Raw genomic sequence first — 136,731 nt, forward strand, 5'->3', positions numbered from 1 at the left:
TTCTGAGCCCTGAAGACTTAAACAGCCTCTGTGCATGTACTGTACAATACGGCTCAGTCAAGTTTGAATCAAATAAGTACAAAAAGAAAACAATTACTGGTAAAATTATTGATCGATTAATTGTTATCTTAAAAAAAACAACATAAAAACGTTGCTTATTTCAAACAATATCAAATGTGTTTTTTCCTCAGTCAAAGCTCACAGCATGATATTGCATATACTTTCACAGTATTACATAGCCTCGATAGATTCGTTTTTGCATGTTCGATTACATTTCAATTAACTGTTATCATCCCTAATTTAATCAGAAACAGGTGAAACATTCATGGTGTTTGATGTGGTCTAGGTGGAAGAAAAAACAGTGTTATCTGACATTTTAATGAGAAAATAATTTCAAAAATAGGGAAAAAGTACCACTTATCCAGTATCAGACTCAGCTGAAGTGGAGCAATCAAATTATATGTAAAAAGCATCCACGCACTCATAACATGTATTTAGGCCCTGTCATTTTTGTTGTTTTATTAAAATCTGTTCATGAGTTTGTCCATGTTTTGAAGAATCCTTTTTTTGTGTTTTTTTCAAACATGTCGTAAATAAATATCTAAAATAAAATAAAATTTTCCCCTTCGTTTAAAAAAAAATATTCTGTCCACAAAACCAAAGTTTTACAAAAATAAGTCCATCTAAGGTAGAGTGAAAAAATAACCCAGCACACTCGCAGGCGTTAGCTGTCATCAGCTGTCTCCAGCTGTCTGCTGCTCTTGTCACAGATAAAATGTACAGACTAGTGTTACCTTTTTTAAAACACCTACTGGACCTTTAACCGCAGAGGCTGAGTGGAGCAAAATCAATGGATGACACTGCACTCAACTGTCTCAGCTGTGGTCTGATTACACGAGGAGATGACGTCATTGTTTCCTAAATGCTCCGTCTCCACCTGAGAGAGAGTTCCTACATGAAACTGCTCACGACCAGGTCTGTGGATTATTTTGAATAACCGGGTCATGATTTCTGGAAAAATACATTGCTGTTGAGTTTTTCAGATTTTTTTTTTTTTTTTTTTTTTTTTTTTTGAGCATTTTATTGGAGAGAAGGCAGAAATTTACAGCAAAACAATCTGGACTCATAAATAGCAGTATACGTTAGAGGGAAAATATGTATTTTGGAGTGCTCTGTCCCTTTAGGGATCTTTTCCCCAGCCCCTAGCTGTGGTAGCTTAACCCTTTGAAACCTGGGCAAATTGGCTTGATTTCATTTAAAAGCATGGTTAGAGGGCATTGAGCGACTTAAGAATAAATAACCAAGAAATTAGTTAAGATAAGACAATTACCTGAAAAACAGCAAAAAAAAATAAAATAAACAAACTTAAAAAAACCCCATAAAACCACAAACACAAATAAAACAAATAAAATTTTACATAAAAACATTTAAAAAATGACCTAAAAAAACTGCTTAAAATTCCAACAATTCTGTAATATAAACTTTAAATCTATTATTATGATAATATATATTTTTTTCCTTAGCTTTTTTAAAAAATAATTTTAAAAGTTGCTCAGGGTTCAAAAGATTACTTCTATTTACTTATATATATATATATATATATATATATATATATATATATATATATATATATATATATATATATTATATACACGTGTGTGTTTACTTTACTTAAGACTGCTGTAGATTGCTGCACTTAATACTGTTGAAAGGCATCTGAACGCAGCACACCAAAAGGGATGTCTATCCAGGTTGCAAAGGGTTAAACAAATGACAAAAATCTTCATATCCCTAGTGCCATATGAGAGCAGCCTTTAAATCCTGAGCCTCCTCCTGACAACAGCTCATAATGGACCTAAAACAATAACTATCTGTAATCACTGTAAACACTGTGAGGCCCTGAATCACTCAACACAACAGGTCATATGTGGAGCTTTCATCAACTGCTCCCACTCAGTGAGACGTTACCCTACGACCTTTGACACCGCGGGTTACATCGTGATCGTTCTGCGTGTGGGTCTCTCCAGCTCATTGCAGTGTGAGTGACTGGTGCTCAGCGTTACCCTCCGCCCGTCTGTACACATCAGCCCACATCATTATGTGCTGAGTGCCGACTGTCAAACATTTCACGGGAGATGACGGGCCGCCGTTCTTCTCTGTGACTAGTGTGCAAGTAATCCTCATTTCCACAAAAGAGAATGGAGTGAAAAAGTTAGATGTTGACAGTAAATACACCCACAGCTGTCGCTCTGTCAGAGGCTCGCACTGATGCGATGATATCTGTTTTATCATCGACATAAAAGCATGCAGCCGGACAAGATGCAGCAACTAGGGGAGCTGGGTATGCTGGAGAGAGGTAGCAGCCCTAATTTCCTGCTGGTGCTTTAATAAAAAATTTTAAAAAAGCTGCAAAAACTTTACTGAGGTTAAAGCCGAGGTCCTTACTCTTATCTCTGCTTTTTTCTTGTGATCTTTATTTTTAGACAGTTATTCCTGTTAAAGCACAGATGACTCTTGTTCTGTTGAAAGGACCGTGTTGTACTTTTATAAACACAATCAGCTGTTGTTAGCCGCTGTTGCCAAATACCTCCAGGCTGACGAACACAGGGGGTGTGATGTGTCGACGTGTAGTAACATCTGAGAGTTACCGCTGTCAAATTAAAATTAAAGACTGGATATTGTGTTGCATTTGGAGAAGTGTGAGTGTGTGAGGTCTTTTAAGATGCCGGTCATTCCACGGGTGTGAGTTTTATCAGTGTGTGTCAGCACCGGTAGCTGTTGTCTTGAGCAACAGATACATTCACTTGCATTCCCACAACTCCCATACATGAGGTGATGCTTACGTATAAACGCCTAGGACAGTTTCCTCTCGTGCCTCTCCAGTAAGAATTCAATTCAAAATGAAACTATTTTTGTAAATAAAAAAGCTGCAGTATCTTTTGCAACTTGTGGCACATCATGTTAGAAAATAGTCACCAGTGTAAAAAGAGTGTGACAGCTATCGAGCAGTAAAATGTAGGTTAGACGGATTGATGCTGATCTGTTTTCTAAAGTGGAGCAAGGTCAGTGTCACCCACTTGATGATATATTCAATGTCTAAATTTAGGTGTGGGTAGCAGAGCTGGGCAACACATTAACATATATCGATATAAGAAAAGGTATCACAAGTGTTGTTTTTTCACTGGTTTTAAAGGTTGAATTTCAGTAAAGTGATTTAATTTTTTGAACTCACTATACTTTTCTAGTAGTTCTGTTATTTGTCTTTGCCCAGTTATTCACTGTATCCTCATTACTGAAGAACATTTATCAGAAATCCAGTTTGTTTGTGGCGGTACCAATAGTTAACCCTGCAATATCACCACAATATTGATATTAAGGTGTTTGACCCAGAATATTTTGATTTTGATTTTCTTCGAATCTCCCTGCCCATAGTCAGAAATTTGCAGAGAGATATATTTATGTGACTTTGTTCTAAAATGAAACTATAGGATCAGTGCAATCTACTGCACTGTTGTATTTTAATTAGTATTATTCACCAACAACAAACATCAGTAAACAAGCAGTTTAGCTACTTTTAAATAACTAATGAATATTTAGCAAAGTTTTGTTCTTTTGTACACTTGTTGAAATACTTATCATTTTTCTCTCTATTGACTTGTATTTGGGCTGCAAAGATTGATTGACTGATTAGTCGTCAACTATCAAATTACACCAATGGATTAATCTGTAATTTTAGGAGAAAATAAAAAGTATAAAGTCTCTGATTCCAGCTTCTAAATGTGAATATTTCCTGCTTTCTTTACTCTGCTATCACAGTACGCTAAACGTTTGGTGAAGTCATCTGGAGCTTTGTAAAACACCAAAGCCATTTTCTGACTTTTTTAGACCAGACAACTAATCAATTAATCGAGAAAATAATCAACAATTAAAATAATCTTTAGTTGAAGCCCTAGGTTGTATTTGCCACATACTGGACAACAAGTGTCACTGTTCACTTTCTTTGTTTTTGGTTGTTTTAAAAAAAAAAATCATAACTAGGTTCAAAACCTCCATCAGAGGTCATTAAAGCAAAGTGTAAAAGTAAACCGATATCTGTTTCTAGGATAGAAAAGTCTCTGAAACACATCCAGATTGCTATTGGACCATAACATTTAAACATTAAATCCAAAATGATGCTCCTAATAAAACTGTTTTCCCAATTTAGCCTTCAGTGTAGCCAATTTTACCATCAATGTCCATAAAGCAAGCTGTCTTATCAGAGCAGATTGATCTGAAGAGGCCAGTATCAATTGTTAGCATGTACTAGTGTAACCTTAAACTATGAAATCGATGTCTAAATTAAGAAGATCTGGCTCCGCAGAGCTCCAAAATCAAATCATGTGCTTTGGATGGGAATGTTAGAAGTGCAGATGAGTGTTTATCCCTCTGGGAGGTTCAGTCCAGTTTCCATTCCCCCTCCTGCCCCTCGGTTCAGTGCTGTGTTTACTGTATGTGAACAATGCCTTTTTTATAACAAGCAGTGATTCATACAGTTTTCCTCTGTATCTTAATGCAAAACACAGCGTACTGTTTCCCTCACAGGAAGCTCAGTGGTGTCTCAGTGTGCTCATTAAACAGCTAGTTAAGGAAAACTTAAACTTCAGCTTTAGAGTTGCATAAAAAGCTGCTTCATGGTCATTTAATCCACCAGAAATAACAATACTTAATGTATTTTAAAGACTGTTCTATTCTTGTGATTATTTCTAATCATTATTATCTTTCTTACATCATCTATTATCGCCATTATCTTCATGTCTGTTGTTATAAAATACAATCAGAGTTTAACAATAGCTGTGTCTTTAGAGGATGCTGCTTCTTACCTTTCAGATGAGAGCAGAGCTGGTTGGAGTTTGAGAGAGAAATGTCAGATATGCGACGCTCTACAAGGCTGTAAACACACTGTGAGAGAGAGAGAGGAGAGAGAGTGAGGGGGAGAGAGAGGCAGGACATCCAATAAAAGATTTTAGGAGACTGGGGAAACCAAGGTCGCACCATGTCTATTGAATTATACATGCAGCTGCCAGCATCTACCAGCTCAGTCTAGTTTGTTCAAGAATTTGGGTTTAAGTCCTAAAACCTGTAGGTTGTGAAACCATGACTTACATTATGACAAGGTAAAGACCATTAATTATCTGAATCTGTTAACTTTTTTTCCAAAATGATATTGGATTTGTGTCTGTATTAAAGTGGAAAACGTTTTGTCATATTTGCTGAAACTGTCACTATATCCAGACAGAAAAAAATCATGTTCCTCCACCTCCTGCTAATGCTTCTGTTGGCATTTGTGAGAATGAATGAAAACAGTTTGATTGAGCTGTCAATCACGTCAATCACTGCTGGTGAACTGTGAAACTAGGCAGCGCTGATCAAATGAATTAAGATTTTGTGATCACATTGTCCATTTCTTGCCTCAGATGGTTTCAGAGACATATTTTAGTTTTACTGTTCAGCTGTAAAATTAGAAGATTTGTGACCCAGCCGCTATGTTGAAAACAGTCCAGTCAAAAACTTAGCACCGCCCAACAACCGTAACAAACTTTCTAAACGTCTCCTCTGATCTGTTTTCTTTTTCTTTTCCAGCAGCCCCGATGGATTCCTGCAAATGCCAGCAGACGCATTACCAGGAGGTGGCAGGTAAACATAATTTCTTCACAGACCATCTGTCTCATGCACTACTGTCAGGATTTTGGCCACTAGGATTAGAATTTTGGCCTCATTGCCAAAGGTGGAGTTGCAGATCATGTGACCAAGAAACTTAATTTCGTGCACATCTACAGAGGGCTGACGTGATGTAATAAAGCATCAATAAAAATTACGTAAATCAGTAAAAACCCAGCATTGCAACACAGACACAAATTCTGATGCATTGTGGCCATATAGGAAGAAATAGAGGGATTTCTTATCCTGTGCCCCTCCACCTCTTCGCACTTCCTTTGCCTCTGACGGTGAGCATCCTCCGTGTGATGGATGGGTCTCCATGTTTAGATTCCAGAGCTAGCTTGCACTTTGGCCAGCAATCAAACATCATGGTTGGGCTACTCTATTGTCTTCATTATCCTGGCAGCCTGAAAGACACTTGGCACAAGTGTGGTGCCGATGAACAGCTGACGGCGCCTCTAAATATACAGTTTGGCCATGACCAGAGCAGTTAAGAGCCTGGGAATTGATCCTGTGGGATCCTGATATTGTTGAAGCAGCAATGACAAAATTATGTCCCGAATAGCCTCATTATCTAAATTTGTCTTTTGTCATATGAAGTACTGTAGCATTAATTCACCCGTATAACAACATCCAGAAATATTTTATTTTTACTACTAAATCAGAAAAATCAATTTATTTGCTTGTTAACTCGAGCACAGGAACACCAGAGAGTTTATTGTGTCACAGTGACCTTCATAAAAAGCAGTCAGCTTCTCCCCTCTGCTCATTTTCAAGATCAAAATTTCAAGTAATCCCACTAACCATCAACACAAATGTAACATCTGAAATATGATTATTAACATTATTAAAAGCTGATCTTGCCACCTGATAGGTTAAAACATATTTTGGGGCTGAGCAACTAATTTTGGGTCTTGGTAAAGTATTTGTGTGAATAACTGGACAGCATCCCCCACTTGGGAGAAATCAAAAGAGACAGGCGCCTCAAAAAAACGTCCGGAAAAAGTAAAAATAACCCCCCTGCCGTGGCCCAGAAAGCTTTGCATCTGCCTTAAAAGGAGAATCTGCATGTAAACAGGCTGTGTGTCATGTACTGGGCAGTCAGCTTTGTTGTTACTGATACGCACTGCTCTGCTGCGGGATACACGCTTCAGATAGTCTCAGAACAAACACATACAGTACAGTACATCTATCACTTTGTTTTATGAAAACTGCATTTTTCTAAAGATGAGATGAAGCAGTGATCCTCCCTTTGGGACAGCCGGGAGAGGAGAAACAAAAGTATTAAACAAAACAGACCACCGTTTTCAAAAGCATATGAAGTGTATCAAATCAGTCATATGTACTGAGATGAAGAAAACCTATGTTACATATGTTATATATAGAATACAAAAACACAGAAAAAAAGGAAGAACTACACATTAAAACCTTCCAAATTGAATAAAATGCCATAATCAAATAGAGATGCTTTATTTGCTTTATGACATTTTAGGATCCATTCCTCTGGATGCTATTATTGCCAGTTTCTCATTAGGTTCTTATTTTTAAGTATTCCCTGGAAATGTGCCTGTGGTTATATTTTCTGTTATTTACAGAGAAAGCAGAGATCTGAAGGCATGTTTCTTTAGTTGTAGTCTAAAAGTTTGTTTTTCAGGAACTAACTTTGGCCTTTATAATAAAAATAGCAGTAATAGGTATTGTCACAGAGGGTTAAAGGTTGTCTTTGGAAATGAAACATTGATGTAATGACATAAGACATGCAGTGCAGGATCAAGAAATGTTCTGGTTCAAGAAAATGTTGATCTGAAAGGTCATCTGTCTCCAAAGGGATAAAGATTTTAGGTTTTTTAAGCCTTTTCCACTGCACAAAAAACCTGGTAACACCTGCTAACATCTGCTAACTCCTGGCTTTTTAATGGCAGGCCGCCACAAATAACTGAACGTGTAGGAAACCCTGGTTTAAACAGCCTCACAGAGCTGCTAGCATGGCTGTAGACTCTAAATGTAGATAAAAACAGAAAATCTTTATGCATTTAAGATCTCGGTCAAACTAGTCTTTTGATTGAAGAGGTCAGTTCACAGAAAACATGTAAGATCTCCAGTGTTGTCCCGGGGGGAAAAATCATAGATGTTTAATTGTTAGACTGATTCCCAGTGCAATTAAAACTTACAGGTATTTGAACTGTAGGAGACAGAGTTATTATTGTCGGGGGAAACTGTTGTACAGTGTCATGTATTAGAGCTGAAGCTGGAATGTGAAACAGAAAACCTGAAAATGAGAGCATTACTATGAATGAAACTTCCCTGAAAGATTAAAAAAAAAAAAAGAATTACGCAGGCTTGACTATATGATGATCCATTTTATCATCATCCTCGTTTCTCCGTCTTCAGAAACAATGCTTTCATCTCCAGCTGAAAAATAATTATTTAAAAAAATGTTCCAGCAGAAAACAGCTGTGTTTTTTTTCTTTTCTCGTCCCAGGAGAGGTTCGGCTCTGCAGCCTTACATGGTGAAATGCCAGACTGCTCTGACCTAAGACTAGAAAGAGAGGAAGATGCAGAGCGAGAGAAACAACTTGACTGATACAGAAAGCCACGGCAGGCCAGAGAAAACAGACAACGCCTCCGCTGCCAGTCAGAAGAGAAGGAGATATGTGGTCTCCTGACCAGAGAGGTTAGTGCAGAACACATACATGAAAATCACAAACATGTACTTTCAAGTCACTTTTCTTTCTTTCTTTTTTTCACATGTGACATTTCTGACTATGCTTGCCACATTCTCATAAAACTTGTATTAGATGTTCACAGACACCAGAGGATTATTCTTGATTATGTTGTGGGTGATAAATCAAATATACTCTGTCTATCGCGGCTTGCTTCAAATGAGATATATAAAATGACATCATCGCAAACATTGAGCGTACATTGTCACATCATTACTTCAAATGTCCGGTGTTTAGGGTTTAGGTGTATCTTTTGGCAGAGATGTTAATATTCATGACTATGTTTTCATTTGTTTATAACTGCCTAAAAAATAGGAATCTTTCTGTTTTTGTTGCCATTTTTATCTACAAAGTGTGTCCTCTTCCACAGAGGCTGCAGTATTTTTCTACAGTAGCCCACAAGCGACAAACCAATCACTGCCTCTAGATAGGGCCATTTGTATTTCTGCATTTTCAGCCACAGCAACACTTTCAGCCTGAAACATGCTGGAACCTTGCAACATAAAAGAAAGCATCATGGCCTCTGTTTTGATTTATTTAATTGTAATAATCATTTATTTGACTTTATTACAACTGTAGTTCATTGATGTGATTATAAAGCCATATCGCGTCACCCCAGGACCACCTGACCTTTTCTCCAGCAGCATATCAAGGCCAAATTTAAAATCTGATAAAATAGAAAGTTTTCAGGAGAAAGCACAGAGCCTGAAGCCACTGCTTTTCCGCTCTAATATTAAGATTAAAATTGAAGTCACCTCCCTCAGTGTTGCCATGTTTTGGTATGTTTACACTGTGCAGAATCAAGTTTACTCAAATGACTTCTATTTCCATCATATGAGAGAGAAGGCCGACATCACCATGGCCGATATCTCCAGGACTCCACAGTTCACACTAAAACTCTCTAGATTGATAAATAGCACTACAGATAAGAGAAAAATATGAATTTATGATTTGTGGGTGAGCTGTCTCCTCACAATGATATGCTGCACATTATACAATACTCCTGTGCGACTCGCAAGAGCAACATTTTTCATATTCAAGGCTTTACATTGTTTAATAAAACCTGTTCTACGCTGCCTGAAGGAACCTTTAACCTACCTGCGTTTCCAAATTAGATTTTTCTAAATTTAATCTTTGTGAAATCCTATTCGCAAACACTTTAATGTCATTAGAGTGAGTTTCAGAGGAGAAGTGTTGTGTCTTGGGTTATGCTTCAAAAGCCCATATCAGATAAACCCTGCTCTTAGACAGAGGCCTCTGGGGAAAAGCTAGTTGTAGGCTCCTCCACATAGCTGGCTATATCTGGAGAACAGAGAGAGGAAAAGAGGGAAGAGAGAATGTGTGTGAAGCTGCCAACAGCAGCAGTAAGTCCTCCAGAGTAAACACAGCTGATGGGGTAAACCCTCCCTCTATCCCGCTTCACCCCTAAAATGCCCTTTCTCTCCCTCTCTCTTATCATCTATCTCTTTGCCTCTGCTTCTTTCTCATGTGCTGCAAGCAATATACGATAACTACATCAACAAAACGACAAGGAGGGTTTTAAAAGTGTAATGGATGCCACGGTTATTAGCTGTAATGGAGTCAGTTAATACCTAATATTAGTTTCAGTAACAGCTCTGTGCAGGATAAAAGCAGAGGAAGGACAGGGCCTTTGTAATTGAATATTTCCTTAACACTTCCTTCTGTAAAGTCACAGCTGACACAGTGGCAAACATTCCTGCTTAATTTGTAATATACTGTAGTTATGTGCAGCCAAGTGTTTGTAACACGAGGAGGCATTGTTTACTTGCTTGCCTGCATAATTTGTGTGTACTCGGAGGAAATGAGACCACATTCAGACAGAGGCTGACGCAGCAGGGTGCCGATGCAAATGTATGCAAGCACACATTCCTGGCACTTTGTTGTTAAAATCTGTGTCACAGCACTTTAACCCTTTGAGACATGAGTAAATTGGCTTGATGTACTACACACCAGATCATGTTCATTTATTACCTCCGCGTGTGACCCAATCTTTTCAGACATGAAAAAAAGTGCAGAGATACACCTCATTAGTACCCATATAGACTGGTCACCTGGCAGGTCATGTGAGTCTAAAAATCCAAAGATGCCTACAAATAAACACGTGACATGTACATGAGTATCAGTTACTATGCATGAGTGCCATTAGACAAAATAAAATAAACATATTATAAAAATGTATAGAAAATATGAATAATAATACTTATAATAATGAGAGAAATACTGATAATACTGACAATAATGTTGATTTAATAATAATAATAATAATGTGAATAACAATGAAGAAAATGAAATCATTGTAATGATTTATTTGAATTGTTAACACCGGCCATTGAGACATGCAGATAATTCAATCAGCTGCAGGTCTGTGTGTGTGGAGGATATTTTATATTTTAAGTTGTCAGTCACTTTTGTTTACATCCAGTTGATTATGTAAATTTCAGTGGAGACCAGGATGTTCCACCGCAGCAGTAAAAATACAACATGAGTGACCTGAAGTGACTGACACTGTTCACAGCTTCAGGGGAGCACGTCAGTCTGACTGATCAACAACTGACACACACACAGAGCAAGGACGGTTCTTTAATGTGTGTATGGTTAGTGTAGAGGTTCTCTGTGGCACTATTATGACTGAGGCAACCTTTTAATTTATTTCGGTATACATATGGAATCTCAGTGAGTTGCTACCAATATAATCTCCCATATATTACATAATAGTCAGTTACTATATATATATATTTATTCATTACTTATTACGTTCCATTCTCGTGAACGTTTTATCTCAAGAATGCCTTGAAGGAATTTCTTCAAATTTGGCATGAACGTCCACTTTGACTTAACAATAAGCTGATTAGATTTTGGTAGGACGCCGGACACAAACATCAGTTGACATTCAAATCATCAGTTGGAGACCCCTCAGTCGACTGAGGATGTTTTGAGCAGTCAGTCTTTTTTTTTTTTTTTTTGCTAGTCAGTGTGCTGTGAGGTGTAATTCTGGGAACATTTCGGTCTCCAGATTTTGCTGTGGAGTGACGGCCCTTGACTTTCCCGCAACACTTTGCTATAAGCAGTTGTGGACATGCATGCAGCAGTACAGGGGGAAGGGAGCTCTGCACTGTAAGGCTTTGAGATAACATTGTCTTTCTTTGTTTGCTTTTGATTCATATCTAGTGTCGGCAAAAGATGTTGTTGAGCATTTCTGATTTGTTGTTAGCGCTGTCAGCATATTAACTGTATTACATGGCCGCGCTGTTACACTGAACATCCTGCTTAACCCCGTTCAAAGTTTAAAACTTTATAGGTAAAAAGAACTTGAATCATTGAATATAAGTATTAAATTGCAGGTTCTGATTCGACTGACATGATTCAGAGGCTGATACAGCCCTAGATGTCAGAGGTCAAAGGTCAAGTTCACGTAAACTTCATGTGTCATTCTTGTGAATGCAATATCTCAAGAGCATCTTGTGAGGACTTTTTTCAAATCTGGCACGAACATCGACTTCGACTCCACAACAGAAGATTACAGTTCTAGTTTTCCAATATTTCGAGTGGGAATGCTCCTAAAATCACAGTCTGTAAGCCTCATGTTGATGTTTCAGTGAATTGAAAAAATCCAGCTGCCAAACCAGACTTTCAGCTTTCAGCCCACTGCTTGTTGTGCGCTGACTCATCTGAGGCAACTACAAAATACAGAAGATCAATTGATCTTTTTAATAATGTACAGTAAAATAAATGACCAGTTAGTGAAATTAAAGTCCTTTGCTGCAAACAGAATGGGCATTTTTATGATGTTGAGGCCATCCTCATTGATATGACTGAAGTTTTAAAATAATAAGCCGATGCATCGACGTGTGAATCTTCTTTCTTTTTTTTTTTTTTTTACGTATGTTATCCAGCTCTTTGGAGCCCGTTTTAGAGAGTGCAAGCTGGCATACTAGTTGCAGAAGTCATACTCAACATCCTGGAGATATTCAAACCTAATCCCATAACTCTTTGCATCCAGCCTGGTGAGGTGTCTTCGAGCAAGACACTGCATCCCTCCCAGCCGCTGGGATGCTGCTCTGCTCAGAAAGCGATAAAAAATGTACTCCTCAGGGATCAAGAGCCCCGCTGAAAACCAAAGAAAGTCTCCCCAGTAACTGAACACTGCCCCAGCTGCCAGTGCTCCCAATATAAGAGAATACAAATCTTACACAGACAGTCCACAGAAATAAACGCCTCCAGTTCATCCTCTCATTCTGATTTAATATCAGAAATGCAGCACACCCAGTCTGAAGCATCCACCTTTCATACTCCTGAAATACTCCACAAAGCCAACAAACCTCAGCTGCCCAACCAAAATAAACCAAACACACCCAACCTACTAAATATGAAACACCACAAATCCAACAGGCACAATAGTTGGCAGCCTTCAGCTATTTCAGATCCAACACACCTGATGAATTTCAAATGACTTCTAACCCGCTCTACTTATGTAGCACAATAGGTGAAAAAAACCACAGCAGGCTACTGTTGTAACTCTAATCCAAGCATGTGCATCACACTTCTCCAATAAAGCCACATAAAACAAATTCAGCTGGGCCTCCTGAAATAAAGCTTCACAAATCCGCAGCACCTGATCGCCGTCATACTCTGTCACGCCTCCCATATAATCACTCAGATCCAGCGCCTCCAAACGAAGGCATTCCCCAGATACCCAGCAACAATCACTCAAATTTGGAATGCCTCGGGACACTCAGACCCTTAAAATAACACAAATACAGTGCGCTGGATTTTTGGACACACGTGTGAGACCTCCAAAAATAGAAACCCAACTAGAGCCTATCTACTGTGAGATCAGAGCTACAGTTGCTGTATGTATCAGCTTTGGTTTTGTACTAAATACTTTAATTGCATCATGATTCTCTTGAGTGTCTTTGAGCCAGAGAGAAGTGAAGTGAACTTACTTTCATTTGCTACAAGCAGAAGTTTAGTAGTGATGATGAGAAATTATTATTTTTTGACTAGATTGGCAAATTGGCTTGATTTATAAAACATGGGAAGCAGGAAAACAGACGGACAAGATATGGCCCCCGAATAAGCAAGAAATTAGTTAAAACAAAGTACCATAATTAAAAAAAAAAAATCCCTAACTTTTGTCTTTTTTCCAACAAACTTCTTTTCCCTAGCTTTTTAAAAATAATTTTCTGTATTAACTAACTTCTTGCACGAAGCACAGGTAAATTGATGTAGCTCCAGGTTTCAAATGATTACTTACGCATGACTTTAAGCCTTAATAAAATGTAAATGGGTATGTTATAGAAAATTTTGCCCCTCGTTCAGTTGTCATAAATGTTGAAATGAGCTATAGAGACATAAAGAGTTTTTTGTACCAGGCTGTGAAGATGGAAAAAAATCACAGTATGAACAAAACCTCGATGACAAGATGTCTCTTTGTGCATCGGTCATTTACTTAATGTGATGGAGTGATATTCCATTTTGGATTATCTTACTGTGGAGCAATACATATCATTTATTTATATAATCTCTCCTCTGACAGAGGACTCTACACGAGGCTGGTATTTTTAACTATTGGTATGCCAGACAAAAGGCTCTGAATATAATGTTCCTTGTTCCAAAGGTGCCTGAGGATATAGACGTACTGGCCATACAGACATCAAAGTAGTATTAATCTTAACACCTGACTATCAACAAGACACTAATGAATTGTATTTTTACATTCTATCAACTCTCATCTTAACCCAAATAATCTGTAATAAATAAATTACAGTGTGCCTGAGTCAGTGAACAGTAGCCCAGTTTGTGCTGTGACGTCTGGAGAGGATTACCGGAGGGACGTTGTAGATAGTGCGGGCTACTAAATGCATAACTAAATGTTCTTATCACTGGCCTTCATTAGAGCACAGTGGGCATTCTTTCCATGTGTCATCGATATTGTGTCATCACATCGAGTCTATAAAAAGATTTACAAAGGCGGCTTCGAGAGCTACGACAGGCTGTTCTTGCCCGTTCTCCGCTGGGACTCCTGACACGTTTCAGTGTAATTAAGAGGCAGCAGTGCAGGTCAACAAATCTACCTGCTGTGTGTTTGAAACACCCTGGAACTTATTTTCAGCACCAAGTCTGATATTATAAAATTATATGGAGGGTAAAATGATTCGTTTTGAGTAAGTACAAACACCGCGCAGCCTTTCTTTTATTATAGGCGTTGATTAAAATGTGTCCTTCAGTTTTTTTAGTATGTTGATGTAATTGCAACCGTATGGAGTGACTCCCCAAGCTATAGTTAGCGTGGTAGCTCATTAATGTTTCTTTTGATGGGCCCCTGGGCTGTACTTGCAATATAAAACCTCCCGCTCCTTGAATGATGTGATTTCAGAAGGACCAGTTTGGGAGAAATGCATTAACATGATGTCAGTTGACTTGTTATCACCGTTAAAGATTTGTGTCACTCTAATATCCTAATTCTTTTTTGTCCTTCGCAGCTGAATGTTCAGATAATTGATCTTTTGATATGTTCACAATTGATTAGATCGATGGGTGAGAGAAGATATTTGCAGATTTTGCAGAAGTAAAGTTTTACGCCCACCAGAGTGAACTCTTTTTTTTTTTCAAAGATTATTTTTTGGGCTTTTATTGCCTTTATTTGACAGGACTGTTGTAAGTATGAAAGGGGGAGAAGTGGGGGGTGATATGCAGCTAAGATCCATGGCCGGAATCAAACCTGCGGCTGCTGTGGCGAGGACATAACCTCTGTATATGGGCGGCTGCTCTATCCACTAAGCCACCATAGTCGTGGTTATTAACGGGAAACACTGCAGATAAGAGGGGCCTCAGAGAGCTTCTACTGCTTTTATATACAAAGTTCAGTCTTTGAACCGATTTATTCAGCCAGTTTTAATTTAGTTATCGCAATAATTACTTTTGATTAAAAATTTGCAAACACACCCACACTATTTATTTCAGGCTTTTCAAGGAACTCCCTCTTGTTGGGGTTCTGGGTAATCAGTACCACTTTCTCCTCCACTACAACACCCCTTGAGTTGAGCTAGCGTGAGATAAACACACGTGTTACGGCTTTGTTGCTGCAGCCACAGGTTGAGGACCAGTTGATTTTCCTCCCTCTTGTTTTTCTGTTTTTTTTTTCTGTACTCTTAATACTACTGAATGTATAATTAAGACAGTCAAAGTATTGATACTTTTAATGACCTTAGAGTCAAATTCAGTGATGAGAAAGTTTGTCTAAAACTGTACAGAAAAGCTTGTTTAACAAAGCTTGTTAACAAAGTGACATGTTTTCAAATGAGCGGCGTGATTTTGACTTTAAAACCGTGTCAGATCAGCCGTCAGCTTCATCTGCGGCCTGTAGGGCTTCGGTATCGGTCTGAAGGGCCTTTGAGCAACAGTTTGAATGTTATCTAGTTGAAGGACTGACACTCTGCTCATCACAGCACTTCTCAAGAGTGAGAAACATTTGGTTTGACGCAGCGTGGTTCAAATATCTTGGCTCCAGTTATTTCGAGCATTCTGATATGATGATGAAGTCGACTGAATGGCTGTGATTGGTTGTTGAGGTTAACATCGAGGATTGGATGATGAGGTATCTAAAGGGTTTGCGTCTGATGTACAGAGGAGTTGGATCGGAGCAGTGGAAAAATAACTGCTCTATTTATAAAGGCCCATTTAACAGAAGAGGGTCATCTGTGTCCCTCACAGGAGCACAAGCAGTCAGCCTGTCCTACCATGAACTGACTCCATCACATCTGATCGGGATGACAAGTTTCCCCTTTTTACATGTTGTTACATAATACGCGGACGCCGTAAATCACGTTTTAAAAGTTTCACATCCTGGTCTATTAAGTTTATGGAAGCAGAGTAAAAAACTGAGCTGGGAGCAAATCCAACCAGAGGAACCCTCTTCTTCTGCTTTATAAATACAGGAGATACCAGATGAACACAGTCATTTCTGTTTCTAACTCAGAAATGAAAATGAAAAACATGTTCCACCTGACAACCATGAACCAGGGTTCCCACACTTATGTAATTCCTGGAAAATGTATGAAACTGATTTCTAATTGATAGAATGTTTTGGTAAAGTTTTGAATAGACATTATTTTGTTTCAGTTATATTCATACATTTTTTTATGATTTTTTAAAGATATTTTTGGGGCTTTTATTGCTTTCATTAGATAAAAGGCATATACTGTGAAAGGCCGAGAGAGGGGGGGGGGCATGCAGCAAAGGGCTGAGCTTGGACTCGAACCTGCAGCCACTGTGGTGAGGATACAGTCTTAATACATGGGGCGCCTGTTTTACTAACTGAGCCACCGGATGCCCTGTATTCATAAAATTCTAACATTAATCGACATATGTTGTGTTAATAACCTAGTGCTGCGCTGTGTGAATGTTGATTGGATCTTCATTTTTCTATCGTGGTGTGGCCTTGACGTTTGGTCTATTGGCATGTTGATGGCAGGAATGTCTTACTTGCGAGTAAAGACTGCAAACGCGGTCTACTTTCAAACACATGGGCAGTTTATGTTCATACCCATTTTAAACAACTTAGATAAAGTAATGGAAATGGGATGAATTATTATGGAGAAGTTCTGGAAAGGTTTTGAAAATTCATTTGTATTTTCCCTGATGAATTTTGTGGACGATCTTAAATTCATGTTTTTAGATTCATTCATATGTTTACAAAGATGATCATCATTTGTAGACAGTTTAATTGCAGAGGTTAAATTCATATTTAACAAGGCCAAGGCCCGGATTGAAGCCACAGCCGCTGCATCGGGGAAACAGCCTCTGTAAATGGGACACCTGATCTACCAATTAAGCTACTGGGCATCCCTAGCATACAAAAAAATACCCATTGTGGGAGTCTGTTCTTCAGTTTTTCCGCATTTAAAATGACCTAAATATAGAGGAAAAGAAATACCCATGGTGTCAACCATGAAACAACCACAAACTACAGGAACTGAAAGTTTCAGCAAGCTCCATATTAGTCATTCATTTCAGATGCTATTAGAGATCTATTTTCATGCGTGATGTCTGTAAACACAGTAGTTATAGCAACTATTGAGCCATCAAAATAGCAGATTACTCATCAGTGGACGTAACAACAGTTAAACTCGACATATTTATATTTGGACATTATGAGCTGACATTACATTCATGATTGTTAAGGAGTGTTCGTTGGTGTTTGTTGTATCATTTTGACCTGCATAAACATGTCGTCCTGTATAATGGTGCCACCCTGTGGGCAGCTGCAGTCAAGAGTGTCACCAATTCATGGTTGTTTTTGTTGCGAACACAGCAATCATCAGGTTATGAGTCTTGTATTTATAGCTGGTTCTGATGCAAAAAAAATCTAATAATGAGGCCTTAATGAAACACTGTTAGGGTCTTTCCGCATCACATTTATAGCAAGGAAAACATCCTTTTCAAGGCAGTTCCTTGAAATGGCAGAGGAAGTGTTGCAGTCTTTTGTGATTGCTGATGACTACATATGTGTGTGTATTTGGTTGTGGACAGTGAGCTGCCTACTCTGTTGAACATCCATCACATTGAGACATTTTAAAAAGGCATATAACTAAACTGATAACATTTCTGTTGTATATGATGATGACAGTCACATCAAATAAAGAAACTCAGAACTCAGTATTAAATTACAGAAGAGAGCTGGGTGATACGGCCTAAAAATAAAATCACTAAACTCGATTTATGATTGTACTTGTTTTTTCACCCTCTTAAAAACACATAACAAAGAATTGACTCAAAACAAGTTTTGCTTTGATTTTACAACTTAACAAAGGCAAACTGAAAAGTCAGTATTGCATATTGCTCAGTTTTGAGTATTGAAAATCACCAACTCTGAAATCATACGGCCGTCACTCAACATTAGTTTCATGTTAACAAATATTGCTATTCACTGTGTTTTAATTACTGGACCATAGATCTGTTATAGTGAAGTAAAATGCTTTCTAGTGATCTTTTCACGTGTATAGTTGTACAGAGGAGGCAGGGCAACTTCAGCAGAATACTCGTAGCTTGGTAGCACATATCTGGGGTCAGTAGTTGTCAGTTGTTGATAAATCCAGGCTTTTCCACTGTATATATGGACGCTGTATCTTTAGCACTGACTAGAGCTCTGAGACTCTTGTGGATTCAGTGAACCCACCGGTAATAATGTGTGGTGATATCTGTCCCTGCAATAGCAACTTCACGGTAAAGACACCGTTTGAAATTGGTGCCAAAGATGGGCGGTGATGGTGCTGGAGTGGGTGCGGATGAGGGGCCCAATTTGAAAAATCTTGTGTCACTGTCTGTAATTTCTGGCCTGGTTGGGAATGTTTGCCTACATATAAATTAACGCTCCTCTGTTATGGCTGTATGAGGGAGTCCAGTAGTGAATGAAGTACCTGAAAGCCATACTTGAGTAAAAGTACAGATGTCTTACCAGAAACTGGCTTTAGTGGAAGTTTAAAGTCACCTATCAGATTATTACTTGAGTAAAAGTCTCAAAGTATCTGGTATTTACTGCAATTAAGTATTAAATGTGATTTCATGATATTGAATTACTTAAATTTTGAAAGTAAAAGTAATTGCTGTTAATAAAAAAGCAAGCAGTCAGAATTTGGGGAATTATGACTTTTTTCATCTTTGTGAGATACACTACCTTAAAAATGGAGCCTTCAATACACTTGAAGAAAAAAACAAGGTCTTTTTTACAACTTAAAGGATTAAAGAACAAAAGACATTTTTTCTTTTCTAGTATTCCTTCATCCGTCCCTCCATCCCTTCCTCCTTTCTTTCCCTTTTTGTAGTAAGTAACTTCAATGATCAGGGGAAATGTTTTGGGGCAAAATTAGGACAAATGTAGTGAAGTAAAAATGAAGGTTGACAGAAATATATAAAATCAAAAAAGTACAGATACTCCCAAAAATACTGTTACAAGTATTAGAACTTTGTGATATTACACCACTGGGGAGTCGTCCATCAATTAGATGAAATCACAACAGTTACAAGCTGAAGCATGCATTTACATGTGTCATATTAAACCGCAGGAGAGAAGTGGTATCTTAGTAGTAGTAGTGGTATCTTCTAAATTAAATGTTTAGTGTATTGTTTTAATTCTGATCTGTGACAGCTAAATATCTGTGGATACTTGTTTTACTTTCTGTTTTGTTTTTGTTATCTTCATAGTGCCTTTCTCAAATATCTACATAATACAAAAGCTACAGTTCCAATTTTTGATGCCAAAACTTTGGACTTTCTACACATAACATTTTTATTAGCTTTCTGAAACAACAAAATGATGAAATCACAACAGTTACAAGCTGAAGCATGCATTTACATGTGTTTGCAATGTAAATCCCTTTCGAAAAAGACTTTGAACATGACTCAAAATGGCAATACACAATAGAGAGGCAATAACAGATTGAAGATATATTGAATAGCTAAAGACAGCCACAAATATTATCAAAGTTAAAATATGTGTTATATTTCAAAGGATTACAAATTTAATCCATTTTGTGTTGCAGAATTAAAGAAGAGATTATCAGTCACACCAAACCCCAGATTTTAAACACATTTTACAGATACAAGATGATTTACAGATGAAGGTCTGCTTAGAACGGAAAAAAGTGAGACAACAAATAAAGTTGTTTTTTTTTCTGACCCAAAACTTATACAAGAGGAATTGGTTTCAAACTGATGTCAGTTCACAGTTTACATAAAAATGTATTTGTGGGTGTTTGTTTTCGGATCAGTTTGTAATTTGATGATATTTAACTTGGAGTCAGGTTTAAATTTTTAGTTGCTTAAGTGGTAAAAGTAGAATTCACCTCTCTGAGTTTGCTCTAAATTTGACTTTAGCTTTGCTCGCTTTGTTCTTTGGCAATGAAAGTAGATAGGGCCCCTTGGATCACTTCCTTTAGAAACCATAAACACACACACATTCTCACACATACAAAAAAAGAGGTGATCTAACTGCTCTGACAGGAAATAACCTTGATAATGCAAAGCGGCTGTTCTTCTCTCTTTTTTAGATGATGAGGGTGGTGATGAAGATGGCTGCTCTTTCCACCATCTCTCTGCTCCTGCTCTGCTGCTTCATCTCCTCTGCAGGTACTGTACGATTACACAAATACATTCCTCATTAAGTAGTTAGATATTATAATTTGGAGGATTTTAAGGATTTCAGTTTGACTCCAAAATTAAACCAGTATACATTTTCTAGGCCCTTCTTTAGCTTCACTATAAACTTACTTCCTGTAACAGTTCTGATGCTTAACATTTATTTTCACAGTTTTTAAAAGAAAAACCTCTTTGTAAAGAAAAAAAATCATCATGTTTAAAATCATGACACTAGATTTCTGTAATATGAGTTAACTGGGCATCTTTGCTGTTCTGTTACTACAGATCGTGTATTAATGCCCATCATTTATGTGAAGGCTGAGTTTTATTTTTTCTTATGTGCTTTAACATATGGACTTATTTTATTTTCACTCTGTTGTAATCTACCAGTTATTTTCTGTCGTAATCAATTAGTTGATTTGTTTATAAAATGTGTTTTTAATAATAATGTCTTGTTTTGTCCACAACCCAAAAATATATGTCGTATCAAAGTGGAGTAAAGAAACCAGAAAATATTCCCATTTTTTTCTTAAACAAAAAAAAAAAAAAAAAAACAGAACTCAAACCGATTCATCAATTACCGGATATGCTGTTAACTAATAAAATAGTTGACAACTAATCAGTTATTTGTTGCAGCTCTATGTCAGCACAATATTTAAAACTAAAAACTAATTTGGTACATTCTCAACCTAACAAGTGCTTTAAGCAGTACAAAAGTTTATTTGCAAGTACACAAAAACAGAGTGAAAATCTATAGTTTTATCTGACATTGATGCAACATATAAAATAAATGGACTTAGACCTGCAAGAACATGGGTCTGATCCTTTAAATTTTTTTTATCAACAAAAATTCTCAAAAACAAAATAGTTTGATCTATATTAAGAGCTGTTTTCTGAATCAGTTAAGTATGAAGCAGATTTGTTGACTTTAGACTTGGCAAAATAAAAAGAAATAAAAAACTTGCAATCCAATCTAAACTTTAACACCACTGATTCATAACTTCACTTGGACTTCAGCCTTTCGACTTGAAAATACTTGACGCCAAATACAACAGTATAGGACTGAAACAAACAAAATTCAGTCAGTTGCGGTACTTGTTCATGGTGCTATTATGCTATGAAAGTGTGTTTTAACATTATTTTTTCTGATTAAGTCACACTTGCTTAAAAAAACTTTTTTTTCAATGAATTCAGTATTATTAGGCTTGCTATAAAAGCATTACATTTCACAAAAAGCTCATTACTGCTTTTTTAGGACTCAAAACTCAAAGTTAAGAACTTTGGACCTTACAGTCCTGACTTGGGAGTCGAGTGCAAAGACTTGTGACGCGCAAAACAATGACTTGGTCCCACTTCTGCTGTGGCATAAAAGGGGAACCAACAAAATGTTTACACAACTGTACAAATGCTGAATGCAAAATGTTGAAACAGTTTGCATATTCTGATAAGACTTTACATTTATATGTGTGTGTGCACTGGCTGTTCTTTTAGTATAAATGGCTTTTCTGTATTTGTTTTTCCATTTACATTAGATTTTTTTTTTGTCTTAAAGATGTGTTTGTGGTTGCTGATAAGTGCAAAATGAGGCCTCTGCCAAAAATATACCAGAGTTAGACAAAATCATGAAGCATCAATACCGGCAGCAGAAACGTGTTGCTGATGTGGTAATGTCGGTCTGAAATGAGGTTAGGACGAACAGGAAGCAGAGAAAAAGCAGTTGAGTACAGGTGACCTACAGAAACAGCAGTCACACATAACAGAGAAGAAACAGCATGATTCCAAAACCGGAAATAATTATAAAGAATATACTTAAAACACTTGAAATAAAAAAATGCAAAAGTGGCAAACAATAACCACATTTGAGACAGTTTGTACTGCCTTATACAAAATATAAATAGTTTACCCAAACAGTTTTGTTGATCATATGCAATTATTTAGAATTTTAAATCCTTTTTAATATTAAGATTTTTGAACAAAACAACATAAATACAACAACAGAAAAAGACAAAGTTGTGCAGGTGAGATTAAGGAACCCCTCAGAGCCCATCAGAAATCTCAACTCAATAAGGTGAAAAAGTCACATAATCAAGTAAACAAAGTAAGTAAAGTAAGAGAGTAAGTAAACAAAAAAGCAAAGTCAATAAGCAAGCATAAAGTAAATATACAAAAAAAAAAATTGAAAGAAAATTTAAATAAAAAAAATTAAAAAGGAAAATATTATTATAAATTGTTAGTGTTTCCTAACAGTGAAAGTAAAAACTGGCAACATCTATATATTTTTTTTTTTTTTTCAGAGAAATGAAGGTGTAAACAAAACTTTTAAAGTGAAACTCCAGCCATTACTTGTTTTTATCATTGCATATCAGTAAAAATGTATCTGACACATACTCAACCAAACAGATGATCAAATGTAATTATTAAAAAAAACTGATTTTTTTAGCCGCGACCCTTGTGAGGACAAGCGGTTACGGACAATGCATGAATGAAGATTTTGGTGGTTCAGATAAACAGTTAAAGGATTCGACAGTCTCTCATTGTTTAAATGTCAAAGTTGTTGGTTTCGCATCTGCTGCCTCGAAGGCGATAAGATGTGGTATCATGTGAAGCCTGCACACATTCAGATGTTGCTTCTTGGAATTATACTTTGTTCCTTGGTTAAAACAGGCTACGCCATATTCATTTAATGACCGAAACTTCATTATAATATCGAGAAACTGTCATCTGAGATCCCAACACAGCTTTGAAAACAAACAGTTTTGCTGTTTTGAGATCATTATCTGGAGATAGTGGTGTTATCTTGAGGTATCAAATTGTTCTCTTCTGACCACGACTTTATCCTCTATATCTCCAGATAATAAACACTGTCCTTATAATTTCTGGGACTTTTATTTTTGTCAAAAATTGAAACAAATTACTCAAGAAACAGGAGTAGGTAGACCAAGAGGTACAGAATGGCATTCTAAGATAATAAGACATTTAAGTATATCTTATCCTCTGAAATCTAATCATTAAAATCTAAAAATGAGCATCCTGTTATCTTAAAGAGGGAAAATAGAAATATCTTAAGGTAGATTTGGCGGTTCAATATATGATGTTTTTGCATCTTTCCCCTTCGCCAACTTTTCGATTTCATGAATTGCATCACTGAACTTCCTCTCAGTTTGATGGAAAAAGCAACAATAGCCAGTGTATAACTTTTCCGTTTGGGTTTTGATAATTTAAACTTGTGTGCTGCTAGATGTGATCTTCAGATATATAGTATAACAAAGACAGGAGTCATGTATTATGCAACTGTTTAACTCTTTAACACCCCGATTGACATTTGTTTTCTTGTGCTGCATTCAGAGGCCTTTTAGCAGCATTTCAACCTCTGAAACCTTATTATATGCTATCAAAAAATGACGGAAAGAATTTTTTTAGTATTTTTTAGCAAAGTAATTTTGGTTTTTTTTGTGTTTTTTTTAACCTTTATTAATTTATGTAATTTTCCGGTAACAGTCTTGTAACTTTTTACTATTTTCTTGCTAATATTCAGGCCATTCCTTATTAAGGTGCTCGTCGTCTTCTTCCCATGTTTGCAAGCCAATTTGCTCAGGTTTAGAGGCTAAAGAACATGGCCTGTTTTCTCTAGAGTGCATCGACTTATGATGAAGTTGTATAACTTCTATGTATGAATTGTATGGCTGCTAGTATTCTCATAATCATGCTGATTAAGTTATTTTTTTAGAAGCACATTTTTCCATGAGAATCACTTCAATTCAATTTATTTATAACATGAAATCACAGAATGTGATCTCCGTAAAGCGAACAGTTGTTGGCTCTGCTCACATTTAGCAGTGGCAGTAATAAATAGTGAGGCAGAGACAGTCAGTTTACCTGAAAATTAATTCACAGAAAGCTTGAAAAGTCATTATTCTGCTAGTTGAAAAGCTGTGCTGTAATTCCAGTGTCATTTCTGCGGAGGCATTCACAGACTCTCTGAGGGGCCGGGCTACATTAAGAGGCCGCCTCAATTATATCATAGCAATCAATTCAGTTCATTTCAATTTGCTTTATTGGCATGAATGTTTGTAAAACAATATTGCCAAATGACTGACCAGAGGTCAAAATAAAGCACTGCAGGCGGGCTGTTTTCATTCACTGTTCATGCATATACCTTCAAAAAATGATGCACCAAAATGTGTAAATATCCCGCGTAATCATGAGCCAGTAAGTCCTGTATGAAACATATATTAAATTAGGCTGCGAGCTGTGAAACGATAAACCAATAGCAAAATTCAATTGCAATGGCCACATTTCGACCTGAAGAGGGCAGTCCTTTGCATATTTAAACGCAATATGTAGAATTTTAATACTCTGCACTTAAATATCAAGATAAGAACCTGAATCAATCAACATCGCTACTAAATACCCATAGTTTGGGGGTTTAGTAACACTATAATAGCAAGGCTAATCCATCTGTCAATTCAGACAACGCAGCAACTGGAACTGCTTAAGCCTGTTCATTTGAATATTTGAATAAGTTTTATCAGCAATTCAATGCATGTTCTGACAAAATAAATCTCACCGAATTACACAAATTGTCCCCACTGGGTCTGAGAAATTTGGCATCAGGCACATTGGTAATGATACAACACACCAAGTTTATAAAAGCTTGATAAATGGACACAAGCTATTTCTTGTTTTGGGACGACCAACTTCTTTCAAAATTTCAAGTGTGAATGTGCACAACACTCGCCCACCGACCTCCACATTTCTATAACTGCCACTGAAATGGAGAATCTGTTTTGACTAATAACTCAAATGTGTTCCACAGAAGACAGTAAATCACACATTTGTGTTTTTATTATCACATGGAAAAAAATATATTTTTGTCCTTAAGATGGTGACTGATTTAACCATAAATTTCCTGTGGGTTACCTTCACAGAAACTGAAACTCCGTCAGAGTTACATTCTGTGATTGCAAATAAAGGGTCCAAACCCTTTTTTGTGCTCTACCTCATTACAGAAAATCCAGTTGATTTACTTTTTATATATATTCCAATAATGTATACTACATACAGGGTACAAGGTAGATTTATTAGTCATACTGTAAACTATATTTAAAAAATGAAATTAAAATGTTGCCTTAAATCAGGCTACATCTTTCTAATACATATTGTGTACTATGTATTTGGGAACAAAATATATTTTGCTTCAGAATTGCTGACAAACTGATGTCTGGTCTTTACCTTTCGTACCTGGAAATGAAGGCTGGACATAACACAGACACATATGAGACATATGAGAGTGTGTTTCGCTTTGTGTGGCTTTTTAGCAGACTGTGGTATGAACAGAGACAACAGGATATAACGCACTCATCATCCAATCTTCAGTGCGCTCGGGCTTTGTGACATGGTGAAATGAACTGTGCAGGACTGCAGAAAAGTTTCATTTCATTTGTTGGTTTCACATTTCATGCATGCACAGTGTGAAAAGTTGACAACTACACACAGGAGTGTAGCATACAAGCAGGTTAAAAAAAACCCAAAAATAAATGTGGGCAAATGTTTCAACACTTGTTGAGAAAAAAAGGAAATTAAATAAGCATTTTTCCAAACAAGCAATATTTGGCATCTAATAAACAAGAACTTCAGTTTCTTTAGAAAATATGGAGAAAAAGTCAATGACCAGCCTGGTCATGAATGTTTCAAAAATTGCAATAAATTAGTACCTTTAGATTATTTTAAAAAACAATTTTTAAATTTATGTTACAAAATTATTAGATTTTTGAAATCACTTCTTCCCAGGTCATTGGCTTGTTCTTCTTGATTATTATTTTCTTTCCTTTCTTTTCCCTTTTTCTTTTCTTTCCTTTTTTCTAAAATTTACTGGTAATTTTCCTTTTTCTTTTTTAAACAAATCTATTTTTTGGTCATTTCCTCTTGTTACTCATTGCCCTCTTTCTGTGTTTTGGAAGGAAACCAAGCCAATTTGATTAGTTTTTAAAGGTTAATCCACACTGCATTTTATGGTAGTATTTGAACTTGTTTGTTTTCTCAATCCTTCAGTTTCACCATTAGTTTTCTGACTGTGGGCGGGGGAAATAAAATCAGTGACTTGTTAAATGGAGGACTGGTATCTGAAAATCTTGCTGAATGTAACAGCTGCCTCCTTTGTTCTACAACAATCAAAAGAAGCAGGAGGTGGTGGGATGGTGTTGTTTGGCAGCGGCACTACACACTGAGGGTGTAAACAGATGAGGCTGGCATTCGTTGAAATGTTGGTTCCTCTATGTTCTTACTAACTCTGACTTCTCACATCTCACTGTGTGACTGCTTGCTACTTTTTAAAATACTGTGTATTTATAATGATCCATAATTAAAGTTAACAGAGGAATTTGTTGTCATTTTCTTAACACAATAGTAGTAAAAAAAAGTTATTGAAGCACAACTTTCATAGTCTTGTCCCTTTTCCCTTCAACTTTATAGAACTAAAAATGCTTCCATATGCTAGCTTTTAAACCCGAGTTTGCTGGTTGGATTATATCCATTTGCAGTTACTCATGCTCAGCCAACCTCCCAAAAACTCAAGACAAAGCCCAGCTTTGAATATAAGCACGATGCACATGTTAACGTCCATTACGTTTCAACATTCAGTAAGTTAAGCCTTAAAAAAAATGTACAGCCAAGTCGACAAAAAGTAATCATAATGTCGAGAACTGGGTTTTAAAGGGATACTTTGACGATTTTCGATCAGCTTTGTCTACAAAGCTAGATGACATAAAATACAAATTTTCACGTATTTTACATCATCCGGCAGAGTTTCATGGGCTCTTTGGCTGTTGCTCAAACTGAGCCGTACTTCTGCATTTTGGAGCTGCATAAAGAAACTTACCAGCCCCCCTCTCTCTTTCTCTCTTACACTCAAACCTGAAATCAGACCAAATGGTAAAACTAGGCAGTTTTTAGGAAATATAAATCAAAGTTATGTCACTGCACTGACTATTTCTCTCCTGATATGTTTTCGGAAACATATTTTAGTGCTGTGTTTAGCTATAATAACGAGAGACTGTGAACAGGTGGTGAGAGCTATATGTATTGTTAGACCAAAAAACAGAGATCAAACTGTAATATTAAGCGGCGGTGATTAAATAAAAACCACTAAGCTGCATATTTCTTGCCTCAAATCTTTGCAGAAACATGTTTTAGCTTATCACTTCCTGTAATAAGAGATCTGAGTGGAAGACATTGTTTCACACTGACGGGTTTGCATTACATTACTCACTTGCTTGGGGGTTCGGTACTTTTCTTCCTCTTGAGCAAAAAAAAATTCCACAGTCCTTATTCTCTGTTTTGTCTGGTCATGTAGCATCAGTTTTAAATGTATTTGCATCTTTCTACTTCAGAGACGGCCCAGAGACGGGCTGTATTTCTGTGAAATACTTCTTTAAAATACTTCTTTAAATTCCCAATTTCAAGACGTAATCTTTCAAGATATTGCAAAGCATCTAAGAATTGCCGAAGATAGTCAACATGATCAAGATAACCTTCTCATCATGAGAACTGCCGTGAGGAAATCCTCTGGCTCAACTACAAGAACATTGTCCAAGTGGTGGAAATTGGGAGCAAGATAAACATTGATGATGGACTTGTATTTTGGTTTGTTCATAGCGTCATTACATCTACAACTACTTTTTGCAGTGAAATCTGGATTTTGGAAAGGATATTTATAATCCAAAGAAGATGAGTGCTAACATTTTGGGAAACACCATCACGCTGATGGTGATTTCATGCTTCCCACAGGATGTTTCCACCAGGTCTAACAAACACTCTCACAGCTAAATTTGCCATCTGATTCTCTGTATTTATTTTACCTCTCTCTTTTGTTCCACAGATATGTGTGACCACTATGCTGCAGTAGGCAAGAACTTCACTGTGCCTCTGCCCCACAAACTGCAAAATGCGGAGCGACTGATATGGAAGCACAACAATGTGAAAATCTTAGATCGAAAGCCAAACAACGACTTTATCACTGGAAAGAGGGAGATGGTTGATGAGAAGGGATCACTGAAGCTTACAAATCTGAAAAAAGCCGATTCAGGGGAATACACCCCTGAGGTTTACAATGCAGCGGGAAAGTCACAAGGACTGAAACTGGCACGTTTATGTGTACTGGGTAGGTAAATTTCTAATGTTTATGGTATATCCCAAAAACAAAGGTCTTCAGCCACTGAAACAATTTACATCAAGTTATCTGTCAAATATATTCAAATATTTACACACAGTGCGAAGATGAAATATTTATAACTTTTTAAATTCTTTATGTTGTCTTCAAGTGTGCTGTGAGGCATTAGACGCTTTTGTAGGAGTAAAATATAATCAACAAACATTAAAAAGCAAAATTTGGTTTAATGTAATGTCATTAGTTCAGAACACTACATCTGTTGTGATATTTTGATAATTACAGTGTTTTTACAATGCATAATGAGCACAACTTCAAATCATGTTTGATTAAATTACATCTGCTCTACTCAGATTTGGTCCCGAAGCCAACAGTGAAGATGACTTGTCCCAGTACTTCTGTCACATTTACCTGCAAAGTTACATCTCCGGTGAGAACAAAAGTGCAATATGTTTTATTTACAAAGCAGTGAAGGGCCACGCCGTAAGTGCAGTATTTTCAGAATTATTCTCCCGCACAGATGTGTAGAATGTAAGTTATTAATATCTTACAGAAAAGTGCATGAAATTGTCTCCCGCCACCTTCTCTCCCCCTCTCTCTGTCTCCTCCCCCTGCTGACAGTTACACTATACTGTTATGCAGAAATTTTGCAGTTTGCGGATTGGGTGCTTGATTAACACATTTTTAGCAACTCATTCATCTTTTTGTGTGATTTTATATCCACTCTTAACAGTACTAAATATGACAAATTCTTCTCACTTTCTGCAGAAGCACCTCCACTTCAGAGCAGAATTTTTGGGGTGTTTTCAGAGTCCAGAGCTCCAATTTTACAGTGCCTGAGCGTGTACAGGGTACTGCAGTCTCATGGGCTTTTATTGAAATTTTTAGGCTGTTTACCTGTGCTAATTAGAATGAACTAGCACGTGCTGTCAACCTACGCAGAAAGTGAGATCGATTATTCAAGAACACGTGCAAACAATGCTGGGGTTTAAAAAAAACGTTCTGATTCAGATATTTCTTATGACCTTTCTTAAGAACAAATTTAAGAAAAAACTAAGAAAGATATTGGTGAATGAGGTCCAGAATTTCTACTGGATATTCCTATTTCACAAACTACTCAGCTTAGCCCTCAGCTGTGGAATACTGGATTACTAAATCAAATCCTCGAAAATAATCTGTGTTCTTGAAAATGCGTTCAGTGTTCACTGTAGTTCATCAGAGTTTCTCACATTTCAGTTGTGCTGTAAGGTTTTACTCTGGGTGTTTTCTGTTACATTTAAGGCCTATGTACTTTTATTATAACCGTCTGTTTCAGTCATTAATGCCATTTGTACCCAGCAGACCAAAGAGCTCAACTTTGAATGGCTTCAAAACAACAAGGTGATAGATAAGACAAAAGGTAATACTCTATCACGGGAAGCCAAATCAGTGGAAAAAGATACCTTCAGCTGCAACGTTTCCAACCGTGTGAGCTTTATGATCAGTGCACCTGTGACACAAATCTGCTATAAGCCACGTGAGTATTATCAAGTGGCTACTGCAGCCACATGTCTCTGTGACTTTTAGTTCACATATGATGGAAATCACACAGTTTAATTAAATGCAGTATAGATTATAATTTATTGCATACAGAACAGTGTTGATAGCACTTGTTTAGTATTAGTATTAGTATTCTAAGGAGGAATTTGAAATAAATTTATATTCTTCCATAAGCGATAGCAGATATTATTGTGCCTCCTTGTGGGGAAGCAAAATTATTCATTGGAATAATTGCACCTATCACTTCTGAAAAGCACAGTCATTTAGTGGGATCATGCATCTATTTCTTTTGGGGAAACAAAATACTGTACTGGAACAGTTGCACTTATCACTTACGGGATAATCACACTTTTGTAGAAGCACAATCATTTGAGTGCTTAATAATTCAGAGGGATACCTATCAGTGCAGGGAAAGCACAATCATTTACTGGATAAATAACAACTATCATGTTTTGGAAAGCACAATTATTTATTGGTATAATCGTACCAAACACTTTTGGGGAAACACAGTAATTCAGTGGGATAATTCAGCCCGTCACTTCTGGGAAGGAACACTGATTTAGTGGTTGGATTTAGGCAGTAGCAGTATTTAGGATAAACTTCAGTTTCATTTCTTCTTAAACCACGTTTTGGAAAAATGACAATAAATCTGCCTTGTACTTTGTAATAGCACCTCTCACTTCTGGGAAAGCACAATAGTTATATAGTTATATAGTATATATAATATATATATAATAGTGCAATAATTAGACATGTCTATCTAACAGATAATTAATGCAATTTATGTCATGTTTTCAGAAAATACATTGAATCAATACTTTAATATGTTTTTTCTCTCCTCTTTCCTTCTCAAGAGCCCATTCTCCCTGAAAAGCTTTTGGGAATTAATACCTGGATTTTTGTGGGCGTCGGAGGAGGTATGTCAGCTCTCCTGGGGAGCTCGTTGGATAAAGCATGGCAATATTAATTATCATATTATATTATTATTTAACTTTTGAACTGTATAAATTTCTCCTTGCTGCATACTGTGCATTATGTGGCACAGCTGAAATATCATGGAATTATGTTGAAAGAAACTAAACTTGATATGCAGTTGTTGAATTTTACATAATTTAAGTCAGTTGTCATTATGATTATCCATCTTTATTAGGTATTGCTCTGGTGCTGATTATCGTCGTTATTGTTTGCTGCATCTGTACCAAACGGAAAAAACGTTTGCAAATGAAGGGTAAGGATTTTATTTGTTTGTTTACCACCTAACTGTCATAATTCAACCCTCGACATCACCTTTGAAACGTGGAAAAAGTCAATGAGCAACTTGGCAAAACGTGTTCACAAATGACAGGAAACATGTAAATTTGGGAGAAGAATAAAAAGATAGTCAGCAAAAAATGTCAGAAAAAAAGTGCAACTTTTTGGTGTATTCTTAAGTTGTACAATGCATTCTTCCCATGTTTTAGAAAGAAATCAAGCAAAATTGCTTAGGTTTTTTTAAAAAAAAAGCATATTTGTAAATATCATTATATATATATTAAAGTATGTTACAGCATTATTATTTTTTAAGCACTTTTTAAGGTCATATACTTGTTTGTCTTGGTTTTTTCTTTGTTTTTTTCTTTGCTTTGCCTTTGTTTTTACTTGTTTTTGTTTTTGTGTGTGCAGATTTTTAGGTAATTCTCTTGTACTTTTTCCAGTTATTTTTGCAAATTTTTGTTTCATTTCTTCTTGAGTTGCATGCTGTGTTCTTCCCACGTTTTAAAATGAAAATCAGTAAATTTGCTTAGCTTTCGAAGGGTTGAAAGTAATGTATAAATAGAGAAGTTCAATTAAAAGTGCTTTTTTAATTTAACAATAAGATACACGTTTATTTTCTTGCCAAATTAGTAAATGTGAATCATCAGACTGGAAATCTATACTTATTTTACTTAATCAACAGAAGAGGCTGAGCTTCGTTTGAAGTGGAACAACGAGCAACAACATCAACTTAATCAACATAATCCTCCTCCTGACCATCAACATCGTCATCATCACCATCACCATCACCAGCAGCAGCCGGCCGGCCACACTGGTCCTCGCCAGCATCGCTCCAAACAGCACCGTGACCAGCAGCGTCCCAGAGCCCCCGACCAGCCTGGAAGTTTCCCTCAGCCCAGCCCCCGACGACCTGCACAGGTAAGAGACTAATGTGGATCTTTGGAGGAGCTCTTAGAGCTCAACACCAAATTTAAACATCAGTGTGGTGTTTGATCTCTATTTGTCCTTTCAGGCCCCCAGGCCAGTTGATATGACTGATGACGAGCAGCCGCCTCCTCTTCCTCAGCCCAGGAAGAAAGCTCCGAAAACACCAAGAGTGTGACATCATGTGAGTGTTGGAGTTTAGAAAATGTAGTCCCTCCTCTTTTTCTAAATTCACCTGCTCTCCTTATTTTCTTTGACTTTTCTTACCTGATTTATTACTCTCCTCCTTTTTTCTCTATTGATACTTTAATCCAAACTCGGCCAGATTAAAGGCCTCTCACTATTCAACTTCATGATTTCATCCGAATGAGGTGAAAATCAGTTTGATCAAACTAATAGTTTTTATGAAGTGGTTTAAAATCTGTTAAAGCAAACTTAAAGTTTTTAAAGCTGAAGTCAAACTATGAATCTTCATAAGCTTTCAGTTTACTGTAACGTGATAAACAAACTTGGTTTGTATTACATTTTATGTCATTTGTTATTTTAGTCATCATAACCTTATACAGTGTTTTCACAGTCATGAAAAACCTGGAAAAATCATAGAATTTCACAGTCACATTTTCAAGGCCTTGAAATATGTTATAATTTGTAAATATCTTGGAATATCATGGAATTGTGTTGATGTTATGAAATTGTCACAGTAATCTTCTATGGACAACCTTCCTAATAATGTAACATAGTGGCAATTTTATTTTCTATAGCTGATGACATATTTTTTTACACTTTCCTATGCATTTTATCTCTCCATCCATGTTTGCCAGCCAAAAAAAAATATGTTTGGATAGTGTTTGATTCTGATATGTTTGGGAAAAAAAGCTAGTTAGGCAAGAAAAAAAGGATTATAGGTCCTTAAAAAGTCATGGAAAGACATCAAACCATTTTCTCAGTACTACTATATAATAACCTTTTTGTATCTAATTACAAAAGGTGACTGTAAGTCTGTTGAATATCTTTTTTGGTTTGACACTTTGAGGTGCAAATTGACATCATTGCAAAGGAAGTAACACATTAAGGTCGTTATTTCAAACTGTTATTTAGAGTGCTCTTGAATAGGGTTATTTTTATACTTATGTTGTTTTTCTACTTGAATTATTTAGATATTTATGTCAGATAACATATTTCAGCTTCATGGAATGATGCATAAATCCAGCAAGTAATACTGGGTTCTGTTACCAAAAAACTAGTGTGGAGTTACAAAATAACTCTGCAAGAAATCAAGGAAGCAAAATAACTGTTCCTTCAAACATTTAAGTTGTTTCTTTGGTTTCTTAATTTCACAATTTTCTTGGGAAGATTCAGTTTTTTATTGCAGTGGTTTTATTTTCCATCTGATAGTTTTGTTTTTTCAGACAAGCAGCCAAAAAATGTAATGTTTGGGATGTTTTCATTGTGAGAGCCACATACGTTCACTGCAGAAAAAAAACATTATGTACATTTGTATGTAATTCTTTGATTTTTCTCAAATGCTTTTGTGTTGTGAATTGATGAATAAAACTATTTTTATGGCTGCAATAGACCAAATCATAATGTAATATACATTATACACAATAATAACTGAGGTGACTGTCAAGAAAAATTGTTGTTTTCCTCTGTTTAAGCATGGCAGAAAACACATGGGGTGGAGGAGAGTTTATGTTTTTCTTAGAGTTTTCTTAGAGTTTCAGCAGAGTAAATGATGGCATTGTACATGTCTGCAAATTTGGATATGTAAAGTTTATATGTTATTATGTTGCTGATATGTTGAAACGTTACATTTCAGCAACACTGGTTAATGTGCAGTTGTGTTTAGGCCAAAAAAACACTTGGTCATGGTTGGGGGCAAAAAACATCTTTGGGCTTAAAATACTTGCAAATGCTGGGATTTGACGTCAAAAAACACTCTGTTTTGGTGGTGCAAACATTGCTTGAAATGCAGTAATGTGACAGTAAAATGCACAACAGAAACGTCAGATAGGTAAGCCGCCGGTTTTGAACTCTTTAACTTTAATGCCATAATTGTAGATGAAATAGAAATAAATGAGCGCTGATTTAGCATATTTCCATAATCCAAAACAATTGCCAGTTGTCTACCTAAAAGTTATTGTTGTTGGCGGTACATTGCGCTGATTTGGTCTTTCAGTCACACAGACACATTGTTCTCTATGTTTTGTTTTTATATGTTTTGTTTGTGGTAACTTACTTGGTCTGCAGGGTTGACTTATGGCAGCACAAGTCAACCTGGTCATAACATGAATAATGTCATACATGTGTTAATATGCAAAAAACATTGTAATGTGACATGTTTTTTTTTTTTAAATTTACCTTTAAAATGACCATACCAAAGCATTTACATTGTATCCGTCAGAGTGTCTGTTAAACCTGTTCACAGTGGGCTTTTTAAATAAATGCTGTCAATTCTGATGCAACTTTTCCAGTAAAATATGAGCAAAGGAAATGAATGTTTCAAACCGTGTCATGTTCACCAATGCAACCTGCTGTTTTCAAGGCAACGACGCAAGCAGACTGTGTGCGTGTGTGTGTGTGTGTGTGTGTGTGTTAGTCACATATCCTGTGCATTTTTGCTGAAAATGTGTTTGTGGTTTTGAGTGCATTAGCTGTACGTGGTGAGCTCTGCCAAGTGCAAGAGGACTATCTGGTGTGTGTGTGTGAGTGTGTGCGAGCGTGTGCATGAGTGTGTGTGTCTGTGTGTGTGTGTGTCTGTGTGTGTGTGTGTGTGTCTGTGTACTTGCAGCTTCATAATGGCAATAGACAATGACAAAATTTGACATCAAAGACATGTTTTATTTTGAAGTATTCTCATTTCATTTTATTATTTTAAATGTATTTTAATTTTCTGCATACTACTTCTGTGCTTCATTATGCCGTTACTACACGCCCACACTTTGCTGCTGTTAAATGATTTTCACACCTTTTATTCCCTCTTTGTATGTTGTGCCCTTGTCATAATGTCCAATACAATGTATGAACTGCTGTTTTAAATGTTGCATTCATGAAACTTGTGAAATATTTTGCAGAGGCGTCAAAATGAAGAGGGTGTAGCTGAGTAGCTGAGCATAGTGAATGGCATAGATATACTGCAGTTGGTAAATTGCAATGGTTGGGACAGTCAGCTGGAAGTGGTTTGGATAATATTGTTAAACCCCTTGAAACCTGAGGATACTTGATTTCTTTCAAATACACAGAAAGGTGCAAATAGCATTGAAAGAAGAAAAAAAGAACTCAAAATGTGCAAGAAATTGGAAAAAAACAAACAAACAGGAAAATTACCTGGAAATTGTATAATTAAAATAATAGTACAACAAAACAAACAATAAAATGACCTGCAAAATGCACTTAAAAATTAGAACATTTCAGTCAAATCATTTTAAAAATGTAATTATAATAATGAGAAAATGGTTTTCACTAGATTTCTTTTTTTTCCATAGCAATTTTTCCCTAGCCTTTTAAAAATAATTTCTTGCATTTTGTGGAACATTTCTTACAATTACCTTTTCCCCTCATGTTTTTCAAAGAAGTCACATCAATTTGGTCATGTATCATAGGTTTGGATACTTGAAAAAGATGTCTGACAGCACCACAAGAAAGCTGATTAATAGGCCATGTTAAAAAATATTGGCCCATATTTTTGCACCCCTGAGCATATTTATTTTGAATGTGCAGTGTTTTAATATTTTATTTTTTATTATTTCATTTTTATTTGTTATTATAGGGTTAATTAAATAAATAGGGTAATTTTACAAATGTTGTCTTTTTTAAAAGGAAAATATTTTTAAAAAGTGACATTATAAAGATATGGGTTTTTTTTTTCAATTTTAATTAAAAATCCTTCTGTCCAGATTGTCCCGGGGCAGCAGAATTTTGGGTAAATGCACACCTTGTACATTTAGCAAAATGATGGTCTTATTTGCGTTAAAAAAAAAGAAAAATTGTTGGTAGACACAGTATCTGTTCATGGATCAAATGATTTTCATTACTGTTAAAGTCGTCTGTGATACAAATGTGTCCCATCTGACTCCGCTCTCCCGCCTATGGTCCAACTTTTGTCTGTTCTCTTATTTTATTGTCATTCTATCTTTTTTTGTATTTTGCTTCTTTTCTTTTCTTTAACCTACATCCTTATTTAAACTGTTATAATCCTGCAGTAGTGTTTAATTCCTCTGTTTACATGATAATTTGTTTTTAATGTTTGTTGTAGTTTACTTTTTTAATTCAAATCTTCTTGTACAGCTTAATTTGTGTTGGCAAAGCAATTTATTGCTCGCATTTAAAACTGCATGCAGATTTCCAAGAAACAGCACGTATGCCCTAGTATGCATATTCAGTGTGGGGTCAAACTAAGACAAGGAACAAACATCACATTTCCTGATTTTGACCTCAAATTTCATTTGTATTGACTCATTGTGTCCACTAGATGGTGCCGCTGTAGCTTCATCTACAGCTCAAACATGCCAATCTTATCAGATCGAATTCAGTTTCTGCATATTGTATGAATATGTGATTTTTTTTTCAGTTACATGTTAAAAAAAATTCTCTATCCCCCAAATCTTCTTTAAAAACTTAATGTATTATCAGAAATATGAGTAATGATAATTTTCATACACTAAAAACACATCTAATAAATCCAAAAATATCATCCTCAACCCCTTCAAGATTTCTGGCCAAATTTTCACATGAAATGAGTGTGTCTGCAAATCCTTGAAAAGAAAAATACGGTCTAAAAAGTCATTAAATAGTCACAATATCACACACATTTCGTTGAATTTAATTTATCTTTCTTTTCCCCTTATTTTTGTCAAAATATGCCAAGCTCTTCTTTAAAAAAAAGTACACATTTCTAATGTTACACATTTTTAAACTAGCTCAAACTAATACTGTATTTTTACGTTATACTTGCACTTGCTCCCCTCTAAAATGTTGATTAACCCAACTCACTCTAATAACCGTATTCCAACATAAAATGCTGGACTGTATATAACTATGTACCTTTACCTGCAATGCTTTACAAGACAATTATGATTTTTCAAAAATAACGGTCTAAAATTTGGTTTAAAATGATCTCTAAAGGGTCTTAGAGAACATTTAATTTAAGTGTCTAATATCTGTAGACACCCTGACAATATACAATATTAATTCCTAAATCTGTATTGTTTTTTCTCAAAGGCCAGGAGGTGGCACTATAGGTACATGTTTTCTAGAATAGGTCAGTATTTTGACTTTTGAGGTGAAACGGTCAACAATGTCTTGCACTTAATCCAGCGTACTGCTGCTGGTGCCTCTACTGTTCTTTTACCTGAAACACTCTTTCTTTATACTTTCTTTCCTCTAACTAAATGCCCTATAGTGACCACAGATTCATAAAGAAAAGACAATATAACAGGTGGTTCTGTTTGCTTTTTTTAAAATAAAAATATTCTGTACCAAACAAGAAGTGTAAGATTTTTTTTTGTAACTTTTTTCAACTTTTCAACAAGATTTTCAACTTAATTTTCCCTCAGTCTTGATTTTGTGACAAATAATCATTTTATGAAATCACTTGTATGTTTTATGTTATGTACATAAAACTTTGCAAAAAGGGTCAAATTTTTGTTCAAAAAAGAAAAGAAAAAGAAAACAACCTCTTAAATGTGCTGCTGCTATAATCCACTTATTGTTTTTCTGTGAATAACAGATTAAAGTCTGTGTATATACAGAAATGAAATTAATTTACAACCACAAGCATTCACTACTATACCATTCAGATTGAGGATAAAGAGGTTTTGATGCCATGCTGGTTTGACTTTTCTGATTGCATTCTGACTGTTCATTGTTGCTTGCCTGCAGCTTTTTCTGCTTTCTTACAGTACACACATTTCAAATGGAAAAAAGATTTCAAGTTAATCATCTAAAATGTACGATATCTGAGGTGTCTGACGGCGACTGGTTTGAAGTGAAAGCCTGTTAGTCCATTAAAACCAGATCCAGTGCCAAGAATCCATGACCTGGTTAAAGACTGATAGGAGAGTAGGGCAGTAAGATAAGACTGTGCCTGCTGTGTGTGTGTGTGTGTGTGTGTGTGTGTGTGTGTGTGTGTCGGTTTGAACAGATGTTGTGTGAGGAGCAGATGCCACCTTGTTGAGACCACATACAGTAGTCGGCTGCACACTTGTGTCCTCTCCGCCACACACGTACACCTTTTAAAAATAGGAGACTCAAATGTATCACAGCAAATGACCCATGAAGTTTTAACCTTTGACCCCGAGGTTACGAACCTAAACTGCTCACCTCCTCTGGCTGGACAGTGAACTTTGCCCCGCACAGCGGGGCTGTGTAAATACACCACAGGACTCGCACTGACAGCACGCATGTGGCAGCATGCAGGAAAAATAAAAAATCTGATTTTATATTTATTTTATATAATTTTTTATAATTTTGATTTTATAGCAGTTACCATAGCTTTGAACGGCAGTGCATTATGATATTTTTATGCCAATAGGTCCTTGTGTTAGATAAGGGACTGTTCGTTAGTTATGAGGAGGGGGGGGGTACACTTCCAAAATATTTGTAATCACTGGGAAGGGAGTTAAGTTTTTGGATTTTGGTTTGAAGAGGGACATTCAACTTAAAATAGCTACATTTTGTATTTATTTTAAATACTTTCAGAATCCCAAAACCTGCAGAACAACCAGTTATATCGTCTTTTTTTTATGGGTTTGAAAAGCATTTTTTCTTTCTAAAATCTCCAGAATCACAACATTTGTCACAGTCAAATATTTTGGGGTGGTTACAGTTGCTTTCATACTGCATAGACTACTTATAAAAAAAAATAGAAATAATAAGAATGCAAGAAAAAAAAAGTTTTTGCTACAATAGATAAAACAATGTCCACATATTAATAAAAAATGTTTTAAGAAAAATATGGGAAAAAATTATAATGTGATCTGTTATAGAACGAAGAAATTTATGAAATATGTACAAATAGACTTGAGACTACCTGAGTGACTTGAGGAAAAATGCACGACTGTCTCATCACCATAAATAACCATACTTTACAGTTTCTGACTGTGGTAAATGGTGTGATTTTAGAGAGTTTTAAATAAATCGCTCATTTTAAACAAAAACAAAAACAAAGTGTAAAAAGAAAATACACACACACAAAAAAAAAAAATTAAAAAAAAAGAAAAATCCTAAAAATCAAAATGATTTGAAAAAGAAACCCACCCAAAAAATATATTTCAAATAAAAAAGAACCACCTCAAAATAAAATTATTTTACAAATTAATCATAACAAACATCCAGAAAACTCAGAATAACATAAAAGACACTTAAATGTTTATCAAAATAGTTGGTCATTAATAATTCAGTGGACTGACTCAGTGTAGCTGTGCTTGCATACACTTAAGAAATTTAATTTATAACAAAACATATTTTATGAACTCTTATTTTTTAACGCAAAAATCTAAAGCGTGATGTTAAGTAACTAAAGCGTGATGATAAATGTAGTGAAGTAAAAAGTACGTAATTTTCTCTGAAATGTAGTGGAGTATACATTATAAAGAGACATGGAAAAACAATACTATAAGTGAAGTACAAGTGCCTCAAATTTGTACTTAAGTACTGTAGATGAGTAAATGTACTTAGTTACATTCTACCTCTGCTTTCACGTAATTTCTGCTAATATTTGCACCATAAACCTGGAGACAGTTTTAGATCGATATCGGGATCTCTGTCTCTCTCCACCTGGGACCTCCCCGTCTCCCTCTACTCCTCCTCCAGTCCGTCACCTAACTTCCGGCCACTGTCTCCCTCTCAGCTCCTCTCTGCCTCTATCGATCTCGCCCTCATTCCCATGCACACGTTAAACCGGTTCAGTGTCAGTGCGTGAACCGTGCAAACACTCTCGTCGGGATTTCCGTTTTGCAGGATTTTTGGGGGAATCACGCGCGTGCAGCCGCTTCGCTTTGCGGCTCCGCCCGGTGTGCGGTGCGGTGCGGTGCGGGCTCATATCTGAGAGTTTTATTGGATTGAGCGACTGGCAGCGGCGGGAGAGGACTGGTGTTGCCCCTCGCAGGACAAAGAAACGGGGGGAAATTAAGGAAGACATACAAGAGTGGTGAAGACAGGAGTGAAAATGGATAACTGTCTCCTCACACTCGCCTTTGGTTTTTTAATGATCGGTAAGAAACGTTTCTTTGCTTCACTATTGAGAGCCAATTAAGTCAGATACGTGTCGATGTTCCCCAGCAAGAGGAACCGAATGTTGAACCCTGTTCAGAAACCTGTCAGTTTTATTATTACTTGCTTGTCGGTAAGCTTTCATGTTGTCTAAAAGATAAACTACAACGTTTTATGTTTTCATAACACCTATTTACAAATTCGGCTTATATTAAATCCATCTAGCAACGCTACATGTCATTAATTTTGAACCTTTTCAACTGCTTCACACTGCTAGCCCCTGTCATCCACTGTGCGATTCAAATGAAGAAGCTAATGGGTGCAACAAGCTGTTAGACCAAAAAAAATGTTGGTATTTAATGAATAAAAGTCTCAGTTGGCGTATTGAATGATGCCGAATTTAGGAGTGAGTACAAGATATTGTCAAAAATCAAAAAAATATGTTGTCAGATATGTCTGTACATGACAACAAGCAAAAATGCCAAATATGGCACGTTGTTAAACGGGGCTTGGCACTGTAGTCTCACTGTGTGGGTTCTAGATAGATTTCCCTCCTTAAACTGTCTCACTATGTTCAAACTGCAAATGCAACGACTTTCTGAATTGTTGACTAATATTCACTGGGCTTAAGGTCAACAAAACACCAACACATCATGAAGATGAAGACAAGGAGTAAAACTTCTCCTTTTCTCATTTAACTAAAATGTAAAACAGCCAGTGTGTGACAGTTCTGTTGTGGGGAGGGAAGACATAGTGTATAATTAATTCTTAAACACTTTTGAAAATGACAAGGAGAGATTATAGTTCAAGTTTAATGTGTTTCCTCCCATCGGTTACTCCTGTTTAGCCTCATTATCCCCTAAAGACTGGACCTCCATGAGGACCAAGTGGCCATCATGAGGTGACCAGCTCTGACAGGGTCCCATTAGCCCGCTTTGGAGTCAAACTGTGCTGGCCGTCATGATGAGCCTTATTATTTGCCTTGTCTTCATACCAGAGTCAAACCAGGCTGACTAATTATCCAACTGGTTTGAACTAAAGGGCCAGACCAGTGCTTAGTCATTATCCTGTTTTCACCACAGAGACAAACCAGGACTTGTTCATCGGCCCACCTCTGGGCCAAATGAGGCCAAACAGAGCTGAAGTTGCCATATATTTATGAGCACAAAAGTGGATGCCATGGAGGCTCTTGTATGTGTATGAGAGAGAGGGACTTGGCTTAAATTAGTGCAGTGTAAGATGATCAAATGTCGCCAGCCTTCCTGTGGTGTGTGTTTCTGTAGGTGTGTGTATTCTGACGCTGCAGATAGGGAAGTGGCCATAGTGAGCAAATTACTTCCCTGAGCACGGACTCAGTTGTCATGCCTGACGCTCAGCAGCACAGTTTTGGGAACGGACAAGAAAATAAAAGCAGACTAACTATTGAAATGTCGCCATTTATAATGCAGTCTGCAAGCCCTACACCCCCAGATTTTGCCATTTATGTTTGAGAAATATTTTATGACCGCTGGGTCAGGCCAAGAGAGCACAGAGATGTTCAAAGTCAAGTTAAAGTTGAAGGGAATAGTGTGAGTTTGGAGCATTTACCATCTAAATTTAAGGAAGGAACAGAAACTGTACAAGACTATTATTAGGCCTGATTATAGGAACCACATTCGGGAAATCAATGTTTTTACTGGTGCTGATATAGCAGCGTAAGTAAATATAGATGCACTTGATTATCACAATATTATACACCGGATTCTTGCTAGTACGCAGCCCGGCCCCAATGTTAACCTCTTTACTTTGATATACTTTGATATGTTTGAACTCATAATAATAGATGATGACAAGCAAGTTTCTGTGATAGGTCGAGATATCACAGCCCAGTCAAACCTATTTAAAGCTCCTCTAACCTGTCTTGGTATGAGTTGCCAAGTGTTGGAATATAATGATGCTAGATGGCACTCAGCCTGTGGTGCTAAATATGCCCAAAAAACACATTGAGCACCACAAGCCGAGTGCCATCTAATTATATTATGTTGAAGAGAAGGCAGACATCTCTATGGCCGATATCTCTAACACTCTGCAACTCACAGCAAAATAAATAGCACTGCACTTAAGAGGGAAATTATACACTTTTGACTTTGGGGTGATAGTTTCTAAAAAGTTCGTTTTTAGAAAAAGTTTCGACATGTTAATTAGTGAACTTTAGAGCTGCTTGTGGGCAGATTTTGTTACCTCCATACACCCAGGTAGCTAAGCTAACTGTCTCATCAGATAAATAAATGTAATGGCGGGAGGGCACCGCGTCCCCTCTCTGCATTTAGCTGATGCTCCACACATGAAAATATGCCACTGTCCACTTTTTTCAGATTCTTGACTTGATTATCAAACTTTGCGGGTGTCTTCAGGCTCCGCTGGCTGTGCAGTATTCCTTCCAGGAGAGACAGACAGACAGGCAGGATAATTGAGTTTGAAAACCATAAATCTGAGCAGCTGGCCAAGAAATCTCTTTTTTGTGTGTGATAAATGTCCCACTCACCTCTGAGGTATATATGCTGGTCATTTTATGATATGGCACAGCAGAAATCTTATTGCACCTTCGAACGCAGAGAAAAGGACTGTGCAAAATGCAGAGTGTATTTGGATGGCTGTACCTCAGACATTCTTCATGCTGGATTTTCTAGAGTTGAATGAATCACTTTGTCATATTAGCTTGAAGTGCAGCCACAAGCCCTATGGTGGAATTTAAAGTGTCATACTTGTTAGACGTCATATAGCTCATGAGTGTTAGATGATTCATTTTTTTCACACTGTCATTAGTCTGTTTTTTCCAACAATGTCTTTATTGATTTTAGCAACAGTAAACAAGAACATACACAAATACCAGAGCAAACAAACCAAAAAAAGTAAATAATAAAAAAAAGATTTAACACACATGTAATCCATCCCAACCCTACCCCTAAAATGATTTAAATAAATAAAGATAGTAAAATGAAATAAAAGAATGAAATTAAATTTTATTATGCATGTGTGCACAAACAAACAAAAGACAAAAAATTGGAAGCAAAATTTCAGTGCAATGACTGGAGATTCAGCACACCTGTAATTCACCCCCAACCTAATAAGAGTAAATAAATATAAATAAATAAGTTAAAGAAAATAAAATATAAATAAAACTAAAAAAAATAATTATAAATAAAAAAGAATGAAATGAAATCAATTAAATACAAACACTGAAGTTTAAACACATCTAATACTGTATTATTGTTCAAATGTTGACAATGACAAACAAAAGTCTTTGGATGTTTCAGAGGCTAAGTCCATTAATCTGGTTTATCTGATAAAGATGACCTAAAGCATGCGGACCGCTCCTGACAGAGAAAGTACACAGAAACCGTAGCATACAGTATTTTTTATGCGGTACGTATTTCACTGTGACTTGTTACTTACTAAAGCAGAAAAAGGCAGCAGAAAAAAGCTCGCAGTCAGCAAGCTCACACACATAACACCAGGCTAACTGCCAAAAACTCAAGCATTGATGGAGTCTCTCAAGTATTGGATGAAGATGGAGCACAGGACTTGTTTAAAAAGCACTTTTTTGAACCCAAAACTGATCCAAGTGCAGATTTTTGTTAGGAGGAGGACCAAGAAAGAAGACATTTGATTTTCTACAAAAACTCCTTTTTTTGCAACAGTTTCTAGTAATATCTTAGGTGATGAGTCATAAATGACCTAAAAACAATACTGTATCAAACTGACAGAATTGGTTCTAGGTTATATCTGACTTAAGAATAAATGCTTACGCTATGATTCAGAACAAAAATTTTCCCCTAAACTTGATAGTTTTTGAAACCTGGACCGTATTTTCCTACGTTTTTGTGAATAAGTGACTAATGAAAACAACCGTTTCTGAAACTGGTCCATTATTGAGCAAATATAATGGAATAAATATAATAATATTGTAGAAATGTCATAATGAATCCTACAGTTTCACTCTGCCTTGTTATGTATAAAATATTTTTAGAATATAAGAAAATTCTCAGAAGTACTGCATGCATTGAAGAGAAAATGCCTTTATTAGACATAGTTATTTGAGGAGTTTTCTAAAAATATATATATTTTTTGCCATTATTAAACCCAAAAAAAGGTTTATTCAATACTGCTATTTTTCCAATTTAAAGTAAAAGTATGGATTATTACAAACTTGGTTTCAGCAGTAAAGTACAGTTGGTCAAAGTTGAACCAGGACGCTAATCTGTAGACTGATGGAGCGTGAAAACTTCCTACCGTTCACTTTTTTGATTTCTGTTCCAAAGTAAGTTTAGCTAACCTGTGGATTAGGTTTCTATCTGTCTGATGGTCTGACTGCTCGTGTTTCTTGACCTGTTGGACCTATTTTTAGATTTTGCTGTGCTTCCAGTGTGCTTAGCAATTACTTATGTATCAGTGTAATCTGGGAGTTGACAGAGACAAAGACAAACGAAGCAGCATATCACCAAGGGCAGTGACAGTGAAACATCTGTTCTCTAATTTATAAGAATTACCAAATGTTTGTGTTTGTCTTCGGACAACAGCATCTATAATTTTTCTGATCTACTTCAGATTAAATCAGCTGTGTTACCATGGAAACCGTGCACCCTGTAGTCCAGTGCTAGGTCTAACTTGTGTAAAGGCAGCAACAGAAAGTTTGCTAATCTGGCGGCCACCACAGAATCTAATTCTGTGGGAAATGTGCATATAAATCTATTTTTAACCCACCCCTCGGCACCAAAAAAACAAATAACAAACTAAGTCAAAAGTCGATACTTTGAGTGTATCATTTTCTCCCAGGTAAAGATTGTTACGGGCAGCCTGCCAAGAAACAGATAGTGCTCAGCTGGAGTTTATTAACAAACCCAGCAGCATGCAGCAGCTCCGCTTCACCTTTAGCTGATCTGAGAGCAGCCGTCAGAGTTGGAGCATTGCGGCCTACAGCCAGATTCCTCCAACCAGGAAGCAGAGTGTCAGTCAGGCCGTGCTGTGTTTCTACACGCTTCACTCAGCTGGAATGTCAGAGTTTAACTCTCAACTTTGACAGAGAACGAGGAATGTAGACCAGGTTTTTTGATAACCCTTACAGTATAACCAAACAGTACTAATTATATGTTAAAGAATGAAAACTGAATCAGAGAGTCACTTTATATAAACCTCAGTCTCGCACGGTTGATTTCTACTTTAGGGAAATCTGCTGCAGTGTTGACATAACCTGTGGTTGGTGTTCTTGCCAAATAAGATGATGTGGGCATGTGTGTGCAGAAATACATGTACATGGAGAAAATGGATCAGGTTTTAGCATCGTCATCATCAATGTTGTTCAACTCTGCACAAGCTGCAACAAGCCCTGTATGTAAGTGTGTGTTAAAGCAGAGTCATTTTAGAAACATGCAATGATTAAGATGGAGATTGGTGGTCAATATGAGTTTTGATCAGATTTGAATGTCATTCTACAACCTCTCTTTTTTAATTTTTTTTTTTTTGCAAGTCTATTTATTCTCTTTTAACTCTTTTCTTTCCAGTTGCTGTAATGGAAATCATGACATTAAAAGTGCTTTTGCTCAATGTGAATTGTACAGTAGTAGGGCTGCAACTAACAAATATTTTCATTACTGCACATTATTTTCTTGATTGATTAAAAATGCCAGAAAATAATGAAATATGCAGTGTTTAATTTCCCAGAGTCCAAAGTGATGTTTTCAAATGGTATGTTTTATCTGACCAACAATCCAAAAATCCCAAACTATTCAGTTTATTGCAATGTATGACAAAAAATGATAGAATTCTCACATATAAAAGCATGTATTTAAGAAATGTTTGGCTTTTTTTCTTAAAAAAAAATACCCAAAATAATTATTAGACTATCATAATAGTTGCTTATTAAATTTGTTGCAGCTCTTTGTGATAGTGACTGTGAGTCATGAAATATAGAAGTATAAAAACTGCTCACAGATTAGAACATAAAAGGAAGTGAATGCAAAAAAATTTAAAAATGCAAGAAAAAGAGGAAGCAGTCTAGACATGCCACCCTCCATTGATGATATTTTGTGTGAAGCGTGACTATCTTCAGACTCTATGAAATGTATACATTTGTATCTTTGATATTACAGTGAAGTAGTGGGACTACAAGAATACTTGTTAATTGGTATTTCATTACCTTTTCTCACCTGCACTGGACGAGCTGATATGTCAGTTACCATGACAACAGCAGATTAAGATTAGGCTACACTAATGTTAGTAAACTGCAGAATTAGATGCAGTGGTGTCCGCATGGGATTGTTTCCAATTTATGTGATTTCCAGCAACTCCACAGCATTTTTGTAAAGTCCAAAAATAAAAAAAATATTAAGAAAAGACAGATGTATCATTTCATCATCATCATATCATTTCCAAAATTCACAGTAGTTCTTTATTTAAATCTGCTTCAGTCCATATAGGTTGGAGTTTAGCAAGTTTATTTCAAAAACATAATTTTCACTGCAGCAAAAGAAAAATATTTGCTCTCTCACTTAATGAACACAAGGAGAGGCATTTATTCATTAAAGAAAGTTGATATAATTAAAAAAAAAAAAAAAAAAAGACTAACTCATTTAAGCCAAAGAATCCATTTATAAAGTTGGGCAAATAATTTTTTTTCTTTTTTTTTCATGTCATGTTTTATGGCATATATGACATGAGGTTTTGGATGTGAAAAAAAAGGACTAATATGCTTGCAACATATTGGTGTTGATGTAATCACTGCATTGAGCATTGATTTGTCTCCGCCTTTACAACAAGATCAGATGGGTCTTGCTTTGTGAGGATGGACCGCTAAAAGAATCCACATTTGTGTTTGTTTCTGCCTGTAAAATCTGTTGTAAAAAAAGAAACAGCAACTCTTTACACATATTTGTTAGTGAGTTAACATCTTCTCTCTATCTCTGAAGGTGGGTGCTTGGCCCGGGTGGTGACGGTGTCTCCTGGTCCATTGATCCGTGTGGAGGGGGAGCCGGTCTCCATCAGATGTGACGTCAATGATTACAGTGGACCTCGTGAGCAGGTGAGTGTCTCTTACACCACCATATATTTCACGTGTGCACGTGCTCTCTCTAAAACACAGATCATGGGTTGAAAGAATAAGGCTGGTGATATTTTGATTTTTACTTTGCTCCAATTCCATTGTTTCACAGAAGGTCTGTCATATATATATATATACATATATATATATAGTTTGATTCTTAAAATAAAGGCCTCATCATTTCCTAAAATAACTCTGCAAAATTTACTCAAACAGAAGCTGACCACATATCTAAGTGTCCATATAACACTAAAGTGTGCACAGTACTCTTTAAGATTTCTCAACCTTTTATCCCGCTTTTAGGTCCCAGAATTCCCTGCAATTAGAAAGCAGTTTAATTGTCCTGTGAATATATTTTGATATTCTGTTTTAAAGCACACGGAGGGAGCTCCAAATGGATCATGAAAGAGTTACAGTCAAACCTGTTGTATTAAACATACATCAAAAAGATTGGGATGTTAGTCGTGAGAATCAGAACACTGAAACAAAAAAGAAGGCTTGTCAGCGCAAATGTCTTCTTGGAAATTCGACCAGAAAACGTATAGATTCATCTATTACGGCCATCATTATTATCCCGCTCTGTCCTGTAGGATTTCGAGTGGTCGATGTCCAGGGAGTCCAGCGGGCCGAAGACAAAGATAATCTCCACCTTTGATGCAGGCTACTCCCACCCGTCGCTCAGCAAACGCGTCGCTTCTGGTGACATCTCGGTGATGCGTCTGCAGGACAACGAGGCAGAGCTGAAGATAGCGGAGGTGAAGGTGATGGATGCCGGCCTCTACTGGTGTCAAACGCCGAGCACCGACTCTGTCATCAGCGGCAACTACGAGGCTCAGGTCCAACTCACTGGTAAATTCTGATTCTGCAAAAATTAACTGTAATAATTTATAATGGCATGTTAAGCTGTGTGTGTGTGTGTGTGTGTGTGTGTGTGTGTGTGTGTGTGTGTGTGGGAGAGCGAGAGAAAAGCTAGCAGGCTACAATGCTTCATTTAACAGCTATCCCCATGACTTACTAATGCTCTACTGACCATGTATATATCCTCCTTCTCACTCGCTCACACACACACACACACTCACACACACTCCCACTGGTTTTAGACAATTACTGGCTCATAATTTGGCTGCCACACAGACACCATGCACACCTCAACACACTCGTGGTGGGGAGCAGATGTCAGGTGGGAGTACTTGGCTTGTGTCACATGAAGGCCAGGGAGAGAGAGGTTTGGGCAGTGAAATGAAGATTATAAATATCGAATGGCGTATAATGGAAGCACTCCGCAGGGACAAATGTTAAATTACATGGTCTATAATGAGCAGGAGAGTTATCAATAGTTGGCTTAATTTTCCTGACCATAATGTGGGAGAAGAGCACGCTATAACAACATTTATTTTCATTGTCCTGTGACTCCATTAATCGCTTCAAAATGTTACGTCAAAAACAATGAAAATTTTTCATGGGAGGCAAACTATTTAATTTCATAGTAATCTGCATTTATATTGCAAAGGTGTGGGGCTGTCCCAAAAGCTTTGAAGCTTCAAAGTTTCTATCAGTGCCAATGTAATCAACGTCTTGATGCATGTTCCAGTGCTTCAGGTTTTGTTTCCTGTTTTTTATGGTATAGGCTTTATCCTAAATAGCTCATGAAATAAGAAATAGAAGGATTTCCCTCACGTTCATTTATTTATTGCAGCCTGCAACAATTAAAACATCTGCCAGCATGCAACTCCACAAAGTGCTGCTGAGGAAAATAAATTCAGAAATAGCTCTGCTTGTGCTGCATTCATGGACCTGCAAAAATCACCATATTTAAATAGGGAACACAGAATCATACAAAGGGACGCAAAGAAGAAAAAAAAACAGAAAGTTGGCTTCTTAAAAAAAATTATGAAGGCATAAATCCAAAAATCGCCCAATAATACCCCGTGGAATAAGAAAAAGTTATCCTTCATTATTCAATATTGGCATAAGCTATTTATCAAGTCATTTGTTTGTAGGCCTAGATATGAGCTTTTTTAAATTTTTAATGTTTTATGTGGTATAGCTGCAATTTATTTGAAGTGATCATTGCACATTTTGTAGCTGTTTTCACTTTAATAATGTGGAAAATTCTGATTTTTGTCCTCATCTCTCATTCGACTCATAACTGCAATAATAGCAAAGTTCATAAATAATGACTGCAAGTTTTGAAGCTTCAAATAATTTCGGGTAATTCTTGCTGAAGCTTCAAAAACATGAAAATGTTATTCGCGACAGCTCTGCCTGGTTTAGGATTCTGTCAATATTTTAAGGCAGGCCGATTCTACAAAAGACAATGGAAGCAAAAGCACATGATTACCTCTGTTAATGTGTTTATTTTTTCCAATAACATTTTCCCAAATCATGCAAAAGCACATTTTTACACATTCTTTTTTTTTTTCAATTTCATATAGTTTGGTTGTAATTTGTTTGATTTTATTTAATATTTCTTAATATTGCCTCCAGGTATTTGACCTCTGACTCATTGGGGTCAGTTCAACATATTCTCCACTCAGACACACAGCGGAAACCAGCCCAGAAACTGTTTTCAATCCACATTGGAAATTCTACAGACCTCGCTGTGTACTGTTTTAATTTGGGCTATTTTCTGACACAGAAACAGAGGGGAAGGAGAGAAACCCATATTCAGCATTTTCCTTTGAATTTAATTGAGTTTTTTGCTCACAGTTATCCAGTCAGTAATTACACACATATTTTGGTTCATATCCAGTGTTACCCCAAGCCCAAACACACAGCATGTTTAAAAACGTCAATTCCTTTTTTTAGAAATGAAACATAAGACAGATTTCAGGAGCATTTTATGCAACGAACCCCCAAATTTGAGAACTGAAGTCTCAAAGAGAGATCGTCTGACAGCGGGTTAGTTAGCTCCATAATGCACCATCATGTTCGACTGCTCTCTGCTTCCCAGCACGGCTCCCCAGACACCTTGTTAAATTTAGACCTGAATTAACTAGGCAGCAGCTCTGTTTATGTGCGACAGAGATGGTGTCGTGTATATGTAGAGCATATGTATTAGTGTGTTTTGTAGTGTATGAAGGGGAGAGTGTTTGTGTGTGTGTGAACGAGACGGTCGTTAACAGAGATGACGAGTTAGATTTGTTGCTGGAGGGTCTATACCAGTCGAGACTTGTACGCGCAAGCGCGCACACACACACTCACACAGCTTGCATTGGCCCGCTGAGGCTGTTTGGTTATGTAAGAAACAAGTGAAGTACAGGTCGCTGAGGGTTTGAAAACTCCTCTCAGGCTAATTTTAATTGATAGAGCAAAACGCAGATTATGCGTACTGCCTTCGTTATCTGCCACAGACACTCACATCACTGCAGCTCAGCAGCACTGATGGAGACTCTTAACTTCCCCTCCAAGTGTCCAGTCCTGTCCTCTTCTGTCCACACTTCATGGCTGTATCTCTGTAGGAAGATGATGTCCCCCATTGTTTGTCCTGTCTACACATCTCTGATTGGGGAAGTGTTTCTTTGGCCTTTTTTACACTGAGATTGTGCTATAAGGCTGCAAACAAACTCCCCCTATATACCTCCCCTGGATGTTTACACAGAAACAAATGACGGCGGCATCATGTCACTCCAGTGTGTGATTTGTCTAAGGTGACCTTACCTTCTCTGTAATGTGGCAGCTGATCTCATCCTCTGCTCTGAGGGTAAGAAGCTCCTGAATCTCATTATTTTTCCAATTTGTGGACATTTATAGCCACTGTTCTTCCTCTTTGAATTAGCAGCTATGCTAACAGCTGCTTTTGAAATATCCCGCTTGTTTGCATCACACCTGTGCTACCCATGGTCACGTCATCCCATACAGAATAGCGAGGCAGCATGACAGCGTGATATTCCCGCCTTGAATAGGCAGTGTAAATGTGGCTTGTAACTGGCAGAAATTCATCACAGGAACAGTTGTGTCACGACATCAACTTATCATAGATGTATAAAGAGAACTGGATAAAGTGTTGGAGGTGGATCTCTGTTCATTCTTATGAAAGCTGCTGAATGGTGCATGAAGTTTTTTGGGTTTAAAATATATGGAAACTGAAATCTCTATTTAGGATTTTAATAAGGGCTCTTTAGGTGTTTGAACTTGAAGCTGAAGCACCAAAACAAAGCAAAAAAATATATATTTTTGGGCTGATGGCATCACATGGCTGACTGGGAGGTTGTAGTTGCACAGTCTGGCCTGTTTGTCAAATTGGCTCTAAAGCCCAGTGCTGTTCCTGGGAGTTTGCCCCTCACAGCTGGCCCCTGGATCCTTTTGTCGTCCCTCTGAGCTACAGCCAGAAACTTTCTTTTTCTGCCTTCTTAGTCCGACATTTTAAGGCCCTCTTCAGTTTCAGGCCCTTGACCCCAAAATTGAGGTGAAGCGGCTGTTTTAGGTCAACTCTCAGTGCAAGGAATTCATAAAGGCAGGGTAAAGTGAGGGAAACTGGTTCAAAAGGTTAAATGACGAAATGCCTCTGAACATGGATGAAATGCTGGATAAAGGTTGATGATTTCCTGCCAAATGTGACCCAGTGGCTCACACATTTCAGTCATCATGTATTTCAAGTTTTCATATTTGGTGATGTGGCTCAAGAATCTCTCAATAGCTTATCCTCTTGTTGACTAGTAAAAATCCCATGTTTTAAAATCAACATGCTTATAGTTTATTCATGGGGAAATGGTGTCTTAATAACTAAAAAATATTGAACACAATCTGAATATTCTATATAAAAACACAGTTATCCAGCACTTCAAAGTTTTACTTGCCATCTAAAGTTGAGACGAACTGTTTTTACTTTCTGAACGCTTTAAAAATGGGTCTTTCCCACAGGACGTGAATTCCCATAATGCAAAGCTTCATAATTTTCATTCCCGGCCATCTGCCACTTCTTGGATTCATTTGTACCACGACTAGAATTAGCATCCAAAAAGGATTATTCTCCGTTTATGTGAAGTATTTCGGGGATGGAACTTCATGCTGGAAAGAGTTAAGCTGGGATAACTTTAAAATTTTGTGTTTATAAGTCGATAATTAATTGAATATCACACCAGAAGTGAGTGTAGCATATGTGGGCACACCTCAGCCCTCAATCTTTGTGATAATTTTTTGTTTTGTATGTAAATGATCAAAATAAGTTGGTGGTGATGATAAAGCAGAGCCTGTAATTGTGTTTAGTAGTCATCCAGCCTGCCACTCAGTTTCATAATTAACCCCCCAAGTCTTCACTGCAGACGTGATTCATCAAAGCATCTAATGTCGCTTTCTTTACTTCATTATTGTTGTGTGGATGCATTTAAAAGCAAAGTCGTGCTCGCAACAGGATACCCAGCAGTGATGAGCTCCCCAATTTTTTAATTTCCTCTCACACAGTGACTCATCAGCCTTCTTTATGTGTCATAATAGCAAGGAATAAAAAACAAAGCAGTAGTGGAAGCTGCTCTGGTAAGACTTGAATCTCACATATTACTGCCAAACAGTTTTCATTATCAGAGTAAAACAAGAGTGAAAGAGAGTTTGTTTGTTACCTGCACAGGCAAGTTGTTAACCTTTGTGAACACTCCTCTGGGTGTGTGTTCATGTAAACACAGTCACAAGTTTACAGCCTTATCTGGAGCGTCTGTTCAGTTAACTCTCAGTGACCCTGACAAGAGTTTGCTCAAGCCTTAACCAAGTTTAAGTGTAACCTGAAGCTTATTTCTTATGTGCAAGAACATAAAAAGAAAGCAGTGACTAGGTTCACATAAAATGACCCAAAATATTGGCAAGAAATTTCTAAAAAATTACATAGAAATCACCTAAAAAGTTGCAACAACAAAAAAAAGAAAAATCAGAAACTAACAAGGAAAAGACCTGAGAAAACATGCTTAAAAAATACATTTTTCCGACATTATAATTAGTAATACATGATTGTATTTATTATAAAAACTTTTCTAGATTTTTCTGTCTTTGTTGTCAGTTTAATATCTTTCGCTCTCTTTTCTTTCTTCATTTTGATGTCAAGTTGCTCATTGCCTTTTTTTCCACGTTCTCACAGTTAAATGCTTGAAAAACATCGCAACACAAGAAAACTGATTTCAATCTAGGTTTCAAAGGGTTAGCTCGACTTTGTGAGTCAACATTTTTAATAATTCTGTCACTCCACCTAATAAATACATGCATTCAGTGGTGTAATCTTGAATCTTTAACCTAGACTTTTTTTAACCCTCTAGATCCCTTTTGATGTTATTTTAGTTTTTACATACATGCAGTTCCATTTAAACGTGTCTGTTTTCAATCAGATGTCCCTCTCAGGTTCAGTTCCTTTATGTATACAGAGTTTTCCCCTGCTGAACTTCATCATGTCGGGGGATGGGCAGTGAAGAAGATAAAGCAACACTGGGAAACACATTTCTCACCTTAATTATGTCGTCATTCATTGCTTTTGCAGATTTTGCACCAAAATAAGCATTTTTCGTTTTTTTTTTTTAACTACATTATTGCAGTAAACAAGGTATTCCTCCACACAGCTGAGAAGGTGCCTTCAGTAAAATGGGGAGAAAATGCAAATGTGCTGCTGATTAGCCACCAAACTTTGTATGAGTAAAACCAAAGAAGAATAAAAAGTAATGGAAAAATTAATATAAAAGGAAAAAGCGTAAATAGAGAGAGTGAGAGTGAGAGTTTTCAGTTTATCTTTGGCATCCAACAATATTCAGTAGTCATTAATGTATTTCTAAAATTTTTGTTTTGTCTCTTTCCCCGTCAGTCATCCCAAACACCCTCAGGGTCTCCCCTGTGACCCCGCCCCCAGCCATCCCAGAAGGAAGTGACCTCACGCTTTCCTGCAACGTCACCCGGCAGCTCACCCACCCCACCTACCTGTCCGTCACCTGGTCGGTGAAGAGGGGAGCAACATCGGAGGAGATTTTGACATTTGGCCCTCAGGGAGACGTGATTACAGGGGCAAAGTTTTCCAGGCGCTATGCTGACGGAGGTATCCGATTGGTTCCCGGGAGGAATGGGGTGTTTGAATTGGTGATTTCCAAAGTGACGACATCTGACGAAGGGATTTATGAATGCAATGGAACTGAGTGGACGCATGAAAATGGAGGAAAATGGATAAAAATTGTAGAGAGCACAAAGGAGATGGGAACTGTTGCTGTTACTCCTACAGGTAAGAAAAAGAAACACAGTCATGACAGCAGCTTATACTTTAAGTATATATAAGTGATAACAGCAGAAAAAGTATTACTATCAGCATAAGAGAAGTAAATGCAGGTAATATTTTCAGCTCAACATATTCACTCTGCGTCTGCTGTCACATCTCTCCAAAACCATAGAATCATACTTTTTATGACTTTGTTTACGAAGCAGTTGTTGACTTGCAGTTCATTAAAGCTGGTCGCTGCAGTGTTTACACTGGAGATTTGACATGGAGGACGGCGCAGGCGAAGTGTTGTATTGGATTTCTTTTCATCATTTGGCGTCCTTAAAAAGTCATTGATGCTGCTACAGGCTGCAGTTGAAACAAGACGCCTGCAGCGAATTCTCTGTGTGTTAGTTGAAAGTTGTTCTCATGTTTGAAGTGTGCCTGTCAGTATATTATAGGCTACTAGAGATGGATGAAACTAACGTGAGGCCAGTTTCTGTAACTGGCAGCTCAGTCACCTGCACAGTTAGAAAGTGGCTTTGTAACTGAGGCTACATCAACTGCATTTGAGCTGCATTAACATAACAAAACCCATTTTTGATACTTTTATTTTTTGCTGTCCATCCTGAGTCCAATTATGTCATAGAAGCACAGACTTAAATGAATACTTCACCCCCCAAAGACCATTTGTGCATTGCTTAATAGCTCAATGTTACTTTCAAAATTATGAGAAAAAAACATTATTTTTCTTACATGCCCTGGGTAAATGAAGGATTAAAAAAAAAAAAAAAAATCCGAACACACAGACGTGAGCTAGTTCTGCCTAATACAGCATACTTTTATTGGTGCCCATTTTCAGACCCATTGGGTTACAGATGCTATGTAAAAGTGATCCTGTGCAACATAAACTTGGCATTAAGGGGTTCCCGGCTCATCCTTAACAGTAATTATGCCTGAAGTAGCAGCGCTGTAGTAATAAGATGTTGGTGATAATTACTCTAAAGGGAGCAATAGATAATCTTTGAATCTCAGTCTTGGTCCCTGATTAAAAATAAGGATACACCGTATGTTTCATCGCTTCCTTTGCTGCTGTTGGATGTGGAGCGATACTGGAAGAAAATGAAGGATGAGGAGAGAGGGAGGGACGTGGGAGAGTTCCCTCTCTGTTGTGCGGCTGTCTTCATTTTAATGGCATCCTCTCCTCTGTGAGCCTTTCTCTCTTCTATGCCTCACTCTGTCCCAGGACGCCCGTGACCCTCAGTGTCTGTCTCTCAGTCTTCTTCTGTCCTCGGAGAGGCCCCCTGCACTCACACACTCTCTCTCACTCATTCACTGCGGTTGCTGTGGTCACCGTATCTTATATCTTTCTGGGCTACCATATCCTCTTAAAGTGCTGGAAGACACCCAGTGGTTTGTAATGAAACCAGAGATGAGCTTCACACACACACACACACACACACACACACACACACACACACACACACTCACACACACACACATACGCATATCTCTCAGGTCCATTGTGTGCCAGTCAGTTCATATTGACTTACTGACTCAAGTAAAGAGGATGAGAAAAGTCAAACAGAGTGAGCTTTGTGTCTTTTGTCCTTTTCCAGACACCATACAGAGACTCTTCTACAAATAGTGGTGTCCAGGTTGTTACTGGAGACCGTGTCCAAACCCTTAATCCAACTGTTGAAGATACACAGACAGAAAAGACTGAATCACCACTGAGAGGAGGCTTTGGGAAACCAAAGCAGTCCGGTTCAGTTTAGTTGCATTTGGTACATATTGGAACGATTGTTGACAGACGTTTTGGATGGTACCAACACATCAGTTCTATACTTTCCCCATTTTTCATTACCCCTCTGTAGGGGTACTGAGCACTTAGGCTTTTCCCTGAATTGCTGACATTTATAGATTATCCAAAGAATTATAAGACCCTATACCTACATCTTGTCGAGTTTCAAACTTTGCTGCTGATGAATAGTATGACCTTTATAATTAACTAACAATGTAATGAAAACATCATTGATTGATTTGCAAAGTCTGAGTCTAATATTGTTGTCTTTGTGCAGAATAATAGTAATTCTTAAGAACATTTCATATTGTCAAACTTATTAAAGACCAAAGCATTGTTTGTTTGTTTGGCATGTCCGCATAAGGATGACTAATATTGTCTCTGTCTCCGTCTTCTCAAGGTCAGTCCCTCAGTGTGAAGGCTTCCTCCTCCTCCCCTCCCTCCTCTGCATCTCTGCTCCTCTCCCCCGGTGAGACGCTGACCCTCCTCTGCTCCGTTGCCGCCGACAACCTGCCCGCCCTCGCCCTGGAAGTAACCTGGCTGGCCGATGGCCGTGATATCGTCACCATGGAGCGTGGCGGGGTGGTGATCTCGAACACGTCCTCGAGCGGTGCGCAGGGGAAACGAGGGGAGGCGAGCCTGGAGCGGACAGGATCTGGAGAGTACAGGCTGGCGGTGAGGGGGGTGAGCGGGGAGGACGGAGGGGCGTACGCCTGCCGCATCCGAGCCTTCATCGAGAAGGGAGGAAGGAGCTCGGGAGGAGGAGGGAGGTGGCACATGGCAGCAGAGAAAACATCCAGCCCTGTGACGGTGAAGGTGGCACAGATCAGTGAGTTAAACAACTGCATGTTTTACATTTTTATATGTTTTTTTTTTATATTTCATTTTAAAATGTCCAGATGATCAATGAAACATAAAACATTAGTTGCAGAAATCAGATCAGTTGCATAAAGAGGCTTGACAGTCAAAATGAAAGCACTCTTGAGTATCACATAATAATAACTTTTTAAATATAAGAAAATACACAAATACCAGAAATACTAACTAAAAATGTCACCCTCATGAATTTCATTTCATAGTTTTGACTTCATGACAATCTACTCCATCAGTATGAAGTCAAGTTATGAATGAATATTTGATATTGTAGATGTTTTACTGTGCAGCCTGTTGATTTCTGTGATGATAGTGATAATGCTCTGAACTGTCTCTTGGTCACCTCAGATTGTAGCGAACATCATTTTTGGCTTACTGATGAATGACCAGCTTGTGTTTCTTATGACAGTTTCTCAAAAATGCATTTGAAAGGGAAACTTATGGAATTGATGTTGCTCAAATACCCCATAGTGGTTACTTTGCAGCCTGTTAAGTGCTGCAGGCTGCAGTGCTCTCAATACTGAACCAGTTTCAAATTTTTTTGTTCCCGTTGGTCATTTAGACTTAAAATCACGGGAAAATAGGATCCAGTTTACCCTTAAATAAAAGCGCCAGTGGTTATCCCTTAACTATTGCATCATCACTGTCAGTATTTTTGGTCCAAAATATTTGATTTTTCCTGTATGGATTCACATTTCTTGACAATAGAGTGGTTTGCCGCTTAAGACACCTTCATCAGAGACCTGCGTGTGTTCGTGGACAGTTCTGATGTCCAACGCAGTGAAGAACCTGATAAGAAAATGTGGGGAAAAGTAGATCTAACGGACAGTGTGCATGTAGTTTCTGTGTGATTTCATGATTTGAGGATGTGTAACAGTGCTGCGGTGCCACAGATGAATCTGGTGTCTCAAGGGGAAACTCTTTAATCCTGTAGTCAGCCTGTCGACTCCTGCTGTGAGAACGATTGATTAGTCATGCCTGTCCTGCACTCTGCTACCTCTGGGTATGCAGTATGTGTGTATGTGTGCGTGTGTGTATATGTGTGTGTGAGTGTGATACTCTGATCTTGCCTCTAAAGAGCAGTGGTGTCAAACACAGTCGACACAGCGATCAATTACTGGCATGGTGGGTGGTCCCTCTGTCTGTCTGTCGGTTTCCCTCCCTCTTGCACTGCGTTTTTGAATTTTACATCATGTTGGGGAATAGAGTTGGCTTGCAAGGTGAAATATTGGATACGCAATTAGATGTGGAATTAGTTTCTTTCGTTCCTCCTAAATAAACATAATTATCAAAATTAGGATGCTCATTCACACTGTCGTGCTTTATTTTCTCTTTGATTTCGACTTAAGAAGGATGATCCAATCAGACTTGAAGAAACAAAACCAGTATCTGATTTCATTTGGTTTTAACGAGCCGATCCAACACAATCCACAAATGTTTGAAACTTGGGTATTTTTCAATCTGGACCCATTTTCCCATGTTCTTGTGTCTAAGTGACTAACAGGAACAGCTATTTTTGAATGTGTTGAGGGAAAAGACTGCAGCTGACAGTGGAACGTTATTGGGCAATAACTACTCACGTCAATGAACCTCCACTAAAGGTGCTTGTTTTTGCCACTAACAGGCTCTAATTATTATAAGTGTCTGACATTATGGAAAGGATCCCGTACAGAGATAGACCTTTTTCTTTAAGTGTAAGATCCTTTTTGTTTAACCAAAAACACCCCCCTAAATTTCTATCCGCACCACTCCATTTAAATAAACATTGTATATGTGCGTGTGTGTGTATATATTATATAACAATATATATATATAATTTATTTTATTTTTTTTTAAATCTAATCTAAAACATGACAGAAACAACAAAAAACTATCCCTTCACTTTAAGAAAAAGGTCTGTCTGTGTTTGGGTCCTTTTTATAATGTTGTCCCACATTTTGAGTAGCAATCTGGTAAAAACGCCTTTAGTAGGTGTACATGGATGGTGCGAACATGCCCACAGTGGTTAGATTGCAGCCTGGTTCAGCCCTCTCACTCAGCACTAGACTGCCTTTACATGGCAACTGTTCTTGCATGAAACAATGTTCTCAGCATGGCTGTCATTCATTCAACATCGGTGTTTTGGGGGCCTGAAAACGAAGACTTTTGAAACCAGTTCTCAAAACAAACATATCCCCTTCTGTTGGTGTGTAAACTGGCAATGCACAGATCCTGTGAGAAGGGAGACTTCACACAGCCGCACTATGCGCATGCACGTGGTGTTCTTCTATGGCGTGTCATTACGAAGTTACACCGCCATGTACTGGACCTGGGAGTACACTAGTATCATTCTCACAGTGTTATCATATGAACACACATCTTTTTTTAAAAACGCAAAGGAAAGACTTTTCCATTTTTAGTAGTCTGGTCTAAATGTGGACTTTGGTTTTAGGTGCACCCAATGAGTCAATAATCACTGCTGTATTGGCCTGCTATGATCTGATTCACTAATGTCAGCACATAAAGGTGTTCCACCCAGAAAGCTTTGGCAGTGAGACAATCATCTGTTATTGTGATCATAATAGTTGTTAGCCCCGAGATGTACAGATCATATGATAAAAGAGGAACTGTGGTTGAGGGAGTGTTTGATGTAGATCTATCATTTGTAGGCGATATGGTTTCTCAGTGAGTAATAGCCACAGTGGACAAAGAGTGGTGGATTGGAAAGAAACAGTGACCAGCATCACCTAAATGCTTCTATTACATTGCTGCAATTTAATGTGCATCCAGTCCGTCCATAGTGCCAACTGCCACTGCTGCAGGGCTGCAGAGAGCTACTTAACTGTGTCAAACTGGACCTAATGAGCATGAAGACTTGAACTGAATGTGAGGAGCTGAAACTTCACTGTTCACTTGAATGGTTGAACTTGGTCTTACAGAAATAGTTTCACATTTTGACAAGTGTGCTTGTATGCATTATATTGATATTTTGGGGTTTTTTTGCATTTGCATAATTTTCATAAAAGGCCAGTGTGTAGGAATTAGGAGTATCTGATGACAGAAATTTAATATAATATTCATATCTATATTTTCATTGGTGTTTTCCTTAACAATCTAGCTTTTTTTAGTCACAGATTTCTGCATATGAATGCAGAATACAAGTGATTCTTTCTATAAGTATGAATTTAATTATTGTCAGTCCAATAACTAATCGGTTCCAAAATTTGGGAAGGGCTATTCCATTGATTGCAGTCTGCAACCTAGAGTTGCAATGGTATGGTAACAATCTCAGAAAATATCATGGTTTCACAGTATGTATGTCACAGTATTCAGTATGACACAATTAGGATTAATATGGAAAGAAAACAGTGTTTTGGTTGAACAAACACTTTGTAATAGTTGAAACTTGAGAATATTTTTTATAGAAGTATGTGTAAAAACACAGTTGAGGGGAAAAGGAGATCCACATGCGCAGGAGGGAATCTCTGCCTGGCATGTTTGTCATTATTGTAGATAAGTGAATGTACACAGTATGATAACTGTCAATTTTAATACCACGGTATTCCTTAAAACAGGTATAACACTGCAACCCTACAGCAACCTCACTGCTCGTTGCCACTAAATCCTGCTAGCTGCTCCTTTAAATGCAGTGATCCCCCGTTTGACAAAAGTTTTTTTATCAATAGCATATCAAACCTTGACCCCAAAACCAAATCTTGAATATCGTTTTGGTGCTGTTACGCACCCGTATTAAAGCTTGTTTTAACACTGACAGAGAGCAACACTGTCGTGATGGTGATGGAGAGACGGGTGGATTGAAGGTGTGTACAGACTGATCTGAAAACCAGCTGCTGTTATGTCATAGCAGTTGGATTTCTGACAAACTCCCAGTTCCCCATGAAATGAATGAATTGGACTTAAATGAATAAATAAACACTTGTTACATAATCACTCTCGGTTCAGCTTCAGTACTATGGTTAATGCTTTTGGGGATTCCCAGGAAGTGTCGGACTGACTTGCTTAAAGTTTAATGTGCGCCTGAGTGTCATTTTAATTTAGAAAAGTGGCAATTAACTCGTCTTTGTCCCACTTTCTTTTTGGAGTAAGCCGTGGTTTGAAAAGAATAAAAGACTTTTAATGATATTTATGGAGTCCAGCTTGCTTTGGTGCTTCTTGGCATTGATATTAGCAGTTAAGTTCAAAAACACCTCAAAGTGCTTTATTCCCTCTCAAGAGTTTGGAGTGGATGCATGCCACACGATACTAACGTCAAAAGGAAATCAGACAAATATAAGTATTTATTAACATGCAATTTACCCCATGAAGCCCTGCACATTTTAGTTTTTGATCAGTCAAAACATGCTATCGTTTCATTTGTTTTACTAATCTTTCTTGAAAATTAGAAAGAAATTAGGAAATACTTCTTTTGATGGAAATATACAGCCAGTTTTTAGAGTTTCTTTTTTACTTTCATTTTGTAATCTAAATCTCCTATTTAATTTTATATCATTTTGTCATAATGTTACAGTGGCAATTTCTTTCCATTTAGGGAGTGGTCTTGGCAGACCTCCTACTTTTTTTCTGGTTTGGCTGCTCTGATTTGGGATAGTTAATAACAGTACTTTTTTGTTTCAAAAGTTGCTGTTTTTTTGCACACAGTTTGGAAAAGCATTTGGCACTAAATGTCTTCACTGAACTAACTAAATTAAGACTAACTAAATTAAAGTATGGACACTCACCACACCCATTTAATGCAGAGGGGAAACTCAATTCATTTAACAAATTAAATCAATTAAATTAAAATACCATTTAATACAGTACTTTAAATAAAATTGATTAAAATGTCATTGCAGCCTTGACAGACTATATTTGACCTGCGTGTTCAGGGACCACTTGACTGATATCAGATAATTCATAACTGACTGACAGACTAATCACTTCCACACATCTCTTGACTGCGCTCTCACTTCCTGTCTCGCATGTTTCCTCTTTTGTTCTTTGCTTTAACCTTCTCTCTCTACGACCAACAGCTTCCTCTCCTTTCAGTTATTTTAAAGTTCTGAACACAAAAATAGCATAAGCCTTTACTGAAGGTTCAAGGTTCAATAGTATTCATCATTTTACAACACAAAGTTGTAGTCTGACTCACAGGATGTAGACTGGATATTAACCTGCCGTTGGTCACCTATTTCAGATTTAATCTGATCCTCTGATGTCATCTGCGTGTAAGACGATTGCGATCAGCAAAATTAAACTTCTGTTTGTCCACCTGGGCCGGCTGGTGGATTCAAACAGCTACCACTCTCATCAGCTTGAGTCCTCTAACATGTTCTGGGTTGGTTGTGTTCTACTGGACTTTAATGCACAGTTTATTGTTTTCATATGGTTTCCTTTGTAAAGGTTCAGCAGCTATAGCATGCATAGGACTCTTGGGAGGTGCAGATCTCGTATACACACCCATAATACAGACGTTCTGCAGAATTTCAGAATAAGAAACATGCATGACAACAGGCATCTACATTGGTTATAAAATAGCAAAACACTGACGGTAGCCCCGTCCATAGGCAGGCTTTTTTATAACCCAAATCAGTCGTCCTCAGAGGATGGTGCAGAGTGTGTTTTCTGGCTGTAAAGAGTCCCACATCCTGTACTGTATGTCAACTGGAGCCTTTAGTTAAAATAACAACCCTCTCTTACACACACAGAAGATTCCTGAAGCCTCGAGGATCCATGTTACATTTAGAAATATCAACCAGGCTTCATACACACACACACACACACACACACACACACACTCAGTTAGAGCATAGCTGAAATATCAATGAGCGCAATCCAGAACATTTTGGTAATCTCTGCTGCGTGTGTGTGTGTGTTTACATGGATGGTAGTGTGCACATGTTTATCTGCATACTTAAGTGTGTGTCTGTCGGGCATTTTTCAAGTGTGTGAGAGTGAAACTAGGTTTGTTGAAGGCTTTCTCTGGAGAGTAAATGCTGCACACACATACACGCTTCAAACGCTGTCTTTATCTGTGTGTGTGTATGTGTGTGTGTCCCACATACTGAGGCTATGAGGCTGTTCTCGCTGGTGGAACTCCTACATTTTGGCCTGAGGGTATACATTCCTTCATACTTCATCTGTAGACACACACACACACACACTCACACACACCGTGAGAGCAACATTTCTAATTGACTGCAGCTCATATATTTCATCCTCCTTCTATGAGCTTAGACTTTGTGTATTTCTGTGTCTAAGCGTGTGTGTGTGTGTGTGTGTGTGTGTGTGTGTGTGTGCGTGTGTGTGTGTAGTGTGTGTGTTGTCAAGCAGTCCGTTCCGATTCTATTGATGTGTGGCCTTGAGGTTGCCCACTCTTCCCACGATGCTTTGCTGCAAGCATAGCCTACCAGGAAGCACAAATGGAGTTGGAGAACTTGTTTAGGAGCTCCCATGGCACACACACTCACACACACACACACACACACACACACACACATACACACACACAGAGCTAAAGAGGGTGTAATTCCTCTCACCCTTGGCTACACTTCCCCTGTGTGCGTGTTGTTGTGTCAGCTGGAATTGTTGTCAATGGAGCCACTTCACTCCAGAAATGAGTGCTTTTATTTCACGCGAGATTATATTTCTTATTTTTCATCACTTATCAGAATATTTATGAATATATACACTATGTATGAGAGCGTCTGTGTATTTTAATTATGTGTATAGATTTGGCTTTTTGCTCATATTTATTTAGTATCGATGGCAGATTTTGACTCTTCCAGCTGCTTCTTTCACACCAGCTAACTATGAATGTGGAATATTGAATAGAGATATTTTTGCACCCAGGCTGTTAAGTTTTGCACCCAGAAATTCAGCTGTCTTCTTTCACATGTACTTAGTACAGATGAATTTCTCCATGTTCACATGAAACTGGAACAAAACAAGACCAGTGTTGCATTGATTTTTCTTCTATAACTATAAATTACTGACCTTGCTAATACAAGACGAACAAAATCAGTAGCTTTTGCTGTCCGCTGGACACCTTTTGCTGAATTAAAAATAAAAATGATCTGCTGTGAAATAAACACACTTAAAATTTATCTTATTAGTTAAAACTTATGTTGACAAAGTTTTTTACAACATCATTAGTAGTTGAAAGTACAGAGTAAATCACAGTATATTGCAATATATGTTATTGCAGTAATCAGCGTATCACAAAGTGTTTTAAAGTTGCAGTAATATTGTATCGCCACTAAAGCATCATGATCATATCTAATCAAAGGGTCTCTGGTTGTGTTTGTTCCAGTCCTCCTGCTGTGTGTTTGCATTTATCCTTTCATACTGTATATTTCTTAAACAGTGTTTTTTACATTAAGTCCATTAAAGGATGGGTCCACCTGTGATCTTTTCTGTGTTTTTCATGTGGAAACTCCCACTCAGCAGTTGAGGGGCTTTCACACTGCGGCCCAGTAACTCGCCACCTCCAGTCATGTCAATGAGGGGATGCTGTTTTAAACAAGTGTTTGCTCTGCCCCATTGAGTTCACCGTGTTGAATTTTTGGCAGTTGCTCTGATGGCAGTGGGCAGAGGGCACACTCGCCTGTGCTCGGTCACCCTATGTTTCTAGTGTGCAAGCTTCATGGGCCTGTAATGCGTAAGATGCGGTACTTTCATACAGCGAAAATGAGTCTGTGAGTCTGTGTCACTGTGTCGCCCCGGTGTGTGATTTTAGATTGAATGGCCTTCAATAAACAAAAGAAGTGTGCTGGGCGAGACGTTTAATACAACATTAATGGCATCCAGTGTGATGTCTATCATAGAGTTGGGCAGTGCTTACGAAGCAGTAACAACGGCATAATATGGCAACAACAGTTATTTACTGTCCGTGTTATATTGGGGTTGAGGGGAAGTAGCTCCTGGACCTCATCGCCACCACAATTTGAAGACAGTTTTGCTGCTTTTAACAACCTACTTGTGTCTCGTGCCTGATGATACCACATTCCTAGTTCTCAGCTATTAACTTGGCGGATGTAATGTACCGATTACTCATAAAAATGATGGACAACACCATGAAATGTGCAGCATCTAAAGCTGTATGACTTTAATAGCATGTAGTTCTCCGCTGTGTGGTGATTCCTATAGTTATTAAAGATTAATGTACAGACTGTTTTTGAACTGTGGATGGGACAAGGAAGGATGCCATATGTTGATTCATTAAAAGTGGAAAAACAGGGTACAAAGGGACAGGTGGCTGCCTGTTTCTAGTACAGTGTCGCAGTTTGCTTTCAATTAGCCACCAACCATCAGCCAGTAGGTATATGAGGCAGAGGCGATTGATCCCAGGCCCAATGTGGATTGGCTCAAGGACTGGCTCAGTGTGTCCCAACACTCCCTTGAGCCTGAATTTCACTTCAGCTTCATCTTTCCATTGTATTCTCCATATTTAGCTGTCAGGCTGTGATGTATACTGGATATTATCCAGTGTTTCTGCAACCTTGTTGGTGCAGAAGAGAGTGCTTTAACCAGTCGATCTGTCTGCAGTCACTTGCTTTGAGCAGTGAGCAGAAAATTAACATTCAAAAATCAGATTTCTCTGCAGTCCGGCTGGGTCTTACGCTACGATCCGATGAGGAATTCAGAGATATGAGTGGATCTCTGTGTTCAGCTGCTCCCTCTCACTGAGTGAGGTCACACCCCCACTCGTTTGGAAGTGCTCCAGCTTGACTGATAGGAGACCCCGAAGACCTCGGCGCAGACACCCTGTAGGGATTGTGTCTCTCAGCTGACCTGCGAGGGCCAGGTGGAGCTCGAGGAAACTGTGGGAGGAAAAGATATTAAAAAACATGTCTTGGAAAATAACCAACACTGCTTCATATTAAAGCTGCTACTATCATGTTTAAAGGGGTAGGGTGGAGGAAGTATTCAGATCCTTTACATAAGTAAAAGTACCAATACCCCCTTTTAAAAGTCCTGAATTGAAAATTGTACTTAAGTTAAAGTAATTAAGTATAATCATATATATATATATATATATATATATATATATATATATATATATATATATATATAATAAAAAGTAGCAAAACACCCAAAACTTCATTAAAAAAGAAAAATAATTCCCTGAAAAGAAGCAAAAACATCCCAAAAAAACTAAAACACCTGAAAATAACACCCTCCAAAACAATTAAACAAAAATTCAAAAAAGTGTTTAATGTTTATCAAAATAGATAGCAATTAATTATCTGTCAATTGACAGAATTTACCAATTAATTCTTTAATGTCTTGATTAATCAACTAATCATTGTAACTGTACTTACAAACTTTGATAATTTAATTTATAACAAACATTTTATGAACTCCTCTTTTGTTCTGATGAAGAAATCTTGTATATTAACTCAGGATTTCAGATAAATATAGTAAAATAAAAAGTACAACATTCTCCTCTGTTATGTTGTGTAATAAAAATATACAGTAGCATGAAAATAAAATCCTCTAGTAAAGTACACGTACCTCAAATTCATACTTAAGAGGCCTACAGTACTTGAGTAAATATACTTGTTTGCATTCCACCACTGAAAGGGTTAATTGTAGTGACAAACCCACAGAGAAATATGACCTAACTCTTAAGTCCTCTGTATTTAAGTTTTTTGCTGCATATCAGAGAGTTGCATAAAGCAGCTTTATCACACAGCTTTTCATTCATCCTGCAGTGTGTGTGCAGGGATTACAGTGTGTTTATGGAGGTGTGTTATTGGACCCTCACCAGATGCTCTGACTGTTGGCGTGGGCGTGTCCCCTCAGGTACCGGCGAGACAGAGAAAAAAATTCAGGAATTCCAGTGTGAGTAATGAGTTTGAAGGCTCATCGTGTCAAAACGCTGCGCAGCAGTTGTTGTGAGACAAAATTTAACAACACTGGAAAGTTTTCAGGGTAGCAATTATTTTACTTTTACTTTTGTCTACATGATTGCAAGAACAGTAAAACTGAACAGTAAAATTAGCCCATTAATAAAACAAAGTGATTACCCAAGAATCTGCATGACACTGCAGTGAATGAGAGGAGTGTGTTTGTTTAAACACTCTCAGTTTGTAACTAGTCTTTTAAAATGTAAAATGTTTAAAACTGTATTTTTTATCAGTATTAGTCTGCCTGAACACGTTGGCCATTATTTCTAAAGGGTAATTTTGGTATTTTCTCAACTTGGACCTTATCTTGCACCACAGCCTCCAGACTTATTTTGACCCTTTGAAACCTGAGCATATTGGGTTGATTTATTTTTTCAAAAACATGGGATTAAGGCAATGAGCAGTAAAACAAGAAATGGCCCAAAAATTTGCTAGAAATTCTTAAAAAAAGTACAAGAAAATTACCCATAGTTAAAAAAAAAAAAAAGGAAATTAAAACAGGGCAAAAAACGTACTCAAAAATAATTTTAAATTTGTAATTATGATAATTATAAATGTAGTTTTCCAGTGGCTTTTATTTCAAACTTTTTTAAAAAAAACTTTTTATTCTACATCTACTGATTTCTTGCAATTTCTGGAACATTTGTTTTTTTTATTTTTTTGAAAGAAACCACACCAATTTGCTCAGGGTTAAAAAGTTTAAACACTTCTGAAAGGTGTCTGAATGCAGCCCAAGAAAAGTGATGTCATTTCAGGAGTCCTTAATCTAGAATTAGAACTAGAGCTGATGATCATTGGAGCAGTAGAAAGATCAACCAAGACAGCTTTTGTGCATTTTATTTTGTTTCTGTCAACTTTGAATGAAATTTTTACAGTGATAAAATAATTAATTTAATTGAAGTCTGGTGGGGTCGATGACAGCTGTTTTGGGGCTGTTTCTGGTTAAATAAAATGATCTTACTGTTGAACAAAGCGTCTCTGTTGGGATCCTATCTGTTGTCATACAGTTGGAATACAAATCTCAGCCTGTCAGTTACAAAAACAAGTACTTAGTTACCCTTTAAGGATGGCAGTTCGATTCCCGCCTCCTGCAACGTATTGAAGTCTTCGAGCATGAAACTGAATCCCAAATTGCTTCTGATGTGTGTTCATGCTGGGAAAAACTGTGAGCTGTTTCCTGTCAAATGAATGTAAAGCAGCGATCTTCAGTCATGCTAACTTTAATTCATACAGAATTGACTGATGAAAACCACTTAGCATTTTTCTTCCCCAAGGACACAGTTTAAGACGCTTCCTGCAGCTCTCCAGCAGTTTCCGAAACTCACTGAAAATCTGTCCTTCAGTGAAAACATAAAGCAGCAGAATTAAGGAGGCTGTGCATTGCCACAGGCTCTATAAAGCTCCAGTCTTTGGTTTAATGATGTTTAGCATCTATACTGCTCAGATGTTTGAGAGCTTCTACCTTAATTCACTTAACCAGTGCAGTTTGTCTGTGCAGAGCAAATGTTGGCATGATTTCCACACTTCTTCATCTATTATTTGCGGAGTATTTATTATTTAATCGTTATACATACTGTATACATCACACAGTATGTCAAGACAAGCTCTGCTTTGGTTTAATTTTTTAAATCCAGCATGAACATGTGCACTGTTTCATTGCGAAATCAAAAATTCATTTAGATGTTTAGTCTTGAGTATCAATTTTTATTTAATTTGGATGAGTGCAAATGAATGCTCTGTCTAGTAATCACATAAATTCATTGTGAAACCCAGCATGGATAGTAACAGATGACTGTGATCTGCCTGCACACACAGTAATCTGATTACATGTTGTTTTAGCTGTAATCTGTGATGTAAAATGTACATCTGTTCAGTGTGTGTCAGCCAGTACTTCCCCTCCGTCCTGGGAGACACGCAGAGTGTTGACAGAAAGAGAGAACAGCTCGAGTGCCTTGTTCATATCTGGTTTTCCGATCACACACACTGCACACACACACGCCTGCACAGTCCAGTGAAACCAGAGCGTCTCATGCCTTTGGTTGTTTTGGCAGAAACAGCATTTCTTCTGTTCCTGGAAACAGTAAACTCGCTGTGGTTGGGAGTTCAACTCTCTGCCTAGCTCAGTGGCACCGTCACTGCCAAGGTTAGCAAGTCACTTTCTTCTCTTCTGCTTGTTAGCAAACATATTATTATGGTGGCACACAGCCCACCTGTAAATGAGCCGAAGCAGAAAAGACACCGGCCAAATATGTTCAGTGAAAGCTCTGCTACAAGCTTTTTGGCTTGTATTTTTGCGTGTGTGCACGTGTTTTTTCAATCCAATTGCCAGGATACATTTTGGCATCGCTCCTTTCTGCAAAACAGGGATATATGTTACATTTGTATGTTTCATATGTCGTGAATATGTTGGAACCTTATCTTTAAATTTCGTGTTGTAACAATGCTGTGGTAAATGTGAGGTTAGGTTTAGGCACAAAAGCCACTTAGTTAGGGTAAGGAAAACATTTTTGGGATTAAAATACCTAGTTTGGTTGCTGCGAAAACGGCTGTAAATGTCTCAAACTGTCAATAAAAATACTCACTCTTGTTGCTACAGACACATCTGAAAATACACCAAACTCTTGTTTAAAAACAACAGCAATAACAGCAGCTTTTGTTGCTACAAACATGTCTGAAAATGCCAGGGACTATTGATAGAAACACCTGCTTTTGTTGCTTAAACACCGTTGGTAACAGCTTCAACTGTGTGTAAAAAAGACCTGCTTCTGTCTCTACAAATACAAATTTTTGTTAAAAAACACATGCTTCTGTTGCTACAACCATGGCTTGATATGTCCCTTTCTTCTGTTAAAAAGTCAAGTTTTGACACTGCTGGACATGTCCCAAACTTTTGATAAAAAACACCATTTTTGTTGTTAGAACCAAATGTCTAGAACTGTTTTTTAAAAACACATGCTCCTGTCTCTGCAAAAGCTGCAAACATAGCTGGACACGTCCCAAACTCTTGGTAAAAAGACTGTCTTTTGTTGCCACACACAATGCTGGAAATGTCCCAATTTAATGTTAAAAAGACTGGCTTTATTGCTGCAAACACAGACATGTCCCAAACTTTTATTAAAAACAGACCTTTTTGTTACTACAAATATGGCTGTAAATGTCCCAAACTCTCGTTAAGAAATACCAGTTTTTGTCACTACACACACTGCTGGAAATGTCCTGAACTGCTCTTAAAAAGTCCGCTTTTGTTGCTACAAACATGGAAGGACATGTCCCACACTCTCGTCAAAAAACATCTGTTTTTGTTCGTCTCAAACGGTGGTCTGCTGCTCTCTGCTGTTTGGCAGGCATTTGGTGTTATGACAAATGTAACATATCCGTGTTTTCCAGAAACGTACAATGCCAACACTTTAATGTGGCGACTGGGCTGCATTTTTATAATAATAAACTGAATACTTTGTGGTTTTAGATTGTAGGTAAAACAAACCAAGACACTGAAATAGGCACTATTAATTTTGGGAACGTTTGAGGACAGTTCGCAATTTTCTGAGATCTTTATCGTTCGGTAATTGAGAAAATAATTGGTAGATTAATCGACAATGAAAATGAAAACAGTAGTAGTGCTCTCACTCTCTGAACTGAACAGTCAGCATGTTGGCTAATGATTCGCTCAGTGAGGATCAGAAAAATAATGAATGAGATATCATAACATTTGAAAGCAGTCAGTGGCAAATGAAAGTCACCATTACATCCACTGCAAACTAACTAAGAGCCTCTAACCAAGAGCAGCTTCTTAAAATGAACACATGCAGCGCCGTGCAGATGAAAGCAGTTTGTTGTGTTATTGACATTGACCTATTTTTCCTCACTCTGCCTCCCCGAGCCACACACTAATAGAGCCTTTTCTTCTTTTTAAAGCTTGTTTTTACACAACTTCTGCTCTGCTAAACTCGACACAGCGCAGAATGGCCGGAAGAGCAGCGAAAGCTTCGAGTCAGACTCGGTTTGAGGACATGACATGAGGTCGACAGCATCACTGACACTTTAACATGGGGTTTGGGGTTTTCCACATTCGCAGGAAGTGCAGGGTGCTGAATGGCCGTTTCAGTCCACAGGGCTCTTAAGTGCACTTCCATATTTGCTGGATTGTTATTTTGCAGTCTGCTGAATATTGTAGTTGTGGTCAGTTAATGTCATGATATGGATCTTTCTATCTGTTCAAGACTTCCTGTTGTTTTGCATTTGTAGCTAATTTTCCAACCTTTTAGACACACAGATTTCTCATTATGAGATTTGTGAGTTCAACCAGCAAACCGCTAAGTAACTGTGTAGTTTGTGCTGTCAGACACTTAATCAAATGACTGCATCATACCCCAAAAAGAAAGCTATGTCAAAGGCAACATCCGTGTTGCATCATCATGTACAGAAACACTTAAGAAGTAATCACAATGAGCAGCAGACAGGAGAGAAGGATTGCTTTTTTTCCTGTCAGTTCAAGCAAAAGTATGTCAGCCATGTTTGTGAAGATTTATCTACAGTCACAACTCGAGCATACTTGTTTGTTATGCAAAAAGAAAGTCACCAAACTCCCTTTAAAATCTTGTGGTTAGATTTTGCCGTGCAAGAGGCAGTCATTGTAACCCCATTAAAACACAGTACACCGCCCTTTCTGCAACATTTATTTTAATTATTGATACATTTCTAATTTTATCCATCATTTCCAATCTGTAAAGTTGCACTAAGTCCAAAATATGTTATAATGTATGACATGACTTCCCATAATGGGAAAGGTTTTTAATTCATTGAATCATAAATTAGAGAAAAGGTGCAAATTATTGGGGGGGCCGATACAGCATAGCATTGCAATATCTTACATCAAGTGTCAATTTTTTACAATATAAATTATTAACATTGCAAAAAAATATTTGACTTTTGGTAGCCTACAAGAATCATAAAATAGATTGCTTTTCAGTCCACCAGACACATTTTGCTGCAATAAAAATGACTGAAGAGAGATAAAAAAATGCAGATTCAACAAAAATTGGTTATTTAACTAAATTTTAAGGCTTGTATTTTAAAAAGTTTTTCAAACTTGGCACAATGGGAATCAAAGCAGTGGAATACCACATGCAGAGTGAGAAACAAAAATCGCCAAGAAAACTGCCAACAAATGCCACTTCGGTTTTACCAGCTCTACTCCAGAAAGTGTTAGATTTTTAAACGTGAAGTAGATCATCTATCTTCTTCATTTGACCAAAAAAATCATGTTTTATGTCACAATTTAGCCAAAATTGTCCCATAAAGTAACTGAATTGTAAACATGATCTTAAATCCAAGTGGAATTTAAAAAGTCTCTAAAAATAAAAAAAAGCGTAAGTGTTTGCTTTCAAACCCCGTACTGGCCCGTACTGGTGCTGCACAGGACCAAAGCTCCTGAACTGGGGCCGAGTTGCTCGATTAAACCAGCAACATGTTAGTGTGGGAGAGAGGCGCGTGGCACATTGGCAAAGAAACTTCACACATTCTCATCGTTCAAAGTGTGTGTGCGCACACGTGTGTGTGTTTCACAGCAGATGGTGACAGTGCATGAGTCAGTGTGTGTTTGTATGACGTCCATGTGACATCACGCAAGCCCTCTCCTTGGTCAAACACACACTCGGGCACAGTCTTACGTATGTGCTTGTATTAATAATGTTTCTGCTCAGTGTGTGTGTGTGTGTGTGTGTGTGTCAGTGATGATTTTTACATATACAGTGTGTGTGCGTGTGTGCGAGTGTGCGTGTATCTCACAGTCAGGCAGGTGGAAATCTTTCTGTGTGTTTCCTGTTCATTGAGGCGTAAAGGTGCAATCTGGATGTCTGACTGAGAGGACCTGCCTTGCCACCTACACACACACACACACACAGGCACACACTCTATTAACACTGTGACACACACCTCATCACACAAAGGTCTATTTCTGTTGCCTGGCTCTTTCACTTAGCTCTATATTAAGGACCAAACCACACACACAAAAAACAACAGGATTTACTTTGCATTTGTCGAAAGATTCGGGGCTGTTGTAAAACCTGTCGGTGACTGATGAAAGAAACGCCCCACTGGGATGGAAATCATGTCTCTGGAGGCGGCGCAGCACTGTAACTGGATATATATTGCATTATTAGGTTTGAGTTGTTGTCCAATCATCAATGTGCTGATTCTTCCCCTGAAACTAGTATTAATTTCAGCCCCTGTGATATTTACAATCGGGATAATTAAATAAAAACTACTTGTGTAGCTGAACAGAAATGTTTGTGTTGTATCTTGGAGTAATTTCATGAGACTGATCACGCCTCAAATAAACTGACTAGATGTTTTTATTGGGAAATGAGCCTGAATGAAGCTTTTTCAGTTTGTAGGACAGTACAATACCTGCTTTTCAGCAGCTGTGGTTGGATCACACAAAGGTTTGGGTTGGGCTTTTGTTACATTCTTTACACTGTGTGTTTTTAGGTCTGTTTTAAAGAGCGTGTCAGGGTGTCACGTTTAGTCACAGTGGCTGCAGATTGGTTGTCCCTCCTCATCTCCACCTCCTTTTGAAATTAGGAATGTGTTGCTTCAATTATTGATTAAGATTGTGCCAATATCAAGCTTTGAAATGTGGCTGCCCTGTATGTGCAGCTGTAGTTTTAGTTGCTTAAGAGGATTGTTTAGATTTTTTTAAGTGTGGTTGTATGAGGTACTTATCCATAGTCAGTGTGTTACAAACATTAGCCCTCAGTTTGGAGTAGCGAGCTGTCTGACAGAAAAGTAAAGCAGCGAAAAAACCTTCAATATAGCGTCCACTTAAATAGATATTGATTTAATTTAAGGTGGCTAAAATACATTTTGTTGCTGCTCCTGTCTTCTGTCAGACTCCAGCCTGCTTCTCCTTGCAAGCACACTGTTACTGCTTCCAAATGTTTTTGTATTGTCAAATTTAGTTTAATATTGTCCATTTTTTCTCCACAGAGCCGAGCTTCACAGTGACCCTGGATGCTGTCCTGAACCCGCAGATGACGGCTGAACCCACAGAGCTGGCATGTCATGTGACCAACATAACCCATTTACCACTGGGAGGCCGACTGGGTGTCACCTGGGAGTACACCACACTTCCTGGTAATTTTACCGCCGCCTTTGTCAAAATCTGTAATATGTTTTATAATAGTATTTTTTTCAAGTGGACAAAAGTTGGCAAAATCTTCAATGTGTTTTTCAGTGGAATTATGGAAAGTGGAAATTGACCTATCATCATGGTTTAAATGTTGATTGCACAGTGTAATGGCTGTAGAATAATGGCACTATCTGCATTCAAACTGGTTCCCTATAAGCTTCACTTTTAGTCTGCAATTCTGTCTTTCACTGGCTACAGTCTCCGTGGAAAACAGAGACTCGATTTACAGCAAAATGGAGGTGCATCAAATTTGTGCAAAGAGGAAAAAGATCGCACTTTTTTCCACACTAGCTGTTTCCACTTACATGAAATCTGAAAAATTAATTAGAAATTAATACGAAACCTCTGTCACTGTTTTCTGCCCAATCACCTGCAGGTATCGGGGACGATCCTCAGACCTCACATCCCATTGGCTCCTTGGACAGCCATGGCAACCTGTTGCCAGGAGCAACGTATTCTGAGCGGCTGAAGACAGGCGTGATGTCTCTGTCCAGAGTCCAGCCCAACACTTTCAAACTGCGATTTCTACGCACTCAGGTAACTGCAGACAGAAGGACTGATGGGAAAAAATGGATTTTGCCCCAACAGTGTTAGAATTATGTGTCAGTATCATGATGAAAACAACTGTAGAACTTGTTGTTGTTCACTAACATCTGTCACAACAGCTTTAAGGTGTATCAATAAAGCATTTAAAGCTTTTGAATGGAAAACAAACAACATGCACGTGTACATTTAAATGCAGGTTTTCTCAAGTGACTTTGAAAATCCAAAAACATTTGTTTCTACGTAAAGTACACCAGAGGAAAAGTGATGGAAGTTAAAACTAAAGATTTAAATGATTAAATGATGATAAATGATTACATATGAAGATACTGTGTTACATCAGTTATTTTGTCCTGAGGCTGAGAAACATTGTTTAGATGAATCTGAACTGAACGTAGTAATGTCGATCGCAGACTCATTCTCACCCTTTTTGTAGGAGATCGACATGGGCCAGTATGTCTGCACTGTGTCTGCGTGGAGTGTGAACAGCCAGGGCGACGTGGTGAACACAGCTGAGTACCAGAGCTCGCCGCTGACTGTACGCTGGGATACAAAACGTAAGGAATATTTTATTTATCTACCCTCATCCACCCGCAGCAGCAGGGTGGCAGAACCAACATTACCCTAAAATAAATTTCTTTTACTTTTGTTTCTAACATAACTTTTTTCCATTAACTTAAATTTAAACAGACATTTCACCCCAAAATGAAAAAAAAACAGCATATTTCTCCTCTTGCCTGTAGCGCTATTTATCTTTCCAGATTGTTTCAATATCAAAAAAGTACATTTGAAAAACTCAACAGCAATGTCTGTTTCTAAATCATGACCTGGTCACTCAGTTTATTCCACAAACCTTGTTGTAAACAGTTTCATGCAGGAACTGTTTTCTGTCTTCCGAACCACACCCGCCAACTGTATCACAGCGCACAAGAAGACATGTTTCTCCCTACGGAGGAGAGGCATGCGCTCATGACAGCGACGATGGTGGTAAGATGGTTGGCGAGTGTTATTGGGTAGAAAGAAAATAAAGTATGGAAAAAAAACTGAATTACTTCGTGCAGTGGGGATATCAACTTCTACTCCAGATTGTATTTTGTGATTTATTGAGGCAATTTTGGGGGAAATTTAGAAAAACTGAACCATTAACTTGCAGAAAACTGCCAGGCAGTCACAGTAACCCTGCTGTTGTTGAGTGTTATGAATAAGCTCTAATGTCTACATGTCATATCCAGACTTCAGAGTAAAATCCTTCAGGATAACAACAGACCTCTTGTCTCAGCCTCTCTCACACACACACGCACGCACGCACGCACGCACGCACGCACGCACGCACGCACGCACGCACGCACGCACACACACACACACACACACACACACACACACACACACACACACACACGTCCTCTCTATTTCAGTCCCACTCTCTGAGGTTGGTGCCCTCAATCTTGCTAATTGAGCCACGATGTAACTGCAATTCTCTGTGTGTGTGTGTGTGTGTGTGTGCCTGCTTTGAATCAGAACAAGTTCATGATGTAATGTGGTCTCACTTCCTGGCGGCCACTGTTAGGGATTTCCCCTGTCGGACACTTTGGTGGGCTGGAGTTATAGGTCGTTGATTGATCAGTTGATTAACCGGTATTATTTTCAGGTCCCACTCTGAACATCGTCGCCAAACGCATCCGTGAAGCTGCAGTGGGCGGGGCTACCTTTGAGATGAGCTGCACCTTGTCCACTGAGAACCTTGGTGTGGCAGGTTACTCCGTGCTCATCCAGTCACAGGAGAACCTTGAGAGTAACGTGAAAACCATCATGACACTGAGCCCGGACAGCGTCATGCAGCACGGAGGAGCCACAGACCCCAACAGGAGGTACGTGTTTATAATAGCACATAAACTTTACAGTGATGCACTGGACTCTACTTTTATTTCAAATTTATTTATCTTTCTCTCCATGTCCACTCAGAGACAGTCTGGTTCTGACAAAGTTCGGTCCGGCAGAGTTTCGGTTTCGCCTGTCAGGCGTCCAGCTGTCTGACAGAGGTTTCTACTGGTGTGACATCACGGCGTGGACCAAACAGCAGCCAGGACAAGCCTGGACCAGAGCCACCAGGGCTGAGTCCAACAAAGTCAAGATCGACTTTCAGGAAAATGGTCTGTAGATGTGTTTGTTTTTTGTGCTTACAAAAGTTTAAATTTGAAAAAAATATTTTAAGTACTTTGCCAAAGCTGAAAACAATGATTTGCAGTGATATTTCTCACAGAAATGTTGTTTGTGGGGGGAAAACAATTGAAGGTACAAGACTGCGAAAAATCTTGTTAGAGAAGAGTCAAATAGTCCCACAGAACGACTTTCAGTCAGCATGCTTCAAATTACTTTTCCAGTGAGGGTTGCTGAAATGAGGAAAGATTCTGAACATGCTATGCTACATGTCATTTGTTGCACTTTCCTTCATACGTTACCTAGATACATTAAAATGGATTGCTCCTCATCTTGTACACTAAATAATAATAATGCTAACTTTTTTTATACAGCACATTTTCAAAGTTTCACAAAGTGCTTTCACAAACAAAGCAAAAGCAGAAATGGGCCATTTTGAAGGCAGAGCTGTCTGTCTGTCTGCAGCTTATCTCATAAATTACTGAATTAATCAGCCTAATATTTTGTGTGCATATTTATGACTATATGCTCATAACCCTCTTGAAGTTGCCTTGATTCATAAATGTTTAAAAAAGACCTGTATTATTGACAGTTTTATACCGACATTGACTATTGACTCCTCACTTCTCTTAACTGGCTGGTAAGGGCTGTCAATTTTCCAGATGCTCATAAAATTCTGAAAATCTGAATTGACATATATCACAATCCCAAAACAGAACTATCTAAAATATCCAAATAGTTAAATATTTGGGTCCAGCCCTTTCATTTCATAACATTTCCCACAGCCAGGCTGTGTACAAAGAGCATAACAGAGGACAAAATGTTGAGAAAATATTTGCCTACAGTCTCATGAATGTCATCATTAATTTAAAACCCTTTTCTAGTCATTCAATCATTTATTCACTTTGATAACAATTCGAACAAATACCAGAGAAAAGAATCAGTGTTACCTGTGATGAAGTCCTGGAGTAGCTGTCTGTAGGTAGAAAAATGTAAGCAGTTTTGTACATTATACACACATCCTCCACCCACACAGTGTTAATGATAACCAACATAAATTCTCTAATAATGTGCAAAAATAAAGATGCTCACACACACACCTTAAGCCCTTTGACGCCCACCACAGCCACTGGCCTACTTAACTTTCTTTGATCTGATAGGGAGGTGGGAGGCAAGGGGAGGAACAGGAGCGTCAGAGGGAGAGATGAGGAAGAGGAGGGAGGCGACAAGGAGGAAGACAAAGAGAGGGAGGTGGTGCAGTGGGCTGAGGAGGTGGAAAGGGAAGAGCAACAAGGACAATAGGTGAGGCAGACTGGGAGAAGTGAGGAAGAAAAAAATGAGGAGAGGGAGGAGGACACACAAGGGAGGCAGGGAGGGACTGACGGACAGATAGACGAGTAAGAAAATGTGAAGAAATGTGGCAAAAAGGTAGGAGAATAATGAGTCAGAGGAGGACGAGAGGGGGAGGGAGAAAGGGAAGAAGAGGAAGAGGAGGATCAGGTGATAAAAGGTTTTTCAAGAGTAGTTACAGAGTGCTTCACAATAAAGTATTTTGCACAAAATAATAAATAAGAGGGAGGATAGCACACACACAAATAATTAACATAATTATGCTAAAGTTACAATCCTTGAGAGCTCTGTTTTGTTTTTGTTTATGGCATTAAGCAGTTTTTGCAGGTGTGTTTTTAGATCTCGTTTTCCAGAAACCCAAAGTGTCGCCCCTGGTGCCTTTTTTTTGAACAGTGTACGATACATGTGTCTTGTTGCATGAGCTCCGCCCACCCTCTCTGGTGGACCAGCTTGTACTGGAAAACACGTCACTAACTGCGCGTCGCTTGCGATTTTCCTGATATCAATATCATAAATGCAGTTCTTCTGCAAACTATCTTTACAGTTAGATTTTTGATCATCAGTAATGTGGATATCGTAACCAAGTGGGTAAAGGCAAATAATAGAACAGTTACAACAGTCTGACAAGTTCAGATAATGACATTGCTTCGCATTAATGTCGCCTTTAAAACCAAGACAAAACAACACTTACGATACTACAATATCCAAAATCTACATCACAATATATACAATAACTATAATCCCCAGCTCTTTGTCATTATATGATTTTTTTCATCTCAAATATATATATTAGCCTGAAAAGTCCAGTACAGTTCAACTTCACTGGTTAGCTAAGTTACTATATGACTCTATACTATATCACTCTGCTCTTCATCGAGCTTCATGCCGTCTCTCTTCCCTACAAATTACTTTGCTATACATGTTTGACAGGAGACGGACTGCAGTGTTTTAAACCATCTGAATGAAAATTACAGGAAAAAAGCTTTAAGGAGCAAAGAGACGGTGCAGAAGGAAAGAAAGATGACAGCAGAGGAGAGAAAGATGGACTGAAGACTATCTTCCATCTCTCTCTGGGGAGGCCAGCAGCCCTTGAGCGTTACTTCCTCTTTCTCTTTCTATCACTCGTCGTTTTTCCTCCCCCGTTCTCTCTCCACCATCCTTCACTCTCTCTCACCCCCACTGTCTCCCTCTACCTCTCTCGCCCCTCCCTCCCTCTCTCTCTGGGACATCTTCAAAGTGAAGCCCTTTGGCCAATCAGCCAGCTGCAGAGATCTGCACCGCTGCTTCTCTTTGCCGCACGCGCACGCACACGCGCGCATGTGTGTGTGTGTGATCTTTCAATTGTTCAAGTGTGTGAATCCAAGTTGAACATTTTGAGTTGACCCCACACAGAGCAACACGCACACACAAACACACACACTGACAGCGTTCAACTTCAAGCTGAGCATTTTTCAAGAACCCCTTATACTCGCCTTAGGGGACGGAAGTTCTGTGCACTCAATCGTGTGTGTGCGTGTGTGTGTGTGTGTGTGTGTGTGTTACGAGCACATCCACAAACTGGCAAATCTCCCAAGGTTCCAGCTGTATCTTGAATGTTTCAGACATGTTGTGGTGTTTCTGCCTGTACGGGGATCTTTTACGATGCCGTATATGGAAATCCAAAGTCTCACCAGCACATTTTCTCTTAAATAATTCAGTGTTTAAGTGATTTTGTGGATGGGTGGTAACATAAATATGGAGTGGCCAGTGGAAAAACATGTCGTTTCCACTAGTGTAAGATCAGTGTAAAGATTTACCAACATCCTCCTTCATAAGTTGTAATAGCTTTCAAAGTAGTCCAAAATTCATGTATTTCTCTGCAAAATTCTTCATTTTTATGACCTGGGTCTGATTTCTATAGTTAATTCCTGTTGATTATTCTTTTTTCTTCAACTTAACCAGAGAGACAGACACTGACTCTACAAAGTTCATGTTGTGCAACTGTTGTAAAATCATGAGATTTTGCAGAGCTGCCCTTTGGTTTGACCCAAACTTCTTACTGTGATTGTTTAAGGCGTTTTCTCTCTTTGTTTTTGCTTCAACATAAGTGGTTTACATAATTTGGTTAGATTGTTTGCACGGAAATGTGTGCATGGACATCAGTGGGTAAATATTACAGCCAATAAGCAAACAATAAGACCCACAAAAAAGAAAATTCCTCACATGTCCTCAGTTTGGAAAAAAGCAATGAATTCCTCATTGCTGGTCTTGGAAGGTAGTGAGACATTATTGCTGTTGAGTGGTTTCAAATGCTTCGCAGCAGTGAAATTGAAGACAATACATCAACATTTAAGGCAGTATTCTGTAGTGTTGCCTGTAGGAGCAATTGGTTTAACTGACTAGGGATGCCAGATTCAGTTCATTTTGCTTTTGATAGCTCAGTGCTCATTAACTGGTAACTAACTTGTTAGTTTTTAAGAAAAAAAGGAAAGCCCGTCTCCTGTCAAATATCCTTTGGTTTTATTTCAGCGCTCCATCGACACTGTGAGCTTTAGCACTGCGTTCCAAAAACACGATTCACTCAGAGGTGGTGACATTTCATGTTGTGTGATGTAAATGTTCTGCCTTTTATTTTGTGTCGGCTTTGCTGACAGACAGCTGGCTAGCCGCAGTAACATGTGGAACATGTGAGCTCATGTTTACGACATGAGAAGTCGCGCTCACAAAGTCATGAACTCGGAGCATTTAAAAAAATTCAACTTGTGATGTCAAGAACACCACAAGAGGGGGGCGTTGAAACAGACTTTTTTGTGTACACTGTAACAAAACTCCGTTTGAAAGCAGTCTTAGTGCGCGCCGTCCACCATCCACTCCTCTAATCTCTAGCTCCCACCAGATCCAGTTGGTGTAAAGTGCAGCAAACTGGAGAGTAGCGAAATTAACCCATTGACTAACATGCGTAACCAGTCAAAAATATTCTCGGCGGTTAACTGTTTAACAGTTTTTCTAAAAGTTTTTGCGACATGACACGTTCACAGCAGTTTACAGTAAACACATTCCTCTCATGACAGCCCAAAAAACACTTTTAGTAATGTAGACCCTGTACTTTGGACAATCGCTGCAGTAAATTTGCTTTACTGCCTTAATACATGCACATGCATGCTCGATTGCTCGCCTCACCTCTGGAGAAGGGTCTTGCGAGCCATAGCAAGTTGGATTGGCGCCTTTTGGACCAGTCATTCAAGAGAAGAAATAACCTACCAAGAGACAAAGTGTCAGGACGACAGTTAACTTACAGTTACAAAAAGTGAAGGAAGAAATCAACACATAAATGAGTTACCTCTCATTTCCATGCTTTCTAACGTAATCAGCAGTTATGTGTTTTGGCACAGGGCACGTGTGTCTTGAACGCTCCTGTTAGACTTAAGAAAAGACTGATTTATACACTTCCAGCTCACCACTGCCAAGACCCAGGGAAGATGTTTAATATCATCCACATGGTGTTTATGCAGCCAGAGAGCATGTATTTTACAGGAGATTGTTTACGCGACAGCATGATTCATGCAGCATTCTTGGGGAAAACTGTCACAACATCTTAAATGTTATCAGAGATGACTTGAAAGTGAAAGTAACAATGTGACACTGGAACGTGAATGGATTTAAACGTCAGAGTTAATATTTTGCAGGCACTCTCAAACATTAAGCCAGCAGTTATGTCCTCACAGAGCTGTGGCCAAATAACCAGATAACCGCAGTATCCAAGAACAGCAGTAGGTTTGTCTGCCCTTCTGTCCATCCGCCTATCCATCTGTCTCCAACGCTTGAGTCCAGAGCAAATTGACATTTGGTTGGATCAGGATAAGTCTGCTCAACGTTTCTTCCAAAGCCACATTCAAGTCAAAGTTTCCCTTTTTTTTAATGTGGTGAAATGTGAATTTTTCTCAAGCGGCGCCATCAGTCCAAACCTTTGGCAAGAAATATACATTTAAAAAAGTTTTTTTTTTTTGCTTGTTTTTCTTCGGTGAAGACGTGTCTTAGCTGAAAGCACAGGTGTAAATGATGACATTAATGTGTCTACTTAGTTTGCGTGCTGTCTCACTGTCACACTGTCGTGACTCACTTTGTTAATGTCATTAGTAACACCTGCTCTAACAAGTCAAGGTGTCTGCTGTGAAAAAGCCCTGTCTGTTAAGCACAATAGTTCAAGTCAGAATGTAACAGGCAGTTTCCCTAAAATGAGCTGAATTTTTACATTGTATTTCAGTGTTTTCAAAAATAGAATTTATTGACACATATTAATATGTACACAATATGATCATTGTCAATTTTAATACCACAGTATACCTTGAAACCAGTATAGGTGTGAGTAATCAATTTCTTGATTACTGGCTCTAATGACGGAACCGTATTTATTTATTTTTTTAAGCTTTAGCCTACATATTTAAAATGTTTTCACGTGTGTATAACACAACTATTTGCTTTCTCCATTAACATTACAAAGTGTGTCACAGTTGCTCTTAAGCTGCCAAACTCACACTGAGCTTTCACTCGCCTGACGTTGACGGAGTCGGCGGTCGGGTTCTTGGGCTCTCTCTCACCTGTTTTGAAAATAAGTATAATGAATCGCATGTAGTGCTGTGCATTTTTATTGCTGCTGCCATGCAGCAACGATAGATATAAGCCCCACGAGGATTTGATCCTCCCTCAAGTAATCCATGCGATCACTAGATCTGGGAAAACATTTCTTATGTTCATTTTTTATTGGGGCACAACTGCACATAAGGTGTGATCTAATATAACTACAATTTAACTTTATTTTATTAACATGTTTCCATAACTAAATTAACAAAAAAAATACTGTTTCAGCTCTGACTCACTGGCCCCTGAGTGTCAAATGCATGTGGTTTTACAAATGTCACATAAAATCAAAATCACTACACAGAACAGTTCTGTAGTTGCAGTGTAATACACTGACTATACATATATTGTGAGGATTCGAGAACCAAAAATCTTTATTTAGTCATGTTTGGGGCTTAGTCTTAACCACTGGCCCACACTGACTGTCCATTTCAATTATTCAGTCGGCCTGTTAAAGCAGCCATAACTTTGTTATTGGTCTGTCCAATATGCTAATGCAAGATATTGGCCGTCTCTGTCACTCGTCCCACTGGGACTGAGTATCCACTCGACATGCAAGCAGAGAAATTATGTTTTAATATTTGAAAATGAGCAAAACAGAACCTGAGCAAAGCCCAAAGCTCTCAGCAGCAAAAACCCTCCAGAGAACTAATACTTTGTTGGATAGCAGCAGAGAGGGAGGAAGTACTCTAATTTATACCTAAGCAAAAGTAGCAAGACCGAATGTAAAATACTCTGTCAGCATTTTTTAAATCCAGGTTTCCAAAACATTTCTTTTTTCATTTCTCTATGTCAGAACTGGAAAGGGTAGGGAGGGAAAATTACTTCAAAATAATAATAAAAATGTCCTGAAAACTGTATTTTATAAGTGAAAGTATGACATCATTGAAATGGGCGTGATCAGCTTTGCAGCAGTCAGTTCTACTTTCAACTCTCCAAAAAATGTGACGAGATTTTTTTTTTATCTGCATTGTTGACTGCATGTATGCTTTTTATAGAATTGCTGATAAATAGTGTATTTTTAATGTATTTGCACCGTAGAAGCTTTCTATTTTTCCTCCTCTCTTTTCATCTACACCACAACTGCTTGTTCTTGTTGATATCAGCATATCAGAGAAATCGCTCACTGTGGCTTTAAAGCAGTGTTTACCATCCAAACACCATTTTCTGCTCCCATCCTCAGAGACCTGCATGCAGAATTATAGTATCTGTAGGTTTAATAGCAGTCTGTGTTTAAATGAATCCTTTTGATCTCACTTGAGTTTCTGTGATGTTTGCCATCTGTGTCAAATGTTTGTTGTTGTGTTTTTTTAAATGAAGCTTATTCGAGGTGGTGTGTTTGCTGTTGCAGGCCCGTCCTTCTCCGTCGCCATCCAATCAGACACCACCAGTGTGTATCCGTGGGAAACCGCCAAGATGGAGTGCTCGCTCAGGGTCTCCGGATCCTCCCCGAAGACTGGCACAAACACAGGTAGATCACTCATATTTATATCTCTATCTGTTCTGTTTTTCTCTTGAGTTCTCTGCTGCTTTTTTTTTTTTTACACACTTCCATCAAGAAATGCAGCCGTAACACACACACTCACACACATACACACTTTGTACTTCTGCAGCGTTCTTCACCTGCCAACCTGTCAGCTGCACTACTAATAAGAATAATGTGACTCCTGTATTTCAAATGGTTGTAAAGATGAAATAGACCCTCTTTCTCTCACTCTTGTTAACACACACACACACACACACACACACACAAACTAGCCTGTTAATTCTTTCACTGTCTTTTGTGGGGGTGTGTTTGCAGCTTAAAATACTGGGTAGTTATTTTGCTGTAGATTATAATAACATTTCTATCTTGTGTGGGATTTAGGGCCATCTGTTGGCATAAATGGAATATGATATTCATAACTGTATTTTCATTTGTTTATAATCACCTGAAGATAGGAATCATTTTGTTTTGGTTACCTTAGAATGAGCTATTTATATCTACATAATGGATGCTCTTCCACAGAGTCCACCATGTTGTTTCTACAGTGGCCCAGAGCAAACAAACCAAACTCAGGCTCTAAATAGGACTGTTCTGGTGAAGAGGTTTTTGCAACAGAGGAAGTTTGACTTCTGCAACCTCACTGCTAGATGCCATTAAACCTACACACCGGACCTTTAGCTATTACCTTTCAAATTTATATATGATCTTAATATTATCAAAACAGAAATAAAATAGTGAATTTCCAGCCCCAGTTGGGAACCACTGATCTAGAGGGTGACACGGTAATGGATTATCACTGCTGTCCCATCCCACTATCACAAAAAAAAACTGTCCTAGGCCTGGAAAAATGGCCCCGTCCCAAGGATTATTCATAATTGAACTGCATATTTATGTATAACAGGCTTTGAATATTCAGTGAAATACACACTATAGCAAAGTGCTGAAATAACACTGAACATACAATCATGTGGAAAATAACTAGCACTTAGCCAGTTAGCACGTTAGTAGTGGTTGCGTTGGTAGATCTAATCTGACGCTCTACACCAAAATGAGAGAGCTGTTTTTTGAAGAAACAGAGCGTTGTATTTCTACGTTAATCAGCGAACATCACACATGCACTCGGTTTGGTGCGCTGCTGCTCTGGCTCCCCAGACGGAGTGCCCAGAGTGCAATCTGTCAGTCCCACAGCGCAGTGCTCCGGATAACCCTTTTGTTTTTAACTGTCCCAGTCACATGAATAGTTAAAATGAGTACCATTTCACAGGAGTTTAAAAGGAATGCTGAAAAAATGTCAGCATCTACCTCGATCCAGAGCAACAGATTTTGATAATTATATTGCAGATTGCTGGAAATACTATATTTTCAGTATAAAGTGACAATAAAAGTTTGTATCGTATTCAATTAAATGCCCTAAAGTAAAAAAAAAAGAATGGAAATATGTAAATACATCAAAAATCATACAGCTAAATGAATGTACATATTACATTCCACTATAGAATAAAAATGTTTGATGCCGTCAGCCTCCACCACTCCTTCCCTTCTTAGAAACTAACCATCTGCAGTGTCACAACTCACAACTATTTCCCCATATTTATTCTCCTGTCCCCCTCCTTTCCTCCCTCTAAACATCCTTCCATCGTCTGTCCTCCCTCCTCTTCCTCATCACTCCATCCTTTTTAACTTATCGCATGACGTCACAAATCGCTCACCACCTCCCTCTGCCCATCTGTCACCATCTCTCTCCGTCTCTTCCTCTTTATGCATCGTTCTTTACAGTCCAACATGTGTTTTCTATAGTGCATCCTCATCATGAGCAGATAAAACACATCACAGAGCTCATGTGTGAGTGAGGGTTCGATTGTTTATAACTTATTTTTGCAAGCAGAGCGGAATACCACTTCCTGTAGTGTCTGAACATATGCGAACATGTTTCTTAGCACCTGCGCTTTCACAGGAATGTATGTGTGCATGTAATGTATGCACATACATAAACATAAATGTTTACTCGCAGCAGTGGAGCGCTGCGGGGATCGGTGGGTTGGTGGTTGTGGAGCGTGCTCTCACAGACAGCTGCACCATGGGAACAAATCCCCCCTCAGCATCACAGCTGATGAAGAAGTTACGCATGGACGTGTTCTCTATGAGAAGAAGGGAGGGAAAGACTGATGTCGTACGCTTAAATATATTGTATTATTAGTATTTTTATCACTGGCAGTGCAAGTGTGGCAATAAGCACATTGTTTTTAGAGATTTCATTAGTTGTCATATACCAGCTTTTTACCCTTAAAAAAGCTGGATCAACATCACTTTTTTGGTACATACATAAACCTTTGAACCTTGAGAAAATTGGTGTGATGACCAAAAGGCAATGACCAACTTGTTAAGAAATGTTCCACAAAATGCAAGAAATAAGTCAATTTGTAAAAATTATTTTAATAAAGCTAGGGTAAAACGTCTAGGGAAAAACCATATAATTACCAAAATTATATATTTAAAATTATGTTACAGTTTTTTTTGTTTGTTTTTTTTCGTTCTTTTTTATTTTTATTTTTATTCCTAAATTTTCAGATTATTATCTTGTAACTTTTTACTAATTTCTTGCTAGTTTTGGGGTCATTTCTTTTGTTATCATGCCCTTTTTCTTGTGTTGTTGAAAGAAATCAAGCCAATTTGCTCAGGTTTCAAAGGGCTTTTAAGGGGCTTTTTAAGGGGTTTTTAATGGGCTTGCATGGTCCACTCTGTTGGTATTTATTTCTGTTACTGCGTCACTGTCTGAAGGTCAACATCATAACTTAACATTAATACAGTTAACATCACCCCTCGTCCTTATATTGATATTATAGTCACCCACTTATAGTGCCAAATTTAGTTTCTTTCTTCTTTCTTTCTTTACAGTAAGTAAAATGTACAAATTGATTAATGATGTGTTGTGAAATACAAGACATCTTTCCTTTTAGTGCAGAGCTCCATTGACTCATTGAGTCTTATGTGGCCCAGTGACCATGCCCCAGTAGTGTTTCCCCCACTGGCCCCGCCCGTGAATCCCCACTCACCTCACAGACTTTAAATTGTGATGATTTTAAATTGCTTTTCTTGGTTTGAGGAAAGTTTTATAAGTGTAAAGCCACTGTGGCTCAAAAATCCTTTATAGAGAGAGTAATAATTGACCCTTTCACAGTTCGAGATGTCCTGTGAGCAGTTTTACAGTCGTCTCTTTTACAGTGGTGGCCTGTGGGGAAGAGGATGGGAACAATGTCCCAATAGCAATGTTGTGTTTTCCTGTACAGTCACTGTGACTCGTGTTTTTTCATGGTGTGTGTGACGTGAGTCATCATGTTCCAAGGTTAACTGTAACTAACTGGCTAAAAGTGCTAGTTTTTAGGAACGTAGACTGTCAAAAGAAGTTGGGACTATTTTTAGCTGTGGATTAATACATATTTGGTGCTGCAGTGAGTATTTTGAGCAGCAAGATGGTGCATGTGGGACTCACTCATAATAAATTACACTGCTTAGGTTTATGGTAATAAAAGAACATGTGTTTCTAATAGTTTTTGGACAACAATGGAGCTCTTTGGCACAGAGATATGAGTCATACTGAGCTCTGGCTACTTAATGCAAATTATTAAGTTTTGATCTTTGACAATGAAAAAATACATGATATCAGCAGCCTTATCCTCCGCCGTTAACTGACTCGCTGTCAGTGTCACAAGTCTGAATGACACACGGGTAAAACGTTCAGTAATGGACCAATTAGCAAACTGGTATCGAGTGACGTGTCAACAAAGGTGTGGTGCTTACGTTGGTGAAGTTTGGACAAGAGCCAGACCTTCACTTCCTCAGGTGTTCCTACTCACATGTGCACAGACAAACAAGGTGAAACGATATTTTGTAGGGCGTGACAGCATGCTGGTGTTCAGACTGTAGGTCAATACAGTTATTCCAGAGTAATATAAGCTGTGTCATACAGCGTGTGGTTTTTTATGACGATGATTGTTTGATTAGTTACCAGCCGACCTTTGTAACTCATTGTTCTGGTACAGTAATACAGGAAGGGAGATTCAGGATATCACTAAGGAAGGTTGAGCAACAGCTTCTGTGTGTGTGTGTGTGTGTGTGCGTGCGTGTGTGTGTGTAACACATTCCTCAGGGATAGCTGAAAACAGCTCTCCTGTTGGAGCTTGTTTTTACGATGGGCATGGTGAAACACACTCACACACAAAATCTCCCTCATTATCTCTCACTGCTTAGTCAGTCAGTGATCGTATTTACCGCGCTGCCTTTTATTAGTGTATTGACTACCCTCTGGAAAATACTTAACCGTGTGTGTGTGTGAGAGTGTGACTTTACATGAACCCTTTGCGAGGATTACAGATCAGAGACAGAAAAGCTGAAACTAATAACTGCAATATGATCATTTATCTCTTTCAGAGCCACACCAGGTTTTTCATTGTGCTGCAGCTTTTTCAGGTTCAGCCTCACTAGCAGTGATGCTCTGGGGATAGAGCTGTTGTTCTTTGGGTCACTGGGTTAGTCTGCTGAGTACACTCTCACAGAGCTGCCTTAGGGCTGTAGATTCATGTCTTATTGAAGGGTAAGTTTGATATTTTTTATTCTGGCCCCTCATTTCCCATGCTTTTGTGTCTGACGAATGCGAACAGTCATTTATAAAAAAAATCAAAAGTCCAGTAATAAGCCAGATTTAATTTATTTCAATCATTTATTTAAACCAAAACAGAGTTGGGGATTGTTGGAACAGTGGAAAGAAGAACTAAGTGTGCTTGATGATGATACATTTTTATTTCAGTGTAGTCTGGTGGATTTGGCCGTGGCAACTTTGGGGCTGGTTCTAAACAAAAAGGATCCTACTCTTTAACAAAAAGGTCCATCTCTGAAGGGATCATTTCACAATTTTGTCATATACCTATAATAACAATCCTGCCTGTCAGTGACAAAAATAAGCACTTTTCATGGACATTAACTAACAGTGCATAATTGTCCAAAGAGGTCAAATAGCAGCCTGTTTCATGGCTGCCGGCTGCAGCGCTTTGGTAATATTGGACCATTTTAAAAATGCTTGAATCCAATAAACACATAGGAAAATATTTGTTCAAAAATACAGAAGTTACACTTAAAGGCTTCAAGAACAATTAAATCATCTGTACACTGTTGTTTCATCCAAGACTCACATAATTTTGGTTGTGATGAAAAAGGAGCTTTGAGAGACTTCTTGTTAGGCTTTAGACTTTAAATCTTGTTGATGTTTGAGTTGCACTTAGCAGTTTCACACATTGATAATCCCAGACAGCAGCTGGTAGGCAATCCAGTGGGTGTGTGCCTGAGAGAGCTACAGACATGATCAGTAGTTTTCAATTCACTTTGAGACTTCAATCACAGTTTTGTCTTTCATCACTTCCTGTCTGGAGATTTCCAACCACTGACGGTATTGACATCAGAATTAAATGTGGATATATATGTCAAATCTATCTCATTTAGTGAGCACCGGCTGTTCTTGTCTCCCCCAGTTTGCGATCGCTGCAATCGCTTTGTGTTTGTGCTGATTTCCTGATCAATTTTTAGCTTAGATTAACACACAAGTGTGTTTGTCTCTGAGCGACTGTGTTTTTGACCCCGCATTGTTTTGCTTTGAAGTGTTTCTCAGCGTGCTTCTGCTTGCGGACTCATAGCATCCATTACTGCTGGAATGACTGGCATGTTATTGCAGTCACGGCAGCGTGTGTCGTCGAGATGCTGCATATTTAAAATTGGTGGCGGTGAGATGACATCACCATTAGAGATATTTTTCCCTCCTTTTTGAAGCGCTGAAACTATGACAGCTGATTTCTTTCTCTGCTTTGAAATTCTTTTGTTAAAATAACTGCATACCTCTCTGATCCTCTGGGGAGAAAATAAAGCTTTGTACTTCACTTGCTCACACAAAGACGCTCTTTTTAACGTCGGAAAATAAGGCACAAATTGTCAAGTGTCGATCAGGCTGATTCAGTTTAGACTCAGTGTGAAAATGATGTCAAAGGGACTAATCAAGTGAACTAAAGTTTTTGTGTTTTCCATTTTAAGACATCCTGTTCTCAAATAGTTTGTATCAGTATGCTCTTTAATACTATGATGTAATCGAGGAATTTGCTGTTTGTTTTGTTTCATACCTTCCTGGAAAGCAGCTCTGAATAAAAGGTGGGGAGGTATGATCTTTACTATGTGAACACACATTTGAACCTCTGTTTTGCAAAGAGTGACGGCTGGAAAAGCACGTTTTGATCACCAGTACAATAGTGCAAATGCGTTAGATTATCATGTTGTGTTCTCGGTGGTGTTTTGACATCATTTAGTCCTTTTGTAAATCCTTAACTTTACATAACATGCTGCAGAGGTAAGTGTTTAAGGAAAGGAATTTAAAATTTATGTTTGTCAGGAGAGGGATTGTAATGAAACTTGAATAAATCACCAGTTCATTTGAATTTAATTGCATTTGTTTGACAATTCCAAAGAAATTAAATTTCGTATTTTTTAAGGAAGTTTGATGTAGTATTTTCCAGAAGCAGCTTGGGGATAATCTTAAAAGGAAGCTGGTTGTGGTCTTGCAAATAGTGACCCTCCAAGATCTTCAGTCTTTGCAAAATCTTACAGTGTGATACCAGAAACTCACATCGTCTTTAGATGTGGGAGGCTGTCAGACTTTAGTCTTTTTTAAAAGCCTTTTTAGAGTCTTTTCAAAGTCCTCTAGTGTATAGCAGGCGTTAATTGACCTCAGATCTTGCACAAACTCTTACATAATGATGTAAAAAAAAATCTGCCGACATTTCTGTGTTACTCATAATCAAAGCACAAAAAAAACAGCTTCCGTCGGCTCCGTACTTTAAGTTACTTTTCCTTAATGAAACAAGTATAGTTTTAAAGTCCTAATCAATGTATTTTACATAATCAATAGATTAAATGGCTATTCGAAATGTAAAAAGGGGTCACTCCAGCCAACACTGCAGCTCTCCTCAGCTCTGAGGCTCCTTCTGCTTCTTGTAGCTCATTGTTTTGTGTTACGGCACATTTACTTTTTTGGTTAAGTCCCAATGTTCTCAACAGCATTATTTCCAGCTGCAGCATGCAGTTTTAGGCAAAAAGCCTCGTATCAAGTGATTGCTTTCGACCTGCCTAGCATTAAACAGCAGATGGGCAAAGTTAGCAACTAGCTGGTGAACACAATGGAGCATTTAGCAGCTAAAGATCTGGATATTTTCCTACTATTGGCCAAAACAGAACAATAAGGAGAATAACTTTTGGACATGATTTCATCTTGTGGCCGCCAACAAGACTCCAAATGAATGATGCTGTATAGAGAATTGTTTGTAAACATTTTTTTTTCCTAATTGTTATGACTTTGTAAGGTGGTAATATGTCAAAATTGTGTTTATAGCTTGTCTCGCTGCCCCCAACTTGCCCAAAAATGAATTAGAAACAGCTTTAAACAATTTAACCTAATGAAGCCAATTTTAAAAAGTCTGTCAGTTGTCATTGTTATATGGACCGTATTCAGTTTTGCCTGCATCATCATTTTCCAAGATCTTTGCTGTTGTTTGTTAGGTGTGCTCTCCCACTGTGTCATGCAATAATGGCTGCAAATAACATCCGTACAGTTTAATGAGGAGAATAACAACAGTTTTGTTTGTTTAATGCACACAGGATTTACTTACCAAACACCTGGCCACATGAACCATATTTTAAAATAACTCTCTGTGTGGTAAGTTTAACGACACGGCCTTCTCTCCTCTTTTGGCTCCTCCACTCCTCATTTCCTCCACCCTCCCTCCTCTCCACTGTCACCAAATTACCCAGCTGTCTTTGCAGGGCCGACAGGCAGCCGTTAATTAGCCAATCTCACGCTCCGTTAGCCGGCCGGGGAGACAGAACGAGGTAGAGGAAGAATAGACGACGAGATGGAGAGAGAGGAAGAGAAGGTGGGAGTGAATAGGAGAAAAGTGGAGGGAGCTAAACAGATTGTTAAAGTGAGCGAGAGTGGAAGGGAGTGAATAGAGGAGGCAGTAAATGGAGGAAGAGTGGCTCGATGAAGAGCATGCAGAGTTTCCTAAAGAGGGAGACGAGGAGGAGAGGAAGGCAGCATGGGAAGAGCTGAAGAGAGCTTGGACAGTTAAGAATATGAAGTGATGAGGTGATGAGAGCGGATGACAGGATGTGATCGTGATTTTTGTGATTTTCACTGCATCAGTTGTTTTTCTTGAACTAATAACATCTGATAATGGTGACTTTCTTTTTTTAAACGGTTCCATTCAGAGCCACAAGTGTCCACGGCCGATAAAGTCAAACTTGTCATCACAAAACTTCTATATGAGTCCAAGTGTACTTCCTGTTGGAAAGTTTGTTAATGCAGTAGCCGACAGGAAGTAAACAGGGGCCGAAGCTGTCACCCTAGCAACAGAATAGCAATGAAAGACCAAATACTCGTAACCTCATGCCAGCAAGGAAAGTCACTTCTGTGTAGAAAACTTGCAATTGTTTTCAATTACGGAGATACTGTATGTTAAATTAGCATGTTTCTTTCTGTTCTGTCATTTTCAATCCTAACTGTAACATTTAAAGATATATATTCAAACACTGTGGTCAAAACACTGAAGCTAACTATTCACTGCTGTGGAAGGTGCTGCAGCAAAATGTATTTAAGCCACCCAAAAAAAAAAGAAAAAGAAAAATTCAGCTGAACCTTTTGAAACATCAATTGTCTTAGAAATATTTTTTTAAAGAGCGAAAAACATCTCAAAAACTTCATTGATGATTACAATTTTTATATTGAAAATTATGCTACGGAATATATAGTATATATATGATATTTAAAATTTTTATAATTTTTTTCAGGTCATTTTATTTTTTTAGTGATTTTTTTCCCTTTTTTAGTGCTAGTTTTCATGAAATTTTCTTTTACCTTTTTAACTTTTTTTGCGCAATGGTTATCGTAATTTGTTACAGAAGAAAATCAGTTTTTGTGCAACCATCTTTTCGATGAATTTTAAAGTGCCTCTGAAAAACCTGTGTTTGGGGCAATAGAGACTATATTGTCATTAAGCCTTAGAAATGCAGATTTGTCCTTTTTTGAAGAATCTTAAAGTCTGTATTGATCCAAATGTCCTATTTGCTTTCATGCTATTTATGTTTCAGCTCAATTCTCCAACTAAATTGATGCAAAATGCAAGCGGAGTGATAAAAATGATCAAATCCAATGTTATTTTTCAGTTATAGAGGGATAAATAGTTAAAAAGTTCCATCTGCTATTAGTTCGCCCCATTTCAGAGTTTCAAAAGCAGCGTGAGAAAACATCCAGATGAAAGTTTCATGCAAGTTTTTCAGTCGTCATTTATTCGTTTGTCATCAAAAACTGCTTTCTAGTATTCAGTGGCCTCCAGATGACTGCAAAAAATCAAACCTACCACTTCTTTTCAGGTGTTCAGCAGAAGCAAAAGTAGAGTCTTGACTGGAAACATCAAACACTGTCTCACTCTGGACATTTATACTGTAGTAAAAAAAAAAACTAGAGCAAATAGCAGCTACCCAAACATAAAGAGAGAGATGGAAGAGGGACATAAAAGCAGGAGTGGAAGAGAGGAGAGGACAGTAAAACACAAATTGAAAATGTTGAGCAGATAGTCCTAAACAGCAGAGCGCTGCCATCATTTTCACTCCATTAGGTCCTCCAGTTAAACAGGAATGGGAGCGGACACGTAGCTTTAAAGGATTCCTCCGAAATGGCAGACTTCAGTGCGATCAGGCTGCAGTTTGTAATGGAAGAGTTTCGACAACAACATGACCGCAGTCAGGGGCTTCTTCTGGTTAAGTTTTCAGTGGAAGTCAGTTACAGGAGGAACCCCAGATGAGTGTCAAAAGTTGGAGGGCTATGATTGATTTATGTGTCAAAATGCCAAATGTCTCAAAATATAGACAGGAGTGTTTATTTGACTCAAACAGCCAAATACCTGATATAACTTTTATATTTTCACTGTCTACAATGCATTTATTTTTCTCAAAAATGTTACTGTTAACAGTTTTATTCTTGTGAAATAAACAGTTTTCACTATATTTTCTGTAATACTATAACCAATATGACACAACCAGTTAGTCCCCATCAGCCTCCACTGATACTGCTGCTGGACCTCCTGTGGGCCTTAACTACACACAAATGTACTTTGGGAAAAAAACAATACAATACTAGTTTTCAGGGGGGTATATATGGGAATATATTTGATTTGTTTGATTTGTGTTTTATGCTCTTGGATTTAAGAAAAGTCAAAAAGAATGTGGATTTAATCATTACTGAATTAAATGTAAATATAAATATAAATGTTATAGGACAGTTTTAGGACAGTTTAAAAGTTGTGATGCTTTAGTGTTAGAGTCTCAAGAAACTAAGAAGATTGATACATTATTTCCTCTTATGCCAATCTTCAAAACTAACACTTTGATTCATGGCAGTCTGGAAAAGACTGAAGTAATATTTAAACTCCTTACTGCAATCTTTGCTTGTTTTTACACCCTGCTAATGATCAAATCCATTTTGAAAGATGCTAAAATAAAATATATATCAGTGCTGGCTTAATGAAACCCGCATCAGTGTAACTCGTGTATTCATGTTGTGTATTCAGAAGGCATCTGCAAGTAAAACATGCCAAATATCAACTAAAATTTGCATTCATTTACTGGAGGTCTTATTAAGCATGCAGCGAGCAAGAGGGGAACTTTGCTTCCCAGCGGTTTTGTTTCTGTGAGGCTAAATAGTGTTTTTATAGTGTTTAGTATTCCACTCTACCAGCGCTGTCCTGCTTTATGGAGCAGAGAACACACACAGTTTCATTAGAAGCACTGGTGGTAATTGTCAGTCTTTTGTGTGCATGTGTGTGTGTGTGTTTCAGGCAGTTACACGCCTTGGACTCTCCTCGAGGGATTAATCCAGAGAAATCCAATCAGACTGTCTTCATTTCCACAGACAGCCATTTTAGTTTTATTAGCCCAGACAGGAGCCAGATATTCTATTAGAGATGCACTGTAGTTCCTCCTCAGCCGTCCAATCAGCAGGATCCCCTCCTCCTGCTTATTGAAGCTGCTCACCACTGAAAACAGTGCTGCTAGTAACAAAGCTAAAAGAGTTGTGAAGTCTGACAGATCTTGTTGTCGTCAGTGAGGCTGTCAGCTGACTGCTCCGCTCATTACACCTGTCAAAACTGACAGTTTTCCTACTTCCTACTTACACCGTCACTGCGCTGTTTGACCAAACTGTCATAAAACTTTATATATAACGCTGGTGATATTCTATATTCAGATCTATATCTATTTTTAAAAGTATTTTCTGTTAGCCTGAAGCCTTTCCTCTGCGCTGTATGTAGAGCTTCATAGCTTCTTTGCATATGACGTCATACATCACTGAGCAATCCTGGTGTACGGCATGTTGTGTGACCACTTCTGACGGAGGAGGTGTATACGCTAAAAACTCTGCAACGATCTCTCTCCAAGGTCTTTTTATGTGTCTTCTGGGCATTGATTGTTTCAGACTGAGGTGCTGCAGTAAAGGGCAGTATGAGATGTGTTTTTTGAACATTAAAACATGTGAACATATTTAAGTAAAGTCCCAAAATACAAATATGATCCCAAAAATGAGCACAACAGGGCCTCTTTAATGGATGATGTCGATTACGTTGATGCACCACTTAAGCCCTAGATGTTAGCTGTCATATTGTGGACCACTGATTGCTTGTTATGGCCAAATTATCCCACATTCATCTGCTAACAGGCTGTCTTGATTTTGAGTTTGTCAAATTGCCAACAAGCCTTTGATCACACTTTATTCAGTCTGTTACATCTCCCTTTAACTGCAGTAATGATGTTTACACCTGCCTCTTTAGCAACACACACACGCACACACACACACACACACACACACACACACACACACACACACACACACACACACTTCTGTTTTTCTGAGTCTCTGTGCAGCAAGGCGTCAAACACTGTAGCTTATCAAGTGACTGTTTGGATGGGAGTCAGAGAGTTCATCGGTTCATATAGGGGTGTAGAGAGGTCTGTATGGGGGGACGGTGAGAGTCTGCATTCAGCAGAGGAACAGCTGTGGGCAGGAGACTGTGCGTCAGCCTGCTGGTGGGGGATCAGATACTCCTATAGCACCTCCCATGAGGAGGGGGCGGGGGTGTCTCTGGTGATACTACGTGCTCTCCGAAGACACAGCTTGAGATGTGCTCACATTGCTGAGGGCCCTCTCGCTGTTGATTTACGGCTATGTGATAAACAAAATAATCTTCTCAGTCACTAAGTATTTTCAAATCCCCTTTCCTCCCTCCCTCCCGCTCCTCATTCTCCGTCCTCTCTGCCGTCAAGAACAAAGAAAGTAAAGGATGGAGGCTAACTGTGAGAAAGCAGAGGCTTTCTAATTATAGCTCCGTTCCTGGAGTATGGGTGTCGTCTCTGAAACAAGCAAGCCGAGTTCATGCGTCAGTCCTGCAGAATTATGCAAAGTGCGTCTTTGATCATTAACGGCAATGTCAGACACTAACCTGGTGTTATCACAACGTCAGAGAAGCACACATATCTTTTGACTGTCAGCTAGTTTTTAAAAGATGTGATTATATAAGAATAGAGTCATAGTGATTATATAAGGGATTAAAATAGTTTTTGTGCATCTTGTCATCAGAAAACATCTCTGTTCAAGTAAATATATGTAAATGTGTTACTCCCATAATAATGGGAGTTATTTTTACCTGATCGTAAACAAATATTCAAATGAAAATAGAACTTCACCAACAATGCAGAAAATAAAAATGACTCTCTAAAGCAGGGGCGTCTAACACGCGGCCCCCGGGCCAGAAACGGCCCGCCAAAGGGTCCAGTTACAGAACTAGGGATGTCCGTAGTTAAAAAGTGCCAAAATGTACTATATAACTGTTGTTTACCTAAAAGCATGGTGGCAATGAAATATTATTTATGATTCTTTATCAGCAGCATAAGTAGCAACTCATTTATGTCTCGATTATTTTCTTTACTCTTTATTACCCAGTGTTGTTGGGGTGGTTCTTAATCTAATTGAAACCAAAGCTCTTCAAACACCATCATTTTTTCCTCTCACCTCCAGATTCTGCATTCATATGCTGAGAAACCTATCTATATATAAAGATTACCCACGAGAAAAGTTTGCACATCTATCAGTGATTCACTTGTAAAGGCTAAGAGGTGTCATTTTTCAGGTGCAAGTTCAACATTGAGCAGCCACTTCATGTAAAATGCTGCTTCAGAAGGGTTTTTCAACCTGACCAGAACTCAATTCTCTGGAAAAAGGGATAGTTATTCTGGTGATATTTACAGATATTGAACATTATGCAAAAAATAACAATTACAATATTAGCAGGCTGAGAATTAAAGACTGTATCAGACTTATATCTAAAAACATTATTGTGAAACCCTGCAGCTAAGGCACTGTCAAAACGTCAGTTTAGTAAATGGTTTGTAAGGCAGGGGATATCATAACCTGCGTCCTCAATGGCTTTTAGTTTGATGTGTTGATGCCAGCATCACAGTCATGTCAATGAGTAGTAGACTGGCCCCTTAATGCCGTATTTTATACTAGGTAAAAATGTTTATGATACATTATATAGGTTTTGATATTATTTAAGTTTTTGCAGCCGTTTCTGTGTATTTTGAGTGGTGTGTAGTAGTAGACTAAATTTGCATTACTTATTACGTTATTTCTGTTAGAATGCAGGCTAAATTATGTACTATGGCTATGGTGCTGTAAGGCAGTTGAGTGCGCATGAAAAATGAGTATAGGATGACATATTTTATCATGTAGGAACCGTTTTATGCGAGATAGTAAGGACATCAAGTCGGTAGTGGACCAGATAAGATGTGATAATGGAAAGACTTTGCCTGATGCATTTTTTATGTATTCCAAAATAAACCTCATTTAAGTTTTTTCCTGCCTCACGTGAGCACTAGGATTTGACAAAATGGAGCTGGAGCACGAGTCAAAACCGAGACACCTTGCAGACTAACTGTAATAGTAATTATGGCGTGATGAAATAGCCACGATATTGCTCTTATTTCTGTTAAGACATCTCATGCTGTTTATCATCCTTTTTGTAAACAGATGAATGTTTTAAGAGTGTGCTTCTTTACACTAAGAGAAGAGAAAAAAGGGAGGTGTTGTTATTTATAGATCATTATGTAATGGTTTTACTGGTCTGGCCCACTTAGGATCAAATTGGGCTGTACGTGGCCCGTGAGCTAAATGAGTCTGACACCCCTTGGTTTAAGGATATTTGGTTCATTAAAGTCTGAGTCTTATTTCTGTTTCATCAGTGATGATAACGTACTCAGCAAAGTAATTACTGAGATATGGGAACATGTCGCTACAATAACAGATTGTAAACAAGCCAACGGTTTATCCAGATTATCCACTTTATTTGGAGGTGAAGCTGAAAGTGAAGTGCACCTGAAATGTTGCTAATGATCCCTCACTGCACAGGAACACTGTGTGCACACAGTTACAGTAAACACTGCAGGTCAGACTTACAGTCTCTTATCTGTAGTCGATGTTTTTAACACATAGTTTGGGTAAAAGCCTTTTTTTCTCTTCCAAATTATCATGTTTTCAGCCTGTCTGTCCCAAATATGTTTTTTACCCAAAATCAGAGTCATTTAGTATTGAGTATCTGCTGATACTTAATCTTTATCTGATACTTCAAGTTTTCTGGATTATATGGCTGCACAGTGCACACTTTAAGACAGCTTCTTTAAAGTTATTAAAATTGATCCAATGTAAAGCCTTTGCTTGAGAATTTCAATAAATGAATAGCTCTGCAATGCATTAGCTATTTTATTAGCATTATTTATTTATTTCACAAAAAAATATATAAAATTACAAACATTGTCTTTAATCTTTTCGCCGGTCTCAGGGGGAGTATCTGTCCCTTTAAGAGAGCAGGCCGATTCTCCAGGGTTTGTAACTTCAGTCTGAGTTACCTGAATGAACTGTATTCCCTGGAGTGTTTATTTTTGTCATCTTCACATCTTTTTGGCGGATTATTTTTCATTAATACATAAGCCATGTTGGCTTTTTGCTTGCATACTTGCAGTGCTGAATATGGTTTTTAGTAAGGTTTTTACTGCTGTCATCCTCTCTCCTCGGAGCAGGGCTGAGAAACACCATTTGCGATAGTTGAAGGCAAAACACGAGATTCTCATACTGAGCTTAAATGGAGTGCTCTTAACTTTGGTAAATAGCATTAATAAACAGGATCATACTGTTGCTGTGTGTGAAAGTAAAACACCTATGTGACAGCTGACATAAAACAAAGGATTGGATTGGGCTCTATAAGCTAAATATTGCTGATGCAGATCAGTTAAAAAATGCCTTGATCAGCCCTGAAACTGATGTTTGAGATCATATCGGGACATCTGTAGTGTGAACTCATATGTCTAGCTTCTTTTCAGCAGTGACTATTAATAATAGAAATGACAATCAAAATACCAAAATGCAGACCCAAATTAATATCATGGAATTTTTCTTTCATAACATCAAAATGGTCCAAAATTTGCAACAGTTTCTTGTCTTCATCCTTTCAGATGAGAGAACATTTGACAGGCTGACCCAGTGCAGTCATTCAGAGAGATTTGTTTATTCATCATTTTCACCCATCACGAAACAGAACCTGCCTTTTTTAACAATACTTTACCTTTAGTGGGCAGTTTATTCTGAGTTATGGTCACAATATGTCGTACACTCAGCATCCTCTTTTGAACTTCACCCGTTGTAATTCATCCCGTCCATCACTAGCACCAGGTGTGAGTTCAGGACGTGATCCTCACATCAGGTCACTCTGAGTGCGCACCCCTGGAGATAAATATTCTTATCATAGCAATCCTTCATCTGGCACGCACTGATGGGAGCCCTGACTGATAGATGGGTCCAGTGTGCTGGAGGGGTCAGGAAAGCCTCCACCACGCCCATCCGGAGGGTCTCAACGGAGTATAGACTTACTTTTAGGCAGAGCTCATGTGTGGACAACATGTCTGCCAGGAAAACAGCTTGAAATACTTATTTTTTTACCCGAAATGTGCTGTCAAAGATTAGTTTCCCATTGACATTCAGTCCAACCAGTGTAGACTATAAATTCATTGATAATTCACAGCTCTTTATTCAAGTCCACAACCACCACAAACCTTAGTTTGCAATAAAGTCACAATGAAATGAGATCTAAGTTTGCTTAATGAGATGATTATTAGGGAGGGCAGAAGTGTTGGACAATTACTTTATCAATATATGCAGATTATTTACTCAATTAATTGTTAAAAACTTTGGAAAATTTTCATCGCAATTCCAGAGCATGTTTTTAGATTTTTGTCCAGCCAACAATCCAGAAGCTGTTTTGTTGTAATTAAAGAAAGGGAAAAGTAGCTGTTTTGCACATTTGAGAACAGTTATCCTCAAATCACTCACTCGATTTAAAAAATGATTGAGAAATTATTAAAAAATTCACTAAAAAGCATGCACTGCCGTAACCCATTCACCCGCCTCACTCAGTGTCACCTCCTTTTTTCCTCCTCTGTGATTGGATGGAGCTCTCGGCTACTTTGTCTTTGTGCAAAATAAATAAATAAAAATGATGCCCCTCTCTCCACTGTCCTAATGCATCTTCAGCACCACCATCATCATCATCGCCCTCAGTTTTGTCAGATTTAACAGTGTGCAGGAGAGCTTTTTTATTCTGATTTCCTGTGTAGATGAGAAGCAGAGGTATTTAAATTAGTTCTATCTTTTCTGTCTTTGACAGTTGACATTAAAATTGTGGAACTTATTATTTCCTTTAAATTAATAATCAGAAATTCTAGTCATTTCTGCCTACACTTTGACGGTTGTGCAAGAGTTTTAGACGCTGACATGTACTGCACGATTATTTCTTTATATGCATCTACTGAAGTGAATTTAATTTCTTTAAAAAAAAATCATTTTTTCTCACATTTTGATCATATCTAATAATGCCCTCCAGCTAATTTTTAGATCATTTCCTTTTCACCTTGTACTTTTTTTTTTTTTTTTTACTTTTTTTTTTGCTGTTTGTAAGACATTTCTTGCTCGTTAGATTATTCTGTGTTTCTGAAAGGATTTGAACCAATTTTCTTAGATGTCAGAGGTTTAAATGCTGGTTAAACGTGTCTTAATGCAGCACAGGGAAACTGATGTTGATCCAGGTGTTCAAGGGTTACCAGAATTATAACTGGAACAATATATTTTTTTGTTTCATGGGAACTTTAAAGCGTCACATGGCCCTGACAGAGTTTTCAGATCATGCTATATCTAAAGACGACAGGACACTAAACTAAAACCAAGGCCAGTGTTATTACTGCTGCTGCTGCTCGTGCTACTACCACTTTTTAATGATGTAGCACTTGAATATTAAAACCATTAGGGAAGAGAGGGAGAGAGAAATTGAGATGTGATTCATTACTCTGCTGTGGGTGAGTTCACTCCTCTCCTCCATCTTTCTCTTCATTATATTATCTTCTTTCTCCCTCCTCATTTCTCCATCTCTCACTCTTCCCCTTTTTTTTCTGTAATTGTTTTTTATCATCATTTGTCTTTTTTTTTCTTTCACGTTGTCGTTCGCAAATGTTCTCTTTATTTTTTCATCTGTATTCTCTATTTGTCTCCTAAATGACAGAGGATGACTCAGTCTGCATGGGGTTTTTATTGTGCTTCTGTGTGTGTGTGTGTGTGTGTGTGTGTGTGTGTGTGTGTGTGTGTGTGTGTGTGATAAAAAAAAAAAAAAAAAACAAATAAAATTTCTCTTACAAACTTTAATTAAAAAAAAATTTTCAAAAAAAGAAAAAACAACAAGAAAAAAAAAAGAACAGAAAAAAAACAAAAACAAAACAATTCAAAGAAAAAAAAAACAAAAATCGAAAAACAAATCGAACAAAAAAAAAAAATGAAAAAAAGAAAACAAAATTAAACCTTCCCCCTCCCCAAAAAAAAACAAGAAAATAAAAAAAAAAAAAAAAAAAAAAAAAAAAAAAAAAAAGAACAAAAAAACAAAAAAAAAAATTTTTTTTTTTTTTTTTTTAAAAAAAAAAAAAAAAAAAAATCACATGGCCCTGACAGAGTTTTTTCAGATCATGGTCTATATCTAAAGACGACAGGACACTAAACTAAAACCAAGGCCAGTGTTATTACTGCATGCTGCTTGCTCGTGCTACTACCAGTTTTTTAATGATGTAAGCACTTGAATATTAAAACCATTAGGGAAGAGAGGGAGAGAGAAATTGAGATGTGATTCATTACTCTGGCTGTGGGTGAGTTCACTCCTCTCCTCCATCTTTCTCTTCATTATATTATCTTCTTTCTCCCTCCTCATTTCTCCATCTCTCACTCTTCCCCTTTTTTTTCTGTAATTGTTTTTTATCATCATTTGTCTTTTTTTTTCTTTTCACGTTGTCGTTCGCAAATGTTCTCTTTATTTTTTCATCTGTATCCTCTATTTGTCTCCTAAATGACAGAGGATGACTCAGTCTGCATGGGGTTTTTATTGTGCGAAAGTCTGAGCATCCACAAAGAGGCAGTGATGGAGGGAGGTATAGAGATTTGGTAGACAGGGAAAAGGGAATCACAGCCTTTTGACTTTAAACCTGTTATTTTCCTCAGACTTCCTGTGCTTCTCTCTCTCTCTCTCTCTCTCTCTCTCTCTCTCTCTCTCTCTCGACGTCTTGCTCTTGAAAATAATTAGCTCGCTCGCCCCCTTTCCAAAGATTACATCTATTATCACAAATTCTCTCTTGTCCCTGTTTTCTTTCTTTTGTCATCACTATCCTCCTTTTTTTCTGTCGCGTGTCCATCTCTCTGTCTTTTCTGTCTTTTTGCATGAGAGGAAACAGCAGCTGGAGTGTGTTTAAATGTGGTGATAATGGAGTTGTTCTCCTGCTTTTTGGTTATTTTTTTTTCCTCATCGTAGTGAAATCAGAGCTGCATTGTGTATCCAAAAATAACGCTCTCTCCCTCGATTTCCATGCTAAAATAAGTACACTTACACTTCTCTGTATACTTGAAGTGTCATCACATGTGATGACATCACAGTGTAACATAAATTATTCTGCGTCTTTTTTAAAGCTGTTAAAATGATACATTAAAATTCCTAACTGGCCTGTTTTGGTAATAAATATGTCAACATAAATAACAGTTTAACATTACTAATAGCAGTCGGGCTGTTAACTAAAGTAAATGTTAGCTTTAGATCAAGACTTCATGAAGCGAGTACTTGGACTTTCAGGAAAAGATTGACTCTTGAGTGATGATGTCATCCTGCACAACTTAAAGCAACTAAAAACAGATAAAGGTATCTGAAGTCTTTGAACAGTGTGTTTTTCTACTAGTTCTGGGTAATACATTGATATTATGCTGATACAGTGATATAAGACAAGAGATCTTAAATTTTGGATTTTGTAATATTTTGAGTGTTGTCCTTGCCTGGTTTTAAAGGCTGCATTACAGTTAAGTGACTTTCTGAACTTTACAGACTGTTCTAGCTGTTGTATCATTTTCCTTTACATACATTGTCATTATATACACATTACTGATGATTATTTATCAAAAATCTCATTGTGTAAATATTTTGCGAAAGCACCAATAGATAAATATCATCAAAATATTGATGTAAAAGTGTTTGATCATCAATATTCTACAACAAAGGCAACAAGGGGAACAAGGGTTTCCCACCACGGTCATCTGCCACCATATCTTTTTTATAATTTTGAAGCTGCAGCGTTCATCAGGAGCACAGTTGTACTATATTCATACCCATCAGTTATGCACTGCACCACAGTCTCGGAGTGCAGAGCATACTCTGGGCACAAATAGATGTCATGTGAGTGAAACTTAATCGTTATTTCAATCAATCAGTCGTCATTTATCTGTCACGTGAAAACAATACATGGTGCAATGTGAAATGTGATTCCATTAGCTCCTTTAACTTGTGCACTGTGATTTTGTCCTTTCCATGTCTTCTTGCATCTTTCCTTTATAATTGTCCATGATTCCAGGTTGTTCTGGTAATTCATGGTTTCTGGTTATGTAATGATTTAACTGTACACACACCCTCACCTCAGCAAGATGATCTGCAGGATTCCTGAACTCAGCAGCACCGCTCAGTGAAATGTACAGCAGTTATTACCTGGACAGGGAGCACCTTACTTAATTACGCTCGGTCCAAACATTTGCTTTCACCTTGCTCTGTAGCAGCTGCTCCTCTCATCCATCAGTCTGATCTGAACCGCCCTGACCGCATCAACAAACCAATTATCCTCTCCGAGACATAAGCATCATAAACTGCAGCTGAAAAGGAACTCACAGAGCTCCGCCAATGCTGTGTTCACAGATTAGAAAAAATATCCAAATTTAGAGGGGGCATACCTCTCCCCTACCCCTCCCTGGCCCTCATGCAACAAATGAGCGTGCCTCAGCCTCTTAAAGACAGTAATGTCGGCCGACATCAGTGGTGGTCCAGCAGGTCTCAAGGGTTAACCTGACTTTACGATGTATAACATGTGGAGTTGAAACTGGACTGCTGGAAGTGTGGAAGGATGTCAAAGGTCATCATCCAGCTATGATGCTGTGATTGGAGCATTGAGGGAAAGACACAGTGCTTCTGATCTCTTAACTCTATCTAACATTAACACTCTGCATATCCTTGAACTGAAACTGCTTTGCAACCTTTGAAGACGTATTTCTGCAGAAATAGAAATGTGAAAAGACTTTGTGGCTTTGAAGGTGGTTGGAGCTTTTTGTTGGCAAATAACAACCAAGCAAACGGTCAGTTTTTATTGTTCTTTTTAAATATCACAGCCTCCTACTTGGTCTTCCAGATGGTCAGTTTATAAATATCAAACTCAAGAGGTGACTCAATTTATTGACTTTTGCCGCCCAGAGGAATATTTTTCTTTTTTGGTTCAGTGATGCTGCTCCAACAAAGAAGTGTATTCCCAATAATACATATCATGTATGCTTCACTCCTCAGTGGATTCTCTCTATGTAGTTGAAGACACTTACTTATAATATATTGGATCTACGCCGTCATCTTTCATATTACAAGGGTTTTTATTTATTTACTTGTTTTATATTGCCTCTCTCTGTTGTGGGGTGTGATGAAGGCTGGGTATGCTTATAATGCTCGCTGCTTTTATTTTTATTTATTATCACCTGCTCATCTTTATTTTATTTTATTTTTTTATTGGTTTGAGTTGTTTCATTCTGTGTTATATATGAAAAATGTAATAAATATGTTCTTTAAAAACATCGCAGCTTTGCTTAGTGTTCTCTCTCTCTCTCCCTCAGATGACCTGGCGTACGAGGTGCGTTGGTTTTTCACCAGGCTCCGCGGAGGAGAGACAACGACCCAGGTGGCCAGCGTGGACCGCTTCGGCGTTGTGAGGAAAGACACACGCAACTCGTCCAGTGACGTTTCGATAGAGCGGAAAGACACACACACATACATGCTGAACATTCATGGCACTCAAGACAGGTGAGTATGGTCATGGGTAAACGGTGGATTATCAGCAAACATTTAGTTTTTGTTCATGGTTGCAGCCTAATATATCTCTGTATGCCTCTGTGTTTTTCAGTGACAGCGGTGAGTATCATTGCATCGCCACTCCCTGGTACCTGTCAGCCTCAACGGGAGCCTGGACTCAAGCTGCAGAGCTGACGTCATCCCGAGTCTTCCTTACAGTCAAATTTGCAGGTCAGATTACTGAACTGATGTTTACTTTAACCACATCTTTCTATTTTTATGTTATTTGCTCTGAATAAACACCAAATCTGTATTTCTCTCTTCTTCTGCAGTGTGGGAGTCCCTAAAGTTGCCCCTCTTATACGGAGTAGCAGCCTCAATAGGTAATTAAACCATCATACACTCACTATTTAGGATTTTAAGATGTTAAATTACTACTGTTCAGTGTTGTATTCTCTGGTGTATAGTGTGCGTGCAACCTATCAACATCCAGTTTGTTGCTGTTGCCATCAAGAATTACAACCTATGATAGCTTGTTTCTGTAAGCTGGCTTATTATACTGTTGAGGTAGATGACCAAAGTATTGAAATTTAAATAGTGTTTCCAGTGAGCACAGCAAAATATCCCTGAAAATATGTAAAAGTTTGGGTTTTTTTGCTCTCACTGTCAGCGCGGACTTCCCCACTGAAACTGCAGGCTGACTCCAAACTACAGTTGCTCTTTTTGTGCTTGACTCGCTGACAGTGCTCAGGCTTATTTAGGACACATGTCTGATAGCTGGCAACACCAGTGCACAGTGGATTTAAATAAGACACCAATCTGATTTTGTTTAGGCTGAATGTAGCCCATAACAATCAATAAAATATGCCTTAACTGGCACTGATGCTGATGTTGTAAAAGGGATGAGGACTTCCCGAGTTACTATTCATAGAGAAAGTCTCTGTTTAGAGGGATCTGTAGTCGATGCAGTACTGGTGGCTGCAATAGTGTGTAATATTGATACTAGTTCCACTCAATCCTGAAAATGAAGTGTGAAGGAAGCTGCAGCTTCCACAAGGTTTTATTTTTGTCCAATCACCAATGTTCAGCCCTGCAAATTTCACTCCAACAGTAAATGAGCCATCAGAAAGTTTATACACCCAGAGCAGGGACTTTATGGGGCCAGGAGCTAAATTCAGACCCCGGCTTTTTGTTTAAATTTATGGTTATACTTTTTTTTAAAATTTTATTTTTATTGTCATCGCAGTGCCTACTTGCATTTATGAAGATATCACAAAAGACTGCAATATTGCACCTTCAGTACTGTAACATTGTGTTAAATCACATCCTGTCTGTAGAGGCTCTGTTGTCTGATTCCTGCCATGTTATTAACTCTCTGGCCAATCAGACAGAGCCCTTGCCGTTAGGAATACACAGGTGAGGTTTATCAGACTAGTGTTTCACTACTCTGCATGGTTGAAGGAGGAAAATTGAACAAGATGAATGCAGACAAAAGTGCAAAAGCCAGAGAGGGACTGGTGCCTAAATTAATAGCACGACAGCTGTCTTCTGGATACAGGGGAGACAATGTGGAACAAGCATAAGTACTGTGCACACGCCTGAAACATGAACTAAGTACTGTTGGATATCTGTTTATTTATTGAAAGTGATAACATTATCATATATTACATATTTATGCCACCGTGCTGGCTATAGGCTATATATTGTGTTTTTGGGTATTCTGTAAGCATAAACATTTCATTCTGGTGAACAAAATGAAAGGATTTTTTTCAAATTTGGTACCAACATCCACTTGGACACAACAATGAACAGCAAGGGTCAAATGTGACCTGGTCCATCTTGTTCTAGTGAATGTAGTATCGCAAGAACACCTTGAGGAGATTTCCTAACATTTGACGTAAATGTCCAGTTGGACTTAAGGATGAACTTATTAGAATTTAGTGGCCAAAGGTTACTGTGACCTCACAAAACTCAAGAATTCATACACTGTGACAAAATCTTACACAGTTGTCAGAACAGGAAATAATGATGACGTCATCCTTTTGTGACCATTACTTGACGTCATACCTCAGGAGCAGGAGCAGAGACATTCGGTCAGATACTGAATTGGTGACACTAATCTTGAAACTTTGCTGAGTTTCTCTGTTGCTAGGGGGAATATTTGTAACCGCATCTGTAACTTTAACTGCAACTTGACTGGTTTGCAAGGCGGTTTCCTTACATTGTGCAGCCCTACTTAAGACGTTCGATATATCGCTGTGGTGGACAGGCTTATAGTAATACCAGTAAAAGCAGAAGAAAACTAAAAAAAGGAGTTTTGGTGATTTAAACAGCTCCTGTGCCAGCTGTGGTAGTATTTGTAGTATGTATAAGTAGCATTAATTGCAGCAGTAGCAGAGGTACTAGTGGCGTAGGAGTGGTGTTGGTGCTTTTGGTTTTAACCTTGTCATGTGTCTCCAGGTGTGGGCCTCTTCTCTCTGGTCCTGGGTCTGGTTTGCGCTCAGTGCTGCTGCCGCAACACCACACACACTCCACGCTCACGCAACAAACTGATGGACCTGGAGATGGACTGACAAACACTTTCCCCCGCACCCACACACTGCAGCGCTCACAGGAAACACCACCATACACACAACAGACACACGCCCGTAGACGATTTCTGGGACACCCAGTTGTTTCCATGCGACGGACGTTGGGAGTAAAATGTATCGCTTTGGAAACAGAAGCCTGACTTGTCTATCACAGTGCTTCACGAGGTGCTCAGGGTTGCTCGGCTCTGCAGTGGAGGAGCAGGGGACTTTTATAAGCACCAATGAGACTTCTTTGAAGACCCATTGAAATCTGTGGCGCTTCCAGTGAATTTTACAGATAGATTTGCTCCCCGTTAGTATTACAAGAAGCTCTGAAGAGTTTAATTTTTGAGGAACATTTGGCCTCTGAGACATCACTGCCACTTGGGAATAAAGGACCACGAAACAGATCTGCTGCCTCTGTAACCACTAGGGATAACATATGGAGCGCTCAGGCTGGACTACTTTTTTTTTTTGTCTGACGCCAAGATTCGAGTCTCACAGAGGAGTGGCACACCTCGCACCTTGATGAATTTGCTTTTTTGCGGAAGCGTGGAAAATTCAAGGGGTGGTTGGTGTTGGAGAGACGAAAATATTGCTGTTTAGTCACATGGGTAAAGTAATTTTGTATTTGCAGCGACTGTGGATTTAGACAGCCTGAGCCTTATTCCCGTCACGTTCGTACGGGCAGCAGAAGTCCTAGAAAGTGCTCTGCGTGCTTTCCACACGAGAGGTATTGCACTACCACCCCAGAGTATTCCTACCTTAACAAAAAGGACAATATTTACTTTTATTCTCTAGTTTTTTGAAAATTAAGAGATTTTAAAAATGAGAGACATTTTTAAGCTTTACACAGAGATATGCAGTCAGTGTGTTTGTGTGTGAGATATACTGTACGTGGTGCCAATATTTGAACTGTCGGAGGTGTGCTTGGTTCATATCACCAGATCAACACTTGAACAGCCACTCAAAGTGGCGACAGCAAGCACTCTGCTTTTCTAGATATTCCGAAATGTATCCTGCTGTTATTTTGCCAGTCTCGTGTGTGTTGGTGTGAGTGCTGTGCTACAGTATGTGAGACAAAGAGTTGCATGTACTGTTTTATAACAACAGACTGGTGAGCAACACAAGCCTTTCCTGGGTTACATTTTGATGACGTCAAGTCTTCTACATCCAGATTTTTCAAACTCGCTGTCACCAATCGAGACTCTTGTGTGCAACATGAGTCTGTGTCGGCTCTGGTGCAAGAAACTATTCATGTTTTGATCAGGAAAATCATGCATGTTTCTCAGTTTTGCTTTTTTAAAGGAAAAGTTAAATATTTTGGGAGCTACATTCATTTGCTTTCTTTCCACAATTAGAGGATGTATAGCAATCTCACCTCTGTGCATTAAGTACAGAGCCTAGCCTAGTCAACCATGCTCTGCCTCAGTGCACAGACACAAATTTCATGTCAATCCTTTTCTAAAAAAGGAAGCCAATAAGTTTAGTTCCCAAAATGTTAAACCGATCTTTTAAACATCACGGGAGATTAGTGAGTTTAAGGGGTAGGTGACACTTTTGTAAATCCTCTTGATGTCACTTTCGGTTTAGCTAGTCTAACAGTTCTTCATGTTTTTAGTTTTAAAGGTCTAGTTTGTAGGATTTAGTGGTGAGTTTGCAGAACTGAAACTTCTGTGTGCCAAGCTTTTATGAGAGTTATGATGGCTGACGTGAAAACACAAAGGACCTGTCTAGAGCCAGTATTTGGGTTGTCCATTCTGGGCTATTGTAGAACAATGTTGCGGACTCCACCATGGGAGAGGTCATGCTTTGAACGTAGATATAAACAGGTTATTCCAAGGTTACGAAAACAGGATTTTCTTTTCTGGTGATTCTAAACTCCTGAAAACATAGTTCTGAATATTGTATACCATTTCTTCCAATAGATGCCCCTAAATCCTACACACTGGACCTTTGAATTTTGCTAGTAAACTAGAAACATGATCAGAAAACTTAAAAGTTTCAGAGATTTTAATTCTAATATTTGATACAGCCCTTTCTAAATATTTTGAGATATTTTATTTCTGCTCTTTCAGAAAAAAGTCTTACTTTGCACTTAAAAGCTAAAACTGAAAATCATATCTGCAGAACAAAAAACAGCTGATCATGAAATTTCAGCTGTCAGCGACACATGTCAGCTGTGTTTTTATAGCAAATGAATGAATCCTATCACGTTGACTGCTGTGTGAACGCACACTCACAGCTCCAGCAACAACACACAAAGTGAGGGAACTTGTGTCCAAACCCAGCAGGACCCAAACAGACCTGTTAGGTTTGTAATAAGATGCGCCAGGCTGTGTTTCCTCCTTCACTCACTGGGCTCGGACAACGCTTTGTTTGATGTTTTTAAATAATTTTAAGAGGTATTTTAAGCAACTATCTGAAGTTTATGAGCAATATCAGACTGTAGTCAGGTCTCTCAGCTCAAGTAGAGCTGTACTCGGGACATATTTTTCACCCTTAGTTTGAAAGATTGGATACTACATATTTAAACCATGCATCTGTCGCCTGCTCTGCTCTGACTTTGTGCACAACCGCCTCTAATTTGGCCTGGCCAGGCAGCCTGTGCTGAACTTTAACAATTATTCAATCAGAACACAATCCATAATCCCAAATCCAATAATAATTGTCACTGATGACACTCAAAGAGTTTATTTCAAAGCTTCAGGAAACACCAGACAGACCTGTACACATGTTGCCATCATGTTCCAATTATATTTTTCTTCAGTTCAGGACACTGAGGGGTTAAACTGAAAACCACTTTTTAGAAATGTTAATACAATATGTGTGTTTTGGTGTGATTGACGGTGACAGTTACTTCAAAAACTTCAGCACGTCTCCATAAACCCTCTCCACAGGTGTGTGTGTGCCTCTCTGTGATAGAGCTGTTGCAGTTTTCAAACTGGGTTTTACCACTATCACACACACACACACACACACACACACACACACACACACACACACTCACACAGTCACAGTATTGGAGCACACAGGTAAATAATTGGGCTCTGTGCCAAATGCTCTTAACGGTAAACAACACACACACACGTAGCATTGATACACACCTCTCAACATGTCACTGCAAGGTTTCCCCAGTGTCCTTTTAGTTTGTCATTTTATTGCAATGATGAATCATGATGTTTTTTTTTAAATAAATAGATTTGTAAGATGTATTCATTTTGTACATTATTTTATATGTTCTGATTTTATTGTGCTTTTATGGTAATTATGATGCTTTTTTAAAATTATACCAACAAGCAAAAGCCATTGTCCCAGTGATCTCAGTGTGGGCTGCGCTGTCTTCAAAATACTTGTCGCTGGTGAGTACCGCTTGGACAAAAAAGAAGAAAATGAAAACTCAGCTCAGTTGGTGGTACCAAAAGAAGTACCAGGTGTTATCCACGACTTTTGGCAGTAATCCCTGTTTCCCTTTTTTGTTTCCCTTTTTTAATGACAGTTACAGATGACAGCCCTCTGATGGTATGAACAGGTATTTCCTCGCATGTTGGTGCAGAGTGCACAAGCCAGTTGGCCATCGGCTGAGTAGTTTTGCTGTGTGTTTATCTGCTACTTTTTAGCTGAGACAACGTGAGGCTGTGCGACAGTCAGCCTTCGTTGTTACCAGTTTTCATGCCTCCGTGCTGGCGAAATCCGAGGACGAAGGCATTATGTTTTTCAGTTTGTCTGTTTGTATGTACATCGGATTCTTTGGAGCACAAAAACTCAAGACGCTTTGAGGGAGTTTCTTCCAATTTGGCACAAACATTCACTTGGACTCAAGGATGAGCTGAATAAATTTTGGTGGTCATAGGTCAAAGCTCAATGTCCTTGTGATTTTCATCCACAGCATCACTAATATGGAAATTGAAGCCAAATTCATAGCATCTTCCCTATGCACCAGATTAACAATTCAAGAAATCTAAACTAAAAACACTTCACGAAATAAGGCAATCCAATTTTTCCGTTGTCCTGAATGCTTTCAGTCTGCAGAGAGGTAGAGGCAGATGAAGCTGTTCAAGTTGCCTTATCCACCTCTCTGTGTCCTTGTCTGTGTCGTTCTTTTGAACGCAATATCTCAAGAACGAACAGATTCGAATCTGGAGGTAAAAACTGAAGTCATAAAACATGTTTTTGCCCATAACTCCAGAACCATGGCTGCTCAACTCAAAGCTGTGCTGACTGTATAGATTTCCTTTTGCCAGGTGGAAGATGTGTGAGAATCATCCATGTTTTTACAGACATGGATGTAAACTGTAAGTGCAACTTGACTTGTGCACAGAGGCATATAACCGTGTGGCGGTTTATCTAGTTTGATGTATTTTTGGTGTGTCTGGGTCTTTTGATATTTAAAGACACGTAAGCAGTATGCCAACAAAAACTTAAACTGTGTCCAACTCACAGAGTAGCAACAGGAGCTCCGATTGGCCGGCTGTTATTTGTTGGCGGGAGCTCCTGCTGCTGCACTGTTGGTTATTATTCCACCTATTAGAGACTAAATTATTAGCCAATATTGAGACTCAGACTGGGGTTCTTTATGGTGTTACATAAATCAGCATTTATGATGTTTTATGTTCCATGTTTCTGCCAGTAAAGTCAATTTATTGTCTGAATAACACCAGTAGTTATTTAATCGTGGAGGTAGCTCTGGCTGGCCCACATTTGCCCTCCTTCTGCTCAAATGTGGCTGATTTTTTTCCACAGGATCTGATGTGGTCGTGATCAGAGTTCCTGCTCTGAGACTTGTGACAAATGTGGGCCAATTTGGTTTTTCTTCTCCGTCTCTGGGCAAGCCATCAATCAGGGTTTTTTTCTATGCTTGCAAACATCTGAAAAAAAAAAACAACTTCAAAAACTTCTAGCAGAATAAATGTTTTATAATTCAACATTGGACCGCGGCTATATCTCTTCCTCTTCCCTCCATGTCTTTAATACTGTGTCACCCAGCCCCTTGTTAGTCTTACGGGATTTATTTTCTGTCTGTTTATAGTCTTTCTCTCTCTTTCTGTCACCAGTCTCTCTTTCACTCCATCTATCTGCTCCATTTCTCCTCTATATTTCACTCTTCATTAGAAATGCACAAGAGTTGAAACCTCAGTCGCTCTCCTGGGTTTTGATTTTTTTTTTTTTTTTTTTTTTACACCTCTTTAACAACACTTTCTTCATCCAACTCTCCCTCCATCACTCTTCCTCTCATCTCCACATGAGATGGAGATGAGAGAAAAGAAAGATCCGGTGTCGATTGGCTCTGGCTGCGGCTTTTCTAACTTCTTGTTCTCTCTCAGGGTCCACTTGACCCAGTTTCCTCGTCTCTCTGTGCCTGTCATGGATCATTTGGTAATGTGGCCTTGCCTCAACTTAAACCATTGTCTTCATAATTGACTCAGAGGTGTGTGTGTGTGTGATTACAAAAGCACAGGATGTATTTTTTGCCACCACAGTACACTCCTGCTGTTTTAGAGATGGCACATTTCGTTGGTGTTACCCCACCGGCTCTGACTTGAGCGTGTCACAGCTTGAGGGTTGCTCCACATAACAAAAATTTCAGACGGAAAAATTTAGCAGCGCACGGAGAGCAGTAAGCAGCCTGTTCTCCCCAGAGTCTACCAGAGGAGACACGTTTTCTCGTATTCATTGTAATCAACACTGATGTTTACAGCAGCTCCAAACAGCCGACAGCCTCTGTCACACCACTCTGCTGTCTGTTTTCTGCCCATTTAAACGCAGCAGTTTGGTTTCTCTCTTCACTGTTTTGCTCCCCAAAACTTCTCGGATTGGATAGAAGCAGATCTGTTTGTTAAACAGATTTGGATTTTGCACCCAAAAGTTGTCTGCTGATGTGTCATTGCGCAAAAAATCTTCTCATAAAAGAAATTGGGAGGAAATTCAAATGTATAGCTGTGCAGATTTTTACCCAAAATATTCACTAGTGGGTTTTTTTTTTTATCCAATTTTCACCCATGTTTATATAAATGTCACTATAGCAGCAACAGCGATGATTCCTGAAGGAGCCAAATGACATTATATCAAACGTGTTGTTTTTTTTTTAAGTGTACTTGTACTTATTTAAGTAAATTTGTGTTTCTCTTGGGCTAATTTTGTGTACTCATGGGTCATTTTGTGTCTATTGTTTGTCATTTTTTGCCTCCTCGAGGTTGTTTTGTGTCTTTGAAGTCTTTTTTTTTTTTGTATTTTTGAGGTAATTTTATGTTTCTCCGAGACACTTTTGTCTTTTTGGTTGTTTCATGTTTCATGATATTCATCTTGTACCCCTTTGTGGTTTTGTCTCTTTTTAGTCGTTTTGTGTCTCTTTGCTGTGTCCTTGTTATTTTTTGTCTGCTTGTGGTTGTTTCTTCCCGCTCTGTATGTGCTAATATGACTGACATTTGCAGGTGAAGGCCAGGGGTGAAAGCCCGTTCAGTAATCCATCAATGAGGCCGAGGGCAGTCTCTCCAGAAAAATACACCCTCACACACTTCTCATGGGTCATAAGTGATGATTGAGGGGGATTGCTTCTGTATGAGTCTGTACATTGTTTTAGGAAAATCCTGCATCATGTATCTTTAATAGTTTATGTAAACTGAGCTAAATGTGATTTTATTTCATTTAATTGAACAAGTTTAGGTAAACCTGATATTTTATAATAGGCAACACTTTATGTTAGAAATGTGATGGAGGTTTCCGTCAATTTAAGAGAAAAAGGTCTCTCGTGGTCATTGAGGCAAAACGTTAAGTTGTAGATTTGTTCACTTTATTGCAAGTAACGACGGAGCCACGCGATTTTCTTAACGTAGTATGGACTGCTGGTTAGGAGAACTTATCTTTGAATATGTCTGTAGGAAGATAATACAAAACTAAAATATTTAGTTTAATCCTTTTTATATCAGAGTCCTGTGGAAGTGTTTTTTCCTTTGGCTAATGCACAGAAGGGAAGCCAAGGCATATTTGAGCCTCTACCCCTCACAATCCCTCACTGGCTTTACACCAATGAACATTAAAATTAGTTTCCTGTGGGACTGAACTCAAACCTTCTGAATAAATGCTTTCTTCTTCTTTATCATTATGGGCTAGTTTGAATAATACATATTCATCATGGACTGGCATAATTTCTTGGGAATTCTCGCCAAAATCTGCTCCTGTTCCCCAGGAAACCACTTTGAAACTGGTGATGTTAAGAGGATCTAAACATTCTGTATAATTGGTGGTGTTTTTCAAAGATGATGAACTTTTTAGAAGAAAAGTTTCCTCTGTTTTTCTCAGCGCACGTCCGCCTTGACAAGAGGCTCAACAGCTGTTTCCCTATTGGATCTACTGCAGTCTGACTTGCCCTGGGTGTGCGATGATGGACGTCTTCAAACCCCAAAACACCCAAAGCGTGTCTTTTCAACACCCTGTGATGAGGCTGAGAGCTGACAGAGCAGAGCGGCCGGCCCGGGGTGAGTTCTCGCTGACGGTGTCCGTACGGCTGAGTCACTCACCACCAGCAGCGGGAGGTTCACTTCAATTAACTTCAAACTCTGCAGCATGGAGAGGTGAAACAGGCACTGTGGTTTCTCACACCATCGCTCATTTCTTCTATCCCCCACAGGTGATTCGGTACCTTTCACTTTCTGTCGGCACCCACAGTTTACCCACGATGCTCCACAGTGGCTCCAAGCCATGTGGAGCTACTGTGAATTGTTAGTGATAAAATACTGAAGTATTTCTGCAAGTTAAGTCCCCTCAGCCCTTTAGCTTTGCCTTGGATTACTGCGGTTCGTTCAAGAATTTAAACCGGATGTGTGAATGTGTGTGAGTGTGTCTAAAGCTTTCATAAGAGGTGTGTCTCCAGTCTGGCTTTTATCAAGCAACTCCCAGAGTAACTAAACACACAAACAGGGAAAGTGCAGAACGATGGAAGTATATCATGTTTCTGTTTTGCAGGCCAGAGTTCGTTGCATCAACACTTCATCAGTCGTGGCCCCAACACACACAGAAATCCTACACGGGGACACTAAATCTGTAGGGCCAGGAAAGCAAATACGACTCAGTCACCGGTGTCGGATGTTATCACTTGATTAAATGGGTGTTATCAGTGGTTATCAGCGTCATAGATTTTGATAGGAAGGGGCCTGCAGCCAGGAGGTGACGATCTCCAGTGGTAGTAATTATGACGGGAGCAAAGGGGAAATCAGGTGATGTAACATTAATATAATGAGCGAAAAAGCCCCTGTTGGTAGGAGCGAACAAACTGTTCGAAATACGTCCATATTGAAACCAAAAGTCAACCAGTCAAGTCAACAGTTATTTTAACTGACATACTTGAGTTTGTCACATTACGTTATATTCGACAAACATATTTACAAATTATCCAAATTGCCATGGTTTTGTTTCAGTGTTGGGATACATATAGTGTGGGGTTTGGGGGTTCTCCACCAGAACATTTTAAGCATCAACCACTTAATTACCTGCATTCTGGTGAGTTTTTATGCACCTATTAGTGCCTTTTCTGCATCAAATTAAGGTGTAAATGTATTTCATTTTGTCAAGATAAAAGTCCAAAATATAGGGGGCTTGTCCGCTGCTCCCCTCACAGTCAACACCTCTGATCACCACGTAGTTTTGGTACCTAAATCAAAGTCCTGCATCTGGTCGAATACCTGGAAAAAAAGGTGATTAGTAGCAGGCATTTGGTCTCTTTATTTATTTATTTATTTAGTTCTTCGCGAAAAGGAGAACATGCTGGTCAGATTGCGGGCATTGGATGATGATGATATGTTGAAATAAAATTAGCAGAATAATAATCCAGTGTTTTAAATTTTCCGTTTTAATCCTCTTACTGCTGACTTTGTATATGCCGGCTCTGTCTTCTGCATCAGCTGGAGTGTAAGAGCCGCTTCAGGCAGGTGTGTTACAAACAGGCATGTCGGCTGTGCTGCCCAATATTATGAGAACAAGCGAAAAGTATTCTTTTAAATTGTATTTATTGAATTATCTTAGTTTAGGAATATATTACCTACCTTAGAAATGTCCCAAAATGAGCTGCCTAACCAAATTATTTGAACACTGCAAAATTATTATAGGATTTGTGGTTTTGGGTCAGGCTGCGCATCTTATGTAGGCAGGTCATACAGGATTGGTGGTCCGGCAGGTGTGGAACTGTATGTTGTGGTTCTGGTTCAGGAGCAGGTCTTAATAATCAGATCTGTGTGAGACTCTGCCCTAAACCTAATGAAAGTGAAATCTAATAAAACTGCTCCTAATCCCATCACGGCAATTTAACCCTTTAAAACTTGGATTGACATCACTTTCCTTGTGCCTCATTTAGACACCCTTCACAAGTATTTAAACCTTTAAACCCTGAGCAAGTTTAATTTCTCTCAAAAACATGGGAAAAAAGGCAATGAGCAACGTGGCAAGTAATGTCCCAAAAACTGCAAGAAATTTGTAGATTTTGATTTTTTTTTTAAAGCTGGTGAAAACTTTTTAGAGATTATTTTTCTAAATATCATAATTATATATTAAAAATCATTTTACGGAATGAATATAATAATTACGTTTTTCTTTCCAGGTCATATTCTTGTTTGTTTGTTTTTTTTTTATCTCATTTGATTGTTGTTTTTTCTTTTTTATTTATTATATATATATACAGTATATATATATATATATATATATATATATATATATATATATATATATATATCTTTCAGGTAAAGTTTTACTAATTTCTTGCTAATTACTGGTCATTTTTTCTTAAGTTGCTTATTGCCTTCTTTCCATGTTTTTGAAAGAAATCAGGCCAATTTGTCCTGGTTTCTAAGGGTTAATGGACTGATTACAGCCCCCTGAGGCTACCAATAGGTGTCGTAGGTCCCTTCTGACCCATATCTATGAGGCTGATAACCACCGATAATGACCATTTAATTGTGTAAAAATACTTCATATATTCATACATTTTTCAGGTACTCAACTTTTTGAGTATTTTCATTTTATGCAACTTTATTCTTCTACTCCACCACAATTCAGAGGCAAATAATGCTCATTTTTACCCCACTACTGTACATACGTGTGATACCTTTCTATTTGTTTTAAATTTAAAGCATTTTGATGATGACTATTGATCCTTCAGGGAGGAAATTAACAAGCTATCCAGCACTTCATAAAGTAATTAACTGTAACCAAAGTGATGCAAACACAAATGCATTAGTTAATATATAATAATCTGATATACATAGTTCTGTTTCTACTTCAGTAGAAGATCTGAGTACTTCTTTCACAACAGAAATTATCTGCTCAGAGCACATTTTGCCTCCAGGACGCCGCAAACCTCTGGGCTCTGTGTTTTTTGGGTTTTTTTTTCATTGAGGCAGCAGCAGCAGTCAAATATTGGACTGGGCGAGAGCATCTACTGACCCCCCCAGAGTAAATGTTAATGTATGTGTGTGTGTGTGTGTGCATGTGTGTGTGTGTGTGTGTGTGAGAGAGCTCCCAGGAATGCAGCGATGACTCGTCAACACCTTCCCCTCTCCATGGAAACTATGTCAACACATGGGTGGGGGATGGAGAGAGAGAAAGACTGTATATGAGATGGGGGGTGGCAGCATATGTGTGTGGGGTGTGTGTGTGTGGTGTGTGTGATTTATTATTAGGTAGAAGAAATTTGACCTCTCTTCTCCATAAATCACCCTCTTGTGCTTTCGCTCTCTCTCTCACACACACACACACACACACACACAGAGATATGGACTTCAGAGCAGTTAGATCATTCTCAGAGTCTCTTTCATCTTCTGTAGACTTTCACTCAGTTGATTTATAAAACATTCAAACCCCGACACATTAAGAGAGTAACACACACACACACACTTTCAGATAGCAGGAAAAGAGAAAGGGGTTTGGCTGATCTGCAGGAAGGGATTGTACTTTTATTACAAATCAGATGTGGCCCAGTCGATGTTGTCCGCCGCTGAAATGATGCATATCATGCAGCTTAACTGATTATTTACTGTAGAGTGGATCACTGCTGCTCTGACAGAAATACATCAATGTTATTTGCCTCGAATGAGAGACTCAAATTCTGCACAAGAAGAAATACATTATCGTGTTTTAGAACTTCTTCTATTTTACATTTGACATAAATTAAGCATCCTGAATGTTATATTTTGGTAAGATATGTTCAAATTCAAAGGAATACTCTTTATATAATATTATATGGAATAGTCTACATGTTATATTTTTAGTGTAATATTTAATGAGAGTCTTTTGAAATATACAATGCCAGTTACATCTTTCCAGTCAGGTTCAGCCGAGCTTAGCACAAAGACTAGAGACAGAGGGAAGCTGTTAGTGCTGTTAAAAGTGGAAAAACAAGTCGAGATCATTATCTCCTTACTTGAGGAAAAACAATTGCATTTAGGAGATAATTTTTTTGTAAATTCAGAAAATCAAGCAACACGTTTTTTCCATGAAAAATGTCTAAAATTCAGAGATAATTATCTTGTTAATTCAGAAAAACATAGCATTTTTTCCATATGTACAAGTGTAATAATTCTGAAAATATAATCTCTTAAATGTAAAAAAAAAAAAAAAAACAAAAAAACACAGAACAGAAGTTTTTTCCATGAAAAGGTCGTCAGTGTTTTGAAATGGTTACATTTAGTTAACAAAACTACTTGGATAAGTTTAGAAAATAGATCATGTTTGGGGTTAAAATAAGTACTTTTTGTAGTTAATGTAACATGATGTAAATAAATTAAATGAGTGAGGTAAGTGCACTAAAACTGTTCTTAAATTATGTAACGCTATGTTAAAACAACACTGACTTTTTCTTTCACATGGGATATAAACTGCTATCTCCTGGGTGAAGGTCCAGTTTTGTTTGTCCCTCCGACAGGTGGCCTTTCTCACTCTTTATACAATATCGGTTGCACTAAGCATCAAGTATTGCCTCGCTTGGGTTTACTCTGGAAATAGTCTAAAGTGTGGTGCCATTGGTGTTTATATCATGAGCTGAGAGGCATGACAAAGTGTCGAGTTTGAAACATGGGGCTGAGAAAAGCCTGAAAAAACAGAGCAGTTATTTTTTCTTGAGTAAATGCATTACGCTTGTATTCAAATCCATCCAGTCACAGGCTTCGTTTAGCATTAGAGCCGCATTTAAAGCTTGCTACCCTCCTACTTTTCAAGAAAAAACTCCAACACATATCTGCTGCTAAAACAATCATGTTGTCAACATATGGCATGAAGCGGGACTGTCCTCACCGGGAGACAAGCGGCCTCTTGTGGTCATGCAGATTCGCAAAGCCGGCATTTCAAACAGTACACAATTTCGTCACAGTATCCAACAGTTAAATGCCTTGACCTTATTATTCAGCCCTCTATTCTCCACCTGGGTCGACCCGTCACAGAGCCGCAGCAGTGCCACTCTGCAGACAGCCTGATCCTGCAGCATGACTTGTCCTTGTATGGTGTTGTGTCTTCAGCATGGCACCACTCCAGCTCTTCAGCAGGCACACATCCACATTATACAAACACACACAAATAACTGGTACGTGTAGGTATGACTCCACATTGTCTCCCTGTCTCTCTCTCTCTCTCTGTGGCGTGATGCCAGTTAATATCTCTGCAGCAAATGCTGTGCTCTGATGCTGCGAATTACCTTGTGCTCCAGATGGGGAGTAAACTCAAGAGCCATCTTTGGCCTCCAAGGACCAATAAGGGAGTCTTCTCACAAATGTCAATTAGATGTAATTTGCCCTCCAAAATGATATGACTCAGAGCAGGGATACTCAACTTATGGTCTCCAGGGCAAAATCTGGCCCCCGATAGGGTGCTGAGTGGCCCCACATCCATTGTTTTTGTACTTTTTGTTACATAAGGTGCCAGAGTGCATAAAACAGCATCAATATAGAGCTTGTTTATCAAAAATTGTGCCCCTGGAGGATCCCCAGCAACCCCTGACAGAGTCCTAGCTAAGCTCTTAATGTCCTAAAATCGTCCTAAAATCTTAGAAATGTCCTAAAATCCCAGAAATGTCCTGAAATTGTAGACATGTCCTAAGTTCCTCGAAATGCCCTAAATCCTAGATACATACTTAAGTCCTAGGAATTTCCTAAAATCCTAGAAACATCCTAAAATCCTAGAATTGTCCTTAAACTCTAGAAATATCATAAAATCTTATAAAGGTCCTTAAATCCAAGAATTGTCCTAAAATCCAAGTATTGAAAATTGAAAATATGAAAATCCTAGAAATGTTTAAAAATGCCCTAGTATCCCAGACTGCAGAAGATTACTGTCCTAAAATCCTGGCAATGTCCTTAAGTCTTGGAAGCGCCTAAAATCCTAGAAACATGTGTGGGGCTGCTGTGACTGGCTCCTGGTCTCCTGACATTTTGCAAAAGTGGCCCCCAAGCAAAGCAAATTGAGTATTTCTGACTTAGAGAAACTTTTGGAGCTGTATATTAAATATGTTACATTAGTGCATTATGATGGATATGCTGAAAGTATTAATAAACAGAGGCGAACAAGGGTCCCATGTCTGCTTTAGGCCCCCAAAACACTAACTCCGCCCCTTTGAATTCAAGTGTAGAAATTTGTATTATTATAGCCCTTAAAATATGTACAAAATAATGATGAGTGCTGCAGACACACACAAACTCACACTAATCACCAACAATGTGTATTGACATCACAGCTGTAATTCTGGGGCTGCAGGGATCTGAGCTAATGCTCCACCAGAGAGCATTAAAGCAAAAAGGGATAAGAGAAGTCAGAATGACTTCGACATGTCTGTGTTTGAAGTTGTTTGAAGCTGTGAAGACGCCGCGACTGCCGTTTTCTGCCGACTTAGGTCGCCCCTGATCAGCTTTTTCACGCTTTAGACGCTTAGTGACGACACGTTTGAGTTCATGTTTTAGAGCAAAGAGAGCATCTTAATGTCCACAACAAACAAGTTCATGTAGAGTCCTTTAGAAATTAGAAACAACTAATCACTCCAGTTTTTAAGATCAAGGAATCTGAAAATAAAGGCAGAATAAGGCGAATGAGTTGAGCTGGCAGCTGCGTTCATATCAGTTTACTGAGTTGTAAACTTCCTCATAAAACTTGACTCGACCTTGTGATCCTCGACCACTTTTAAAGGCTCACAACTCATCGAACAGCACGCCTTAGCCTTGATTTACACACAACATCAGATTTGATTTTTATAGGAAAATCTCCGCTTTATTGAATCCTATGCAGCGATGCAGGGAGGTCGACATGCTGCAGTGAGGTCAGTGAACTCATCACATCACTGCATGCTCTGTGCCTCCGTCTATGCAAAAAGGACCAGTGGCGGATGTTCCTACAGGCGAACAATTTGAAATAAAAAAATAAATAAGTGAAATAAAATTAGAAAATAGGCAGGGAATCATATTTCAGGGTTTTTGGACAGCGTTATGTAATTCTGAAATTCCCCCCAGGCTGATCCCTTCAGTCATCCTGGTCAGCATGAATTCGTGTTCCCATTTTTCCAAGTTTTTATTTATTTATTTATTTATTTTTGTTAAATAAAATCAAACATAGTAGAGTGTACGTGGAGGATGAATGTTATAAAATATTGAAACAAAAAAGAAAGTAGAAGAATTTGCATGTACAGTATTCTTTTGTTTGTTTTATTATGAATAAGGGTTAAGAAGTAGTACATACAGTACATCGCACCTCCTGAAAATGTTTTTATCACCACATTGACTAAAAAAATAACTGTAAATTGCTCACAAGAAAGGCCAAACTAAGTTGCTCTACCCCATATATGAAATTCAAAGTAACTTTCACTTTGTGCTGCTGTTTTTGACACATTTTACAAATGAAGAGCGACCTGTAAACACACCCCAAAGTGTGAGTTAATTCTGCATCTAAATACGCAGATAAAAGTGATGAAAGCATCACGCTTTCTCTGATGAGAATAAAGAACTCGGCTCTCGCACGCTTCTAACTATAGCTGCAATCACTGAAGTTGCTCATAATAAGAGTGTGAGTGCACTGCAGGGCTCGTTAATTTATTTGCAATTTGTGAGTGGAAAACTCTGAAAATGCAAGAGTCTGTGCACAACAAAGCTTGTGATCATGTGTTACATATGACCCTTTAATGAACCGTATTATGGCACCATGGCTGCAGCTCAAATACAGTGTTGCAGCCTCTGTGTCTGTGGATCATCAGACTAACAGTCAGATGTGATGTGTAACCTTGTGCGACCCAGATCTGCTGCTCCTGCCATGTTTGGACAGCAGAGTGAAGATGTGGGTCAAGTCATCTTCAAAGTGCGATGGGGGCGTTTGTGTGTAAACACAGTCGATCACTGCACTTCACGGTCACATAAACCCTGAGTTTATGAAAGAGTAGAAGAGGAGGAGGGCGAGCAGAAAACATGTCACACTTCAAACACTATCACCGACCGTTAAATCTTGTATGTCATTACACACACTTGCTGCTCATGCGTGACAGCACGGGAGGACAACTGTCAATGTATTATACATGCAAGCACACTCAGATGAACAAAAAGAATATCATCCATGTGTGATTCTATCGTTAAAACAACTTCTTAAACACTTTTTTTTCTTTTATCAAGATGAATATAGGAGTCTTCAATGGAGTTTTCTAATTATTAAGATTATTTATCCTAAAACATTAAATGACAAAACACAAAGGGGACTATTAATTAGAATTGGCCCATAAAAAGACTAAAATAATCATCAGACTTGCAAAAAAACTTCAGTATACACCAACAAACTTATTTGCTGCAGGGGTCTGGTACACTCTTTGGCACAGGTGTAGCCAATTAACACTGCTCATTGCACCTGTCACATTTTTGGCATGGTGGGGAACAGGAGCAGCAGCACGATGACTCAAACAGAGGATAATATTAGAGGGTAAGATTTGTATTTTTCAACCCTATTATCCAATATTTTTGTGTTTAAGTGGCTAGTGGCTAATGGTACAGGAAATATTTGTTTCTGACATGTTCACAGTGAATACTAGGATCTGTACAGAGACAGACCTGTTCATTTAAGAGTAAGATCCTCTTTGTTTAACCAGAAACAGCCCAAAAAACACTGTTGTCAACCCCACCAGACTCCATTTACATAAAACAGTAATTTTATTATGGCAAAATAGACTGCATTCAACGCTGACAGAAATAAAATAAACCTCACAAGAACAGCCTTGGTTTAGTTGAAATAACACCTTAACTCACTCTATATACTCTCAGCATGACTGTTGCTAGTGTTCAGGTAATTATCATAATTATTTTTGCACTTTTTACTAGTTAATAATAGACCAATTTCAAACATTGTTTCTCTATCCAACTTCCTGTTGAAACTGCAAATTTTAGAGAAAAAGGTATGACAAAAACACTTAAGTGAATACAAAAAAAATCATTGAAACGGCTTTTGATTCTGTAAAAGTTGTCTGGAACTGAGCACTAGAGAAAGACACATTTATAATGTTATTAAATGATTTTAATCTGCCAGTGTGGCCCACAAACTGCAAGCAGTTTTAAATCGGTCCAGAGCTGAGTTTTACTTGTAGTCATTTTCATATTACCAACAGCCACACCTCAATAAAACTACTTCAAATAACTATAAATAGTTTTCTTTCCCTGCCAAGAAAAAGAGAAAACATGCACCATTTGCATACATCACAACACTTTTATTCCCCACTGAATCATGCTCGGCCACTTCCTTCCTCCACTCTGGTTTACACCTCACAGAGCAGTGTGTATGTATTATACACATCGAGTGTCAGATCACATCATTATCATGCCGACCCTTCATTATTCTGGCAGTTATGATGCTCTGTGGATGCTCAGATCCAGCCCGAGGCCAACTTGCATTAACCTCTTTTCCACTGAGAGTTTGACCCAGCAGTCCTGCTTCTTTACTTAATGAAGAGAGCGGGTCACTTGTGGGTAACTCAGACTCAAATGGAAGGAGGAAATGGGCAGATTTTTGTGTTTTTTATTAAGCCCAAAGCAACTTATAGGCTGCAAATTTAGCATTAGCACACATTTCCAGTCTGTGTGAGGAAAATAGTGATTTTGTAAACATATTATAGTAACCCCCTAATATGTGTGAATGTAAAAATGGGCATATTAGTTCCCTTTTAAGGAAATTTACTGTAATGAAATATGACCCACAGCATTTTTATCCCTCACACAATCAATCACTTTATCATCCTCAGTTGGCCACTGAGTGTTCACAAGTTGTTTACATGAGAATCTTTTCATCTCAGTCTTCAATCCCACATGATATGACTACACATAATTTAAGCCCATGTGTGAAGAGCAGCTGAGAGCAAAACAGAGCTCTGTGCGATTGAGCCAAAGTATTCATTGAACAAATCAATGGACATATTTTTGATCTCCTGGCACACCCTTTTCCTCGTGCAAAATTGAATGTTGTAGCAGTTCGATAATACCTGCTCAACGAAAAGCTCAGAGGGGATTTTTAAAAGTTTAATATTTGCTCTCTATGCTCTGACATACCAAAAAGTGGTGAGCAATTCAGACAGCTGCACATGCAACACCTGTTTCTGTCAGAGCTTTAAATACAGACCCAGTAACCTCAGAAGTAGCATTCAGTTACTGATGATAAACCAGTTTCGGTCATTTGTGTGAACTTGCAGGGCTTTTGTGGCTCAGCACAAAGAACATTTTTTACCATTTATTTAAATTTAAATTGTGCATATAGCTTCAGTAAAGGTACCATTTACTGAAGCTATATGCACAATTTTTCAAGATATTTGAGAAATAAAATTCAGAAAAATCAGTACATAATTTGAAAAAACATATGTTGATGATGACTAATTCTAACTTCTGTCACTTTGCATAACATCACTTGTAGAAGTTTTTAGATCCTTTACTTTAGTAAGGATACTCATACCACACAGTGAAAATACTCTGTTACATGATAAAGTCCTACTTTTGCTTAAGTTAGTTAGTATAATCAGGAACCACTACTTAAGTTATAAAAATTAAAAGTACCCGATGCATAAAAAACATTTTAAAATAAAGCAACATAAATGTTCAGCAAAACTAGCTGCCAATTAATTCTCTGTTTATTGACCAATTGATTAATTGACCAATCCTTGCAGATGTACTTATATAAAATGTAAAGTAGTTTAATTTATAAGACACATATTTTACAAACCATTCTTGTGTTTTTTAATGCCAAGATAAATTTGAAATAGATATATTGAAATAAAACAATAATACAATATTCCTATCTGAAAAGTAAAAAGTATGAAGTGCCATGAAAATAATAGACTAATAGAGTTTACACAAAGCATATTTATGTTGTCTTTAGTTGTTATTATTATAAATGACCTTTTGGTTTAATTGCTTTTACTTACATTTTACTCAGAAATTTAGCTTAATTTTTATTTTTTGCCAAGAATCATTTTTGGAGCGTACATTTAAATCCATACCATAATAATTTGGTCTGCTCTTATTGCAAATCAAGGATCCCCAACAATACCAAGTAAATGTTGTCTTCAATACTCTAAATTGAATATTAGGCCAAACTTGCATCCCCCTCTGTAATGTTTTGTGATCCTTCAATGCTGAGATACATTTTGCAAAACTGAAAAATGGACAATACCTGACCTAGTTAGATAAAAAGTCAGTGGATGGCAACATTTGTAGGATTAATTCTCTGGAGATCATTAAATTATAATGACAAGCCATCCAATATTTGGCAGGATATTTCCCTCTGGAATCCACTGATCGGCCGGCATAGCTTTCCCCAGAGCCCCGCTGCTAGCATTGCTAACAATGCACCAAATCCCATTAAATGAACCTGTGAGACACTAGATGGCAGCTCAGTGATATTACTTTTTAAAGAATAGCTCACTTCACAGTCTATTTCTGTTAAAAGTTCAAAACAGAGGTTGTAAAAACTCATGTCGATTTAACAGGAGAACTCTCTTGTCAACACCGAGTAGTAGCTGAGCGTAAAAACCTTAAAAATATATAATTCAGAAGACAAACTTAATCCCTCGCTGGATAAATACCCCTGTATTGTATAACATTGTGTGGTGATCTGCGAGTGATCAAGTGCAGCATTCTGGAGAATTGACACGGATAGATTTCTTTCTTTTGGGTCTTCCACTTCAAAATAAAAGTCAAACTGTGCCTCGGGTCTGTAAGATACAGTAAGCCGACCTCCCTCTCTTACTAACGTACATGCTCTCTCCTGGGTTGTCTCCTACATTGCTTTGCCAGCACTGCCTGCAGCGATGCTTCAAATGAAAGAGCAGCTCCATGCATCTAAATGTTGTCCTGCTATGTTTTATACTTCAGCCACAATCAGACGAGTGTTTGCTACTTTTATTTTCTGGGTTTTTAGATCTCATTTTAATGCCTCTGTGCAGGGATAGCCAGAGACATTATGTTTTTTGGTTTGTCCGTCCATCCATGCATCCCATTCTTGTGAATACGATATCTCTTCTCTCCTTGAGGGACTTTCTTGAAGTTTGGCATTAATGTCCACTTGGATTTATCTATGAACTGATTAGATTTAGGTGGTCAAAGGTCACTGTCACCTTGCATCTTTCTCTTTCCTATGATCCCAATATCTCAAGAAGGCCTTGAGGGAGTTTCCTCAAATGTGACACAAACGTCCACTTGGACTCAAAGGTGAACTGAGCAGATTTTGGTGGTCATAGGTCAAAGGCTACTGTGACCTTGCATCCATCTCATTCTTGTGAACACAATATCCCAAGAAGACCGATAGTTTCCTCAAATTTCGCACACAAGTCCACTTGGACTCAGATATGACATTATTAGATTTTGGTGGTCAAAGGTCAAGGTCACTGTGACCTTACATCTGTCTCACTCCCCTGATCACAATATTGCAAAAGACTTTGACTTTCCTCAAATTTGGCACAAACAAACAAATGTCTAAAGGGATAAAATCATGTAGTGATGATATTTTATATCCAAACGGCAAAAGTTTGACTTCACTGTGACATCATAATGTTTTAAAAAAAACGTTTTTCTGGCCTTTACTCGATGTCATAACTCAGGAACAGAAGGGGAGACATTTGGTCGGATCCTGAATTAATGTGTGGGAGGCATCCATGTGTTCACAGACGTGGATGTAAACTGTAATTGTGCAACTGGTTCGTGCATACAGCCTCAAAGTGATGATTTTAGTTTAAAATTAAATTGTCCAATACAAACAACATTAACCCTTACACATCTGTCTGGCCTGCAGTGTCTGATAATGTTTGTGCGTGCTGTGACGCACTAAAGCTTTGACACCTCATAATTACTGACAGTGCAATGTGAGATTTTCTTTTTTTAACTGTCTTATTAGAAAATTAAACAACGGCAAAGCAAGTCCTGTCATGATGCTGATTCTCGCTGTAATCACTCTCTGCAGGTCTGAGATTGGTAGACGTGTCGTGGGGTGCAGGGAGCCTTTTCGCTGCTGCAGGCAAAGATCACAAAGGTGAGTGTTAAATGTCTCCCTCACAGTAAGATGCCGTGATAAATGCATCCAGTTCTTTTTTATGGTTTAGAATACAAGCCGCTGTTGTTTCAAAATATGCACTCATTTTCTCCAACCCTTGTTTAACCAGCTGTGTATTTACAGCAAAAGCCGGAGGCAATAACTGCACACTATAACCAGCATTAGATTGTTGGCAGATGGAGTTTTATTCCAATTTTACCAGTTGTCTGAATGACCACAGGACATGCTGTAAACATGAGTTTGCCCCCAGTGATGCTGCGAGACCTCAGCGTTTATTATCAGCCGCAGCATCGCTCTGAATCATTCAGACACAGAATACTAGTTTTATGTGTCTCAGTAGTATGAATCACTAAATGGTATTTCCCCTTGGGGGTGCACTTAAAGGTTTCCCAAGAAAAACTTCCATGTTCAAAGACGTTGTGATATATCTGCTCCTCATTATCATCTGTAGGAAGCGGTGTTTCACGTAATTTAGAGAATGAAGAAAAGTAGAAATACAACAATCCAGATTGTTATGTAAGTCCAACATATTATCAGCTAGAACATGTTTACATGCTTTAATCTTTAAAACGCACTTTTTCTCATACTGTCTGCCTGAATTAATCTGTATTAACTCTGTCTAAAACGTTACCTGTAGCGCCATGTACAGCCTCATTAATCCTGACTCCCAAAAAAGCCCAGTCTGCTCTGATTGGTCAGTTTTTTCGTATGTTCCACATCTGCGCTCTCGGTGTGTCAGCACTTCTTAATGCAGCTAAGGAATGACTGCAATAGGACTGTAGCGACAGTTTCTACCTTATAGACAGTTTCACTGGATTTGCATTGCTAGGCAACAGCTCAGGTTGTGGCATCACAAAATCTTGGATGTCCTGACGGCTTGTTTAAGGGCACATTTTCTGATTATGTGCTTTTCTCTGTGGATTGAGCATTTTGATATTTTCTCAGCATTTATATTGCACGTACATCTTCTGTGTAATAGAAAATATATGAATATCTGACTTTTTACTGCAGTTTTAAGTATTTAAATGAGTTGACACACAGCTCCTCTACATGATGGAGCCTCAAGGTAGAAATGCAGAAGCCATCTGCACCTCCTTACTATTTCAGTTTATATGGTGCTTTAGTCACAGATTTACAATGAATCAAGTTGCTGCACAGATAACCTGGAGTCTTTTGGGCCCCTGAAGGTCTGGGGCCTATAGGGCAGCTGCCAGCTTTGCATTGGTAGGGGAACTAGGGTAATTCTTATTCATGCCAGCCTTACACCGAACAATTTTTCAGGGGATTTCAGGCATATTTTTAGTTTTAAAATAAAACCATGAGAGTTTTGTAAGAGATGTGCACTATTGTGATCGTTATTGTTGTAAATTGGTCACAAACGTCAATCCAAGCTGTCTTAGGTGGGTCTTTTCTCATCTTGACATTCATACAAAAGCTAACATGTTTAATATGATTTGAAGTATTTGGTCTTGGCGTATGCAAGTACTGAAGTTTAATGGCATGAACATCGACAACCAGTAAATGCGCTTTCTCCAGCACTAAACAGGAAGCAGCAAACCAGTTAGACGGTATGGAGGGGACTCCAGGGAGAGACAAAAAATATTGGGAAGTCTTGGTTCTTCTGTTCTGTGGAAACTGTTGGAGTTGTGCTTAATTCAGCGTGATCTGATCCACCAACCAGAGCTTAATTTAGTGAGAAATCTTAATTATGAAACCTCTTATTCCCATAGTCTCTTCCCACTAAAATAGTGCAGCTAACCAGCAGAGTGTGGTAGCGAGGGGAGGTGACAAAATCCAAAATTTAAAACTTGTACATAAACTCAATTTATATTTATGGATTATTTTGTTGCCGAATTGACAAGAATACTGTAGACATTTGACGCCTTAAATCTGTTGTATCTAGAATAAAAATTTTTGCAGACACATAAGGAACTGTTACAGTTTCATGTTTTTTAAAGGGAGTTGGGGTTCAGTTTTTCCACCAGGACCAGGATGGGAAATAATCCCAAAAAGAAACTAGTTGTTGTCTAATTAGTGACCCTGCAAGATCCCCAGTCGTTGCAAAATCTTATACTGTGTGAATAAAAACTCAGACATAAGAGGGCATAAGTTAAGTCTTTTTAAAATCTTGTGGTTAGTTGTAAGCATTAGTGTTAGTAAAGTAAAATATTTACTTATTTCCAGTCCGGCAGATGTAGTCAAAGTTTTCACTGTTTCCTTTGTTTAAAGTCGCTGCAGCTTACAGTGTGTTTCAGTGTTTCCGCTTATGTCTCTAATCCTGTTGAATGATGCACTGATGTTAAAATGTTCCACATTAGCGACGTTCTTATTTATAGCAAAGTCAATATGTGTATTACTGAGAAGAAGCTTGACTGTAGGTGAAAGCTGCGGAAGTATTGATTCTGTTCATGAATAATAACTCAAGTTTGCGGCAGGAACAAGAGTTCATCATGTTTGATGTTTAAATTCAACTTTATCTTTGTGTCAGAGACCATTAGTGCATAAATCTAACTGCTCATACCGTCCACTGAAGCCAGGAGGTTATTTGAGTCCACACACATTCAGGGTGACGGAGGTCAGGCGATCTGTATACAGCAGCTGACTGGTCTTCATCACTCAGAGGGTCCAAATGACTGTCTGAAGCAGGACTCACTGGATTAACCCTCTACACACACACACACACACACACACACACACACACACACACACACACACACACACACACACACACACACACACACACACACACACACAGTGGGAGGCTGCTGGGAGCTTCAGTACTTAAAAAATCAGCTACTGACGAGTTTACTTTTGCCAAATAGCCATGCATGGAATATATAATGCACAGTGATTTTTAGCTGTCTCAGATATGAGGACATTTTTAGGACATTTCAAGGATTTTCGGAATCCTATAGGATTTTAAGGAGTCTTGAGGATTTTCAGGCATTTCTAGGATTTGATGACATTTCTAGAGTTTGACGACATTTCTTGGATTTTATGCTGTGCTGCACAAAGTGCGGAGTAGAAGTTGCAGGCACAAAACAAAGCCAGCAACTGACCAAAAAAAATGAATCTTATCCATTTAAACTAGGAATGAAACCTCATTGCATAATAATTAAGCTGAAGAATAAACCCATAAAAGATATAAAGGCATTCAGAACTAATAAAAAAATAAAATAAACAAGATTAAAATAAATGATACTAAAAGTAAAGGCGAATAAAAGACAACACAAGAAAGAACAAACAAAAAAACGATAAAATAATAGATAAATCAATAAACCAGTAAAAGAAAAAACACATCACACAGTTAAAACAGATGACAGAAATAAAATTAATTTAGTAATTAAATACTAAAATAGAATAAAATTGAATATGTTAGATTATCTTCAAAGCAGTACAGTACACTGATTTAAACAGGTAAAAACACTTAATAAAGCTGTTTCAAATTAAAAATCAATATTTTTCTAATGCTGCTCAGCTCGAAAACGTGAGCAGCACTATCTAATGTTTTGCTTGTAATGTAACAAAAACACAAGTCTTATTTCGAGGTGATTATACACTAAAGAAAATATACTTATTAGACTATATATTCTATGTCTGCCAATATATTCCCCTATACACTGCACCTTTAAAGCTGCTTTTCAATGTTTGTTTTTTTTGTTTGTTTTCTGGCCACTTGAGGGCAGCCGAAGTAATGTATTGTTGTTATTTGTGCAGATTGTACCTTATCTATTTCCTATTCGTATTTGATTTTCAATTTCCCTTTTTTTATTTCTATGAAATTGCCATTTTATGATATAAATATGTAATTTTAATATCAAAATTCCTTTTCTTATTTCTTTTGAAACATTCAATTATGGCATCAATATCTCTCAGGTAGAAAATAATTCATTAAGTATTTTTATTGTAATGTTCTGTTCTCTTTATTAATTGTCCTCCTGGGTGAAATTAGCAGCCATATATTTGAGATATTGGCTCATAAAAAAACCTCTCACTAAAACAGAATTTGTTTTCAGTGATGGCACAGGAGGATGAGCCCTGCAGGGTAGAGCTGTTATTGATTTAGAACAGGAATTGGCTTTTTATTTTATTTTCTCAGAAAAGTTTTCATTTATAATTCAGTTGCCACAGTGTGTATGAAGCCCACAAAACCACCTATTTGTAGCTTGAAGTTTGGGGAAAGATCGTGATTAGAGAGATTGGTGTTGACTGTTGGTTAAAAACTGGATGTGAACCACAGTCTCCAGTGCATTATTTATTAAACATAATCTTTATTTAAATCATGTCTAACCCTAACCATAGTTTATTTATCATCACTGCAGATTTCCCAAACCTTAACCACACAGTAGTTGCCACGCACAAATAAAAGAAGTCGGGATTTTGACACTTGATGCTCGTACTTACTTAAGTCTTATTCATACAGAAAAAAATGATAATGTTGAAAGTAGCATGCTCGTAGCTGTTTCTCTGGGAGCATTGTTTATATAAAGGTATAAGGTATGGAAGCCCATTTTCGCCAAAATGTTTTAAAAAAAGATTTCCTTTATGTCATTATCATGAGAAAGTTTCCTTATGTCTCAAAATAATGAGTTAGTATTTTAGAATAATGACACACTTTATCAAAACATCTCGGAATAACAAGAAACAATACTGAATAGTGTATCAATATAAGGATGTTTTTTATTATGTTAAGATTCGTGATTATTTTGAGATATAACACATTTTGAGGAAGTTTTTCATTGTTTTAAGATAGAAAGTTATTTTGAGAAAGTTCATCATTATTTTGAGATGAGACTCATTATATTGTAAAAGTTTATCAGTTTTGAGATACTTAGTTATTCTTTTCACATACTCATTATTTTGAGGAAATTTGTCATTATTTTTTTAGATATAACTCATTGTTTTGTGAAAGTTTCTCATTATTTTGATATACTAAGTCAATTTTTTGAGAAAGATAAACATTATTGTGAGCTATCACTCATTGTTTTGTGATTGTTTTAGTATTTTCAGATACTAACTCATTTCTTTGAGGAGGGTTCTCTTTTTTGAGATACGACATTGTTATTTTTGAGAAAGATTCTCATTATTTTATTTAAGTCTTTCATTATTTTTAGACACTAAATCATGAGTGGCCAAGGTTCTCATTATCCAAAGACATTACTAATTATTTTGGGAGTTTCATTATTTGCAGAAAGTTTCACAATATTTTGAGATATGAGTTATTATTCTGTGAAAGTTTCTCATTATTTAATAAGTCATTATTTTAAACAAGTTGTTAATGTACTTTGAGATATAGTCATTATTTTAAGAAACTAACTAATTTTGAGAGTTTCTAATAACATTTAGATACTAAGTCATTATTCTAAGATACTGAGTTCTTATTTTGAGAAAGTTTCTCATTATAATTATTTTCATCACACTGGTAGAAATGGGCTTCCATAGTAATGTAGTTTTTGAAAGTTGCTTTTTGACAAGAACATCAGCCAAATGAATACATCGTATTGTAAACATTGGTCTTTTAGTGGCAAGGACAGTCTGTATTGATGTAATACACTGTGGAGGATGTGGATTGTCAAATTCTGCTTGAGTCAGCCCCAGCGGGCAAATTTTTTAGTTGGAAACCCTGTAATTTGTATTGCTTACATTTGCAGCTTGGGGTGCAAATTTGTTTGCAAGTCAGAGTTCAGCATATCGTCTTTAAATAAGCCAATATGACCAAAGCTGGAAGCTTTTACTTTCTCTTTCAATTTTTTTTATAATTTGCTTTTAATGAATCTTAATGTTGTTCAAGAAGAATGTTATCAAGTCAAATACAGTAGGCACACAGAGACACACACACACACACACACACACTCACACACTCATGAGTTACATAAGAGCTGAGAGCGCTGGTTCACTGCATCGGTTGTTACTTCAAAGAGAAAAACAAAGAAAGAGAGAGGACGGGTTTTATTCTTCCTCATTCGTCTGTCAAGTTCCCTCTCTCTGTTAAAAAAGCTGAGCTAGCATTTGGTGTCAGCATGTTTAGGAGTGTGTGTGTGTGTCTCTGTGTGTGTGTGTGTGTGTGTGAGTGTGTGTGTGAGAGAGAGAGGATCAGATGTCCCTCCAGACAATAAGACGCCCTTATTTAAAAAACTGAGAGAAAGAGAGAGAGGAAAGGAAGGAGCAATCAAGGAATGAAAGAGAGGCAGAATTTAAGAGAGAAAGAGAGAGGTTAGATTAAAGCTTCTCTCTCCGTCAGTATTTTCTTTTCTTTCTCTTTGACTTTACATTGGACCAAAGTCTAGACAAAACTAATCCCACAGAAATGAAAAATAATTTGAGAGTGGAAGACATTAGTTTCGCATTTAATCTGGGTTCATTCAACACATTCCAAAGTGAAAGTAATGCCAAAATACAGCTTTTTATTTTATTCTACCTCTAATCAGTCTTATTCTCAGGATCATTTTATTAAATTTGAAGTTAATTAAAAGGGAAAAACAGGTTTCCAAGCTAAGAAGTTTGCTAACTGACAGTTCCTCCAAATAAATGGGTTTAGATCGTCTTCTTGTGGTGAGTTATGCTCCCAGATCTCTGCTGTGTTATCATAACTGATTACATGGAGAAATACATCAGATTTTTTTGAAGTGGGGTTGTATGAGGTATCTATTGGCAATGTATTTCTTAAACTGTGTTTCCATTGAAAGCTTACAGTTTAGTAACTTTGGAACCAAAAGTAACGTCTACGAAAACCATATTTATATATTTATGTGTGTGTGTGTGTGTGTGTGTGTGTGTGTGTGTGTGTGTGTGTGTATGTGTGGTCTTTTTTTGGGGGCGGGGGGTTAGTTTGTAGTATTATTACTACCACAAATAACATTAATGACTCCAAGACTTTTTGCCCAAACTATCTCCACACAGCTGCTTCCCTACAAAAATTAGTCACATGCTCTCATTCAGAGCTACAGTTAATCTCGCTGTTTCAGTTTTTCATATATTATTAACCCGTGCTCAATCTCTACCTTTCTATTTATGCATCATCGCTGTATCTTTGCTATTTTAAATATATTTTTTTAAAAAGAGGAAAGAAAATACTTTCACATCATGGCACACTTAATCTCTTACAGATTTTTTAGGAGGCTAAAATGTGTTTTGTTGCTGACCCCCAATCACAGCAGTACATAGTTTAGCATCCATGTTGGATTTCAAACTGCATTTCCAAACTAGGGGAGTTTTGGTTGACATCTCATAGGAAACATATTGACTAGGTACCTCA

General features: G+C 38.0%; 2 protein-coding genes across 4 annotated transcripts; both read left to right on the forward strand.

The window, feature by feature from the left end:
• Window positions 1-8,355: 8,355 nt before the first annotated feature.
• Window positions 8,356-33,045, forward strand: LOC121962937 (T-cell surface antigen CD2-like). Of its 3 annotated transcripts, none has more exons than XM_042513272.1 (9): window positions 8,356-8,371; window positions 20,489-20,567; window positions 28,453-28,734; window positions 29,094-29,170; window positions 30,079-30,256; window positions 31,134-31,196; window positions 31,430-31,507; window positions 32,216-32,451; window positions 32,546-33,045. In XM_042513272.1, exons 2-9 carry the CDS (start codon window positions 20,489-20,491, stop codon window positions 32,633-32,635), a joined length of 1,083 nt encoding a protein of 360 aa, XP_042369206.1. In that variant the 5' UTR covers window positions 8,356-8,371; the 3' UTR covers window positions 32,636-33,045. The 3 variants fall into 3 exon arrangements, with proteins under 3 accessions (XP_042369206.1, XP_042369205.1, XP_042369207.1); XM_042513271.1 differs by lacking the exon at window positions 8,356-8,371 and adding an exon at window positions 14,590-14,605; XM_042513273.1 differs by lacking the exon at window positions 8,356-8,371 and adding an exon at window positions 14,590-14,605 and having other exon boundaries at window positions 30,082-30,256.
• A 7,298-nt stretch (window positions 33,046-40,343) lies between these two features.
• On the forward strand, window positions 40,344-112,168 carry ptgfrnb (prostaglandin F2 receptor inhibitor b). The gene is made up of 15 exons (XM_042512948.1): window positions 40,344-40,670; window positions 47,613-47,725; window positions 48,334-48,592; window positions 54,522-54,929; window positions 57,107-57,535; window positions 74,454-74,600; window positions 75,032-75,192; window positions 75,635-75,755; window positions 76,847-77,066; window positions 77,161-77,348; window positions 84,674-84,793; window positions 106,209-106,395; window positions 106,496-106,614; window positions 106,716-106,766; window positions 108,844-112,168. The coding sequence occupies exons 1-15, from the start codon at window positions 40,625-40,627 to the stop codon at window positions 108,954-108,956; spliced, it is 2,682 nt and encodes an 893-aa protein (XP_042368882.1). The 5' UTR covers window positions 40,344-40,624; the 3' UTR covers window positions 108,957-112,168.
• Window positions 112,169-136,731: the final 24,563 nt, after the last annotated feature.

This window comes from Plectropomus leopardus, chromosome 24 (genome assembly GCF_008729295.1).
Source record: "Plectropomus leopardus isolate mb chromosome 24, YSFRI_Pleo_2.0, whole genome shotgun sequence".
Lineage (NCBI taxonomy): Eukaryota > Metazoa > Chordata > Actinopteri > Perciformes > Serranidae > Plectropomus > Plectropomus leopardus.

Bases quoted from the DNA above. Each gene is read 5' to 3' on its own strand.
- LOC121962937 (XM_042513272.1), top strand. From the start codon at position 20,489: ATGATGAGGGTGGTGATGAAGATGGCTGCTCTTTCCACCATCTCTCTG. The intron at 20,568-28,452 runs GTACTGTACGAT...TTTGTTCCACAG, and splicing joins CTGCTTCATCTCCTCTGCAG to ATATGTGTGACCACTATGCT. The intron at 30,257-31,133 runs GTGAGTATTATC...TTCCTTCTCAAG, and splicing joins ACAAATCTGCTATAAGCCAC to AGCCCATTCTCCCTGAAAAG.
- ptgfrnb (XM_042512948.1), top strand. From the start codon at position 40,625: ATGGATAACTGTCTCCTCACACTCGCCTTTGGTTTTTTAATGATCG. The intron at 48,593-54,521 runs GTAAATTCTGAT...TTTCCCCGTCAG, and splicing joins GGCTCAGGTCCAACTCACTG to TCATCCCAAACACCCTCAGG. The intron at 75,756-76,846 runs GTAAGGAATATT...TATTATTTTCAG, and splicing joins TGTACGCTGGGATACAAAAC to GTCCCACTCTGAACATCGTC.